Here is a 144,179-nt window from a genome sequence, read left to right on the forward strand (position 1 = left end):
AAAAAGAAAATATCAACGCATACCAAGGACAACATAGCGCATATGAGTATCATTGTAGCCCATTAGATTCATATTTTAGCACATAAACAGACTGTTTTAGCCCATAGTCATAAAATTTATCCAAGACAGAGAGCAGGTTAACAACAATTTTAAAAAATTTAGCAGCATTTTCAGATACCCTTTTGAGTCCTCTGTCAAAACCAACTTAAACAAAAGAGATTTTATCAGAGCAATATCATCTAGTGATTTTAGTTTCACATTTCAATCATATCAATGTCAAAATATTGAGTTAAGTTATCCAAAGTTTGTCCAAACACATCAAGTTTCCAAAATCAAAGATATATTATTCTTTATTAGGAAAATTTATCACATCCTTTGGATATACTTAGTCATATCAATAGGGGCATATCAAATCCTCTATTTGATTTAGTAAACTTAAATACCAAAAACAAAAGCATTTGTCAACCAAAACCAAAACTTTGGTCACTTGTATGACCACTCCTCAACACTTAAAGAGGAAGAATCTTCATCAGAAAAGTAATTTGAAGAAAAAGCAACCTAGCCAATAAAAAATATTAAAGAGAAGGAAGTTTCTCTACATAAATCGTAAACTCTTCCAAAAACATCACACTTTTTTGCACTGCTTTCATATCTATCCACGCGGTAAAGGAACTGAGTTTGATGAGGAAACTTTGCAAGCATGTGCCTTTGAACAAAAGTCAACATTCTCTCAACGCCTCAACAAAGGAGGAAAGATCAACTTAGGTTATCTACCCAAGGATCCAATCACTTATTAATCAAATCAAGTTATATCAGTTTCTACACGATCCCATAAAAACATCGAGTGGGATGACGAACTTGAATCAAGCATGGGATAGAGAGAAACTAACACCTGGAAAAAATACTTGAATGCGAATGAAGAAGATATAACAGTTGGTGTTGTCGAGGAAGCACAACTAGACCCTGGCCTACACAAACTCCTGGAGAAACTCATTGAAACAGACAAACAAAAATACTTCCTCCTGGTATCTAGCAAAGGTATCAAGATCCCTGAGAATTTCGACACAAATTAACCGAAAGAAAATGTACGCGTGAAAAGGACAAAATCAAGAACATATACCTACAACATCGACCAAGACAACACTAATGAGAAAGATAACACCAACAATCGTGATACCAACAATGAAGACAATCCCCTTACTACAATTACACAACAACTACAAATGCTTCAACAACAAATGCAAGACATGCAACAAGGGGCCACAACAAGATACTCTTTAGAGGATATATGTCAGGCTATCCCTTTGATAGAAGTTTAAACATGGTACCATTCCCAAATACCAAAGTAAATTAACAAATACAATGGTAAAAGTGATCCCTGTGATCACATAAGGGAATTTTTCATGATGAGCTTAGAGTTTGCCCACAATGACACCTACATGATGAGGTTATTTCTAAGAAGTCTAGGAGGAAAAATGATGGAATGGCTTTCAAAATTCACACCTCCCATTAGATCATTTGAAGAGTTGGTGAAAAAGTTTGTTTCACAATACTCTTATAACATTCAATATGAGGTCACCATGCTTGACCTTTGCAACACAAAAAAAAGAACAATGAACCACTCATGATGTTCTTACAAAGATGGAGACGATTGATCTCTAGATATTCTCGAACTATACCTTAAAAGGAGAAAATGGAAATCTTTATAGACAATCTTAATGACGAGATGAGCTATCAACTTAAACTGCAATGTCTGCCTAGTTTTCAAAAGTTGATTGAAAATGGCATCCAGATAGAACAGGCCTTAATCAAAAAGGGAACTTTGAAATTTTCTAAAGAAGGTGCTAGTTCATCAAACAAAAACTATAACAACTACTACAACAACTCAGACAAATCCAAATTTTGGACAAGGAACAAGAATATTGTCAATGATGGTGTAGTTGATGCTAACAATGTGAAAACAAAACAATTGGTGTTAAACTTATCAGGTATTACTCCACCAACCAACCCTCAAAGAACCAACAATCAAGGAACCAACAATCAAGGGACCAAAATTCAAGGAAACAACACTAACACGAAATTGACACCATATCGACAAAAGTTCACACCTTTGGGCCAAACTCTTGAATCAGCATTTCAAGAATTATCGACAAACAAACTCATTACATTACCAAACACAAGGTATTTTGAACCCCAGGTCAAACCATCATGGTGGAATGACGTGGACTACTACGAATATCATAGAAACAAAGGGCATCGCACAAATGATTGCCTAAGGTTGAAATTTTTGGTTCAAGATTTACTAGATAAAGTTGACATAACGGTAGACGGTCATAAAACCAGTGATGATCATGAGGCCTTCAAGAATCCACTTCCTAATTATGAAAAAGGTGCATCATCCTCAAACAACAAAGGGGCCCGTATAAATCATGTGTAAAAAAATGTCATCAATCACATATCGACATACGGCAATCAAATCAATGTCATAAAAATTAAGGACAAGCAAGAGAAAGTTTTGGTAAATGTAACTACACGAGCCCAATCCAAGTATGTTCTTAAAGGAAACACTTCCAACATATCCGCTCCTCTGAAAGAACAATATAACCTGGTAGATCAATTGAAGAAAATGTCAGCCCACATATCCATATTAGAGCTTCTCAAGGTCTCATCAGCACACAAGGATATTCTGGAAAAAGCCCTTGTTGACACAATAACCTGGATATTGATTGATTCCAAGCCATTGGTGGGACATTTAACCGTGCCTCATAATCTATCATTTTCTGAAAATGATGACATCTCTTCAAATCATCCACATAATAATCCACTCCATATTGAAGTCTCGGTCTATAAATATTGAGTGAAACAAGTACTAATAGATGGAGGAGTCAATCTAAATATTTATACTCTAAAGCTTATCTATGCATTGGGTTTCTCAAAAACAGCCACTGATCCTAAGAAAAAAGATAACAATCAAAGCATATGATGATGAGGAAAGATCATAAAAATGGATTGTAGTATTACCTATCCAAGTAGGGCTAGTTCAGAGAGATAATTTATGTCAAGTCTTGGACATAGACTTATCTTACAACATACTTTTGATTCATCCTTGGATCCATGAAATGCAACCAATACCATCTACATACCACCAGTGCCTGAAATTCCCATATGATGAACAAGAAATTTCCATCACCGCAAACACAAATCCTTTTCAGTATTGCAATAATCTTAAAGCAACTCAGAATGTTCTAGTACCACATAACAGGGAAGCTCTCACTTCCACATCATCAAACAATGAGAATAAGCTCAAATCTCTATCCATAGATTTTGAGAAAAATATGCAATTGAAAAATAAAGGCATGGGAGAATACTCTTTTGAGTCATCCGTATGTCTATTAAAATTACCAATTTCACCAAGATCTCATGGACAACCATCAAATTCAAGGAAATAATCTTCACAACCCATAAAACTCTTTGATGGTATGTTCATTCAAGCAGGAACACTAGCATATGAAACAAAAGAAAAGGATGTCTTGAACTGGTTATACAAAGATAATGAGGACACACAAGAAACAATGTTAAGTGGCACCCTCCCAATAGAGCAATATGGCAATGGATTAAGAATCATGAAAAGGATGGGACACTCAGGAAAAGGTCCTATCGACAAATGGAAAGAAGGTATCGTAGAACCAATTCAACCACACTTGCAGCTTGCCAAGGACAAATCTAGACTAGGATATGGACAGCATCAACATCAACCTGATCAATAGAATCGACAGCAAGAATCTACATGGAAATAGAATCGACAACAAGAAACTACATGAAAACAACAAAAGCAATAGGAATGGTACAACTACAAGAAACTAATAAGGTGGTCCACAAACACACAAAAGAGGAGTATGAAAAACAACAAGAGCTTTCCATACAAAGAGAGGATTCTTCTCACAAGAAGATCCATAGATTGCAACCTAGTACAAAGCCTGATTCAAACTGAATGCAAGTAAGTTCAAGATAGAAGAAAGAACTATACCAGTTGTTCGAAAATTCTTCTCACCAAATAAAATCCCCATCACATACAACAATAGAGTCGTAGAGAGTGATTCTGAAATAGACTCACATGAATATGAATGGGATACTTGCTCTAATGTAACTGAATACATTGATGTAGATGTAATCCATACATATACACCCACGTCTGATGAAGGACACAACTCAGGGTCTAGATCATTTGAATTTGGACCACAACATATCTACGAAGCTAGTGAGAACGATCAGAGTCGATATGAAAGAGGCAATCCTGAAGAAGGTACCATCATAGACCTCGATCATGTTATTGAAAACTTTGACAATGTTTCTATCTTGACCCTTACAGTTGTCGACCTAAATCCACCTAACGATTCCTTACCCCTCATACATCCTGAACTTATAGACTGAGAACAACCTGGACAACTCAACATATCTATCTTCCCAAATGATGACACTATTGTCCATTACCTTTGCTTAGTAAACCCAAAAACATGTTCCACCAGGGAATCTCATAACGAATTTCTCGATCAAGAGAGTGCCAAGTCTCTTAGTAGCAAAATAAATAAAATTAAAAATCGATCCAATGGTGAAAACTATTTAATGGTAGTAATAGATCATAAAAAAGTATAAACAAAGGATGTATCCAATGGTAAAAACCTCTTTGAGACACCAAAGAATGAGATACATGACACTCTTCCTAAGTATTATCAAGAGAGATCACCCATTTTGATTGAACTGGCTCAATCAATCAACATCGGTACTGAAGCAGAAACAAAGACCATACACTTGGCAAAGTCATTAATAGAACAAGAACAAACTGACTTCACCAATTTCTTCAAAGAAAATAAAATCATTTTTTCTTGGTCCTATGCAGATATGCCAGGGGTAGATCCAGATTTTATCATGCATCACTTATCTATAGGTCCAAGAGCTAAGACAATCAAGTAGAAACTGAGAAAAATGAACCCACATGTTGCATTATTGGTTAAAGTAGAGCTGAAGAAGCTACTTGATGTAGGATTCATTTGACCCATATATTATGTAGAATGGATCTCTAACATTGTACATGTATCCAAACCAAATAAGAGCATCAGAATTTGAACAGATTTCAGAGATCTCAACAAGTCTTGTCCAAAGGATGACTTTCCTTTACCCAGCATCGACACAATCATAGATCTAACAACAAGACATGCTATGTTATCACTTATGGATGGTTTATCTGGCTATAATAAAATCAAAATAGCACCAGAAGACCAAGATAAAACAACATCTACATGTCCATGGGGTACTTATTGTTGGAATGTCATGTCTTTCGGCTTGAAGAATGTAGGAGCAACTTATCAACAAGCAATTACCACAATATTTTATGACATGATGCACACATTCATGGAAGACTATATAGATGACTTATTGGCCAAGTCATTTACAAGAGAAGGACACTTGGAGATTTTGGACAAAATCTTTTAGAGGCTAGAACAACTCTATGTTCAAATAAATCCTAAAAGTGTGTCTTTGGTGTAACATCTGGAAAACTCTTGGGATATGTCATCTCATAAAAAGAAATCGAGGTGGACCCCACAAAAGTACAAGAAATCATGGAGATTCCACCTCCTAGAAATATTAGTCAGTTAAGATCTTTATAGGGATGGCTACAATCCATGAGAAGATTCATTTCTCAACTAGCTGACAATTGCCTTCCGTTCACTCATCTACTCCACAAGAATGTCCCTTTTAGATGGGAAGACCAATGTGCAGAATCATTCAACCAACTCAAGTAATATCTGATGAATCTGTTAGATAGTTCAAATAATCGAAAGACAACTGAGAGGGGGGGGCGGTGAATCAGTTGTCTCAGATTATCAGAACTATTAGCAATTTAAACTTCAATACCGGAACCCAAAACATTAATACTGGAATGCTTAAATAAAATACCAAAATAGTGGTTAAACCAATTAAGCATGAGCAATAATCACAAAATAAAATCCATTCATATGACACCAAGATTTATACGTGGAAAACTCGGTAAAGGGAAAAACCATGGCAGGAAGCCTACCCACAGTTAGATAATACTTATGCAATAAGTATGTAAATTACAATTGAGGGGCCTGCACTTGAAAGAAGGCCAACAACCTAGAGCACATTGCTCATCCCAAAAGGAGCCTCACTGACTACATAGAATCCATACTACAATCTGGAGAAATGTTGAACTACAAAAGATAGCATCTCCTATTCCTGAGTACAGTTCTAGTTAAGCTCAATATCAGAGGACTAAATCCTTTTACATAAACCCAATTCGATCTTCAATGATCGACCAAATCCTCTGCCTGAATGATATTACATTATTCGCACATTACATTCCTTGACCATGACCTCTAACCATAACTATGATGATCTACAATGAGATCTTACATCTATATATACAAACCCTCGACCATAAATAATATGTCAGCCACCGTATAATTAACTAATTACATAATCACAAACCATGTCGGCCTAAGACCAAACAAATAATATCCAACACATAAGACATCTTGGAAATACATCGAGAGGTCCAATCCACACATTACATTAAAGTCGGTCCATAACCTAGATCAACCAGGACCCATTATAGTTCCACACGCTACATCAATGATCTCCATCCGCCAAGTCTCAAACATGATCACCAACAACATCCTAAAACTCCACCAGAACCTGCACCAATACCACTTATGCAATTCATCAAAGATCTCCATCAAAAGCTCTGCTGGTGAAACCCTCATCGGAACTAGAAACTAAGCTTCTAAGAAAACAGGATAGCATCTGATCACCAAACCAAAACCAACTGACCAAATATGGGCATGAGTATCATGAACAAGCCAATTCCATCACCAAACCATACCAGAGCCTACCGGATCATGCTAGATCCATATTAGCCAGAAACCACTCAACCTACCAGGACCAGAAGGGTGTCAATAAAGCATCCAAATAGCTAGTGTTGGCATCAATGCAACACATAATCAATTCCACCAAATGGCTAACAATCTCCCCCTTTTGCATTGATGGAAACACTAGATGTGAAAAACATCTAAGTACCAATAAATGCCAAACAAGTCTCCTCCAATGGAAGACAACCAACAATCTCCCACATATAGCTCCTGAATGTCAATATCTCTCCCTTTTATTTTTCTTTTTCTTTCTTTGTCTTTTTCACATCAATATCGCTCCCCCTTTGACATTAATGCCAAAAATATGACAAAAATATCAAAGCAAAAGCATAAAACATTGAATCACAAAGCTAACTACTCCCCCTGAGCAGTAGCATCCCACATCACTGTCAGAATGAATAGTATCTCTGATAGTGCATGTCGAACTAATGCCAAACTGCATCAATCAAGTCTCTACCAGAGGGGTAGAAACTCCCAATCTGTTTCTCAGGTACTCAAATGATTCCTTGGTCAAAGGTTTAGTGAAAATGTCTACAATTTTCCCTTTAGTGTTCACATAAACCAATCTAACTTCATTTGCTTCAACCTTTTCCTTCAAAAAATTATAATTGATAGATATGTGCCTTGTTTTAGAATGAAATACCAGATTCTTTGATATATCAATAACAGTAGAGTTATCACAGTGAATAACTATCGGTGCATAACAATCCACCTTTATATCCTTCAACATTTGCTTCATCCTTAAAACTTGTGTACAGTTAGTAGCAACAACAACATACTCAGCTTCAGCAATAGATAAAGAAGTGCATGATTGTTTCTTTACGATCCATGAAACCAACTTCTTTCCAAGAAAGAAAGCTCCACCGAAAGTTCTTTTTTGGTCATCAACATATCTAGCCCAATCAGCATCTGTATATGCACATAAAGTAAAGCTATCATCCTTAGTGTACCATGAGCCATATTTTGATGTACCTTGCAAGTATCTAAAAATCCTTTTCACCGCCATCTCATGATTTTCTCTAGGATCACTCTAAAATCTTGAAACAATACAAACAACATTCATAATTTCAGGCCTAGTTTGCATCAAATAAAGCAGACCTCCAATCATAGATTTGTATCTTGTACGATTTACCAGTGTAGAAACATCTTTTCTTGTCAATTTCTCACCTATAACCATAGGAGTACTTACCAGTTTCTCCTTTGATATTGACTATGTTGAATGTATAAACCGATGTGCTCACTGCTTCTCTCCAGTAGATATGAGGTAGACTAGCTTCCATCATCATTGTTCTAGCAACATCCAAGATAGTTATGTTCTTCCTTTCCACAACTCCATTCTGCTGAGGTGTCTGAGGAGCAGAAAATTGTCTTCTTATACCATGCTTCTCACAAAAGTAATTAAACTCACCGGATGTGAATTCTCCACCATGATCTAACCTCAAACATTTAATCTTTAATCATGTCTCAGTTTCCACTTTAGCCTTAAATATTTTAAACTTTTCAAATGCTTCAGATTTTTCTTTTAGAAAAGTAACCCACATCATTCTAGAATAATCATCAATGATTAGCATGAAATATCTATCATCTTGAAAAATTTTAACTCTAGCAGGGCCACACAAATCAGTATGAATAAGATCATGAACATCATTTGATTTATCTTGTATACTAGTAAAAGAGGTTCTGACCTATTTACCCATTTGACATTCTTTACATACTAGATTATAGGGCTTCATAATCTTAGGTATATCCCTAACTGCCTTAGTTGAACTGATCTTCACTATGCAATCAAAATTCACATGACACGGTCTGTTATGCCATAGCCAGCTCTCATCAATTTGTATAATCAAACATGTCTTATCACCGGAGTTCAAATGAAATATATTACCTTTTGTTTATGTACCAGTTGCAATCTCCAAACCAAATCTATTAATGATTTTGAATTTTCCATCTTTGAACTATAATTGAAATCCCTTATCTACCAATTGTCCTACACTCAAAAGATTATGCCTTAAACCTTCAACATAATAAACATTGTCAGTATTGTTCTTACCATCCAATGATATGGTTCCTTTTCCTTTGATCATACATTCTTTGTCATCTCCAAATCTAACTAGATTGTTATCAAATTCTTGTAAATATAGAAACTTCCCTTTATCTCTAGTCATATGATGTGAACAATTGTTGTCAATTACCCATTCATCCTTATCTTCAATTTTAGCACCAAGTGCCTTTTCTTCAGGTACATTCTCTTCTAGTGCCGGATCATCTTTTTTGATAGCCAGAAACACCCATTCCTTCCCATTGCTGGAACCACTAGCAAAGTCTTCTATCGGTTCATCATCAGAATCAGTAATGCCTTCCTCATCCACTATGTAGCATGATTTGTCTCTATTTTTCTTGTATTTATACTTGTTCTGATATCCATGATTAGGTTTAAATTATCTTCTAACTCTTTCTTCAAATCTCGAATTCCTTTCGAGACATCTTTATGTAAAATGACCAATCTTATTACATGCAAAACATTTAAAGGTGCTTTTCCTTCATACTTACTTCCTACCAGTCCTTTAGGTACTGTTCTCACAAATAGTGCTTCAAGTTTCTCAAACTAATCATCTTCTCTCTTCGTATCTTCTAATTCTTTTGTATACAAATCTTTTCAGTCTTGCTTACCAGTTGTAGATGTAGATGCATGAAAATAAGGTTTAGACTTCACAGCTCCAGAAGGTCCAAATTCTTCAAGCTCAAAAGGAGATAGTTTCCCAACTAGAGTATCTTTGTTCACGGATGTATTAGTCATTGTTCTCAAATCATTAATAGCAGTAGCCTTCATTTTATAAGTCGGTGGTAGGGCTCTCAAGACTTTAGAAACAATTTCATCTTCACTTAGAGTTCCACCATAACATTGAATTCCTATAACAATCTCATTTACCCTTTCCATGAATGCAGTAATCATTTCATCTTCTTCCATCTTCAGGTTTTCATATCTCACCTGGTAACCATCAAGTTTATCAATCTTCATTGTAGGGTCACATTCATTAAGAGTCTCCAGTTTATCCCATATAGACTTTCCAAATGATTTGATGATTAATCCCATTATTTGCTGATCAGAAAGTGCACACAAGAGGGCTTCTCTTGCTCTACAATCATTCTCAAGCTCCTTGTCTAGGTTTGCTAGAGGAGGATTGCCAGATCTCAGATTATAAGGTGTGACACTATTTTATATGATCTCCCAAATCTCCTTGCCAAGACATCTCAGATGAGTCTCCATCTAAATCTTCCATAATATGTGATTTGTTCCATCAAGCCTCAGAATATGCCTCTGAAAGATAGCTCTAGAAGAACTAGATGAACTTAAACTATTAGTCGCCATAAGATCTTCCTCAAGTGGTTAATCTTTCTATAGAGAGGACCAAGGCTCTGATACCAATTGTTAGACAAGTCAAATAACTGGAAGACAACTGAGAGGGGGGGTGAATCAGTTGTCTCAGATTACCAGAATTATTAGCCATTTAAACTTCAATATCGAAACCCAAAACATTAATATCAGAATGCTTAAGTCAAATACCAAAATATAAGTTAAACCAATTAAGCATAAATAATAATTATAGAATAAAATCCATTCATATGACACCAAGATTTATATGTGGAAAACTCGGTAAAGGGAAAAACCACAATGGGAAGCCTACCCACAGTCAGATAATACTTCTGCAATAAGTATGTGAATTACAATTGAGGGGCCTGCACTTGTAGGAAGGCCAATATCCTAGAGCACACTGCTCATCATAAAAAGATCCTCACCGACTACATAGAAATCCAGAATAAAATCCGGAGGTGTTGAATTGCAAAAGATAGCATCACCTATGCCTAACTATAGTTTTGATTAAGCTCAATACTGGAGGACTAAATGCTCTTACATAAACCCAATTCAATCTCTAATGATCGACCAACTCCTCTACCTGAATGATATTACATTATTCGCACATTACATTCCTTGACCATAACCTCTAACCATAACCATGATGATCTACAATGAGATCTTACATCTATATATACAAACCCTCAACCATAAACATGTAGGTCGGCCACTAGATAATAAACTAATTACATAATCATAAACCATTTCATCATAAGACCAAACAAATAATATCCAACACATAAGACATCCCAAAAATATATTGAGAGGTCCAATCCACACGTTACATTAAAGTCGGTTCATAGCCTAGATCAATCGAGACCCAGTAGAGGTCCACATGCTACATAAATGATCTCCATCTGCCAAGTCTCGAACATGATCACCAATAGCATCCTGGAACTCCACTAGAAGCTGCACCAACACCACTTATGCAATTCATAAAATATCTTCATCAAAATCTTTGTCGATGAAACCCTCGCCGGAACCAGAAACTAAGCTTTTAAGCAAACTGGATAGCATCTGATCACCAGACCAAAACCAACTGACCAAATATGAGCATGATTATCATGAACAAGCCGATTCCATCACCAAACCATACCGGAGCCTACCAAATCATGTCAGATCTAGATTAACCAAAAACCACTCAACCTACCAAGACCATAAGGGTATCGATAAAGAATCCAAACAGCTAGTGTTGGCATCAATGAAAAAACATCAATGCAATACATAATCAATTCCACCAAATGGCCAACATAATCCACCTATATTGGTACCAGCAATAGCAGACAAACCTCTCATTCTTTACATATCAGCTACAAAGGTATCACTAGGAGCATTGTTAGCACAAGAGGATTTAGCGGGCAAGGAAAGAGAAATATACTACATCAATAGGACATTGAATGGTTACGAGCTCAACTACACATTCATTGAAAAAGCTTCTTTGGTTGTGTTGTTCGCTTCTCAAAAAATTTGATACTATATGCTAGCTCACACAATCTAGGTTGTAGTAAAGATTGACCCATTAAAATATATGTTAGGTCCCGGAGACAACTGAGAGGGGGAGGGGTGTGAATTAGTTGTCAAATAATTTCAAACCAAAACAACTTAACCAAACTTAATGCTTAATACCGGTAAACCAAAGTTAATGTCAATAGACAGTTTATCAGTTAATTGCAGTACCAGTAAAGATTAATGCATGAAACAGAAAGACAATAACATCCACAACATATAACACCAGTATTTGTACATGGAAACCCTGTAAGGGGAAAAACCACGGTGGGAAACCTTACCCACAATCAGATGATACTACTGTAGATAGTATGTGTATACAATAGGGGGTCTGTACATGCAGAAAGGCCAAGCGCCTAGAGTTCACTGGTCAAACACAAATAGGAGTCACACTGACTACAATTGGATGGTTAAATCCAATAATGATGTACTGCTCAAAATAGCATCTTCATATGTTGGATTCAGTACCAGTTTAGTTCTGATATGTCTTCACAAAACCTTCCTTCTAACTTCAAATGATGTTTGCATGTATAGCTCTACTTATTCTCGCATATACCTTATTACAATCCTTTTCGCATTCACCTCTCCCTTCTACTTCAATCAAATAAGATCTTACATATATACCAAAGCCTAGGACCAAAATGTATAGGTTGGCTTTACAAAAGATATTACAATAAAAACAATTTACAAGTAAAATAATAACCGATGCAATATCTGATTCAACATGTTGGCTTAATCCATTTACAACATTAATAAATCATCTCCATAGCGTGTCGTGCTGATCTAGAATACATAAGCTTGTCGGTGCTTATCCTGGACCTATTTGTCGGTAACAACAAATATGCAAACACGAATATACCAATGAACAAATTTCCAAGACAAAGTGTCCAAACGATGTCTTCGACATAACCATGTATTTTTCATGTCATTCCAAGTGCCGGTGAACAATATATCCTATCGGTGAACAAGATACCAGTGACTGTGTATAAGTCCTTTGTTTGTCGGTTAACATTGCCAGAGTTGATAAGTGTTGACATCAATGACAAAACCATATCAACATATCCAAAATACCAACAATATCTACTCAAAAAAGCCTCTCTCACAGGGAGGTTAGCTAAATGGGTCATGATTCTGAGTGAATTTGGCATTCACTACACAGACATAAGAGAAATCAAAGGTCAAGCCATAGAAGATTATTGGTTAATAGATTTGTCTTCTCTTAATTTTATGATGACTGACTCATGTTACCCGTATTTGTTGAAAGACAAATTGAACCAACAATTGGGTAAATTAATGAAAAATTCACCCTTTGCATAAGGGAGGAGCTTCCCATATGATATTCAATGAATTTCATTAAAAACATACACAATTCTAACTTCACTTTTAACTAGAAACTGAGTAAAGGCATTCTCATTCATAAGTCAACACCACATGAATGCTATAAAGATAAATATTAGGTATGTAAACTCATAGAATTACAATCAAAATAGCTTCACTTCTTAGAAAATTTCCTCTTAACATAGATTTGATCGAGTCTCGCTCATGTCTCACAGGACAAGGGAGATCAGAACATGCATGAAAAATTAACAATAGACCTACTTAATAAATTCAATATTAAAATTATGAAAGTAGAATAACCAAAGAAGCAATAGATGTTTCATAAATGAATATATCTCAACAGAGATTTTTTGTTCACATTCAAACACACAGATTTTAAAGCTACAGAATAAGTATCATTCTATTCACTGATAAAATGTCTTCCTTGAAAATTCAACACATTCATAAGAAAATAAAGTCAACTAATCTATATCACCACCAAAATTTCTCGGGCCTTATCAAAGTCAAGAAAATCAGTTTTATAGCCACAACCTGGCTAACAGTTCATACGGGAAACACAAAAAACCAACCATTTCCGCCCCGCGAATTCAGAGAAATTGGTGTTTAAACAAAAAATAAAATTGTTTCCACAACTAACAATTGAAAAGAGACATCCTAGCATAGAACATTCCTAAGCATTTTTTATAACTGCTTTCTTATTCCAATCCGCGTAAGCAATGGAAAAGTGTTGAATGATTGCACTATGTGGTAGCCCCACGTGTGTCATTCTTTGCTCCCATACTTCCTTCTCACGGCATATTTGTGCTACTTTATCTGAAAGCTCATCTACGTTTTGAATGCACAAGAAAAGATTGGATTCTATTTTAGACATGAGGCTCAAGTCATTTGAAACCAATCCCTTGGCTTCTTTGATGTGGTTGGTTTTCTCTTCTAACGACCTTGTTATAACCTTAGTTGTTTCTAGATTTTTTCCATCATTTTTTAAACACTTCAAACCGACGCAACGAAGCTCATTGTGCATGGAAGATACCAATTTTGCAAGATGATTCACTAATTTGGCACTCTCCATATGCTTGTCTCACCAATGCATTTGTCCATTCTACATTTCGTTGGCATATATACAGAACATTATCATCCAAGACAGGAATTGGCTTCTCTGACAAGAACTTCATTACACCATATTTATGTACTTCTCTCATCTGTGTTGCCCTTTTCAACCCCCCAACTTCTTCATTCTTTCATTTGACAATTTTATTCTCCAGTTCCTTTGTTACCATGTTTGCATCATCGTGAACCTTACTTAGGTCCACAAAATATTTCCCTCCTGCTTTCTGAAGTTCGTCCAGCCAATCTACAACAACATCTACCATTAATCTGCATTTTTGAATTTGCTCAATTTTTTTTGATTAACAGGGGACTTAGGGTCAAAATTTGTAGGAGTCTGAGAAATGGGATGCAGATTAGGATTATTGATGGCCTCAATGTATTATGTCATGCTTATCATTATCTCTTTCATTTCAGACTTATCTTTTTCATCCTTCCAAGATCTTTTTAGCATCTTCTTGGTTGAAACTTCCAAATGTAATGCATCTAATGCGTGAGTTCCTATCACTAAGTTCACTTTTTCCACCGAAAAATCTTTATTTGTCTCTTTTCAATTGTTAGTTGTGGAAACAATTTTATAGTTTTTGGACGAGCAATCTCCACAGTCCAATTACCTTTATCTTCATCAAAATCAATTTTTGATACAATCTTTAACCTTTTGGCTTTGGAAACCTTTCCCAAACATTTACAGACCATATCCTCAAAGGGGATAGATACTGGAAAAATGTTCCTTTTCTTACTAGTTAATATATTCTCCAACCATGTTGGCCCTAGGGTTGCAAGAGATTTGTTTGAACCAACTTTTGCCTCCTTTTGATCCCTTGCTACTAAGGTAGTGTCTACATTTAGGGCTTCACCTACCTATTGGTCATCACCCTCATCATCTAAATCATGTACTCTCACATTTCGATATGAAAAAGAAATATCCATCTCAGGTACGGTCTCAAGGTCAATTACTATATCAGCAGGGGAAAATTTTCTTCTACTCTTAGTTCTAGAACGAGTGATTCTACCTTTTGTTAAATATTATTTTCTTTGTACCCTTTCTATTACCCTCTCACCCTTCTCCTTTTTCTAGGAAGGACCTATACAAGATGGAACAAGGGGATTAGAAACTAGGGATTTAGTAGGAGAGGTTGAACTTTTTCTTGAACTTCTGCTCAGTCTCCATTCTCTAAGCCACTTTTTTGTTCTTCGAATAACCAAGAATGTCCTGATTTGAATATGCTCTTCTTCATTCTTTCCCCAATCTATTTCTAAAATTACCCCCTTCTACCTATCATCAATAAACTGGGAACCAAGCAAATCACTTTCATCATCAACAATATTTGCAGTATTCATCTTCAGGCCAAAATTCCTAATCTGTTGTACTAATAATCTTAAGTGAGCTCTTCTTCAAACCTCATATTCATCCATACAATCCATCCAGAAATATTATAGGTTAGGTATATGTTGAAAATCCTTCCTGAGTGTAAGGTGGGGCGCTGCAAACCCCTTAGCATCAAAATTAATTCCAAGACTATACAACTGAAAGTTGAGCTTCTTGAACTCCAACTCTAAATTCAGGGCACCTGAGACATTATTACAAGTGTAATAAGTTAACTCAATGGGGAAAGAAACTCATGTTGGTGCTTCGTCCTGTATTTCTTATCTATATAAGCAAGTTACCTCCACACTTCAATTAAAACTTTCCTGTCAAAGACATATCTTGAAAACTTATATGGTTCACCTTCAAAACCGCCAACCCTCAAATAAGTGAATCTAAAATAACTTGAACAAAGAAGTACATCCAATCTTCCCAAACAAAGGCCTATGAAGAAAAATGACAATATCACGTACCTCTATAATCGAATTTTCCCTGGTTAATGGTCTAGGTAAATGAGAGCCACCCTTCTGAAGCTTCAATAACTAGTTTTGAGCAATAACACTTTGATACATTGTCTTCTTTTCAGAAAATAGCCATTGTTACTTAAACATTGTCCAATCTTCATACCGTTCTTTCTCAGGAATCTTCATGACTATAGCAATGGTTTCCTTATTCACTTTCAGCAGAACTTCACCATTTGCAGTTTGGATGCTCCTCTCAAGAGGGTCGTAGTGGTTCATACATTCTTGGACTAATTCTAGATAGGGAACAGCTAGTGGAAAAGCTACCGCTTCTATTAACCCACTATCAATTATTTTTGTATGAGACGGGAATTTGTATAATCCCGTACTCTCTCATGAAATTCCTTTAAATCTACCGATGGGAGGAAATTATCACCTAAATCTGGGTTTGAACAAACTATCCCTGAGCTTTAGTAAATTTTAAGCAATGTTGGTCTCATCTTGGGTTTCTACACGGGACTCGGAGGTAAACAAAAACTTTGCAAGAAAAAAAATTAATAGAGCTCCAAAATACATGGCATGAAGAGGATGAGAGAAAAAGAACAAAACTCACCTTGAAAGAGGATTCTGGATTGCAAAAATAGAGGTCAAGTCACCATGCATAGCGTCCAACACTTGCTTAATTGTGAAATGGGCAACTACGAGAAAAAAAAAAAAAAAATTTAAACTCAAGGGCGAGATAATTGCTCACGTGATTCATTCAGGATTAATTGACTACTTATTTGTGTCTTCTTACTCTGAAAATACCCTTTCCTGACATCTCATTATTATTTGTCTTATTGCTTCCTCTTCATGATTACCATGCAATATAGTACACCTCACGGCTTATTATCTCAGGTTCTCTTGAAATTTGGAATATTATTTTTTTTTCAAAACACCCACCAACATGATGCTTTCCTTTTCCACTTGAAGTTGCATTCATCCAACATTGAACCTTGAACTATGAACCCCTTCAACGGTGGTTCGAGGGTTCAAGTTCAACAAAACCAAAATGGTCTACTGACAAACCAACATAAGAATATACAATGGACCTTGCTAAAGACAAGACTTCGAAGCAAATTCCACTCTCACACATATTGAACCTTGAACCTTGAACTTTCGACAAAGATGATTCAAAGGTTCAAGTTGAAAGACCCATCTGATAAAACTTTACTAAAGACATAATCATGGAGAGACAACACCGCTTAAACCTGAACTTTTTACCTTGGAAGAGTTCAATAGAAAGGTTCAAGTTCAAAGAGTTTATGGCCCGACATATAACTAAACTTTACACAAGGCCTCACTTTCAAGAACACTGCCAAGAATTGCTCAATCTTTAACAATTGAAAATTAAGGGAGAGTAACATAGATCAATTGGCAGAAGCTCCATTGCAAGACAATCATCCAATGTATGTTGAATTTCTAGACACAGATGTCTTTACAATCACAACAAAACCATGGGTTTTGTACTTTGATGGATCATACACACAACATGGATTAGGTATTATCAACATCCTATTCATCACTCCAAATGGACGCACTATTCTAAGATCTTATAGATTGACGTTTCCTTGTACAAATAACATATTTGAGTATGAAGCTCTAGTAACAGGCATCAAAATGGTCTTAGAGTGGAGAATCATAGAGTTGAAAGTCTTTGGAGACTCACAACTGGTCATTAATCAGGTTAATGATGACTATCAAACAAAGGACGATAAGCTAATGCCCTACAAGTGCATGGTGGATGATTTCAAGAAGTACTTTGTAGACATCAAATTTGAGCAAATTCCAACGTTGAACAACAAAGTTATAGATGCCATGGCAACCATTGCCTCACTCCTACAAATACTTGACAAACAAAGTCGTTATGAATTCCTGGTGGAACAATTATTTTCCCCTACCTACGACAATTATGAATCCTAGGTCATATGCCTCATAGTCAGTTCTGACTCACCCCTCTATGGAAATATCTATGCATACTTAAAAGACAATATCCTTCCACTAGATCTATCCTGTAACCAGAAATGCAACTTTATATGTCAAGTAGCTTGTTATACCCTAATCGCTGAAACACTTTACCAACGTGGTCTCGATGGTACTCTTCTTCAATATCTTGATCGTAATGAATCTGAAACCACCTTGCAAGAACTTCACAGAGGTATTTATGGCACACATTCAAGTGGTCCTACTCTCACCAAGAAAATTATAAGGATGGGATATTATTGGTCAACTAGATGGAAAAGGAATCATACCAGCTTGCCAGAAAATGTCCAAAATGCCAAATTCATGGCAATCTTATACATGCACTAGCACAGGAGGTGCAACCATTCACTACATCATGGCCATTTTGTCAATGGGGACTCGACCTACTGGGAAATATTCATCCTTCCTTATCAAATGGACATAAGTATATCATCATGGCCACTGAATATTTTACAAAGTGGATAGAGGTCGTCCCATTGACTACTGTTACTGGCAAGAAAATATCCTATTTTATCCTAAATTATCTTATTTGTCGGTATGGCATTCCTAGTTCCATTATCACAGATAATGGAAGACCATGAATCAAGATGTGAAAGAACTATGCGAATGATTCCATATCTAGCATCATTTCTCCACACCATACTATTCACAAAGGAATGGCTAAGAAGAGGCCTCAAATAAAACCATCCTGAAAATCCTCAAGAAAATAGTGAACGAGGTTGGTCATGATTGGCATGTTCAACTCAACCCAACATTATGGGCCTTTAGAAATAGCATCTACACACCTATAAGAGAAACACCATACTCACTTGTGTATGGATGAGAGGATATTCTACCTATTGAGGTTGAGATTCCATCACTCGGAGTATCACTAAAGGGACTCATTCCAGATGAGGAATATCGGGTAAACAAACTGCAAGGGTCAGGGTTGTTGGATGAACGTAAGCAACATGCTTTTGATCACCTCAAAACATATCAGCAATGCATGTGCCAGAGCTACAACCACAAAGTAAATCCAAGAGAATTTCAAATAGGTGACTTGGTACTAAAGGAAAATCCCCGCAATCAACAAGATTGGGAAAAGAAGGGCATATTAAAACCAAATTGGCTAACTCCTTTTATCATCATATCCGCTTATGGATTGGGGGCATATCAATTATCTACATCAGAAGGGGACCTATTTGATGAACCTATCAATAACATGTATCTCAAAAATTTCTATACATGAGCTATCCAATGCACCGATAAGCAAAAAATACAAAAAAATACAAAAATACAAAAAAAATTTAAAAAGTGCAATAAAAGCAAGTAGTGAAAACCTGGCAATAGAAACTATTTGTGATAAGTTGGCTCTTCCATATATTAGTATATGTTATCATACCTTTTTCATCTATTTGTTCTAAAGCCATTGGCACATTGCACGTAGTTTGCACAAAATATCCTTAACACATGCAAGATTCGACACACTTAGTGTAGTCATTGTCCTTTATTTACAATAGCTTATCTACATGATTTCTTGTTGGCTTTTGGCATAATTGATGCAGAATGAGATGATGTAGTTGAAGATGGATGACTACACCGATAGAGGATAGAAGTCTATTTGTGATGAAGAGATTGAGATTTTGTGATTAGATATTTTGATCAATTATTTATGTTGTCATTGATGGCAACTGATGTCAAATGATGATTATTGATGTTCCTGATGTTTATTTTGTTGTCTAAGTGATTTGGTTTATTGAAAGATATGATTTATCGGCAAAGAACTGAAGTCTGTGAAATAGGACTTTAACCGGTAAACCAGAGATGTTTTGGTTGAATTGGACAATTGGCAATGATTGGTGATTTACGGTTTGGAATGTGAGCTTGTATCATGGAATGGAGTATTTGACCAGAACCAAAACTTGTGAAGATTATTGGAAGGCTTGTTTCAAATTTTTTATGAAGTTTCGCTAAGGTTTTAGTAGGGTTTAAGATCGATGAAGAAACCATCAAACCGGAAATGATTTTTGTTATGGCGATGATCGACGGTGAGTCTACATGAAGGTGAAAACATGACACAACCCGCATGAAATGTTTGTTTGTTTTTTTGGTGCAATTCAAGGAAGAATTTCTTGGGAAACAGTGAAATGCTTAGTGGAGTGTTTTGAGGTTTTTGACTTTGGTACAGATTGGATTTTCATGATGGGTTATGATCAACCAATGGTCGATATTGCTTTGTAATTTGATATAATGATCTGTATATTGATCTGAGATGATCTCTTATGATTTTTATTTTAAATTCATTATGTAATTATGGTTTAGTGGTCGACCTAGCTGAGATGGCTATTTACGATGACACAGTTGATGTTAATCATGTTGTTGGTCTTAAGAGAATGTGTTAAGCCATCCAAGAGAAGTGTGATATCTTCTTGAGGGTTGCAAAGTGTTGAGCATAACTAGATCTGATTTAGCAAGTTGAGAAGTGCAAGTAACAGATCACTTTTTCACTGTTTCTCCCTAACAGTTGCAACAGGCTAAATCCCTTAACTGGGTAGGTCTTAACATTCCTTAAAAATTTAAGTCCCCTAACAGGGTAGATCTCAAAAGAGTGGTAAATCCTCTCACAAGGTTGATCCTCACAGATCATCAATCTCCTAACTGGGTTGCTAGGAAAATCCCTTAACCGAGTGACTCCTAACAAGGTGTATTGTAAGCTCCTAAAAGGGTGTACTTCAAAAGAGTAAAAATATTTGTGGGTGCCAACTCCCACTGTGTTTTTTCCCTATTTGGTTTTCCACGTCAAAATTATGGTGTTTATGTGTGGAATGATTTTCATGTGATGTTATTGTTTATGTTGCATTTCATGCACTATTTTTGAGTACACCGGTTATGATGTTTTATCAAAGGTTTATCAAAGGTTACCAGTACTAATAAGAGTGTAGTGAAAGTTTTTGATATGATAGATGAGTATAATGAGTTGGTAAATGATTAAATTTATATGATTTCTTAAGTGGTGAAAGAATTGATAGATGTGGTAAATGATTTGATTAATGTGTTAGCAAATCTGATAAAGAGGTTGTTAGATCTGATAAAAGAAGTTGAGATATTATGATAAATGTTTTTCAGATTTGATATAAGTTTGATTTTGGTTTAAAGATTCAATTGGTATTGATATTAATTCACCCCCCTCTCAGTATTAACTAGGTCCTCATAGGATTAACATTTCTCACCATGGCTTGATGATTAGTGTACATATCTAAACGTTTTTAGTTGTGTCAAACTAGGGGAAAAAATCTTGATCTTAGTGGGGGAATTATGTGTTAGGTTTCATCAAACATACAATTAACAATAGAGAAAGAGAGCATCACAAACAAGGATCAAAACATACCACAAAGACAAATATCAAAGCTAATCTTCAGGATTAACATCAAAATCACTGTCAGGATCGACACAAAAATAGAAAGTGATGGATGATCTATTCAAAATCATGATTGTTTACTCTTAGCATGAAGTTTGACTATTTTTATCTTGATGTTTGAGTTATTAGATCTCCTGATCAACTCAAGGATGCATTGAGATAGAGAAGCAAAGAAGGAGTCTTATATTTTATTGGTTTCCTATCTGTGAGGCGATCATTCATGTGATGCAAATTTATCTCGAGACATGATTGGAAACATATCATTGAGGATTTCGCATTTTGCATATAATAATGATTAACTCTTGTCTGTTTTATGCAAACAACACTCAGGTTGTCTTGTTTTAATTATACCTCGATGCTTGTGTCATTTTGCAATATCAAAATCTATGAAAGTTGTACTCAGGTCATCATGGTTTAATTATACCTTGACGCTTGTGTCATTTTACAATATCAAAATCTATGAATGTTGTACTCAAGTCATCATGGTTTAAATATACCATCAAGGTTTTTACCAACTTCCAACATTTAAAAATCTCAATGATGACAAAAAGGAGTACAAATAACAGGTTAACGGAATGACAACATTGCACAAATAATTGCATGAATAGATCATATTAGTTGCATTCACGTATAGTTGCATTTAGTATTCTCATCATGGTACCATTGTATATATCATTTTAAGTAACATTTTCACAATCATCATTATTGTTATCATTTGTACATCAAATAATTACATTATCATTAGGACGCATCATTTCACATGTATATCATATGCCCATCACATAAATGCATTTACCATGTAAGAGAACAATCATCATCACATAAGCATTTTTTTATCACATAGGAACATATCACCTTTAAAACATATAAAAACCATCATCATATGCACAACATCATTTACATCCATACATCATCACATCATTAAAACATGCATATAAAAAACACCATCAAGAAAAACATCCACATTATCCATAAAATCCAATCCATGCATCATCATGTGCTCAATGCATCTATTTTATCATAGGAAAATGATTTGCATAAACATCAGTACAACATTGTTTACAATATCAATAAAATCATCATCATAAAAAGCATCATAAGATATAACTCATCAAAAATATAGATTAGCATCATCATGAAGCATCACATGTGGACCAAGGTAAATCATCATCATATCTCATATAATCTTAAAACAAGGTTAAAAAATACAAATACATATCATGTCTATATATGAGATACAACAAAATTGATCTATATCACAAAATGAAGCAATCAAGTATGACTATCTCCACAGGCAGAAGGTCTCACTATGGATGTCCCCGCTCCTGGGTCTCCACTATGTGGATCTCTTCGTACAGGTCTAGTCGCACCTCTTCTCTTCATCCTGGTATGACTACGTCTAGATTGGGTAGAGGCTACTGTAGCATAGCTAGGTACTCTCTGATCTCAAGGGACAAGATCCTCATATAGTCACTGGTAATAGTCGGCTTCCTTGGCTGAGTACTATAACTCTCTAAGTGTATCTTGGAGTGGGTTTCCTATTGCTTCTCTCTCCAATCTATCTACAAGGGCCTCCACTCATCCTTGCTGCTCCACAACAGTATCTCTCTCAGTCTGCAGCTGAGTGATCTATCTCTGCTGCGTTGCTACTTGTACCTGTAGTTGTTGCACTAATATCTACAAGGCCCTAATCTATACATCTTGTTGATGCAAGGGAACTCTAATCTAAATAGGAACCTAGGAAGAAGTTCTTGCTACCCCTGTACCTATCTAAGGATCCAGTGGAGAGAGAACATCTGATCTCCTCCTCTATGCAGCCCGACTATCATTTCGTCTACCCCCACCACCACCACCACCATATTCACCCTCCTAATCATCATCTCTCTCATCATCATCTCTCTATCTCTTTCCTCCTTGACCTTGTAGATGCTCCTCCTCCTAATTATCATCAAAGGAAGGAACTGGCTCTCCTGGATCATATAATCGTGGCACGGCATGTGCAATCCAATACTACGAGTACTCAACAATCATACCTGCATCCACCACTATGTCTCCATAATCCCAGATCTATCCAGCTTGACTCATGTACTACGTCATAGCCACATCACTGTTGATGGTAGGACCCCACTCTAGTACATCCTATTGGCGGTGAGCATATAAGAAGACTCTCTGTGGTATACCATGTTGTCGTCCATACTGCATGTACACCTGACTATGCAAAAATATCTCAATAATAAAGGGTGTTCGCTTGATCAAATACCTAGACATATATACATAGGGCATCTCCAACCCATCCTCCACCCAAACCTCACAATCCATATAATATGGCCTCCAAATGACCATCCATGTCATCCAACACCTGTTGCCAATACTCTAATGTGCCCAGCGTTCGCTAGACAACAACACCTATATATCCATAAGCATATGGTTGGCCAACTGGTCTATCTCTATCTGCAAGCAGTTGTGTCACCGATATATGCTCCCAAGCCCACACCTATAGCAATGTGACTCCAATATACACCTAAAAATGGTCTATAGATAATTAATTAAATACACAGTTATTTAATTAATCTCCCTTCCCAATTAATCGAATTCACAAGAAAATTTGATTAATTCCCTTATTCATCTACTAGTAAATAAATCTACATGATTTATTTATATAGTTCATTTCATATCCCTTTTGATTAATTAATCTAAATTAATTAATCCTCCCTCCCCATCTAAATCAATTCTTCTAATCCCTAATTAAAATTAACAAACTCAAGTTTGTTGAGATTAATTACCATTTTCCAATTATTTGAATTTCTAAATTCAAATGAGCACATGGCTCCTAACTTTCAACCACCTAACCTAACCATCCCCTAACCTAACTCATTCTATCTAATCCTAGTGTCTAACTAACCCTATCCTATCTTGTACATCCTAACCTTTGTATCCTAACCTTCTATGGTGTGGATATTCTCCCCTTGAGACACATGGCACTTTTGCCAAATGTCTCCTCCCTTGGACACTTGCCCTCTCATGAGAAAGGATCCTTGATACTTGTCACCACAGAGAAGACAAGTTTCCCTTCCTCCAACCTCTTCTCCAACTTCCTCAATCTTGGCCCTTGATATCTTCAGATCTAGACCATCGATTCCTGCCACCTCAGCTTTGGCCTTGGAATTCCTATAAATATCCCCATTTTGGAGCAATAAGGATCCCTGGCATTCATAGTTTTAGCATCATTACTATAGGCATTTTCATTTGAATCATCTAGTAATTAGCACTTTGGATTAATCATAGCATGTTAATCTAGTTTCTTAGATCATCCATTTCATATCATTTGCATAATCAATCATGATCAAGTAGCTACTCAACTCTTGAGTTGCCACTTTGGAGGTCATTGTTCCGTTGAGAGCCAAACAATCCAACATCTTCAAGGTCCTCAAGAATAGATGAAAATGTGAAATTTCAAGGGAGGCTTATGGTTTGCATCTTTAATTTAGTTTTCAATTAAGCTTTCCATTATGTTTTATTGTCTCATTATATGTGTATGCCTTCCTTATTTACCATATTTTTAGCATCACATTAATTGGCACCCACCATGAGGCTAAGCCCCTTTGATCTTTAACAAGTTTGCTTGTAGGAAATCTCATTGATAGGTCGATTAGCTCTTTCAGTGTGCAAATTAGCTCTCTCGAGCTCCTGAATCGCATTCTTGGTCTCTATTGTAGCGTCCTGGCACCTCAAAGGGCGTTTATGGGAGATTTCTCAACTCTATTTTTATGTTTTCTCTATTTTAGCATTTTCAATTTGTACCTTAGCATTTTTGGTATGTCCTTTAGCATTTCTGATACATTTGACAACATTTTCAATCAATTTAACAGCATTTTTGGTCAATTCTGCAGCATTTTTGGTCAATTCTGCAGCGTTTCTGGTGTGCAGAATAGCGTTTTGGGTCAATTTGGCAGCGTTCTTGGTCAATTTGATGGCGTTTTCAGTTTTTCATTGATTTTTCTAACGTTGTATTTTGCATTTCTTATTTCTACTTCTAGACTGTCATTTTCCTGAACCTAATTTGCAAATTATTGGTTTTGCAGGTACTTATTTCATTGTGAGAGTCTGGAGTCATAAACCATCTCATTGTCAAAGAATGCAATATAAACTACTAACTTTGTTTGCAGCTACAAGATTTTGCACTTATTTTTTTTAAATTAGGCACATAGACTAATTACAATGGAAATAAACAAACATGTCTTATTCTCTCACCTTTCTTAGGTGATTAGAAAGCTAGACTCATCTTTTTCTTTTAATAGTGCATATCTTTAGCGGGCCTACCCTCCCAATGAGCCTATAAGACCAAAGCCATTAAGGTTGGTTAGAGGGGAATGACCCAAGTGGGAATGGCTAACGCCAAATACTCTAACCCACTATAAAATAAACATGATTTGATGAAAATCAAGTCAACAATAGTGCTCAAGAATAGCTCTCCTTCGTACCTTTGGGTATATAAAACCTTGGTTTTCAAGGTTGGGAGACCTTTTAATTGAGTTTATACCTCGACAGGCTGCACGGATCCCTTACTAGTTCCAATTAAAATTAGAAGCTACCTGGTTTACCTCCGAACATTATTAAATTCTTAGTGCATGGAGGGGGAAGAATCTATCCGTAAGACACTCACCATATGTCCCTCTTGAGTGTATGTGTGAACTCCCCTTTTGAGACCTTATTGCTAGGCTCATAATGGGACTCCACTAGCTCTCGCAAAGGCAAAAACATGAGCACCCTTTAGGGGGTGACGAGGTTGTGTGAGCTGACAAGGTACAAAGTGTGGGCTAAGAACTAATAATGAAGCCAATCTCCTTCGGATAGACTAAATGATGTGTTTTCAATTGTTCAAAACCCGTGAAAACTTGGGCTTTCATTAAAGCTTCTTGAACATACACTTTATGTGTCCATTGGGACAAAAATACAATCTGAATTTTGTGTTTGTAAGTCAAGTCAAGATATCATCCATTGAAATACAACAAAAATTCCAAACTCAAACTTCAAATTGTCAAATTTACAAGTTTCACAACAGATTAGCTCTTTCAGTCCAAACAATAGCTCTTTTGGTCCAAACATTAGTACTTTCAATCCAAACAGTAGCTCTTTTGGTCCAAACAATCTCACTTTTAGTCCAAACAGTCATACTTTTAGTCCAAACATTATCTCTTCCAGTCCAAACAGTCGCACTCTCAGTCCAAACATTAGTTCTTTCAGTCCAAACAATAGCTCTTTTGGTCCAAACAGTCACACTTTTAGTCCAAACAATAGCTATTTTAGTCCAAATAGTCACACTTTCAGTCCAAACAATAGCTATTTTAGTCCAAATAGTCGCACTTTCAGTCCAAACATTCGCTCTCTTGATATGAATGTTAACTTTCTTATATTTCAACATTAACTCTCCAAGGTTGATCTTGCTAGGTATAAGCATCAATTTGATTAGTCTACACATCAACTCTTGGGGTCAAAATAACAATTGTCTAAGTTCTAACATCACTAGTTTAAACAACAGAGTTTCTAGACCAAACAACAACTCTCTTGGTCTCAGCAGCAGAGTTCTTGGTCTAAACAGCAAAGTTTCTGGTCTAAACAGTAGAGTTTCTAGTTCAAACAATAATGCTCTTGGTCTAAACAATAAATTTCCAGGTATAAACAACATATTTCTTAGTCTAAACAGTAGCTCTCTTGGTCTAAATGTCAACTCCCTTGATCTAATCAACAACTCTTTTGGGTTGAATGTTAAATTGTTCATGTTTCGACACTAGATCTCTTAGTTTGCGCTTGCTAGGTCTAAATATCAGTTATCTAAGTCTAAAAATCACAAAGTTGGGTCAAAATTACAATCTCCTAAGTTCAAACACCAAATTTGTTGAGTCTAAACATCACTATTTTGAACTTTAGAGTCACTGCAGTGCAGAATAACATTTTTGGTTAGTATAGCAGCATTTTTGGTCAGTTCCTCAATATTTATGGTCACTATAGCAGCATTTATGGTCTATTCCTCAGCATTTCTGGTCAATTTCTCAGTGTTTTTGGTCTATTCCTTAGCGTTTCTGGTCAGTTTATCAGCATTTTTGGTCAGTATAGCAGCATTTCTAGTCATTTTGTCAACATTTCTGGTAAACTGCACCAAAATCATAAAACAAAAAACAACCCATTTCTTAGGCAATCAAACATAGAGACTAGGTCATCTTCTTGGGTCACTCAGTCAAGTTATCTTCTGTCAAAACAAATTCAAGACTAGACATGCTAAAGGTTCTCAAGTATTCATCTCTAACAAGTTCAAGATCTAACATCTTAAAGTGCAACATCACATTTTCTTTGATAAATTGATCATTCAAACATAGTTTCTCGTCAGAATCTATCATCCTTTATCACAAAACTACAACAATTGATCAGATTAATCTCATTCTCTATCATAGGATATATCGTTCCTATTGAACTTGGTCATATCAAATATCACAAAATTTGCACTCCAAAACTAAGATCAAAAAACTTACAAACAAGCAAATACTTGAAAAGATCATTTTGTGTCTACCCATCTATAATTTTACATCAAGCATTGATCACTTATTGCGAAACATTATAGAATATTTAAACCTCACAAAACATTCAGAACACTTGTGCCCATTTTAACTAGGGCTCAGAGACGAAAGATTGCAGAAACAAAAATAGAAGCATTTGAAGTGACTGAAGATTATAGGAACATGGAATACCAAAATGAAATACAAGAAGAAGAGGAAATAATAGAACAACATCTCAGAGAAATCAAACAAGATCCTAAATTTGATAAATTTATGGAGAAAATATTGGAGGGAGAAAAAGAAAAATACTTCTTAATGTTAGCAAACTCTGGTGCTACACTCCCCCATGATTTTGATGTGAGCAATTTAGTACGAAGTAGAAGTAACCTTTTCCATGATAACGAACAACATGAGGAGATTTCTGGTCACAAAAAGGATGAAACATCAATTCCTGATAACACAAGAACTAATGAGAAAACTTCCATTCCCAAAAAGGATGACGTAGAAATTCTCAGCCATGTCAAATCTAATGAGGACACAAGAAAGAGTCAGGATGATATGAGAAGAGACCAAGATCATACTAGAGCATGAACTCATGGTTATGCAAGAATAAATCATGTAGCTAATCCTCTCACAGCTCTTGCATAACAAATACAAACACTGCAAACACAAATTCAAGATATGCAGAGAGGAACTGTTAGAAGATATTCACTTCAAGAAATTTGTCCTTACCCATTCGATAGAAATCTAACCTACAGGGTGTGAATCTCCAAGATATGATAAATATAATGGAAGCACTGATCCCCAAGATCATATACGGTAATTTTGCACAATGAGTATGTATTTTGCACATGAAGATACATACCTGATGAGATTAGTTCCAAAGAGCTTAAGTGGACTAGCTATGGAATGGTTCTCCAAACTTACACCTAGAATAAGATCATTCATAGAATTGGTGGATAAGTTTGTTTCACAATACTCTTACAACATTCAACATGAGGTCACAATGCTCGACCTATGTAATACTAAACAAAAGAGTGGAGAACCTTTCATGATGTTTCTATAGAGATGGAGATGATTAGCTTCATGATATCCTCGTACAGTGCTAGAATACGAGAAAATGGATATATTCATCTACAACCTAAATGATCAAATGAGTTATAATCTAAAAATGCAGTGTCATCAAAATTTTGAAAAAATGATTGATAATGGAATAAGAATGGAGGAAGCTATGGTAAAGAAGGGTGAGTTGAAGCTATACAAAGAAGGAGTTCATCCTCCTAATAACAATAACAACAACAACAATGATAAGCCAAAATTTTGGAATAGAAATCAAAATGTTGTCAACGATGGGATAGTGGATAGTAACAATGTAACAAAAGAAACAGGTTTTTAATTTATTCAATCACTCGACAGTGGCTCAACAAAACAACAATCATCAAAAATCAACTTTCAACAATTTCTTTCGAAGGAAATTTACAAACATTGGTGAACCACTTGGGTCAGCATTAAAGACGCTTCTCACAAACAAGTTAATTACCTTGCCAAAAGCAAGAAAAATTGAACCCAAGTTAAAACCTACTTGGTGGAATGACAACCATTATTGTGATTTTCATCAAAATAAAGGACACCAAACAGATGCTTGTCAACGATTAAAACATGTCATCTAAGATTTCAATGATAATGGAGTGATAACTATGGATGGACATACAACAAACGAATCTCACACAACTTTCAAAATTCTGCTTCCTAACTATGAGAAGGGTGAATCATCAACAGAGCATAACAGTAAAGGTAAAGCAAAGGTGAACTATGCTCATTCATATGACAATATGGTAAATGTGATTGTGGTTAAAGAGAAACAACATCAAGAACCCGCTCATTCTATCACATGAAGCAAAGTCAAAGTGGTTTTGTTGGGTCCTACAACTAACACATCATCCACTACAAAAAAATACAGTCCAGTGGATCAACTACAAAAGACCCCGCGCAAATATCCATATGAGAACTTTAAAAGCTTTCACCTACACACAAAGAAATTCTAGAAAGAGAATTAGTAGATACAACAGTCTCCAAGGATCTTGATATAGATCAATTCCAAACCATGGTGGGACACCTCACAACCCCTCACTACTTATCATTTACTGAAGAAGATGACATTTCCTTGCAAAATCCCCATAACGCTCCCTTGCATATTGAAGTACTCATTCACAAGATGTGCGTTAAATGTGTCCTAATAGATGGTGGAGATGGCTTAAATATTTTCTCATTCAGTCTTGTCTGTGCTCTAGGTTATTCAGAAGATGTAGTTGATCCCTGAAAAAAAGATCACCATCAAAGCATATGATGAAGAAGAGTGTTCCTCTAAAGGAATTGTGATATTACCCATCAAAGTGGGACCTTTTCAGAAAGACATAGCATGCCAAGTTCTAGACATGGACTTATCATACAACATACTCTTGGGAAGACCCTGGATACATGACATACAAGTTGTTCCATCAACATATCATTAGTGCCTAAAATTTTACTACAATGGGCAGGAAATCATGATCTCAACATATGCAAATCCATTCTAGTATTGTAGTAATCTAAAACCAACTCAAGAAGTCATTGTTCCTCATAATAGAGATGTTGGCAAATGCACACTCCAATGAGACATTGTAGGTGATTGAAGGTTTTGTCATTGATGGCAACCTTACAATCCTATGACACTGGCAAGGCATTCTACCGGCACTAGCAAGATCAGACTCTACACCAACACTTAGACCACCGGCACCAGCAGTGAAAGGAAGCATACCAGCATAGAGGCCGATAGGAATTTTGTTGTAACATATTTTATTTATTATTGTAAAAACATTGTAAGCCGACTTGGCAAGATGTAAAATGACTCTTATATAAGAGAGTTCATTATAGAACATTGTAAGGATGAAGGATGATTATGGAAGAATGTAATTAGGTGAAATAAGGCAGACCTATTATGCGAATTATAGGTTAAGGGTTTATGTAAGAAGCAGAGCGGAAACCAGTACTGGATCTGGCATTATAGATGCTATTTTGAAGCAGTACAAGACACGGGATTTATATAATCCATTTTGTAAGTCAGTGAGACTTCCCATTTTGTATTTGAGCAGTGAGCTCTAGGCACTTGGCCTTCCTGCATGTGCAGGCCCCTCTTGTAGCAGTAATATTCTGTTATTGGCCAGTAAGTGAATATTGTGGGTCACAAATCCCATCGAGGTTTTTCCCACACCGGGTTTCCTCATTAAATCATTGTGTTATGGTGTGTTTTTCATGTGATTACTGTTATCTCTGTTTATTGCATTACTTTCTATTTACCGATACATAGTATTAATATGTTCTGCATGTTTTAAGTTGAAAAATTGCTCATATTGGTCAGATACTGATTCACCCCAACCCCCCCCCCCCCCCTCTCAGTATCTGTGGGAATCCTAACAATTGGTATCAGAGCCTGGTCCTCTATTTTCAGAAGCCTAATAGCTTGAGGAGGATCTTGACACCGGTAGACATGAAAAATTTGATGAAGCAATTGGAAGCAGCTCTCTTGGATTTTGATATAGAAAAATTGAAAAATATCAAACTTGAAGATGATCTAAAGGCAGCTCAGGAAATTATTCAAGCACTTCAAGAAAATCTTACCATTGCAAGAAACAAGAGAAGAGAACTCTGTGAAAAAATGCAAATTGAGGATGATGAAAAAGAAACTCTTAACAATATGATAAACAAGCTAAAGCTAGAGAACATAACAACAAGGAATGAGATGCAGGATATGACTATGAGATTTTGTAAGGAAATTGAAGACAAAAAGAAGAATGAAGAAGATTTGACTAAAAGATTAAGTGATGCAGCAAATGAGAACACAAGACTTAGCTATGAAAATGATTTGTTGAAGACAGATCTGATGCATACACAGAATGACTCGAATGAACTGATGAGGCAAAAGAAATCCTAGAAAGAGAACTGGATACAGCAAATCAACACATAGAAAAAATCAAGAAAAGCTCAGAAGAACTTGGTGACTTGTTGAAGAATTAGAAACCTAAAGGTGACACTTGTGGAATTGGATTTGAAGTTGGTGAAATCTCCGGTACTGCAAACACACAGGATCATAGAAAACCGATAAGACAACCTACTGCTTATAAATTCAATGGAAAATGCTTTAACTATAATAAGTATGGTTATAGAGCAAATCAATGTAGATCTAGAAGTTATCAGAATACCAATACACCCACCAGTCAATGTTCAAAATGCAACAAAGTTGGTCATAACTCTGAAAATTACAAAATGAATGTGAGATGTTATATTTGTGGAAGATTTGGACACTTATCTAATCAATGCAGAACACAAACCGACATAGGTTATGGAAAGGCTATTCAGAAAAATAATGTGATTTGTTATGCATGTAACAAAATTGGGCATATTGCAAAATTTTGTAGAAGCAAGTCCTCACCGGCAAACAAAAAAGGTCCTAGCTTGAAAGGAAAAGAAAAAGTTGAAGAAGTTAAGTATGAATTTTCAAATCAATGGATCAGGAAATCAGAACTGAATGTGGATAGGAATACTCCTCCACCGATAGAACCAAGCAATACTCCACCGGCAGAACAGAGTAGCACTCCACCGGTAGGAGTCTCTTCATCCAATTGAAGAAATTTCTTTGAGGGTTTGGCAATCAATGTGAAATGTGCTAATATTCCCTTGGTTGATGGTGAAAAGTAGAAAATTACTTCTATACCAGCAAATAGAGTTAAGTGATTACTTAACCGACATGCATTAAATGAGGTAGTTGGCAAATTAACATTTTAAATTAGTGGTTTTGGCTCCATTTTACTTCACCGAGCATTCAAACATTCGAAGAGTGCGAAATCTCCAGAGCTAAGGCATTTCAAGCAAAGAGGCAAGGCACTTCAGCAATCTATCTTTCAAAGGCAAAAAAAGGTATTTATAATCATGGCATCTTCCTCTGTACCTGAATTCATAGAAAACCCTACTGTTGTGGAAGTAATCAAGTGCCCTAGGCCCATATTTTAGCTAGTTCCTGAGATAGCAAAGAAGGATGATAATGTAGGTGCTTTTTCCCAAATTCCCAAAGGAGTTGTTTATGCAGAAGACCCTAGAATTTATATCCATTGCCATATAGAAGAATTAGGAGATGAAGAAATCAAGAACATGTACAAAACTGTTATCTGTGATGATTCCAGTAATGTATAACCTGAACACCAAGTTGTTGAAACCCTAGGATTCACAGAAATCCTCAACATTCCGGATTTCCCCAAGGAAGTTATAAGGATAGTGTTGAGCAGGGTACATGGTGAATTCTTTTGGCTAGATTCGGTTCATAAAATTACCAAGGAAGTTGTGAAAGTTGTGAAAGGGTTACCCTCCACTGGTAACAGACCAGACAAAACAAAGAAGGTCTCAAATGACCTAGTAATAAATCTAACAAGTGCAACATCCGACAAAAGGTCCTTAAGGGTTAATGATGTGACTGACATAAATGTGAAATTCATTAGCAGGATTTTAGGTTACAAAAAACTCATGCAAACCGACTGAACTCAGTTTCTAGCTTATGCATAAAAAGTGCGCATGATATGATTAATGAAAATGTGAAAATTGATGTATGTGAGTGGTTAAAGATGAATTGATTGATAATCTAGGAAAGATCAAGAAGGATAAAAAAGGGACATTTAGGTTTGGCAATTTACTTGTATGTCTGATGCTACATATAACAAAACAGGTTCCCGGTATAGGCAACAAAAACCTTGGATTTGACATACCGGTAGGAAAACAATTAGTTGACTTATTGAACAATATGGGTGAAAACAAGGAGAACAATATCAATGAATATTTTCTAGCACTAAAGACCAGAATGAACACCAGATTCAGACTATCACAGAAAATTGTGGATAAATATAAGGATGAGATATGTTTTGTGATCAAGAAAGATGAGATCTAGATGGAAGCAGTGATCCCAAGAACATTTTGGGTTACTGAAATGGGCTATGAGACTGATGACCACATCATTGAGATATATGCAAAAGCCCTTCTGGAAGCACCCAAGGAACCTAAGGAAGAAGTATTTGGTAGTGCTAAAACCATTGAAATCCAAATTCAATCCAAAAAGAGAGTGAAGAAAGTAGAAGCAACTGTGAGGAGAGGTTCAAGATAGGCAAAGGCTATCAAAGAAGATGTAATAAAATAAACCGATATCACTGAAGATGAGTTGGAGGCACTACAACCTAAAACTCACCTTTCACCAATAGCCACTTCATTAGAGAGTGATATGCCTACAGCATTTAAAAGAGTTTTAAGGAAAAGAGAACCTTCACCGGTATCCACTCCTTCACCGAGAGGAACCAAGAAAAAACAACATGCAGTGAGGTCTTCGGTCAAGAAGACAACCCCTAAGAAGAAGAAATTGACACCAAAGAAGAAGACTCAATAGAATATTGCTCTGATTGATAGATGGTTAGATGAGATCATAGAAGAAGGAAAACTTAAAAACATCAACAAATTGTATGACTCACTATCAGCTGATGATAAAGAAAAGGTTGAAAATAGTGTTATTTTACACTTGGAGATCTACAAGAAGTTCTTAATGCAAGTTGTAGATGAACTGCCAGATGACTTGACTTGACTTGAATCAAAATTGAAAAATTACTTGTTGTCTACCCAGGTAACTCTCCAAAAGAAATTGATGATCTAATTGCAGAAGCTAACCGGTTAGTATTGTCTACTGCACATTGGCATATTGTAGTAATGGTTGGAAGAATAAATGAGGTTGCAGAGGAAACTGCTAACGGATGGGATATATTCCTTGTGGAGAAAGAAAAATAGGAAGAGTATAGGAATCCCAAGCCTATCAAATTTTATCAAAAAGACAAGGATAAAGGGAAAGGCAAGATTGGTGGTCCTCCAAGCTTAAAGATAACTGATAATTTACCCCCACTGCCTCAAGATACTCCACTGGTACAAACAACTGAAGATCAACCAGCAGATGACAGTATGGATGTATCACAAGAGGATACTAATCCTAACTTTGAGGTACTATACACTATGGATGTTGATACTCAAAAGCTCAATATTGTGGTGGACAAAGACACAACCGGTAAGATAGATATGGCTAATGAGCCACCGGTAAATGATAACACACAAGAAAAACTGGCAGATGATAACACAAGACAACAGATAGAGACACAAATAGAGCAACAAACGGAACAACAGGTTGAGCAACAGGCTCCAGAATAGCAATAGGTAAATGCAGAATCAGTGCCACCGGCATCAAGTGAACAAGGTAAACCATTGGTTAAGGAAATGGAAACATAGACTGACCTACTAGAGGTCACTACAAGCAAGGATAGTACTCCCACCGATGGAATTCAGTATGTTGGCTCCTCTTCTACAGCATTTAAATCAACCAATTTAACTGAAGTTCTTTTAGATTCTTTGAAGAAAATAACAAATTGTAGCTCACAGGCTTATAAAGATATAGATGACACAATCCCAATTTTGAATATGATAGCTCCAAAATGCAATGTAGATAATAAGGATTCATTGAGTCAACTTGACACTTTGTCTAAGTATATTACTGACAACAAAGTGATAGTTGAGCAAATAAAGGAAGATGCATTCAAAGAGAAGTTAGAAAAAGAAAAAATAGAAATTCTTTGAGGATCAAATAAAGAAGTGTACAAGAGAGTTTGACACACTTCTACCAGAACTGTGCAGCACACTTAAGGAATTCAAAACTTTGTACAGAGATACTTGTAAAACAAACTTTTTGACAGTTGACATTGACAGGAAAATCAGCAAGATATAGGAGGAAATTAATAAGCTAGCTGACAATTTTATTAATTCATCTGATTCATTATCCATTTTTGAGAAAAAGATAACAGGTTTTGAGGAAGAGTTACTAAAGTTAGAAAGAAAAAAGGATAAAATAAAAAGCAAGGCTAAGGATCTAAAATGGAGATTAAGTCCAAAGTTGGACTACTTAGCATGTTTAAGGAAAGAAATATCTGAAGCATTAGTACAGGGACAGAAAACACCGGCAGAGCAAATGCAGCATCTCACCGGTACAGTTCAAAGAACAGAGGCAACAATAAAAGATAGTAAGAAGTTTCTTGAAAGCCTAAATTTAAATTTGGTGGATCTTTTTCAAATTGTAACCGCCCGGTTACAAGGTTGAGACAGAAAACCACACTCTATTGACACCTTGACAACCTTTGTCATTGATGCCAAAGGGGGAGTAGTGGAATGAGAAAATAATCAGCAAAGAACTCATCTGCTCAGGGGGAGTTCATACATTTTTGGTACACACATTTTTGGTAACATATTTTTTTTGACACACTTTTGAATTTTCTCATGAGTGTTGCCATCAATGCCAACGGGGGAGATTGTTGGCAAATGCACACTCTAATGAGACATTGTAGGTGATTGAAGGTTTTGTCATTGATGGCAACCTTACAATCCTATGACACCGACAAGGCATTCCACCAGCACTAGCAAGATCAGACTCTACACCGACACTCACACCACCAACACCAACAGTGAAAGGAAGCACACCGGCATAGAGGCCGACAGGAATTTTGTTGTAACATATGTTGTTTATTATTGTAAAAACATTATAAGCCAACTTGGAAAGATGTAAAATGACTCTTATATAAGAGATTTCATTATAGAACATTGTAAGGATGAAGGGTTATTATGGAAGAATGTAATTAGGTGAAATAAGGCAAACCTATTATGCGAATTATTGGTTAAGGGTTTATGTAAGAAGCAGAGCAGAAACCGGTACTGGATCTAGCATTATAGATGCTATTTTGAAGCAGTACAAGACACAGGATTTATATAATCCATTTTGTAAGTCAGTGAGACTTCACATTTTGTATTTGAGTAGTGAGCTCTAGGCACTTGGCCTTCCTGCATGTGCAGGCCCCTCTTGTAGTAGTAATATTCTCTTATTGGCCAGTAAGTGAATATTGTGGGTCACAAATCCCACTTAGGTTTTTCCCACACCAGGTTTCCTCATTAAATCATTGTGTTATGGTGTGTTTTTCATGTGATTACTATTATCTCTATTTATTGTATTACTTTCTGTTTACCGATACATGGTATTAATATGTTTTGCATGTTTTAAGTTGAAAAATTGCTCATACCAGTCAGATACTGATTCACCCCCCCCCCCCCCCCTCTCAGTATTTGTGGGAATCCTAACAAGAGAGGCATCATCTTTGAACACACAATCCAAAGAAAAATCATTTGCCTCAATTTTGTCAAGTATGGAAAAAAAATGCAGCCAAGAGATCGAGGGAATGGAGAATATTCAATATCCCAATTACCACTCTCTCCTAAATCCTATGGAAAACCATCAAACTCTAAACATCAACCAATTGTGAAATATCTTCCAATATTTGATGGATCATTTGTTAGTGTTGGGACCTTATCAGAGGAAACAAAAGACAAAGATGTGCATCAGTGGCTATACAAGGATAAAGAAGTCCAACAAAAGATAAACAATGTCAGAATACCTACAGAAAAGTATGGAAAAGGATTTAACATCCTTCAAAAAATGGGATACACTAGAACAGGTCCTATAGGAAAAAGAAAAGAAGGTGTCTCAGAACCTATCCAACATCATACTCAACAGGCTATAGACAAAGAGGGCTTAGGGTATGGACAAGTTACTCTATCAGAGAACACATTTGCTAGCCAACAACAAGATGAATATGAAAATAGACAAGAACAACTTGCAATTGAAAGGGAAGAAATAGTTTCCAAGCAACGAGAACAAACAAACATGAAATGGTAAAAGAAGCAAGCTTCTAATCAACAAGAAAAATAAACTAAAGGTAACTCCCAAGCAGCATTAACTCTTAATCAAAATAAGAAAGAAGCTAGTACAAATCAAGGAGAGCTGATAGAAAGGTTGACAAAACTCAATCTCATTCCAGAAGAAGTTGAATATGAAAAAAGAAAAGATATAGCAAGAAAAATAGAAGAAACAAATCAAACACTATATGAACAAATTTGTAGATTGCAAGCTGAAAGTGAGACAGATTCTAATGAATGGGAATGGGATTCCTATCATTCTGAAGAATCAGCTGAATAAAATTGTTTTGAAGAAGACGTAGGAGTTGGTGTAGTGCATACATATGCAAGGCAAACGTTAGGAACTAGCCCACTTGAATTAGAATCACATTTGGTTGACTTGGTCTTAATAGAGAACAATCGGGAGCTACTTGAAAGAGGTCAATCTAACAAGAGTACCGTTCTAGACATTGCAGTACATATCAAAAACTTTGACATATCCATCATGACCCTTGATACCCTCAAAACATCTTGACCTAAGGACCCCTTACCTCTAATCCACCCTGAACTTATTGATTGGTAAAATGAAAGACATACTACCATTGATACCTTTCCTAATGGCCATTCCATATCTGTATATGTTAATGCAATCAAACCCGCAATAACTTTCACCGAGAATTTCAACAACACATCTTCCAGTAAATTGGGTGCCAAATCTCCCAGTCATAAAAAGTAAAATAAAGAAAACACTATTAGGTCTAATGTTGAAAACCATTTATTGGCAACATTAGACCAAGAAAAAGTAAAAAGAAAGGATGTATCTAATGGTGAAAACCTCCTCGAGACACCGAAAGATGGGAGATTTGACACTTTACCTCAGTACTATCAAGAAAGGTCATCAATTTTGATCGAACCAACGGAGGCAGTTAACATTGGGACAACAGAGCAACCAAAGATTCTACATCCGGCAACTTCTTTATCAGAACAAGAAATGCAACAATATATGGAATTCTTCACACGATGGTAAATCAATTTCGCCTGGTCATATGCAGACATGTCAGGGTTGGATCCAGAGCTTATTATGTATCACTTTAATGTCAGTCCACGAGCCAAACCAGTTAAACAAAAATTAAGGAAGATGCATCCTTATATCGCTCTCCTGGTCAAAGCAGAACTAAAGAAATTACTAGATGTAGGATTCATCAAACTTGTAGCATATCCTCAATGGGTATCAAATATCGTTCATGTTTCCAAACCAGACAAAAGTATCAGAGTATGCACAAACTTCAAAGATCTTAATAATGCATGTCCAAAAGATGACTTTCATTTGCCTAACATTGACATCATTGTAGATTTAACTATAGGGAACTTCATGTTTTCTCTAATGGATGGTTTCTCCAAATACAATCAGATTAAAATAGTACCTGAAGTTCAAGAAAAGATAGCTTTCACATGTTTGTGGGGTACTATTTGCTAGAATGTCATACCTTTCGGACTAAAGAACGCAAGCGCCACATATCAGAGAGATATGACAATGATATTCCATGACATGATGCATACATTCATGGAAGAATATGTGGATGGCATATTGGCCAAATCATACAACAAAGAAGAACATATAGGGATAGTGGAAAAGATCTTTGACCGGTTAGAATAGTACAAGCTACGACTAAATCCTAAGAAATGTGCCTTTGGTGTCACTTCAGGCAAGCTATTGGGATACATTGTTTTAGCTAGAGGTATCAAAGCAGATCTAGCTAAGGTCAAAGCAATCATGGAAATGACATCGCCCAGGAATACCAATCAACTCAAATCCCTCCAGGGAAGACTGCAATCAATCAAAAGATTTGTTGCTCAACTAGTAGATAAATGTCAACCATTTACTCATCTATTGCATAAAAATGTTAATTTCAAGTGATACCATCAATTTGAGGATACATTCAACAAGATCAAGGTCTATCTCATGCAACCACTCGTCCTAATGTCACCAATTCTAGGAAAGTCATTGTTACTCTATGTATCAACCACCGAAGTATCATTAGGAGTTTTGCTCGCACAATAGGATAATGAAGGAAAAGAACTATCCATCTACTACATCAGCAGAACACTAGTGGGATACGAGCTCAACTATTCCCCAATAGAAAAAGCATGCTTGGCGGTAGTTTTTGCTTCTCAAAAATTAACACTATCTACTATCTCACTTTATCAAGTTGATAGCTAAAATCAATCCATTGAAGTATTTGCTCAGCAAGGCAACATTAACAGGAAGATTAGAAAAATGGATCATGATCTTGAGTGATTTTGATATTGAGTATGTGGACATAAAAGCTATCAAGGGGAAAGCTATTGCAGACCAACTAGCAGAGGCACCGCTTGAAGATGATCGTCCTTTACACATTGAATTTCCCGATGTTGATATCCTAATGGTCACCACAAAAACATGGCAATTATACTTTGATGGTTCATATAAACAACATGGATCAGGAGCATGTATTCTATTCATCACGCCACAAGGTCATAGAATTCTAAAAGTGTACAAATTAAGCTTTCCATGCACCAACAATACCGCAGAATATGAAGCTTTGGTTACAGGTATCAAAATGGATATATAATGGAACATTACACAAATTCAAGTCTTTGGAGACTCTCAGCTCATCATCAATCAAATTAATGATGATTACCAAACAAAAGATGACAAACTCATGCCTTATAAAAAGATGGTAGATGATTTCAAGAAGTATTTTGTAGAAACCACTTTTGAGCAGATTTTGAGGAATGACAACAAAGCAGCAGATGCCATGGCAACACTTGCATCTCTACTTCAGACACGGGAAAATCAAGAGCGTTACGAATTCTTAGTGGAAGAGTTGTTTTACCCTTCTATAATTGTCTTGATTCCCAAACTATCTGTCACCTTGTTGGGCATGATTCCTCCCGCTATGGCCCAGCTTATACTTACTTGAAAGATAAGACGCTCCCTCCTGATTTGTCAAAAAATCAAAAGAGAAACTTTATTCACCAATCCTCCCATTATACTCTTGTCGCAGATACCCTTTTTAAACGAGGTCTGGACAGTACTCTTTTAAGATGTCTCAAGCAAGAAGAATCTTAGAAGGCCTTAAATGAAGTCCATAATGGCATTTGTGGCACTCATTCAAGTGGTCTTACCCTTTCAAAAAAACTCATACGCTTGGGCTACTATTGGCGAATTATGAAACAAGATTCTTTTCAGATAGCTAAAACATGCAAACAATGTCAAATCCATGAAAATTTAATTCATGTACTAGCATAAGAACTTCATGCTTTGGCAACATCTTGGCCTTTCTACCAATGGGGTCTTGATCTAGTAGGAAATATAAATCCTTCTTCATCCAATGGTCATAAATTCATCCTTGTAGCTACAGAATATTTCACAAAATGGATTAAGGTCGTACCTCTCATCAATATCACAAGAAAACAAATTGTTGCATTTATCTTGAACTATATCATCTATCACTATGGAATACCCATGACCATTATCATTGATAATGGGTGACTGTTCAAGAATCAAGATGTCCAAGAGCTATGTGAGAAATTCAAAATACAACACAGATTTTCCACACCCTACTATCCACAAGGGAATGGGCAAGCAGAAGCATCAAATAAAACTATTTTGAAAATCCTCAAAAAGACAGTGAATGATGCTAGTAGAGATTGGCATATTCAATTGAACCCTTCTCTATGGGCCTACCATACTAGTCTCTACACATCAACAAGCACCACACCTTTCTCTCTTGTCTATGGATTAGAAGCGATACTATCAATAGAAGTAGAGATACCTTCTCTACGAGTATCATTAAAAGGCCTTATCCTAGAGGAAGAACAATGATTATCTAGATTACAAGAGATAGAATTGATCCATGAATGAAGACAAAATTCCTTTGATCATTTAAAGGTATATCAATAAAGAATGTGCCAAAGTTATAATCACAAGGTCAAACCAAGAGCCTTTCAAGTTGGGGAACTAGTACTAAAGGAAAATCCATGAAACAAGTCAGATCGAGAAAAGAAAGGGAACTTTAAACCAAACTGGATAGGTATGTTTGTGGTCATAGTAGTATTTGGGTCAGGAGCATATCAGCTATCAACACAGGATGGGGATCAGCTCAAGGAACCAATCAATAGCATGCATCTGAAGAAGTTTTTGTTGGCAATTGACACTCATTAGATTCATTTTGTTGTCATTGATGGCAACAAGATTTGATGGGAGTCATTTACTAGCATTAGGAGGCATTTACCGGTAGACATCGACATTGGAGCATTAAGGGCTATACCGGCACTAGCTTCCAACACTTCAGGGAAGCCGACATCAAGGAAGATTTATTTAGAAAATCATTTTGTAATTATTGTATAAGACCGACATTATATCTTTTGTAATGTATTGTAAGCTAACATAAGGCATATTGTTTGTATGGGTATATAGGTCAGTGTGTTAGTTCATTGCAAAAAATGTGATGGATAAGTAATTGTAATGCAAGGGATAGAACTTGTGAGGATTGTGGAATGTGAAGATCATTTGTATGTGAAGGTTGTATCATGTAATGATTTGTAAATGTTTTGTTAAACATTCTTGGATGGAAGGTGATATCCGTAGTAGTGCTCAGATTTTATGAACCAGTGCAGAGTAGAGCTATAACCGGAACTCTCTTTGGCATAGCAGATGCTTTTTGTGAGTTCACTTTCATTGTTTTACTTCAACACAATCTTGTAATCAGTGAGACTCTTTAGTGATGAGAAGTGTGCTATAGGCAGTATGTCTTCCTACATGTGTAGGCCCCCATTATATGTAATATCTTTCATATGGCCAGTGAATTGATATTGTGGGTCACAAATCCCACTGTGGTTTTTCCTCTTTGAGGTTTTCCACATATAAATTATGTGTGTTATGGTGTTCATTCATGTGGATGGTTCATTTACTTCAAGTTATATGTTTATTTGTTTATCAGTTTATATGTGTTTAGTATAAAAGCATAAAATCTTATCTTACTGGCAGAACACTGATTCACTCCCCCCCCCCCTCTCAGTGCTCTTGGATCCCAACAATTGGTATCAGAGTCTGGTACCTCAGAGGAAGTTTAACAGCTTAAGGAAGATCCTGAAACTGGAATCTTTACGCATGGCTATGGAGAGGCAAATTGAGATGGCCCTTGAGCATTGTGATGTTGAAAGGATGAAGAACTTGAAACTGCAAGATGAACTAAATTCTACAAATGAATTCATTCTTGTGTTGCAAGAAAGTTTATCATCTGCTCAAGCTAGAAGGAAGGAAATTTTGCAAAAATAAGATGATGATAATGCTCTCAAGGAACAATGTCAGAAACTAAGTCAAACAAACATGCTTATGCAAAATGAAATGCAAGACCTGACAATGACGGTGTCTAAGGATATTGAGGATAGAAAGAAGAAAGAAGAAAATCTTGCTACATTTGTGAAGAACAAATCTGAGGAATGTGACAGATTGGCTCATGAGAATGATATTTTGAAAACTAGTTTGGTACAATCCTGACATAAAGAACAAGAACTTGAAAGACAAGCAATATCTCTAAGAGATGATCTGACTACTGCAAGTGAGTACAAAGAAAATTTTAGGATCAGTGCTACACAATTGGATGACTTATTGAAAGGATAGAGGCATACTAATGATTCTAGAGGACTTGGATTTGTACAAGGTGAAAGCTCTAGTACTGTAGATCAGACAACCGATGTGCAGAACTCATCAGAATAGAGGAAACCAGTAAGATAATCTACTGCTTATAAATTCATTGGTAGATGTTTTGTTTCCAATAAATTTGGGCAGATGGCTAAACAATGTAGAAATAGAGAAAATCAAAACTACAATTATGTTCTAGTGAATGCACAAATTGCAAGAAGTATGATCTGATGGTATGATGAAAGAATAAGTATACGATAGAATACTGAGAGGGGGGTGAATCAGTAAATTGAAAAACTGATACGAAGTTCCCAAACTCAAACTTAGTCACACAAAGTAAACATATCTCATTTAAGATCAATATTCATAAGAATACTTGACATCAACTAGTTTAACTGTTATGACAACTTAACAGCAAATAACTTCAATCTTGTAAACATCAACAATGCTTAATCATAACTCAACATATTCATCTCACAATTCTTCTACTTATCATGCCTTATCAGAAGTTAATCAAATCAATCAAATAAGATCATAACCACAAAAGCATTCATTAATTGACACAAATGTTTATACATGGAAAACCCAAATAGGTAAAAACCACAATGAGATGAGACTCACAAGGATAGCCATCTAAACTCTACTGAAGTTCGCCCTGTTAGGAGCCAAGCTTGTTAAAGCTTTATAATAAGTCTTGTTAAGAACTAATTTCGATAAGGAATCACCCAGTTAAGAGATTTACAAATATGCCTTGATGAAAAGCACAATACCCTATTAGGAGTAACCTCATTGGAGGATTTAAGAATCCAAGCTAATGGACCACCTTATTAGAGGATTTAATGAGTAACCAAGCTTTTTAGAGCTTACCCGGTTAAGGGATTTCACTTCTGTTGTAATTGTTAGAAAACAACAAGATTTCTTGATCTGTCTGAGTAGCACTAAATTTGATTGATCAGATCCTTCTAAGCTTCAATCTGCCTTCACTCAAAGTGCAAATCCATTCATTGGTTAGGCAACTACACACTCAACAAGTTTCAATCAATCTTACCAACAATCTTTACAAATAACTTCATCGACCTTAAATGCAAATCAATTAGGTCGGTAACAAAACAAAAAACTAATTATCATCATCGAGATTACAAATGAGTCGGTACAATCTTGACCATTATAAATCATGACAATCTCTTTACATTCTTCAAGAAAATTCCAACCGCTCCATGATCACCGTGTCATTGGACTTTGTAACTCATCACACACTATGCATTAGATGCAATCCACTTTTCTCCTTCCCTAGACAAAAAAAAATGTGCCAAAACAATTTGAACTTATCCTCATACAATGATCACACATATCTCCATCATTACCACTTATCAGATAATAAACTAGCAAACCTTATCAGTTAGGGTTTAACAAATGATAGGGTTTACTAGTTACATTGCATAGAAAGGTTTAAACCCTTTACACCAGTTCACCAGTTCAACTTGTAAACTTTACATACCGGTTTACATCATCTTCCACAAAGCTCTTCTTATCGGTTACTATCCAATATCAAAAACAACAATATCAGCAATAACATGAATACCATTACTGGTTCAATTGACATCAATGACAACATATCATTAATGCAATATATATATATATATATATATATATGCCAACAAACTCAAAATGCCAACATGGTCATAAGTCAGAAGACTGCAGAATGAATGTTAAATGTCATGCATATGGAAAGTTTGGACATTTTGGTAATCATTGTAGGTCAAGGAATGATATCAGATATGTCAAAGCAATTCAGAAGAAATATGTTATATGTTATGCATGCAACAAAATAGATCATATTGCTAAGTACTGAAGAAGAAAGACTCAACCCATTAGCAATGATAAAGATAATGAGAAAGGAAAGCAGAAGGTGTATGAAATACAACAAGATCACACCAAGAGATGGGTTAGAAAATCTGAAGGACCAAGTGGAGATGGATCTACACCAATAACTCCACCAGTAGAATGGGGCATTCCTCCATGGGCAGAAAATTTCATCGATAAATGAGGCATAAGCCTTATGGGTTGGAAAACTCATTGCAAAATCTTGCATATTACCCTGGAGGAGGTCTAAGGAGATCTGGAAGAGATCTGGAGAGTTGTGTTCATCATTGATGAAGGTTCACCTGGCACAAGACTGTGAAACCGGCATCTGGTAGGGTAGCTTGTGAAGCATTTATAACAATGAAAGATTAGGGTTTTATTCACTAATAAAAAGGGTAAGTGGATTCTCTTTCACTCATCAAGAATTCAAGAATTCAGAGCGAAGAAAAGGAGAAATTCAAGTGAATTAAGAGTGTGCAAAAGCATTGTGAAAGGATTTTGAGCTATTATCTAAGAAGCACTTAATCTTCCAACTGGTGTCCACTTTCAAGAATTCTTCGAAATGGCATCTCGATCTTTAGCTCCTAATTTCATTGCAAATCCCACCATTGTCAAGGATAAGGATAGGCTAAGGCTCGTATTCAAGGAGGTTCCCCTTATTGCTAAGAAGGAAGACTTTGCAGGAGCATTTTCTAAGGTTCCTGACGGCATGATGTATGTTGAAGATGTGAGGGCATACATTCACTACACCTTGGAGGATCTAGGCACAAAGGAGATCAAAAGCATGTATCAATCCGTGATACTGGACAACTCCAGAACCATCAAGTTGAAATACAAAGCAATTGAGGATCTAGGGTTAACCGTTATTCTATACATACCAGAATTCAAGGATGAGATCATCAGATACACTCTGAGTAAGGTTCATAATAAGTTTATCTGGTTGGATCGGCCTTACATGATCACTAAGGAGGCTATTCAAGTGGTCACCAGCTTACCCAAGGTCAAACAAGAACCTGGCAAGAAAATTTCCAACTCAGAAGTCGAGAAACTCATTGGTGCAACTCATGATCATAGATAAATGAGGATCAACATAATCACCGACACTGATGTGAAATATGCAAGTAACTCAATCTAGCTGATTGAATTCTATTTCTATTTCTTGCATTCATGTCACATACCAGATGTTGAGGAATGATGCAAAATATGATCTATGTGAATGGTTGAGGAGTGAGTTGATGTTAAACCTTGGAAAGATCAAGGGAGTTAAGAAAGGAACTTTTAGATATGGGAATCTCATTGTATGTCTGATTCTTTACTTCATGAATGAGCCACCTGGTCTTGGAAAGAAGCATTAGGCTCATGACATACCAGTAGGTATGTAGATCAAGGAAGCAATCACCGGTCTTGGTATCGACAGAGAAGAAAAACTTTGGGGTTACTTTAAAAAAATTCAAGAAAATATGAGGCAGAGGGAGAGGTTATCAAAGAGCATTGTGGAAAAATACTCCACTGATATTTGTTTCATGGTGAAGACCGATGAAACCCTTATGGAGGTAGTTGAACCAAGGACCATCTGGGTCACAGAGCTTGGTTATGAGGTGGATGTCAACATTCTGGACCTCTACGTAAAAATGTTGCTAGATGCTCCATTGGATGACAAGACCAAGCATTTTGGCACAGCAGAAGAGAAGGCCCAGGAAGTCAAAACTGGCTTTAACAGGAAGAGAAGGGAGAAGAAAATAGAAAAGATATTACTTTTGTACAGAATGTCATGCACAGAATAGATACTAAAATGGGATCTGGATCTAAACCGACAGGAGAACTAGTAGTGGCTAGCACTCCAGAAGTGAAGAAGACTAAAGCTTACATTTCCAACATCACTTTTGATTCTGATCCTGAGGACAATGAACCTCTAGCTTTCAAAAGTGTACAGAGGAAGAAAGTAGATCAGCCACCGGTAGAGAAAAAGAAGGTAGAGCCAAGGAGGAGACTTGTAAGGAATGTAACAAAACCTACTACACCCCCACCTCCGACAAGGAGACCTACACAAAAGAGGAAACTAGTTAGATCTACTCCGGCAACCCCCAGCAAAAAGAAGAAGAGTGATGATATTGAGCCCAGTAAGGCCAAAATGACCTGTGCTGAGTTAATTGATGGAATTACAAAAGATGGAATTTTGAAAAATGTATCTATGTATTATGAGAGTTTAGAAGAAAATGAGCAGAATGAGATAGAAGAGGCAATTTTGTTGCATATAGACATTTATAAGAAAGCCTTAGTAGAATTTTTGAAGGAAATGCCTCTATCTTTGTACAATAAACTAGATGCTAGAAGACTCGATGCAGTCAAGAGGGATAGGGAGATAAAAGAGGTAGAAATTTTGACTTTATGTGGTGCTATTAGTAATGATGAAATGAAGAGATATATTGATGTTGCTAATAGGACATTTTTCAGTAGAAAACCCCAGTAGATAAGCCTAATGATGGGTAGAGTTAATGAGGTAATTAATGAGACCAGTGAGGGTTGGGAAAAATTCTTCCAGAAGAATCCAGACTTTCTTACATCTGAGGAAGAGTTTGTTAAGGCAACAAATTCCACCATTCCAGATAAATCAAAGGGGAAAGGTGTTTTGGGTAGTTCAACTTCAATTTTGACTAAACTGGCAGTAACTATAGATATATAGACTCAGCCAGTAGTAAAGGAGAGTGTACAGTCTATACCGACAAAAACCATTTTTTAGCAAGGAAATATATAGGTTACTGGGAATATTATGGATAATACTCCACCGGCAATAATTGACACTGCACCAAGTGGCAAAGCCACTAGTGCTAAAGAAGATAAGGTAAAGGGAATTGAGTCTACATCGGCAGTCAATATTGACTCCCCAACAAAGGTTTTGGCAATTGACACTTCTCAGATTGAGAAGAAATCAGTCACTGAGATGAGTCCAACTGAGTTAATGATGATTGCTACTCAAAAACTATTAAAGGAGGGAGTGGCAGATAAGGGAATAATGAAGATCAGATCATGTTGCCACGTTAGCCTCATGCACATGAAGGATCTTGCATGAAGGAGATTGATCCTATCTACCTTGGGAATGTGTGAAGTCCCTGCAAATGGTGGAGAACGCGTGATGGGTTATCGTCTCTAAGAAGCGGTGAAGAACAAACGATGGAGAATGTCTTGAGATCTGTTCAAGACCGTTGTATTCAAATGAAAAGGGTTCAATGGTCAGGATTGAACTGACTGAATTTCTCAACCTAGATGTTTAGGGTTTAGGGTTTATGCTACCGACCTATCTGTTTCCTATAAGGTTGATATTATGTTTCATGTTGAAGTTGTTGGCAAATGTTGTGTGTGTATCTAAGTGCAAAGATGTGATTCTTGCCAAACCAAATAAGAGAATTGATACCTGCAAGGAGTGTGTGCAGAAGGAAGGAACTAAAGCGGATCTGCATTGGCATTGAGTGCTATTACCAGATCATTGTAATACCTATTGATCTCTAACCACATCCCTTAACAAGGTAGCTTTAACCAGCTTGCTGTAAATCCTTTAACAAGGTGACTCAAAGCCATTGAGTTCTTAAAATCCTCTAACAAGGTAACCTTTAACAGGGTTTAACCCTTAACCAGGTATTCTAGCCATCCCTTAACCGAGTGATCCCTAACAGGATTGATTCCTAACAGAACCTGTTGTAACAGCCTTTAACCGGACTAGGCTCCTAATAGAGCGAACTTCTAAAGAGTTCAAAAATAGCTTGTGGGTATTCATCCTCATCGTGGTTTTTCCTAGCTGGGTTTCCACTTGAAAATTTTGTGTGTCATATGTGATGTCTTTTTCATGTGATGCTTTGTTGTTTTCTGTCAAGCAGTGAATCATGTTGATCTAGCAAGTTATTATATTTTTGATGATAGATTAACTATTTATGCACAAGGATAATATGGAAATGAGGCTGTAGGTTGTGTGGAAAGATAAGTATTTCTAGTTTATATCTTTCATAGTCTCATTGTGCTTAACCGATAGTAATCTGGTTTAAGACTGGTGTTAGTGATTACCAAACAAGTTCACTGTTTGCAGTCAAACTGGTTCAGGAGAAGATTTTATGTCTGTACTGATTCACCCCCCCCACCTCTCAACACCGGTTTGGTACTCACTGATCATCATTGAGTTATCAATTGGTATCAGAGCGCCCTCCAGGTCCTATGTGTTGTAAGCTTAACCTCTTGAGGGAAAGATCCTATTGTAATGATGAAGAGGGAAGGTCCAAAGTTCAATAGAGATAATTTCAAAATATGGAAGGACGGAATGAAAATATACATCAGAAGCATGGGTGCTCAACATTGGAGCTATGTTGAGAATGCTTATGTTATTCCTACTGGTACTCTCATCGATGATCAAATGAGAGAGATCCAGGAGAATGGGCAAGTCATGGAAGCCCTAATCAGCAACTTATCTGACATTGAGTTTATTGATGTCCAGGATAAAGAAAATCCCAAAGAAGTATGAGATACTCTTGAGAATATCTATGGTGGTGATGAGCATGTGAAACAAGCTAAGGAAGAAAGCCTTAGGGGAAAGTTTGAAGACATGCGGATGGTTGAAGGAGAAACCATTCAACAATATGGAATAAAAATCAAAACTGTTGTTGGAGATATCAAGAGTGTGGGAGGCAAAATTGATGATTCTACTATTGTTAGCAAAGTCTTGAGGTCCTTATTACCAGTTTATGCAATAGGGTTTCTGATATTCAAGAGTTGAGGTCAATAGATGAGACTAAGGTATCCCTAGACTCCATCATTGCAAATTTGACAGCCTATGAGCTAAATAGTTTTGATGATAGTATTCAAAAGACTGAATCAACTTTTAGAGCATCTGTTGCACCATCTAGAAAAGGAAAAGAAGCAAGCACCAGTGGTGAACCAAGACAGTGCAAAGAAATGGATGATGAGGAGATCCTGATGGAATTTGAAGCTCTTTTTTCCAAGAGACTTCCTAAGGGAATTGGTAAATACGGAGGTAAGCTCCCTTTGAAATGCTTTTCTCATAACCGGATAGGACACATTGTTGTAAATTGTCCTAATGGTGATAACAAGGACAAACCAGAAAGGTTCAATAAATTCAAAGGAGGAAACCAGAGAAACTGTTTTGTAGCAGTTGATGAAGGTGTCACTGATGAGGAATCGGAAGATGAAGAAAATGAAGATATTGTGTTTGTTGCAGTCAAGGAATATGTGTCAGACAAGAAGGTTCTTGTCTCCCGCTTTGATAATTCCAATGAGTGGATTATTGATAGTGGTTGTTCTCACCATATGATTGGTGATCGGAGCAAGTTTTTATCTCTGGAAAAGTATGATGGTGGTGTGGTTAATTTTGGTAATGATGCACCATGTATGGTCAAAGGCAGAGGGTCCATCTCTCTGAATGGAAAGAGAAGTGCTGACAATGTGTATTGGGTGGAAGGTCTCAGACACAACCTATTAAGTGTTGCCCAGCTAAATGATAGTGGACTCACTCTGGAATTCAAAAATGGAGTGTGCAAAATCAAAGGAGAGAATGGTGAACTGATGGCCACTGGTATGGAAACCAAAGGTAACCTATTTCAGTTGAATGTAAATATAAGTACATGTCTTATGGCTAAGTTTGATGATAGCTGGATATGGCATAGGAGACTCTGCCATGTAAACTTTGATAACATTGTGAAGGCCAGTAAGATCAAGGCAGTTAGAGGACTGTTGATGCTGAGCAAACCGGAAAATTCTCTATGCAGAGAGTGTCAATTGGGGAAAATGTCTTCCTTAACCATCAAAGGTAAATCTTTCACTGCAGACAATTTACTTGATCTTGTGCATACTGATTTGTGTGGTCCTATGAAAACTAGGAGTGTGTAGGGAGATAGGTATTTTATGATTCTTATAGATGATTTCTCAAGAATGATGTGGGTCACATTCTTGAAGGACAAGTATGAAGCCTTTGAAAATTTCAAAGCTTTCAAAGCACTGGTAGAAAAGGAAAGTGGTAGAAGAATCAAATGCCTAAGAACTTATCAAGGAGGGGAATTCACTTTCGATGAATTCAACAAATATTGTGAAGAGAATGGCATCAAGAGGTAACTGTCTGCCCCCCAGACTCTACAGCAGAATGGCTTAGCAGAAAGAAACAACTGGACTGTGGTTGAAGTAGTTAGAACTATGTTGATGCAAGGAAAGGTTGCTCACACCTTTTGGAGAGAAGCGGTGAGCACTGCAGTCTACACAATGAACCAAGTACTCATCAAGAAAGGAAAGGATAAGAGTCCTTATGAGTACCAGACTATTATGACACTAGTGGTAAGCTACTTTAGAGTATTTGGTAGCAAATGTTATATCAAGAGGAGTAAACATCAAAGCAAGTTCGATGCAAAATGTGATGAGGGAATATTCCTAGGATATTCCACCAAGAGTAAATCTCTCAAATGTTTCAATAATAGGACTCAGAGAATAGTTGAAAGCATCAATGTTAGGATTGATGAAAACTCTAAGAAACTTGAGGAAACCGGCAGTGAGCATGTAGGAGATGAACCGGTAGTAACCTTCTGGGAACCGATTGCAAATCTGCCCAGTACCAGTAACTAGTTCCTACATTAGTAGATGTTGATGCTGATGAAGATGAGGATGAAGAAGAAAAACAAGAGGAATCTATTAAGAATATACCTAGGTATGTCGAACTCAATCATGATCCAAAGCAGATTATAGGAGACAAAGATACAGGAATTCTTAAAAGAAGAAAGGTCAGAGAAAGCTCATGTATGATCTCTAAATTTGAGCCTAAATCATTCAAAGAGGCACATAAATATGAAGACTGGAACAAGGCAATGGAAGAGGAACTTGACCAGATAGAGAAGAATGGTACATGGTCTTTGGTACCCAGACTGAAGCATAAAAATGTCATTGGAACCAAATGGGTTTTCAGAAATAAGCTGAATGAGAATGGCACAGTGGTAAGGAACAAAGCCAGACTGGTATGTAAAGGATATGCCTGAGAAGAAGGGGAAGACTATGGAGAAACCTTTCCTCTAGTAGAAAGATTGGAAGGAGTTTGTATGCTTCTTGCATATGCATCTTTTAAAGGATTCAAGGTATACCAAATGGATGTAAAATCTGCATTCCTAAATGGAATACTTGAAGAGGAGGTGTATATAGAGCAACCAGATGGGTTTGCCCTATCAGAAGATAGTGACATGGTTTGTAGGCTACATAAAGCCTTGTATGGACTGAAGCAAGCACCTAGAGCATGGTATGAAGACCTTTGGCATGGAAGACGGCAAACCGGTTGGTACACCAATAGTGACCGGTTGTAAACTATCAAAAGAGGATGACTCAGCATTGGTAAATGAGAAGGATTACCGATCAATGATTGGTAGGTTACATTATGTAGTGCATAGCAGACCAGACATTGCACATGCAGTGGGTATTACCGCTCAGTTTCAGAAAAACCCAAGAGAATCCCACTTGGTAGCAGTCAAGCAAATTCTTAGATATCTGAAGGGAACTATTGACTATGGATTATGGTATCCATACAATGATGATTTCAACCTCAAAGTGTTCACAGATGCTGATTGGACTGGTAATGTGGATGACCCGAAGAGAACAACTGGTGGTGCATTATGTCTCAGTGGTAGACTGGTCTCATGGATGAGTAAAAAGTTGCCATGGTAAATGCCGCTTACAGGATGATTAAGGAAGATGCATCGTTTGATCTGTGCACATGTATGCAAAGACAACTTTTGTTGAACCTCAAATCGATCAAATAGGATAATGCATTGAAATTTAAGTTTGGACAACTACTGGTAGGGTTATTCTTTTACTTCCAAGGTTACTTCCCAAGAGTTGGAGATATTCAGTGATCTACTGACCAACCGGTTACCAAGCAAATCAAAGAAAGCCTACAAGCAGTTGGAACCGATTACCTTGAAGTTCTGAACAAGTACTTTGATGAGTTTAGAAGCAAGATGAGCCTAAGGATGAGGATATCCAGTGACATTGTCAAGAAATATGAAGAGGACATCCGTTTTATCATCAAAATGGATGAATGCATAATGGAGGCCGTTGAGCCCAGACAGGAAGAAGTGGAGCCTATGGGCTATGAGGTAATGTATGATATGTTAGACGGGTATGCTTCTACCCTAATTGCCTCACCCCTTGATCCCAAGGCAAAGAGAACCAGCACCTATTTGGAAAGGGTTACACTAGTTGTAGAACCCTTAGAAAAGAAAGACAAGGCAGTACCTTCAGCATCGACACCGGTTACTGCAGCCAGTCCCAAAGTGACCAAGCGGTCACCAGCTAAGAAGAAACCGGAAGTGGCACCTGCCAAAGTCTTTGAGAGGAAAAGGAAGACAAAAAGCAATACACCAGACTCAAAGGACACTGTCTTTGAAGAAAAGCCTAAAAAGACTAGGCAAGCGAGGAAAAAGACAAAGAGTGAACGGACATCATCTGCACTGGTAAATATTGATATTTCTTCTTACAAACCTTTAACACATTGTCAAAGAACTATTAAGAATATTAGAAGAAAGTTTCTTAGTGATTTGAAAGAATATTTTGATGATTTTTCTGATAGTGAGAAAGAAGAAGTTGAGCAGGAAATCATTAATTATTTATGTGCTTATGACCGGTCACCATCAGAAATTAGATTTGATGCACCTGATTCTTTATTCAATTCTTTAGATAACAAATGGCGCATTTCCATAGAAAAGGAACAGGAAATGAGGGAGGAAATATTTGCACAATATTTTACTAATGTATCAAATTCAGAACTTTTCGAAGCTATGAATAAATACAAAGGCCTCTTCTTCATGAGAAGAAGACTCCTGTTACTGGAAAGACAGGTTCATGAAGTGACAAAAGATACAAATGCTCATGCTCAAGAAGCTCTGAAGATGCATCAAGTGGCTGAAGCCAACAGGAAAGCTGAGCAAGAACTAGAAACTGACAAACTGGATGAGGTGTATAATAGTGAAGGAGAACCAGTCATAGAACAAATGGACACCTTAGATGGTGAAAATGTTACTCAGGGTACACCATCTGAAGAAGCGGGATAGGAGAAGCAAGCTGAAGAAGAAAAGAAGCAATAGGAAGTAGAGAAGAAGAAACATGCAGATGAAGAGGAAAAGAGAAAAGAGGAGGAGAAAAGAAAAGAGGAAGAGAACAGAACAGAAGAGGAGAAGAAGAGACAAGAGGAAGATAAGAAGAAGGAAGCAGAGGACAGAAAAGAGGAAGCAAAGAAGCAAGCAGAGGAGAAGAAAAAGGAAGAGGATGAGAAGACAAAGAAAGAGGAGGAGAAGAGAAAAGAGGAGTAGGAGAAAAAGGAAGAGGATGAGAAGAAAAAGAAAGAGGAGGAAAAGAGAAAAGAGTAAGAGGAGAAAAAGAAACAAGAAGATGAGAAGAAGAAGAAGGAAGATGAAAAGGAAGAGGAGAAGAGAAAGGAAGCAGAGAAGAAGAAGGAAGAGGAGGAAAAGGAAGAGGAGAAGCGAAAGGAAGCGGAAAAGAAAAAGAAGGAAGAAGAGAAAGAAGAAGCGGCAAAAAGCACTCAGATGGAGACTCCAAAGGCAATCGATAGTCAATCCAAACCAGTTGACCTCACCAGTCCTATTGACCTCCAATCTACAAATGAAATGGAGCTACTACAGAGAATTAAGGTTGCTCAAGAACACCTAGAAGTGATAAGGAGGAAGAAGGAGCAAGATGTGATCCAAGCTGCGGTGGACACTCTTACCGGTTTGATACTCGGTACAAACCTTCCCAGTGCTGATTCCTCACTGGCACAATTGAAGCTCCTATGTGTAGTTGTAGAGGACCAGGTGCAAAGTCTGAAAGAAGTGGTTAAAGCCAGTGCAGAAAAGAAGCACCAAAAGGCTCTAAACACTACTCTAGTGAAGAAGTTAAATGAGCTCCGGTCTGATCTGCAAAAGGCTCAAAAAGATATAAGGGATGCTCTGGATGAGGGGAATCTACTACTTAGTAAGATTTGCCAACCCCATCTCTTCTATGATGGTGTGCTTGTACAGAAGGAAATGCTACAATCTAACTTGCAGTTATACATAAGCACCTTCAAGCCACCATATGATTCCTTTACAGCTTATGGGCAAACTGTTCACCGATTTCATATCCAGTCTGCAAGAATAGAGTTAGAGATCAGCAACTAGACATGAGATTTGTAGGAACTTCAACTAGTTCTACTCCCACACCTACAAATATTTCAGAAATGCTATCTCAATCTGGATGCCTTAACGGTGACTCAAGAGATGAGCACAATAGATTCCATGGAAGAACAGGTCTCCCAGATGCAGACAAAGAAAGAGGTGGCTACCTCCCTACTTGAGTCATGGTCCTTATTCATGAAGCAATTTTTGCAGGACTTTAAATCAGTTTTTTACAAGTTTTACTCTTTATTGTCATAAACGCTTATTATTTTAATACCAAATGAAAACAGGGGTTGTTCAGCTGTACTTTGTCATTGTTGGCAAAGGGGGAGAAGTATTCTGGTATTTAAAATTTTGATGTATGCTCTGTATATCTTCATGTCTATCTCAGTAAGCAAATAGTTATACATTGTATTGTTTGCAAAAGGGATAGTGTATATACTTAGGGGGAGTAATTTTGATTATGGCATATTTTTGTTGTAAACGTCAAAATTTTCCTAAGTGTTGCCATCAATGCCAAAGGGGGAGATTGTTGGCATTTTTTATGATTGATGCTATGATTGTCATTGATGGACACACACTTGCTATGAGATCACTTTTTATATGTATGAGTTAAAGCTCAACTGGTATTTGTTCCAACCGGTATGATGTATTATAGTCTTTAGACTATCTGTGTTTTGCAGAAAGTGTTTACCGGTCTGAAGTGGTTCGAGGATCTCAAGCGGTACGAAGGAACAAAGCGGCACAACTCATTTTTTCTAGTCTTTTTTTTTGTCAAACTAGCAACCGGTATTTTGTATGAACTGGTAACACTCAGTGATGAGTTACCAACCGACATTTTGTGATGAGTTACCATCCACCGATTGTTTAGCGGTGCTTTTTGTGTCGTGTTACCAAATATGTCTAGATGCATTGAACCTAGGAAATTGTATTGTAATCCTATTGGACTGACATGAAATCAGATTCCTTGATAAGGACATCATGTCTAGGGTTTTAAAGTTGTTGCTAGGGTTTAAGGTGGTTGATGAGTTTTTGTAAGGGAAAACACAGTGGAGAAGTTTAGATCTGTAAGTGAAGGCAGAGTGTGAATGTGTTGAAGACTGAAGTAATGTTGGAATGCATTAGGGATGAGCTATCAAGGATCTAACCAAGCAATCTATGTTATTTGATAGATCACTCACTTGTTGATTACTCACATCTTCGACAAGTCTAAAGCCCTTAACCGAGTAGGCCCAAAAGCCTTTTGTAAATCCTCTAACAAGGTGGTTCACATCTATGGATCTAAAATCCTCTAGCAAGGTAGTCTTTAACCGGACTTATCTCCTAACAGAGATTGAGATTCCTAATAGGATCTGTTCTGATAAAGAACATTGTATGACCTTAACCGGTCTGGTACTTATTCTGTAGATAGTTACTTGTGAGTTTCATCTCACCATGGTTTTTCCCATTTGGGTTTCCACGTCAAAATCTCTTTTGTTATGGTGTTTGTGCTTATGTGGGTGAATACATTATTTTCTATTTGGTTTGCATGTGTGCTAACCAGTTTGTTTGCTAAACTATTTAACTGGTTTACTGGTAGTCTAGTAAAGTGTTTAAGTACAGTGATTTTTGGCATACTAATTCAGCCCCCCCCTCGTAGTATTCATCAGGAACGTGATATTTTTCTTGTCTGTTGTCTGTAAATTAATCGTTAATATGTGCAAATTTGTCTCAGTGCATGATCATCAGAGTATCATAGAAGACATTTCGGACTTGCATATAGAAATGGCTAATACTGCTTGTTTTCTACAAGAAACACTTAGGTCATCTTGGTTCAATTATACCTCGACGATTGTGCTAACTTGCAAAATTAAAACCAAAGAAAGTAGTGCTCAGATCATCATGGTTCAATTATATCATTGATGTTTGCACTCACTTCCCACATTTTAAATGCTCAATGATAAAACAAAGCAATGACCAAATGACTAGTCCAATCGCAGCATTGCATTTCATTTTGCATTTACATTTATAAAGTAGATCTGCATTTCATTTTGCATGGGATCACGACACTCATATTTTCCAAGGCCAAAGGCTACAACATGGTGGTATCTCTCTTATTACGTGATTGAGTACATTGGACAATAACAAAAATAATCAATTCATTCACCCAGCATGATAAGTTAACTCATCTCATATAACCATTGCATACTAAGACATCATTCATATAAAACATCCAATCATTCATTCATTTAATTAGATCATTGCATTGCATCCATCTCATCTCAATCATATAAAGTAGCATCATTTCATTGCATTACATCCATCTCATATTAACATGCATGAGAAAATCATCAAAGCATCATAAAAATAGAAAGCATTGCACATACGTCACATAGTACTTATAAGCATCACCATACATATTCACATTTGCATAACATCATGTAAATACTGCATCATCATGTAAGAAGCATACATCCATCATCTATAATCCATAAGCATATATAAAATAAAGCATACGTCATGAAAGTGACTATACAGTATGATCATATAACAAATAGAATGTGTCCACCATCTCATTAGGTCATGCAGAGTGAATAGGATTGACTACATATCATATCATCAAAAAGATCAATGTCCAAGGTACAATGATATCACAAAAATATAAGAGGTACATCACAAATATACATAGTGGTAATAATCAATATCTCATCACAAAAGGTGTGTACATGTATGGATCAATGTCCCATATCAGTGTGACCACTAAGATGTGGAGCGGAACTCTGTCCTGATACGACAGGTCTCCTAATGCTAGCTAATGCCCCTATACCTAGGTACCCACCTAGGGGATCTCTCTAAAGTAGCCCTGTCACTCCTCGACTCTCAAACTAGATCGGTCTCGATCTCTTGCTCAGTTGTGAAAATCCTAGAGCCCTCTAATCAGTAGGAACATTAGTATAGTATAAGGCCTATAATAATCGGCCTCTCAGACCGCTTGGCACATCATCTTCAGGGAAGCCTTCCCTGAACTAGCCTCTCCTGACATTTGTACATGTGCCTCAACCTACCAACACCTATTCTTAGTTGCATCTCTCTTGACCATGAGAGAGGCCATCTGGGTCTCTACTTGGACAATTTGTGTCTATGCTTGTACCCGTAACTGTGTCATCTAGACCTCTAGCTAGGCTATCTGAGAGTCCCTCTCTGTTATTCGACTCTCTAGTTGTTGATACTGACCCTACAAATTAGTAATTTGAGCCTGCTGCTGATGAGATGGTATCCTAATGAGGATCTGTCGAGGTGCCTCTGCTTGTGTCTTCTCAACCTGTGATACTCCCATAGGTACCTGCTCAACCTAGGGAACCTCCTTCTCTGGGACCTAATGCCCTTGATCCATTGGACCTGATCTCCTATGTTTGACCACCCAAGTCATCCAATCCATATATCCATCTCTGGCAGATCTGGAACTATTGGCTCCTAGTGTACCTTCCACTGCCACTGCCACTGCTCGGCCATCTCCTCCATCATCATCTCCTTCATCGGCATCTCCAGCACCATGATCTCTTACATCTCTTCCATATCCCTCTTTGTCATCCCCTCTATCTCTGCCATCATATCTGCCCCCACCTCCTCTCCCCTCACTATCCCTCGGTTGTCTAGGAGCTCTGTGTTGTAGCCTCTTGTCATCCTCATCTAGAACTGGCTCTAGCTCATATGGACATGTCAACCTTGGAAACCTATGTGCAGTGAAATATACAGCGTACTCATTTGTCATCCATCTATCTATCATACCTGATAGATAATCCCAATCCAATGACCCCAATTATCAATATTTTGCACACGCCTGATCATATGAAATAGAGAGCCCCCAAGTAGCCACATCCAGTCTCTTGCAAGCATAATGAGTTGTACCCTGTGGTATAACCTGTATCCTGCCATACTGTCTCAACACCCTCATACAAGAAATTGCTCGATAACATAGGGTCTTGATCCAATCAAGTATCGCATTAAGAATACATACGACATCTCCACCGCATCCTCAGGGCAAATCTCACAATCTTTGTATGGTCTCCATATCATAGTATCCAGATCATCTAGTGTCTGTCGCCAATACTCCAATTTGCCCATCTTTCACTAGATAATGATGCCTGGATACCCGTTAGCATAAGGCATGCCTATAGGTCTATCAACCAATGGTCGTGCGATAGGCAGGTGCTCCCAGGCCCATATCTGGACAACCGTCACCCCTGCTAATAATGTAACTGATCTTTGGTACACAACTCAGTGCAGGTCATGATACAAGTGTGCCAGCATGCATGACCCCTGTTGAACACAATGGATCACTGAGGGGGGTGAATTAGTGGTTTTAACTCTTTTCCTTCAATCAAGGAGATACTGGTAATATATAAAAAACAAATTGAGTGCTAACCGGTAACTTAAACAATGCAAACAAGGTGTATGAATGAACCTACTAGAACATCAATATACCACATGCACAAAGATGCAACACACAACACCAGATGTATACGAGAAAACCCAATGTGGGGAAAAAACCTCGGTGAGAAGAGATGCTGAAGATATTTTGCTCCAATCTAGCCTCACAAAGAATCTTTGATTATAATATTTAGGGCACCAAACCCCTGATTTATGAGAACAAACTCTTGATTTATGAGCACCAACTCAAAGGAGCACCAACCTTTGCACAATTTATAGGCTACAACCCCTACACTAAGCTACAACTTACTGGAAATAATATAAAACTTAGATATACAAATGAAATCACTGTTACAAATGAAATTTTGCAACCTTACAATATTCTCCTCTGTTGGTTTTAGCCTTATCGGTCAATATACTCTTCACTCACTCTACAACTTGACTTTGTTAATCACTTTTCTTAATCCTTTCTCACAATCTCTTCCCTCTCTCAACTCACACTCGATCACTCTTAATCAAACACATCTTCTATTGGTTTGTCACCTCTGTGTTCAATGCACTCTCCATCGGTTGTTCCTTATACCAGTTTACTCTGCTTCTCCTTATCGATCAATACTTCACTCATAAACACTTCAAGTGTTTATCCTTTTTGGCTCTCAGATAGCAGTTTCACACTTGTCTTCACACTTCAGCAATAGTAATCACAATCTCAAGTCATCATATTTGAACTTGAGTTTTCTCGCCAAGAATCAATTCAAACTTAGGGTGGTTAGGGTTTCCTTAACCTGACCAAATCTACATGAGATTCGATCCAAAGTTCCTTGGATCAATCACCTATACTTGAGGAATGCAACTGTATTGGTTTTCTAGTATCAAATGCACATTTTCTAAAGATTGCAATCTCGTCCTTGATCTTCTACATTGAAATTTGTCAACTCATAAAAATCCTATTTGTTTCCTTCTCGAGGTCTTCTTGCAGTTTGATTTCTTTGCTTTGATCCAAGCACCAACTACTCCCCGATCTTCCTCGAGCCACATCAATCAGTTACAATCCCATGATTTTTGGTTGTTTCATTAATGTCGACTTGTTGTTTCAATGACCACGTCGATGGAGGCTTCACCGCCCTCTACATGTTCACCACTTCAGCTCCATATGAAATCACAATGGTTATACACACATCTCACTGACACAACGTCAGTTTACACTTGAACATTCAGAAAACTCATACCGGTACAAGCCTTTATTGATGAGACCTTCTTCTCCTGTTGACTTGTAGTGCACACTACACTGGTAACACATCTTTACCATCGGTGGTTTGTGATCATTTTAACATTTTGTCTCTTCATCATAAATAGGCAGCCAATTCTCCAAACTAGTACAAGCTCTACCGGTTATCACTCAACTTGTTATCACACACATGAATCTCACTTCATACCGATGAATTTACTAATAGTCTCAATAACTACTTGTCTTCCACCATACCGATTCATTCTTCTTTATACCAGATGACATACCTCTACCAGTAGCCTACCTGCAATACCGATTGACATCAATGACAACTCAATGCCAACAATCTCCCCCTTTGGCATTGATGTCAACATTTTTCTTTTCTAGTTTCTCTCCCCCTTTGATAGCAATGGCAAAGGATACCTTACACTAACACCAATAAACTATCCTTATTGCATCTAGTTAATACACACTCTCCCCATGTGTCCATACTTCATGATTCAAGAGTCATAACATAGTAACAATGGTTGACTCCCCCTGAATCATGCATCCTCTTATGCATTTAAGTGCTTCCAGATGGTGGGACAACTCCCATCTTTTGTCTCAAATACTCAAATGGGCGCAAAGGAAGTGGCTTGGTAAATATGTCAGTAATTTGCTCATCAGTGGGAACATACTCTACCATGACCTCCTTTTCATCTACCTTCTCCCTCAAGAAGTGATACTTGATTGCAATGTGTTTTGTTATTGAGATCATTACTGGATTCTTAGAGATGTTGATTGCACTTGAGTTATTACACCAGATGGAAATAGGTTTTGGTATCTCCACCTATATATCTTTTAGTGTCTACTTCATCCATTAAACTTGTGAACAACATGTAGTAGCTGCTATGTATTCTGCTTTAGCAGTAGATAGAGACACTGAATCTTGCTTCTTATTGTGTCATGATACTAATCAGTCTTCTAAGTAGAAAGAACCTCCACTTGTGCTTTTTTGGTCATCAGTACTTCCTGCCCAATCTGCATCAGTATAAGCCTGCAAAGAGAAGTCTCCTTTCTTTGGATACCGCAGACCATAGCTGATAGTTCCTTGCAGATACCTAAAGATTCTTCTGACTACATTTAAGTGAGACTGTTAAGGAGCATCTTGAAATCTTGCAACCATGCAAATAGCTTGTATAATATCTGGTCTAGATGTTGTTAAATACAATAGAGTACCGATCATAGACCTATACAGTGTTTTCTCAACTTCTAGTTTGCTCAACTTGCAACCGGTAACCATGAGAGTACTTATTGGTTTGTTGTCCTCCATTTGAAGTTTCTTCAGCATGTCTTTGGCATACTTGGTTTGGGAGATGAAAATTCCTTTCTCCTTCTGTGAGATCTACAAACCAAGAAAATAGGATAACTCACCCAGCATGAACATCTCAAACTCTTCTCTTCATCTGATCTGCAAATTCTTTGCACATGATGTCCTCATCTCCACCAAAGATTATATCATCCACATATACAACAACTATAATCATGTGATCTCCATTTACCTTGACATACAAGTTGTCTGCATTTCCTTTTTTGGAATCCTTTCTCCTTCAAGTATTTGTCTAACTGGGAATACCATGCTCTAGGATCCTTCTTTAAATTATACAAGGTTTTCTTCAACCAGCATACAAAACTCTCATCTTCATGCAACAAGTACCCTTCCGGTTGTTCCATATACACCTCTTCTTCAAGATTGTCATTGAGAAAAGCAGATTTCACATCCATCTAATATACTTTATATCCCTTGTAGGCTGAGAAAGCTGAAATCATTCTGATTGCCTCTAACCTAGCAATCGGTGCAAAGGTTTCTTCAAAATCAATGCCTTCCACTTGAGAATACCCTTTTCAAACTAACCTTGTTTTATGTCGGACTATCTTACCTTCTTCATTCATCTTGTTCCAGTAGACCCATTTGGTACCTATGACATTCTTGTCTACTGGTCTAGGAACAAGTTCCCAAGTCTAATTTTTCTCAATTTGTCTCAATTCTTCATCCATGGCATCTACTCACTTCTCACTTTTCCTAGCATCATCAAAAGTTTTGGGCTCCACCTCAGTCATGAGATAGAAATTTACCTACTCACCTTCTCGGGATAATCTCCTTCTGGTCTGCACACCTTCATTCCTATCTCCTATGATCTATTCTTCTGGATGATTCTTCTGCACATACCGGTTGGGAATTTTGTTCGGTGCATATTCTACCGGTCCATTTTTAGATTGTTCTTCAAATTCAATATCTGAATCATCAATGTAAGGTGTCAATACAGATTTTCCTCTATGTGAGCCTTCATTTATTCTCACATTTACACTCTAAACCACCCTTCTCAATATCTTGTTGTAGGATTTGTGGGATATACTGTTGGTTGATTATCCCAAGAAGATCCTTCATCGCTTCAGGAATCAAAACTTCCTAAATCATCAGCATCTCTCTTGATGAAGCACTTACTTCCAAACACTCTGAAGTGCTTGAGTGATGGTTTCCTTTTATTCCATAACTCATAAGGAGTCATTTTACCGTTCACTCTTAATTGTACTCGGTTTAAAGTGTAGATAGCAGTATGAACTACTTCCTTCCAGTATATATCCGGTATGTTGGCCTCATTCAACATAGTCATAGCCATCTCCTTCACTATCCTATTTTTCCTCTCTACCACCCAATTTTGCTAAGGTGTCCTTGCAGCTGAATATTGTCTTCGTATTCCATGTTTCTCACTGTAGTCAACAAATTCATTGCAAGAAAATTCTCCACCTCAGTCTGATCTTAAGCATTTTAACCGGTGTCCACTTTCATTTTCCACCATCTTCTTGAAAAATCTTGAATCTCTCAAATGCTTGTGACTTATCATGCAGGAAGGTTACCCAAGTCATTCTTGAGTAATCATTTATGAACATCATGAAATACCTTTCTCCAGCCAATGCTCTTGTCCTTGTTGGCCCACATAAGTCTGTATGTATCAACTCCAGTGGTCTTGAGGCGTTATATTCTTTTGTTTTAAATATGACCTTTACTTTCTTACCTCTCACACATTCATCACAGAATGTGCTTGCTGGTTTTATGATCTGAGGTATGTTTCTCACATACCGGTTCTTGCTTATCTTAACCAGATTGTCAAAATTCACATGGCCTAGTCTCTGGTGCCACAACCAGCTTTCATCAATATGTCTCATCATGCACTGGGACTCATAGCATTCCTTCAGATTGTAGACATTATCCTTTGTTCTCTTTCCTTCTGCTACCACCTGACCGGTACTCTACTTCCTTATCTGGCAACCAGTAGAGTCAAATGAGAACTTGTACCCTTTGTCACACATCTAAATTACACTTAGCAGGTTATGCTTCAAACATTCCACATAGTACACATCATGATCCTTAATCTTTCCATCAATATTCAGTGTACCCTGACCTTTGATCTTGATGGAGGAGTTGTCACCGAACCGGACTGAACCACCACTCCAATCATCAAGCTTAATGAACTTTTTGTTATCTCCAATCATGTGATTTGAGAAACCACTATCAACTACCCATAAATTCCTCCTTTCAACTTGTAGAGCAGTCAGCACAATTAGGTTGGACTTTGTCTTGTTTTTCTCCTTTTCTACCCAGATCGGTTTCTCTTCTTTCTTTTCCTCTTCTGTCACTTTGTGTTCCGGTTTTGTTTCCAACTTCTCGTCTGATACAACTCTCCTTTGCTTGTCGGTTCTCAACTAACAATACCTTTCTATGTGACCAAAATTTTAACACTTATAGCATTTCACATTAGCACTATAAGATGAACTCAGTGCATTCTTGTGGGACATTTTCATATTACTCCTACATTCATCTCTTGTGACCAAACTCATTGCAATTATAACATATGATATTTGTACTTTGTAATGCAGAAAATGAGTTTCTACTCTCAAAACTAGGGTTGACATTCATTTTCCTACAATAGCCATGAAAATTTGAAACATATCGGTTAGGTTGTCTTGAACCTGCAAACGGCTGTCTCACTGGGGGTCTTCCTTTCGTGCTTCTAGCCCTTGTGAATCCTTCATGATCAATACTTTCATTTCTCCTTGGATCATCATGTCAGTGCATTGAGTATGGTCTCTATTTCATTGATTAAGTATACCGGTTTGTGTGATGATATCTAGCAGCATCTACATATGTCTTCTTGTCGGTATCCTTGCCTACCATGAATGTCTTCTTCTCTTCACCTTTATTTGATGAAGTTAATTGTATCACCTTATTAGATGTGTCTTTTTTGCTTGAACTTTTACCTTCTTGAAAACCAAAGCCACTGGTATCTTTGGATTGCTTCTATTTGCTCGGCATCTTGTCCAGAGCTTTAGTGTTGCCTTCAAATTTGCTTCTTACTTTTATTTCTTCCAGGATTTTCTCTAGGTCCTTTCAGAGTTTCATTATTTCTGCTTCCAAATTTTGGTGTTCTTTTTCCTTTTTACTCAGAGAGGTACTGGTGACTTCACACATCCTCTTGGCCTCTTCCAACTAGAATTTTGGATCTACAATAGTTTTCTTGGACTCTTCAAGAGATTGCTCTAATGACTCTTGTTCTTCAATTGCAATCCTTTTTACCTTCTTAAATATCTTCTTGTTTTCTTTAGCTCATCTAAGGCATTAATGAGTTCTGCTTCAAGGTATACTTCTCCTTCTTTCTCTTCCTCTTCTGCTTCTTCAAGTATCAGTACCTCTTGAGCCATAAAAAGGTTTGCTCTAACTTCATCTCCACTGCAACTATCATCTGAGGCACTTTCCTCATCTATGGTATCATCTTCATGTGTGTAAAGACTTCTCTGCTTCTAGTAGCCTTTTCTACCATGTCGGCAAACATTTTTCTTCCTATCCTTACCATGTGATTTTCCACCACTTGATTGATCATCTTCATTCTTATCACCATAAGGACATTTAGTAGCAAAATGTCTAGTCTTTCCACAGTTGAAACATTTCAAAGGTAGCTTACCTTTATATTTGCGTGAACCTATCTTGAGTCTTCTGACAAATTTTGTCTTGATGTCATCAGAGTCTTCACCAGTTACATCATGAGAAAATTCTTCTTTTTATTTTCTTGAAGTCTTGAATGCGGCTTCTTTCTTCACAGCATCAGTACGAGTAGTTCTCATCTCATAAGTAGTTAGGGAACCATACAACTCATACATTGTAAATGCTTTTATATCTTTTGCTTCTTCTATTAATGAGACCTTTGTATCATAATTAGAATAAGAGATCTAAGTATTTTATTCACTACCATCTCATCTTTTATTTCTTCTCCAAGCCCTCTAATGGTATTTGTTGTTTCACTACCATCTCTTCATCTCTCATCTTCAAACCCTCAAGTTGTTTTCTCAATGTCTGCAACCTGGCTTCCTTGACTTTAGCATCGCCTTCAAATGTCTTTTGCAGCTTATCCCAAGTCTCCTTGGCATAGGAGCAGTGCATAATTTTAACAAACTCATTATCAAACAACCCACTAAGAATGACATTCTTGGCTTTACAATTTTTCTCATATCCCCTCTTAGCATTTGGATTAGTAGGGGGATTATTAGGGTATGTATACCCATTCACAACCAAAATCCATACATCACAACCTAGAAAGGACAAATAGGTTTCCATTCTTCTACTCCAAAAAGTATAGTTGACATCATCAAACATAGGGACTTTTGAGGAGGCCGATTCATTTCTTGCCATTGTGAACACTTGACAGGATCTACCCAAGCTAGAGAATGCTTTTGATAAAGCAAGGTACCTACACTCTAATACCAATTGTTGGACACAATGGATCACTAAGAGGGGGGTGAATCGGTGATTTAAACTCTTTTCCTTCAATCAAGGAGATACCGGTAATATATAAAAACAAACTAAGTACTAAGCGGTAACTTAAACAATGCAAACAAGGTGTGTGAATGGACCTGCTAGAACATCAATATACCACATGCACAAAGATGCAACACACAACACCAGATATATATGAGGAAAACCCAATGTGGGAAAAAAACCTCGGTGAGAAGAGCTGCTGAAGATCTTCGGCTCCAATCTAGCCTCACAAAGAATCTTTGATTACAATATTTAGGGCACCAACCCAAGGAGTACCAAACCCCTGATTTATGAGCACCAACTCCTGCACAATTTATAGGCTACAACCTAAAGGAGCTACAACGCCTACACTAAGCTACAACTTAGTGAAAACAATATTTAACTCAGATATACAAATGAAATCACTGTTGCAAATGAACTTTTGCAACCTTACAATATTCTCCTCTATCGGTTTCAACGTTATCATTTAGTATACTCTTCACTCACTCTGCAACTTGACTTTGCTGATCACTTTTCTTAATCCTTTCTCACAATGTCTTCCCTCTCTCAACTCACACTCAGTCACTCTTAATCAGACATAGCTCTTGTCGGTTTGTCACCTATGTGTTCAATGCACTCTCCACCGGTTGTTCCTTATACCGGTTTACTCTGCTTCTCCTTATCGATCAATACTTCACTCATAAACACTTCAAGTGTTTATCCTTTTTGGCTCTTAGATAGCAATTTCACACTTGTCTTCACACTTCATCAGTAGCAATCACAATCTCAAGTCATCATATTTAAACTTGATTTTTCCTGCCAAGAATCAATTCAAACTTAGGGTGGTTAGGATTTCCTTCACCCGACCAAATCTGCATGAGATCCGATCCAACCTGCCTTGGATCAATCACCTATACTCAAGGAATGCAACTGTATGCATTTTCCAGTATCTAATGCACATTTGCTAAAGATAGCAATCGCGTCCTCGATCTTCTGCATTGAAATCTGTCAACTCATAAAAAGCCTAGTTGTTTCCTTCTCGAGGTCTTCTTGTAGTTTGATTTTTTTGCTTCGATTCAGGTGCCAACTACTCCCTAATCTTCCTCAATCATTCTTTTTTCCTCGAGCTGAATCAATCAGTTACAATCCTATGATTTTTGGTTGGTTCATTAATGTCAACTTGTTGTTTCAATGACCACATCGATGGAGGCTTCACCGACCTCTATATGTTCGCCACCTCAACTCCACAAGAAGTCACAATGGTTATACAAACATCTCACCCACACAAGGTCGGTTTACACTTGAACATTCAGTAAACTCATACTGGTACAGGCCTTTATCGGTGAGACCTTCTTCTCCTGTTGACTGGCAGTGCACACTACACCGATAACACATCTTTACCGTCGGTGGTTTGTGGTCATTTTAATATTCTATATCTTCATCATAAATAGGAAGCCAATTCTCCAAATTGGTACAAGCTCTATCGGTTATCATTCAACTTATTATCACACACATGCATCTCACTTCATACTGGTGAAGTTACTTATAGTCTCAATAACTACTTGTCTTCCACCATACCGGTTCATTCTTCTTTATACCAAATGACATACCTCTACCGGTAGCCTGCCTGCAATACCGGTTGACATCAATGACAACTCAATAACAACAACCCCCACGTAAATTGGGTCCCCTATGTCACCATCTACTCAAGGAGATGACCCCATCCAATGGATAATTCCTTTGACCTATGATCAGGACAAAGGAAACCCCTGATGAATCCAGCAAGAATAGTGGGTAATGTGGCATAACCTAGCTCTAGCATCTCCTACCATGCAATGTCATATCTACCTATCTCATCATCCTCGAACACTTGGCAGAGTGCATCTGTCCCACCCTTCTCGCTCAGATTGTAATACACTAGCTCGCCCATCACAGGGATGCGCAGTATCTGGTATACATCCTCGGGTGTCACTATCATCTCACCTATCGGTAAGTGAAAAGTATTGTGCTCACTATGCCAACGCTCTGCTAAGGTTGTCAATAATCCTCAGTTAATCAAAGGTCATGGCATGTCAAGAAGGGAAGATAAACCACACCTGTCAATGTGGTCTCGCTCCACTTGGCTAAGGTAGGGTATCAGCATCCATGTCTTAGGGAAGTTCTCCCGAGACTAGAGAACACTAAAGTGCTCTAGCAATCAAATCATCTCATCATATCAATATCTCGATTTATCTATCTATCAAATCAATCTATCTATCAGTCTATTTTGCTCACTTCATATTTCTATCAAATCTCGTTGAGCCCCTATCAATGACGCTCATCTATCATGAAGTCATTATCAATCCTATCTCATCTCACGCATTAATCGAGGCAATCAGAACTGATCATCAAATTTCATCAATCAGGAGTGTCTAATTTTATCAATTAGATAGCTAATCAAATCTTACCCTATCGAAATCAAAAATCAAATCAAATTAACAACAGTCTAGTCTCTTTATCAAACATCGTGACATTTGGGGGTTAGATAAACAACAATTTTTTTATCAAAACATCAATCATCCGTAAAGTAGATCAGATCATCCAAATTCATCAAAAATTCAATCGTAATCAAAAACTTAAATGATCAAGTCATCAAAAGTTGACATCAAAAATCAAATCAATTTGTCAAAAAATCGAAAGAAAAAAATCAACTCAATAATCTGCAATCGAAAAAATTATTTAATAAATCAGTCATCACGAAATCGAAAATCAAATCAATAATCAGAAAATCGATTTCTTAAAAAAAAAATCCGAATAATCACATCAATAATCGAAAAATTCAATAAATGACAAAAATTGAAAAATCAAATCATTTTCTCAAAATCAAAAAATCAAGCCAACATGGTCAAAAATCAAGAAAAACAAGTTTAAAAATTTTTAAAAATCAAAAAATCGAAAAAACACAAAAAAAAAAAGAAAAACCCACATAAATAAATAAATAAAAATTTAGCCGAGTCCAACGTCCATTGGCACCCGCGGTGGCGTCAACGGCACCGCCCGCGACGCCCATGGTGGCGTCGATGGCACCTCCAGCAGCGCCCACGGTGGCGCCAAAAGCGTCCATCAAGCCCATGGTGGCACCAACGACGTTCGCCATGGGACCACCCCCCCCCCCCCCTCCAAATGCAACAAAAACAAAAAAAAACCAAAAAAACATAATAAATAAATACTTTTTTGGGGGATGCGAATTAAAAACTTTTCAAAAAACCCCGAAAACCCATTTTATAATTCAAAAAACCTATGTCAAAAATGAAAAAAAAAATCAAACCCACATGGCGAAAACGCTAAAAAATGATTTTTTCTACAAATGGCTATTTTTTTCAAAATCAACTAAAAATTGACAAAGTTGGGTTTTCTTGAAGTATGTATCAATGGACCGTAGGCCGAAGGACGCTCGTGTTGTCGAACTCGCTCAAACCTATGCTGGTGGCATGGATCGCTATTCCTTCCTCTAGAGAAAATTTTTCAAACAACTGAAGTGTACAAATGAAGAGTGGTCTCTTTTTTAAACTCAAAATGGGGCATTTAAGTGGGATTTGTATTCCACTAATTTTTAATTTTCTAATCAACTAATCAGTCTGGCAAGGAAACGTTTTCAAATTTCTTATCGGGAAATAAATCGAATCGACTCTAAATATATCTAAAAATTGGAAAATCATTAAAAATATAAAAATCGTAAAAATATAATAAAAAAAAGTCAACAAATCATGAAAAATTCAAAAAACATTGAAAAACTTGTCCGATTCATCTCCTGAGGGGGCATCCTTGCATCGATATCTATCAATTAGCATTTGGGGGTATCATATCAAAGCCAAATCTGCATCGAAATCAAGATCAAATTTACATCCTATCAAAATCAATATCAGCAACATCATCAATCAAGTTTTCTTTGAACCAATGTGTTGTCACACATCGCTTCAAAGAGGGGCAAAATATATACACCTAAAAATGGTCTGAAGATAATTAATTAAATACGCAGTTATTTAATTAATCTCTCTTCCCAAATAATCGAATTTGAAAGAAAATTTGATTAATTCCCTTACTAATCTACTAGTAAATAAATCTACATGATTCATGTATATAGTTCATTTCATATCCCTTTTGATTAATTAATCTAAATTAATTAATCCTCCCCCCCCATCTAAATCAATTCTTCTAATCCCTAATTAAAATTAACAAACTCAAGTTTGTTAAGATTAATTACCATTTTCCTATTATTTGAATTTCTAAATTCAAATGAGCACATGGCTCCTAACTTTCAACCACCTAACCTAACCATCCCCTAACCTAAATCATTCTATCTAATCCTAGGGTCTAACTAACCCTATCCTATCTTGCACATCCTAACCTCCTATGGTGTGGATATTCTCCCCTTGAGACACATGGCACTTTTGCCACATGTCTCCTCCCTTGGACACTTGCCCTCTCATGAGCAAGGCTCCTTGACACTTATCACCACAAAGATGACAAATGTCTCTTTCTCCAGCCTCTTCTCCAACTTCCTCAATCTTGTCCATCGATATCTTTAGATCAGATCTGGACTATCGATTCCTACCACCTCAGATTTGGCCTTGGAATTCCTATAAATATCCCACATTTGGAACAATAAGGATCCCTGGCATTCATAGTTTTAGCATCATTACTATATGCATTTTTATTTCAATCATCTAGTACTTATTATTTTGGATTAATCATAGCATGTTAATCTAGTTTCTTAGATCATGCATTTCATATCAGTTTCATAATCAATCATGATCAAGTAGCTACTCAACTCTTGAGTTGCCACTTTGGAAGTCATTGCTCCACTGAGAGCCAAACAATCCAACACCTTCAAGGTCCTCAAGAATAGAGGAAAGTGGGACATTTCAAGGGAGTATTATGGTTTGCATCTTTAATTTAGTTTTCAATTAAGCTTTCCATTATGTTTTATTGTCTCATTATATGTGTATGTGTTTCTTATTTACCATATTTTTAGCATCACAACTCCAATTGATAAAGTCGTGTATCCCCGATACACAACCTAGTGCAGCTCCATGTATAAGTGAGCCAGTGTACATGACCCCCAAGCAAATCTCCTACCTTGTGTCACTAGATCCTCCAAAACCAAACCCCATCCAACTGCTAGTCCCTTCGACCTACAGTCAAGACATAGGAAACCGCCAATAAAACCTGCAAGTACATGTGGAAGAGGAGCATAACTATCTGCTATCTCATAACCATTGATCCACTCATCCTGGAAAACCCATCGCAGAGCCTCCGTGCCACCCTCCTTAGTATGCTCATATGGTAGCAGATCACCTACCACATGAATCTGCAAGATCTTATAAACATCCTCAAGCATCACCATCATCTCCCTTATTGCTAGATGGAAGGTGTTGGTGTCGATGTGCTACCCCTCTATTAAAGTTGTCAACAAACCCCAATTAATCATATACCAAAGCATGTCTAAAAGAGATGATAATCCACATCTCTCGATCACATCTCTATCCACCTATGAGAGGCGAGGAATCAGCCGCCATGTCTTCGGGGAACTCTCATGAGACTATAGCACACCTAAATGAGCCTACCAATTAAAAATATATCCATCATCGGTCATCGATCAACTCAACTCTATCAAAACACATCAATATAATCCATTTCATCCATAACATAATATCAGATTCTAACTATCCAATCAACACAACTCAACATCATATACATATCAGAGCATCATATCGGAAAATCAATATCAAAATCATATCGGAAAATCAATATCAGAATCATATTGGAAAATCAATATCAGCATCATATCAGAAAATCAATATCAAAAACATATCAAAAAATCAATATCAACATCATATCAAAAAATCAATATCATAATCATATCAAAAAATCAATATCAAAATCATATTAAGAATCATATCAGTGAATCATATCAACAATCATATCAAAAACCATATCAAAGAATCATATCAGAGGATCAAAACAAGATATCAACAAACAAAATATCAAAGAATCATATCAGAAAATCCCATATCAATACCCCATATCAATGATTCATATCATGACTCATATCAAAACAACAAATATCCATATCAACAACCCATAACATGCCCCATATTAGAAACACATATCAAAGAACCATATCAGGATCCATATCAGGAAATTTGAGCAATTAACCCCATATCGACATCAATTAAAACATATCCAAACCTATCCAAATAAAAAATCAACTCCACAAAACAAAATTCACACTTTACCACTCACACGCACTAAGACAGCTTGTGCAAGCGCTAAATTGTCCTGCACACACTAATCTTTCAATTCAATGCACTAAATTTTCACACATACACGCTAAAACAGACAACAAACGCGCTAGCCTGCGACTCATATGCATTAAAGCAGGTCGCAAATGCACTAACATACCTTGCGTATGCGCTAGTTCGCACCTATGTGCTAGCCCATCGTGCTTGTGTGCTAACCTATAAGGTGAATATGCTAAAGAAAAACCCTAGCTAGCCATGCACTAAACTTTGTTGCGTATGCGCTAAGAGTTTAACCCTGCACACTAAAACGTAAAATCCAAACCCAAAAATTGAAAAACGTGATTGAAAACCACAAAAATCGTACAAAAATGAATGGATTTTGGACACTTACCGGTGGTCCATACACGGCGGGCCTCTATTATCACTTGACGCACTCAAATCGATGAGAATGATAGGGAATCGGCATCCTCTCGTAAGAGCTCCAACTCACCAATCGCAAGAAGACAAGTGTAAAAATGAATTTTATTTTTCACTTTTTACCTTTTTAAGAGTGTAAAAAGGGAGGGTTAATAAGTGGGCATGTCTTTTTCCATTTTTTTCTCATTTTTTAACCTAAACAATATCATTTTTTTTAGGAGATGAATCAATCAAAGAATCTTCAACACATTCAAATCATCAACATGATCAATCAAATCATAAAAAATGAAAAAAATTCAAATTTTTGCCAACAATCGAAAATCCTCAATTCATCTCCTGAGGGGGCATCATCACAATATCATTCATCAAATCCGCATCTGGAGCAAAAATTAAAGACTTCATCAATAGCATTAAGCGATTATTCTTTGAAGTAACGTGTGCACACACATGACTTCAAAGAGGGGCAAAATGTAGACGTATAAATGTGACCATCTAGGTAAATAAATACTTATTATTTATTTAATCACATTCCTCTATTAATTAAATTATATTTAATTAATTCCCCCACATTCCTCTATTTGATTAAATAAATTATTTATTTTATTTTATTTAATTCATTTAGCCACATCCAACCCATTAATTAAATAAATCACCTTTATTTAATTAAATCTCCTTTCCCATTTAATTAAAAATCCCCTTCCAATTTAAATAAATAAATATTTATTTAAATATCTTCCAAAAATGCAAGTTGTCATCCACTTTTTGGAATAAATCACTTTATTTCAAAAATAAAATCCAAAAATACCTCCCACTTGCATTCTCCTAACAAATCCACTCGCTTGACTAATCCTCTGCTAGATTATTCTAATCACCCTAATTAGCCTTATCCATCTCTTAAACATTTGCACATTCCTTAAGAGAAGTCACTTCTCAAAAATCCCTCAAAGTCTTTGAAATTCATTAAAGGCTTTATGTCCTCAACATGTTAACTCTCAAAGTCTTCCTAACCATTAATGGTTAATTCAACCTCAACCCATAGTTAGAGACTTCCTCTCTAACTTAACCCTCATTTAACCCAGGGGTCTCATCAAGCACTCATTGCTTTTACCCTAGTTATCCTATTAACCCTTGCACAAGATTTTACCCTTTGGGTAAAAGCTTTATCCATTGGTTAACCCTAACCACACCCTCCTAGGGTGACCCTCATGTCTTCTCGAGCATTTAATGCCTCTTACATCTCCTCTCAAGCCACCTCTTGTTGACAGTTGTCACCATTTCATTGGTGAAAATTGTAAACATGGATTGAGTAACTTTCAATCCTAGCCCTTGTTAATATTATTGAATCTTAACCATCTATTTCCCTATTTCTTCTATAAATAAGATCATTTCCTTCATTAACCATATCCAAGTCTTCATGCATCTACACTATAGTCTAATTTCATCAAAGCATCTTGCCTCTCTTTATTAGAATAATATCTTAAGCATTTAGAAGCATTTCATATCACTAATATAGCATATCCATGTTAGTATATCATGTTCGTATAGTTTGTTAATATCCTTACCATAGCTTCATCTTCATCATAGCTTAGTATCATATCTTAATCATCATCAACATATCATATAGATCTTAGATGCAAATTTGCATATCGATCATTTGTATCACTTGTTCTTGGAGTTATCATTCCTAAGTTAGTTCTTCAATGATCTGAGAGCAACCATTGGCTTGAGGGATCCTGTGAGATAGATAACAATGAGATACATTACAAAGCATTAGCTAGTTTAGTCTATTTTAATCTTTTATCTAGAAATCTCATTGGTTTGTTAGCTTTTGATCTCAATTTTCATATTTTGATTACACTAAATATTGCATACATTTTTGGCGCCCACCGTGGGGCAGGATCCCATTTTAAAAGTTTTTTTGCACCCGGGTTGAAGACAAAGTCACGGTGGAAACACAAAATAGTGTATATACAAGATTTTACAGTGCGTTAGACTCACCTTTCAATGCATACAAAGGAAATTTTAGTGCATAGAAGCCTTACCTTGGCGCTTAGCATGTTCTATTATTTTAGCACATATAATTATTAGTATAGCGCATAGGAGCATCAGAATAGCACTTACGCCTTGTTCTTTAGCGCTTAGACATCATTTTGTAGCATATATGCTTTGCAGTTTAGCGCATAGAAAAACAGAAAGTTTGTTTGTAATAGATAGAAAGGAAATTTTAGGTTGATCAATCTACCATACCAACTGACTGTTTTCACTGTTTTCTTGCAAGTTTTCTAACTTTTGGTGCAGGTTTTAGAAAAAGAGTGAAATTTTTAGTTTTTTTTTTTCTTGTTTTTACAAAAAGATAAAAAGAACTCACTTCCATTTTCTTGCAAAGCTTAACATTGAACTTCACATTTCTTTGGTGCACTTAAAATGAACATCATTTTTCATTTGGAGCTTTAAAAAGAACATCATTTTCCTTTTGGCAAATGAATAAAAAGAACAACTCAAAATATTTTTTTTGGCAAGAGTAGTTCATATTTTCTTTGGGCCCTAAAAAGAACAAAACAAACTTTCCAAATTTTGCAAAGCATAAAAAGAAAAATCACTTGTCTTTTTGGAAGTTTAAAAAGAATCATCCTTTTTGCATATTACTTCAAGATCTATATTATTCACTTTGGCGAGTCATTTTGGTTGACGAAGATTTCCTTCTCAAAATATCAGGGTTTTTTCTATCTTTTCACACATTGTTATCTCAGCTTAAAAATGAACCACATGTCTTTTGGAGCAACATCTCCAAGGTAGATTTTAGTAAACAATTGCAATATTGACTAAAAAGAAAGAGTGTATTCTATGCTTCGTAGGTGTTAGGTATATGCTCTCCCCTTAATTGGGTGATCAAAAAGCCAAACACACCCTTACTTGTTTTCTTTCAATTTAGCATTAAGATAACACCTTTAGCAGGCCTGCCCTCCTGAGGTGCCTATAAGTCCAGTGTGAGGGGAATGACCTAAGTGGGGAATGGCTAACGCCAAGTATTCCAACCCACTATAATCAAATGTGGATATGATGAAAATCATGTTCAATAGTTTTGCTCAGTGATTAGCCTTCCCTGGGTATCCTTGAGATACGTAAAGCCATTGTTATAAAGGTTGGGAAGCCTCCTGAGGGAGTTTATCACTGAGGACTGAACAAAAGACCGATTACGAACTTTAGAACTAGAAGCCTCACCAAGTCAGTTTGCCAAACATTTCTAATATCATAGTGCGAGGGTGGGGAAGAATCTGCCCCCAATACACTCACGATACATCTCCCAATAAAATGATCCAATTAAGGAGCAATCTTCTTTAGATCAAATTCTAGACAAAGGCAAAAAAATAGGCTCACCTTAGGGTGTGACAAGGCTATATGAGCTGAAAGAGTATCAAGTGTGGGCTATTGAAATTTTAAATAACCCTTGAGAATAGAGAGGTTTGTTTGATGTATATTTCTTGTAAAAACAAATAAGGATTTGAAAAGATCCCATTGAACATATATTATTTGTTTAGCATAGACAAAATGTTTTCTTCTGTCTACTATGTTTTCAAATCATCTTTCAGAAGATTATCCATCAAACAAGATAAAGTTGTTACAAAAAATTTCACAAAAATCATCAAGTAAAGAAAACCAATGTAGCTTAGCACATTAGAAGTCCAGATTAGTGCATATAAACATCAGTATAGCACATACCTTTCATTCAGTAGCGCATATAGGCCAAACATTAGCGCTTCAGCAGAGCACATTAGCGCATCATCTTGCCAACAAAAGTTAACATTTCACAATCAACAAAAACCAATTAGCGCATAAACAGAAAATATCAACGCATACCAAGGACAACATAGCGCATATGAGTATCATTGTAGCGCATTAGATTCAAATTTTAGCACATAAACAATCTGTTTTTGCACATAGTCATAAAATTTATCCAAAATAGAGAGCAGGTTAACAACAATTTTGAAAAAATTAGCACCATTTTCAGATATGCTTTTGAGTCCTCTGTCAAAACTAGCTTAAACAAAAGAGATTTTATCAAAGCAGTATCATCTAGTGATTTTAGTTTCACATTTGAACCATATCAATATCAAAATAGTGAGTTAAGTTATCCAAAGTTGGTCCAAACACATCAAGTTTCCAAAATCAAAGATATATCGTTCTTTATCAGGAAACTTTATCACATCCTTTGGACATACTTAGTCATATCAATAGGGGCATATCGAATCCTCTATTCGACTGAGTAAACTTAGATACCAAAAACAAAAGTATTTGTCAACCAAAACCGAAACTTTGATCACTTGTATGACCACTCCTCAACACTTAAAGAGGAAGAATCTTCATCAGAAAAGTGATTGGAAGAAAAAGCAACCTAGCCAAGAAAAAATTTTAAAGAGAAGGAAGTTTCTCTATGGCATCATCCAAAGGTCAACACATTATCCCTATTAAATAGTGGTATCCTTCTAAGCATGGATCAAATTCAAATAGCAGTCCTAGAATAGTGAATGGAGATTGAAATAATAGTCTAGGCCAATGGACAACATGCCCAAAGAAGATCAGTAATGATTCAATCCATCACATTGCATTGTAGCCTCAAAGATCATAGATGAAAAGAATAGAGTATGAAGGGGTATCAAAGTCAATTAAAACATTGATTGTCAAAGCATAACAATCTCAATCAAAATATGAAATGTAAATCTTGATTGTGACATGAGGTTCTAAGACAGTGAATATAGGCTAAACACGGTGCCACAAAGATAATGAAGACTCCATTGGTGTAATAACAAACACAAATCACTATACACCTATCATTCAAGGTGAAAATATGAAAGCAAAGTACACCATGTCGGATTGTGATAGTTAAAAGTAGTAAACAATAATACAATGCCAGAAGTTATAACTAGGACAATAAAAGATAGAGGTCTTGAATCAATGCATGAGACAAGTTTATCACAGGGATAAACTACGCCTAATAAAGGTTTGTTCAACTTCAAAACTCAAACTCTTTCCCTACATTATGCATTACCTAAAAATTAGCAACTAAGGTTAATCATCATTTAGTTCAAAGCTCAATCCAAGGATAAGGAGGGGGAGTTCTAACTCCTGCACTCATTTTGATTGCTAGAAGAGGGGAGTTTTTGTAGCAGTTTGCAACAATTCAAATATAGTTTAAAGCCCCTCATAGGTACTTCATCACTTAAGGGTGAGCTTGTAGCAGTTATCAGTTAGTTTTCATCAGTTCCACCTCCTCTTATGCATGAATTTCTTTCAATTTCGACCCAAAACAAATCAATCATGCAAGTTGGAGAATATTCCAAGGTTGGAGACATTCAATTTAGGCAAATTTGAAGGAGTTCCCTCAGATCAAGCTCAGTCTTATCTTCAATTCTTCTTTTAGTTGAGGAGTAAGACCTTTTTCTATAAAAAAATTGTAATCTTTTCTCCCTAGTTCGTTTTCTCTTGACCTTTTCTTTCAGCTGGCATGAGCAGCATTGTAGCTCGTAAAAGCATTTTTAGTTGTAAGAAATTCCTTTACATTTCAATAAAAGAAAAAAATTTCCTTCTTAACACTTCATGAGTTGAAAATGAATGATTTTTTTGTGATTCATGCTTTAAATCCTTCGAGTTTGTCTCTTTTAAGCAATTTTGGTTCAAGAAGATGCAAGATTAATGCAGGTCATAGATTGTGTAAGTTAATTTTGATAGTTTGAAGTTGAGAAGACAACTTCTTTTCCTTCATGTAATCTCTAAGATTGGCCTCATTTTTTATGAAATACAAATGTATTACTTTCTTAGTTGAGTTGTGATGAATGAGTCTTCTTTGTTGAGAGGTATTGTGAATCAATATAGTTGATTGAGCTTTTAAATCATTTGGTGTATCACCTCTTAGGATAGGTTTCAATTCAATTTTTCTTCCTATCCCTTTTCCTATCAATTCAAGTTTGTAGGGGATTCATCAAAGAGAACCAACTCACTCTGGAGGTTGATTTCCACAATAGGCAACCCACGGGCCTAGAAATCTTCCAATGTTTCACAAGATTGTTGAGCTTTCAGCTTAAGCATTCGGGTGCAATCTTGGTGACAACATACTAAAAGATTAATCAATAGAGGTAGGTACAATCTTAGTCAATGTAGTATGAGCAACCATTGATTGTGGAAAAATAATAGACATAGGTGTAGTAGTGACCATATGGATGGTTGGAACTACCATCAATAGAGATAGTTGCATGTTAATTTTGTTGGAATGTACATCATGGATATCTTCAAAAACTATTATGTAGGTTGAAACATTGAACTAAACAATATACATCAAACCACAAAGGAATTTTAATCCTTTAAAATAATTGTTTAACTTTTTTCAAATGATGCCAAGGATAAGAATGACCTCAAAAGAAGGGTTATCCTTGGGGAAAAAATCTTAAAAATTGTGTAGGTGCTGGTATAAATTTTAAAGGTAAGAATCAAATGAATCCGGGTAGACTCATGGTTAAATTATATATATTCATGAGGAGAACTAGCTGAAAAAAAGAAGAAAAAAAACCATTTTTATGGGAGTGATGAAGGCATTCTGGTAGTAAAATGTTTGTGACAAAATTTTGTAGTTATTTTAATAGAAATTATAAAAGGATGAGAGAGAGCCATTTATTTGTTTGAAGGCTTCTTCTTAGAATGTTCACAAGGTAGATCTATTAGGTTTAAAACTAAAAAACAATATTAAAATGTTCAACCTAAAACTATAGTATTGAGAATGAGGGAAATAAATCTTTGTCATTTGAGGTTTGTTTAAAAGAGTCTAAGTGTTTGCCTTAATGTTTACATACAAATTAAAAAAATAAATTATTATTATGTTGTTCTAAATTTTTAATACAATTTTTTTTAAAGAAGAGAATAATTAGACAAATATTCAACAAGCTTTGGAAGAAATTGTCAAATGTTGTATCCCTAACAAAATTGATCCAGGTTATAGTCAATTTTAGATCATATTATTTCTTTGGAAGAAATTGAATGCATTTTTTTCTCTATGAAATCTAATAAAAACTTGAGTTTTGATGGTCTTTCAACCAAATTTTATCTAATCATGTAGAATCATATTAAAGTTGTTTTTTATGTGCTCTACCTATAAGCTCTTAAAATAGATCCTTAAGACCATGCAACAATAAATGCTTAATCAAAATTATTCTTAAAGAGAAAAGTGATTTTTTTTTACCATTTGGAGATCAATTACCTTATTAAATACTCCTAAAACTAAAACTTGCACCAAAAGGAGGTGCAATGGTTACATCGATTGTAAGATATATGTTATCAAATAGTAGAAATAATTTACAATATGACATACTAACCCTACTATTTTACTAATTGCATCATAGCCTTAACAATATCTCTAACCTTGATTTTAATCTTAGGAACACCAACTCCAACCTTAATTGAATCCTAATGCTAATCCTAATCCTAATTAAATTGTAACCCTAACCCCAAGCTTTATCTTAGAATATTATACTTGAATCATAATGCTAACTCTAACCGTAATTGAACCTTAATATTAATCCTAATACTGACTTTAGATTTATTTTAAATTGGTAACCTCAATTTTAACTAACCCTTCACCCTAATCTTAAGCCAACTTTACCCTTATCCTAACTATAACTAAAAGATGTTACATATTATTTAATTTGGTATATATTATTTAATATTTATATTAGATTGAAGATCATTATTCAATTCATTAAAGATGGTATTTTACATATTGTAATAAAATAATTGTATACATTTATAGTCATTTTTTATTGTAAAATTATTTTTAAAGCATTTCAATTTTTAATTTTTTAAATAATTATTTTTAATTTTATAGCATTATTATATACAATGTATAAATATAAAGTTTTCTAAAATGATAACAAATAATATATTAAAAACACTTTGTTACAATATAATTAAAAGTGTTATAAATATTTGTTTTTTAAACTAAATTTCATCATAATAATCTAAAATATTATTTATGAAAAAAATAGTAAGACAATTCAAATATTTGGTATTTATTATTTAATGTTTACATTAGATTAAGGATTGCAATTCAATTCATAAAGATGGTAATTACATATTGTAGTAGAATAATTTTATAAATTTTCAATTGAATTTTTATTGCAAAATAATTTTTTAATTATTTAAATTTCCAAGAAAAAAAAATTTTAATTATTTTTAAATTTAATAATATTACTAAATATAATGTTTAAATATAAAGTTTTCTAAAATGACAACAAATAATATAATGGAATGAAAAATATCCTACAAAATATGAGTAAAACATAATTAAATATCAAAGAAAAATATTATTTTTATTACATCAAATTTGATTAAATCGCCATTACTCATATTATAATCTATTACTTTTAATTGCAATATGAAATTTAAATAAATTAGATAAACATGACAATATTACTATATATATATATAACAATGCTTTTGAGATTTGAACTTAAGATCTCCCATGTAGGAGGCTTGCCACTCCAGTGTGGTTAAAATAATACTATACTAATATAAAAATATTACATCATCTTAGAGTTACCAATTTTTTTAATATATTAATGGCTTATCAACCAAATTAAAAAATGAAACCATACTTTACAAAACAATTCAAAAATTAATTTTATTTATTTTAAATATTTAATAATATAGAATTACAATAAACAAATTATACATATAAAGTCATATTTCTATAATTCATAAAGAAATAAAAACCTTATATTGATGCATTCTTTCCATACAATGTATCTTTATAAATTAACCAAGTATCCATATTCCTTACAAAAATATTTAATATTGTTCATAAAATGGAGATTGTATTCTTCCTCCACATACGCAATATCATTCCTAAAAGTCATATTTACTTAAAATCACACCCAGAGTGCCTGAAAATTAAAAAATTCATAATTGAAATAGTTGTTCGGAAGGTTAAGGAACAAATTTCTAACATGGTTTGGTGTAGTCGTTGATTAGACAACTTTTCCTTATTACCGTCTATCCTATGGCTTTTGTAAATTGTTTTGTCCTTTTGAAAGATGTTGCATTAAAAGCCATTTAAATACGTCACCAACATAGGCCTTGTGGCATCTATAGTGTGTGACACAAAGATAAGGGTAGGTTGGACTCAAACCATTGACTCGACTACCAACAATTCCTTCGATGAGATACTTAGATGGATGTCTAGATTGTGAAGACATCTTGTACGAGGAATCTGAACCTTAGCATCTTTACTATAACTGTCACCACCGAATTTTATTTTTTTAATTGAACGAAGCAAAGAACAAATACAAAATAGAAATAATGAGCAGCTCAAAAGAGCTACAAGAAATGGAAGAGAAGAACCAGATCAGTAATTGTTGGTCCTCGCAGTTGGAACAGTAACTAGGTTCTAAAACATCAACTCAGGGATTGGACATCCTTACTGGGTATCTACATTTTCCTATGGAAAAGATGGATTTACTTTATCGACCAGGATCATTAACTTGAAATGGTCCAACACTGTATGTGCACTAAGCTCGAGTTGAAGCCATTCTATCTTACTGCAGGAAAAGGAAAGTTTCTGAAAGAAATATGCAGAATCCTAATGATTTAACAATTTATCAAAATTCACAATTGAGAGCAACTAAAGAAATTGTTACTGATAACAATGTTCTGGTTAGCGGACAGGAACTACTCTGTCTGCCTTGGCTGCAGGAAAGACACAGAAACTATTTCCAGTGGTTGTGGGAACAATCGAACACCAAAACAACAACTATAATGAAATGGAAAGTAACTAACAAATGCATAGGAATTACTCACCAAGTGGGGCCCCTTTAGTGAGTATATCCAAGACTCAGATAACAACTTATAAACTTAGAATACCATCACCATCATCTTACTCGTTTAAGCTAATTTCAGTATACAAAAGTTTGAGACTTGTAATATTATCCACTCTATGGCCATATTGTCTACCCCCATGAGGAAGTGGAGACCTTTATTTATAATAAAGCATAACAAACTTTCAACTAATCAGCCCATGTTCCAAAGGAATGGGTGGGTAGGATTTATTACATTACAAGAAGTTGGCGCATAAAAGTAGAACAAATAATTGTCCTACTATTGAGAAAATATAGCACAACCTCCTTTCCTAGATTTATGCTTCATCAGGAACAATCATGAATGCTCCACTAATTGCTCTACTGAGGAAGTGGTCAATTGGTTATGGACTCCTTCAATGCTTCTTCACTTTGACTTGGTCTGCATCCAACGGCAAGATGATGTGTCTCCTTAACCACCAGCTTAGTCATCCTCTCGGTCTAGTCGTTCTTGCATCATGGTGTTAATGCGCACAAAAGCATGTGTATCCATTGATGCTAACATAACATATATCAAACCATATTTTAAGATTAATTCAGATAATTTGCATAGTTTGATTGCATAAAGATCATCAGTTAACAACTTTAGGTCTAGGATAAACTAGATCTAATAATACCAAAAAGACATCAACCAGGGAAGTTCTATGATCCAAACATATGACCAAAGAAAGACTTTTTATGACAAAATGTGACAAAATGGAGCCATTATTTTGTCTCATCATCTCCCCCAACCTAGCTTCTTGTTGGTCCTCCAGTAACAAGAAAGTTCCTAATTCTAGCATTAACTCTGAAATCTCCAGGGGTAACCTATCCATTGCCTCCTGTAGCCAAGCTCCAATGGAATCCTTTCATTTTTTTTCCAACCATGTCCATTTGGAGTGCTATGTTGCTTCATCTTAAGGCAGATCATTGTCCTTGCATCCCATCAATGGCCATAGAAGAATGGGTGGATAAAAGCTAAGGGGTAACCAGTGTCTTCGTTTTGTTCTACCTAAATGTATATATTTGGTTGCCCGCCTTATTGCCAAATGATATTTTGGTAAGGAATGTGGCTCAGAATTTTCCAATTCATCAAGTAAACTATTCTAGTGTTTCACTAGAAGTCCAATTGCCACATGTCCCTCAACTATAGCCATCTACTCATAATTTCTGAATTCTTCTTCTCTCAAGGGTAGAATGTTAGCTCCATAATCTGGTTTATACAGAATTTTCTTCCAGTCATAATAAAGTATCCTTGGGTTCTTGGATTTAGCCCTCAATGCAAGTGGAAGGTCAAGTTCCTCATTCTCATGTACCCTAGGCTATTCTCCTCTAGCAATTTTATTTTGAATCCATGACATTAGGGCCCTTATTTGAATATCTCCAATGTAGAGCAGGGGATTCCAATCGGTATCATTAGGGACAGCATAACTATGCAAATAAAACTCACAAAGTAGATTTTTGATGGTTGCAAGAGATGTTTGGTAAACATGGTAAAACTCTTGAGGCATTTATAAAGGACTGAAATCCCTAAAAATTCTCATCAATTGGAAATAAATATGTTGCTCTTTCAAATACAGGGAGTAGACTTGAGGTGGTGCCCTGCACTGCATTAGTTGCGGTATCATAGTGTCTACCATTTCCACTTTTTTCTTTAGCTAAGAAATTTCCTCATCTTTTTATTCAATCACCTTCTTCAATTCATCAATAATTTTATGCATATGTGCTTTCTCTAACTCCCATTCCTTGTAGAAGGCAAGAGCAACAACATGAGTGGAAAGAAAAGAGGGTAGACTATGAGCTCTTTCTCTGGGTTTCAACTTCTCAACTCCAACTTCTATGTTAGCAATTTTTTATACAATAGAGGCCAAGTTGTCAAGCCTACCCAAACTCACACCTTCATGCGGCTTCACAAGTGAGGTAGGCGGAATAACATCTCGGCTAGGACTACTTGGTTCCCATTCTAGGGAGTCAACAAAAATACTGGCACTTGGCTTCTCTGACTGCTTTTTATTTTTTAGGATTTCCTCAGAGCCTGTGGCTTCTTCTCAAAGGAATTTCTTCAGTGGCTCCAAGAGGTTTTTCATGTTTCCAACTCCTTAGGTGTTTCTGCAGCTCCTGTGGTGGCTACAGGAGAACTTTCTTCAGCAATTTTCCTTTTCTTTGTGACAGGAGAGCTTAGATCAATACTTTTTCTTTGCTCCTTTTTCTCCATGTCACTTTGATGGTATGATGAAAGAATAAGTATCATGTAGATTACTAAGAGGGGGTTGAATTAGAAAATAGAAAAACTGATACAAACTTTCTGAATCTCAATATCAATCACACAAAGTAAACTTATCAATAAAATACCACTGTCAAGATAAAAACTCATAAGAAAACCAGTTGACTGTTACAGCAACTTAACAGTAAACAACATTAAACTTGTAAATATCCAAATGCTTTATCATATGTCAACAGACTTCATTTCTCAATGCTTCTGGTTATCATGCCTTATCAGAATAGTTAAGTAGTTAATCAAATCAACCATAAGATCATAACCACAAAAACATTGAGCACATGACACAAGTATTTTTGACATGGAAACCCAAATGGGGAAAACCATGGTGAGATGAGACTCACAAGATAACTATCTAAACTCTTCTGAAGTTCACCCTATTAGGAGCCAAGCCTATTAAAGCTTTACAAAAGTCCTGTTAAGAACTAATCATGTTAAGAATCACACGGTTAAGGGATTGACTACAAATGACTTGTTAGAAACAAGTACCCTATTAGGAATAACCTCGGTAGAGGATTTGAAAATCCAAGCTAATGGATCACCTTTTTAGAGAATTTGAGAAGTAACCAAGCTTGTTAGAGCTTACCCGGTTAGGGGATTTCAGTTATGTTGTAATTGTTAGAAAACAACATGGGTTTGCTTGATCTGTCTGAATAGCACTACACTTGCTTGATCAGATCCTTTTTAAGCTTCTATCTGGCTTTACGCAAACTGCAGACTCATCATCCGATTCAGCAACCACACACTCAACTGATCTCTGCCAACACCTTTAACAAAACAACTTCTTTGACCTTATAAGCAAATCAATTAGGTCGGTAACACAACAAAAACCTAATTCTCTCATGGAGATTACAAACAAGTTCAGTTCAAGTATGACCGTTGGATTACATAGCAATCTCTAAACATCAATCAAGAAAACCTCAACTGCTCCTTTATCACCACTTCATCAAACCCAGTAACTCATCACGTGCTTTGCATTAGATGTAATACACTTTTCTCATTCCCTAGACAAAAATGTGCCAAAACATTTGAACTTGTCTTCATACAATGACCATACGTGTCACCATCATTACCGCTCACCATTAGATCATAAACCAACATAACCAATTCAACAACCTTAATCAGTTAGGGTTTAACAAAAACAACTGGTAGGGTTTACCAGTTACATTACATAGATAGGGTTTAGCCTATTACCAGTTACCGATTTAACTCACAAACTTACATACCAGTTTACAATGTCCTCCACAAATCTCTTCCTACTGGTTACAAGACAATATCAATAATATCAGTAATATCATTACCGGTTAATTGACATCAATGACAACATAACATATCATTAATACAATCTTCATGCAAATGCCAACACACTTTGCTTCTCCTTACCTTTCTCCTTCTGTGCAGTAGCCCTAGTTCTCATTAGGGTTTGTGATGGGATCCCTGCCGAGGCTTCTGCTGACTCTACCAAGATTTCTTTTGGTGGTGATTCCTCTGTTGCATGAGGTTCTTGAACTAGTGACATTCTACAGGATGAGGGATTAGTGCCAGAAATGGGTCTTTCCAAATTTTCCCTTTCTTGAGACCTGGGTTGCTCTAATGGACCCACATTATTAAACCTTCTAACCCTTACAAATTCATCCCAGGTCATTTGTGAAACATCTCTCAAGGACCTCTCTACCAATAATTTAATCAAACAATGGTGAGTAACAAAGTGAGGCCTACCTTTTTGTGTCTCTGCTACACTAATAGAAAGAAGATTATACAACACATTTAGAACATTCATTCTCCTTCAATGACACAGATGACTCAAGAGCTTAAAATGGTGTGAATGCAGGCATGAGTATCTCCCTTTACAAGTCAAATACTTCATGATATACAATGCCACTCCTTTTCATTTATGAGGAAGGGATTCTTGTCTAGTCCCTTGCTTATTTATTACCAAAGGTGGGTCACTTGGCTACATCAATTTTGCTCTCGTACTTCATGCATCTTTTGTTTTGGGACATTTCACTATGTTAGTTGGCAAGCTCGTCACTTTTTCAATCTACTCCTCTATTGCAATAACTCTCAATCCTTTCACTTGAGCTTCCCCATCAGAAAATGTGTGAGTGAATTCTCTTGCAATATCCTCATTAAACTTAGTTAACTTAAGAAAATAATCTATCCAATCGCTATTGCAGAATTCAAGTTCGTAAACCTGACCTTGTAGAGGGACATCATGCACTATAGATTCATGGTGAACCGGCGGACCACCCATTACTCTGTTGGAATTCACAACACACCACTATAGAAATATGCTCGTTTTTGCCTAAAACTCTACAAATTCTCAAAAGGAAATATACCCTGTTTGCAAACAACCCTGCTACAACTCCTATTTTTCAAAATAACTCAAGGAACGTGGAAAAAAATGACGGCAACAGGAGGTATAACAAAGCACAAAATGTCACATCAAGCCATAATGACTTTAAATTTAAAATTTTATGTGAGATGACATTTTCATTTAGGATAATATAAGAATAATTCCATATGAATCATTCACTACTGTACTTCCCCCCCCCCCCAACCTAAGTCTTAACATGTGTCCACACATGTAGAGGGTGACTAAAATATGGACTATACAAATATCATTATGATACAAAATATGGTTTAATAAATTCATGCAACAAAAATAAATACACACGAGCATACCTATTATTGTGACATGATGACAATAGTTGGGGTAATCCATCATGACAAAAATCATAAAACATCTGGAATGATCATTCAGATTGAATAAAGCTTTAATATTCTGCCATTAAGCCCAATCTAGAGAATTTAAATCCCGCAAATCTTTAAATTGATGTACCCCCTTTCTAAAAAGTATAAAGCTTGCTTGGGAAAGCTAACTGCTAGAGGGAGCCCATGATAATGCATTGACTTATTCCACAAAATAGAAGAAGTGGAGAAGCTAAACCCATTTTCCAAAGAATTTTTCCATTTCAGAAGATGACAAACTTGTTGTCATGCTTTCCAAATGGACTATAAAGGAAAGGAAGCCTTTAAACGAAAGAAAGAAGCCATATAGATTTTATCAACCCAACCCACCTCTTTCCATTTATTGTTAGCTGCAATGAGGTAAATTCGATGATGAACCAAAATATTCCAAGATTCATTACCACTCATCACTTTAATGATCCACTTAGCTGATAAACAAGAACCTTGTGTCTTTGGATCTATAATCCCCAAGCTAGCTTTATTTCTTGGTTGTATATAATGAAGCCAAGAAGAGGTTTTGAAACCTGATTTTCCCTCCCAATTAGTCCACAAAAATTGTCTTACAATTTTATTAATCTCTTCATAGCCTTTTTTAGAGGGCATCCAACATGAAGAATAATAGACATGAGAGGCCAAGAAAATTTTATCAACCACCTGAATTTTACAAGCAAATAACAAATATTTATTGTTCCAATTAAAGATTTTATTTTTCAGCTTGATGATAAACCAATTCCACATATCTGATAGAGAAACTCCCATGCCAAAGGGAATGCCAAAGTACCGAGTAATTTCTCCATGTCTGATTAATTTGCACTGCTGAGGGATCCATGATGGAACTTGACTAGAACTAATCATAAGGAACTCGATTTTATGATGAGCCAACTTAGACCCTGAGACAGAATAGTAAAGATTTAAGGCTTCCATGTCATGAGCAAATTCAGATTTAGAATTTGGAATAAATAATAAACTATCATCGGAAAAATGAGAATTGATCACTACTGAATTGTTGAGAATATGAATGCCTTTAATAAGATTCATTTGATTGAATTTTTCCAATATATATCCCAAAGCATCAACAACAAACACATAAAGAAATGGTGATAAAGGGCAGCCCTTCCTGATAAACCGTTATAAAGGGAATGAATCGGTGAGGGAATTATTGATCGCCAATTGAGCATTGGAATCCTGAAATAACATTTGAATATGTTTGCATAATTTGGGACCAAACCCAAGCCACTGGCGCATTTTTATGATAAACCTCCACCTCATTATATCATGTATGCTTTGTCAAAATCAAGTTTCACCAACAAAGCATCTTGTCCAGTTTTTTGAGCACACTCACAAGTTTTCCATGCCATAATTAAATTGTCAATATTGAAGCATCCTCCCAAAAACTTGGTTTGCTCAGATCTTACTATTCCTTGTGCAACTGGTTTAATTCTTAGAGCAATAGCTTTAGCAATTATTTTATATCATGAATTAAGAAGAGTGATAGGATGTCATCCATTAAGAGAATCTTTGTTTTTTCCTTTAGGAAGAAGTTTTATTAGGCTTTTGTTAATTTCAGGACCTAATGAACCATTCTCTAAAGCTTCCAAATAGGCATGGTAAAAGTCATCCTTAATATGTGGCCACATACTTTGAAAAAATTCAATAGATAACCCATCAATGCTTGGAATTTTATTATGATCCATTAAGAAGATGACCCTTTCCAGATCCTCTATGGATAGATCTCGATCAAGGTATTTACTATATTCATAGTCAAACTTCCTTGGAATTATGTCTTTTTATAATATCTTCCAAATTTTCCTCGACATCAAGCCAATGAGAGTCTTCTTTAAAAAGATTTTCATAGAAATTATAAAATAATTTCTTAATCTCCTCTTTATTAGTAAACACATGTCCATTATCATCCTTAAGAGCACCAACATACTCCTTTCTATGCTTATAATTGAGGTAATTAAAGAAATACTCAGTTCCTTTATTACCCTTGTTCATCCAATGCAATCTAGCCCTAATATTGGCCCCTTGACCTTTATAAGACTCAATTTTATGCAGTTGGGTTTCAATTGTAGCAACAGATGTCTAAATGGAGAGGTTATTGGGATCCAAATTGAGCCTTTTCCTAGTGACTTCCAATCTCCCTTTAAGAGACTTCTCTTTATGGGACCTCTGTCATGCCATCCTTTTACCAAAAGATCTTAAAAAGGTGACACATTGTGAGATGACATGCTACCACTAGACTTGTCAAGATTGCCCCTCTTCAGGCTTGGGAAAAGAATTCCATACACCAACTAAAGCAGCAACACAAGAAGGATTTTTCATATGAGAATTATTGAGCTTAAAAGGTAAGTTGTTAGTGAACTAAGGGAAAATCAAAGTGAGAGGAAATGATTAGTTTAATCCATAAAAAAATTCAAAACATTCAAAACAAGATAAAGCATCATTATACATTTACAAACCTTCTCTTGTTCCTCGGATTGAGCCTTTGATGAAGTGGAATGCACCCAAATGCTCCACTTGGTTGGATTGGCTCCAAGATGCACAAAAAAGATAAATGAGATGGAGTGATGGATGCTTGAGTGATGCATATGGACTCTAAGTGGGTATTTGTTGGCATTATTAGCATAGCTAATGTAGATGAGGTGATGCAATTAAAGTCTGATGACTGAACCGGTAGAGGATAGAAGACTATTTGTGATGAAGAGATTGAGATTTTGTGATTAGTGTTGTCATTGATGGCAACTAATGATTAATGATGTTTTGTGATGTTTGGTTTGTCATCTAAGTGATTTAGTAGAAGACTTTGAAATAGGACTTTAACTGGTATATGCAGATATGTTTTACTTGAAGCGGTAGATTGGTGATGATCGATGATTTGCGCTTTGGAATGTAATTTTTTATCATGGAAATGAGTATCTAACTGGAACCGCATCATGTGATGACTATCGGAAGGCATGTTTCTAATTTTTGATGAAGTTTTGCCAGGGTTTAAGAAGGGTTTTAGAACTAGTGAAGAAATCATAAAACCGATAATGATTTTTGGTATGGCGGTGATCAACATCAAGTTCACGTGTTGATGATAACGTGGCACAAACCACGTGAAATGATTGAAAAAAAATTTGGCATGTTTGGAGAGTGAATTTCTTGGGAATGTGCAAAGTGCTTAGCGGAATGAGCTAAGGGTTTGACTTTGTACCAAATCGACTTGTCGTGATGACTTGTGATCATTCAACGGCTAATATTGATGTGTAGTTGATTGTAATGATACATATGATGATTTGTAATAAGCTGTAAAGATCTGTGATGATCTATGATGTAATTTAGGGTTTGGTGGTCGACCTAGTGGAAAGCATTATTTATGTTGGCTTAGTTGATGTTTATTGTGTCGGTGATATTAGAGAAGAGTGTGAAGCCATACCAGAGAAGAGTGAGATCTGCCTGAGAGTTGTAGATGGTGGAGCATAACTAGATCTGATTTAGCAAGCTGAGAAGTGCAAGTAACATATCACTTTTTCACTATTGTTCTCTAACAATTATAGTAGATTAAATCCCTTAACCGGGTAGGTCCTAATAGGCCTTAATCTTGTAAAACCCTTAACATGGTAGCTCTCAAAAAGAGTGGTAAATCCTCTTACAAGATTGATCCTAACAGGTCAATAAGCTCCTAACCAGGTTGCACATCCAAATCCCTTAACCGGGTGACTCCTAACAGGGCGTACTTCAAAAGAGTACAAATCTTTGTTGGTACTAACTCCCACCATGGTTTTTTCCCTATTTGGGTTTCCACGTCAAAAAATGGTGTTCATGTGTGGAATGATTTTCATGTGATGTTATTGATTATATTTAGTTTATTCATTATTTCTAAATACACCGGTTATAGCAGTTTATCAGAGATTTATCAGTGATTATCGGTACTATTTAATGAATTGGCATATGTGGTAAATGAAGTTGGATTCGTTGTAAGTTTGATTTAGGTTTAAAGTTTTAAATTGGTCTCAATATTGATTCACCCCCCCCCCCCCCTCTTAGTATTAACCGGATCCTCATAAAATTAATAATATTTGGCTATAATGAGGATATTTTTTGATGGATTTCTAGAGCTATGTGGATAGCATGAAATTACTTGGCTTGGAGATGGATAATGAAGGGGAGGAGACCCCAATTTATAGATTTGAGGGAGAATGAAAGGATGGTTGAGATTGAGGATGAATCAAGGGTGAAGATTGAAGGAAAGGGGAGCACATGGATTGAGAGGACATGAGGTGAGAAGTGTGGAGATCAAGATATTTTCCATAAAGGAATTTCTTGTCTCCACACTCTACAATGTACATAGGGAAGATATCCCCAAGTACATTGAGAAGACAAAAAGGAATTAAAAATTTGTTGGGGGATGGAGAGGGAATTAAAAATTACTAAAATATTGGATGCCTGGGGGGATGAGACAAGAAAAGGAAATTAAAATTCCTTGGGAAGGTGAAAAGTATGGGAGAATGTGAGATTTTTATATCCTTGAAATGACCCAATTGGGTGCATTTAAGGTGGAAGGTGAGGAGGGGACAAGTGGATTTTAGCCATAAATGGCAATGAGTTGACTTGGTGGCTAATCATGGGGATTAGCCACTAGCAAATTTTTAAAAAGGAAGATTAGTTGGGGTAGTGAGAGATTAGGAGACAAGTGGGATTTGTAGGAGGATTTGACAAGAGGAGAGAGAATGAGTGGGGGAATTTAAAATTGAAGAATAATGTTAAGCATGATTATGAGGGATTTTAGAAGAATTAATTAGGTGAATGAGACTTTAGAGAGAGTGATTTGTAAGAATCACTTGATTTAGTTAATTAATTTGGATCAATTAACTAATGGGATTTTAGAAGAGATAAATAATTAGATAACCTTAGAAGAATAAGAAACAATTGATTTAATTGAATAAATCAATTATTTGAACTATAGTGACATGATTAAATTTAATTAATGCTAAGAAGAATAAAGGCTGGCATAATTAAACAAGTTAATTATGTAGAAAGGATACAATTAATTAAATATTTAATTTAATTAATTTTGGACATCTACATTTTGCCCTTCTTTTATAGAGCAGCAAAATTGGCAGTGGCTAAAAAATAGAAGAAAAGGATGCCCTAGAGTGGAAACGCGGGTGGTAAATGCCCCCTTAAGAATTTAACTAGGAATTTTTGAAAAAATTTTGAGAAAATTCTTGAAAAAAAGGAAGAACGACAGATGAGAGAAAAAAAAATGAAAAAGATGACAAATTGAAGAAAGTGAAAGGAAAATGAGAAAAGGTGAGGAAGAGGGCCATAGGAGGCCTCATATAAGGCCCACGGGGCCCAAGGAAGAGTCATTGTCACATACACCTATTGGAGAATAGAGAGCATAGAGTCCTTAGAGAGAGAGATGACACACGTTCCCATTCATGAGCACCGCGGGGAGAGGATCCGATGACATGTGAGACCAGCTCACTATGGCCCACAGGTACGTACCCTGGACCCGCTCAGTGATTTGGTAGATTAGGATAGATTTTAGGTCTAGAAATAGGATTTTAAAGGGTAGCACGAAGGAGGTGTTGATCACCATTTTAGTACCACTGCCATGAGCTAGTGCGTGTGTGCGCAGGATAGAGGCAAAGAAAGGGGATCGGGGCATGCACACATAGTTAGCGTGTGCACGAGCGATGGTCTGTGTGAGCAAGGGGTCAATGAGGTTAAAGGGGTGGAGGTTTGTAGATCAACACCTCCAACTGTGCCATAGCGCGTGTGCCATGATTTTAGCATGCACATGTAATTGATTCAATGTGTATGCTTGGTAAGTAGTATGAAAATGAAAGGTGGAATACGGATTAAAAAAGCTCAACAAGGCATATGGATAACCCAGGGGTATATTATAGGCTAGAATTGGCTAGAATAAAAGAGGATTAGGATAATGAAGTGGATTGATTGGGTGCAGAAGGATCTAGGACCACTCCCATCATGCAAGCATTGGCCGGCTACCATGAGGCTATATAGATAGTTGAGGGCAGATGAGCCGGAGATATTGAGCGTGGTTGGCTTGGGTTTCGTCAGTTGATGGCCGAGGATCAGGACGCATACAACCATGATGACTATGTTAGTGGAGCGATGGATAGCAGGACTTGTACGTTTCACCTACCTATAGGAGAGGCTACACTTTTAGATGTCTGGAGGATCTTGAATATCCCCATTCGTGGCGTTGTTCCTGAGTACTAATTAGACGAGGCCCAATACTACCTTCATCAGGTGTGTGAGTATGATAGGATGTCGATGGATGAGACATGGTTACATCTTGGGTAGGCGATACATATCATGCACATTCCATGGCTAGTGCTCATTATTTGTGGATTGATCAATGAACAAGTGATGCTGGATCTCGGTGGACATGGCTTCCTGATAGGGTGGAGCAGGTGTGTGTACTACATGGTACATGATTGTATGGAGTATGCGTGGGGAGCCACTATGTTAGGGAAGTTGTACCATAACATGCACTTACTTTTGTATCGAGAGTATCAAAGTCTTTCTGCAGGAGTGACTCTCTTGCATATATGGGCATGGGAGCATATCATAGTGACATGGCCAGTGGAGGTACAGAACAGGCAACGACAATTCTCTTATGTGGATGGTACAAGGGACTACTCCATTATACTAGGCTTGGGGCGATATGGTTTTGGAGGAGGGTCTTTGATGAGCTGATGTTCTTCACCTGGAGACCCTTTTTGGGTTGCGAGAGATGGAGAGGGGACTGGTAGCTACACTGGGCATAGTTAGAGATGTGGTTATTTGGCTGAGCAGTGCATGTCATTGAGAACTATGTGCCACATTGGGTGGCCCAACAATTTGGGGATATTTAGGATACAGTGGAGCCAGAGCAGCTATATCTGAGGATCACTCGTGAGACCGGGACATGGGGGAAACCTATTAGCCCTTTGGAGGTTTGATAAAGTTGGGAGGGTGCAGCCAACAGGGTGTGGGATGAGCGGGGGGGGGTGGGAGATAATGCAGGCATGAGTAATGCGTACAGGGGCTAGTGAGAGGCTCACTTTCTAGTCGAACTGACTATTCCCAGAGTTTTGGAGGAGGATGAGCTATTACCATCAATTGATGAGGTTGTAGGACAAGAGGATGAGGTTTCTATAGATGGGGCTGTAGTAGTAGGGGGAGGGAATAGAGGGTAGGGTCAGAGGAGAGGAGGGGTGAGGAGAGGGATGAGGAGAGGGTGAGGGAGACAGCAGATATAGGTCCTGCCACTAGTTGCATAGATTGGGTCGATCAGAGGAGAGGGGGAGGGAGAGGATGGAGGTTAGTCGACGGAATTCTGAGACATATAGGCATAGGGTGAGGGAGCACTAGTACAGGCACAGGTTCAAGGGCCAATGGATAACAAGGTGTTGAGGGATGAGTACGACAAGATCGTACGAGAGAGGGATGGTGCTCGAGCTAGAGCTAGGAGCATGGAGGATGAGCTACGAGGACTGGATGTTGCCAGGGAGAGGTATAGGAGGGCGGAGGAGGATATATAGGTGGAGAGAATGAGGTCAAACAACCTGCAGTCAGAGGTTACATTGATGAGGCAGGAGGCAGATAACCTGGTGGGGAGTTTAGAGGTGGCATCTTTGAGAGAGGAGAAAGATGATACAGACTGACTTCTAGAGGGGGCCAAGGGTGGGGGATTCATCAAACAGTTGAGGATAGAGTTGGAGAGGGTAGATGGAGATATGGATGCACTTCATGTGCGACTTAGCAAATCGGAGGTAGATGCAGGGAGGTTGCGGGTCGAGCGGGACAAATCCCATCAGTTATTAGATCCCACCAGATTTTCACAAGTATTTAGTGAGTACACCGAGTACAGGAGTAGGATAGAGAGATCAGCAAGGGAGGAAACCTATTATAGAGGCTTGTACCATGGGGTGGTATTGGCATATCAGAGAGTTGCATCTTACACTAATAGGGGGCAATCTCAAGGGACTCAGAGTCAGTGCCCGACCCAGAGCCAACAGACAGGAGGATCAGTGGCTATGAGGCCACATAGAGGGGGTGTCGGACCATCTAGAGGCACAGGTAGGAGAGGGGATGGAGATGAGGAGATAGGGAGTGTGGGCTAGCCCTGTTATATGTGATATTGCATTTTGACCCTTCGAGGATTTATATCATTATACCATGATTGACACATTCACTGATTTTTGAGATATATATGAGATATGATTTTGGTGACATATATGCATGTATGGACTTTGATGAACTTTGATTATTATTTTATTATGTGATGGATGATGATGCTATGATTATTGATTTGATGAGATTCATGTGATGGATATTATCTGACTTTTGTAATGCACGATGGATGCCTATATGTGCATATGTTATATGATATGTAATGTTGCTGACATGTTTGTGGATGTGGGATGCATGTGGATGATATGATGTGCATGCTTTTGTGATGATATCTGAAGAAGATATCCCTAAGGCTGTGCCTTTTGGGACCAAATTCATAATATGTAATGAAAAGGCAAATCCTAACACAAAACGTCTAATCATCTTATTGCAAGTTAATATGGAATAACAGTACTTTTTGTATTTAATTTGACACATTGATAAAATATTTTCTTAACAATTTAATTTGGACCTATTCATTTTTCTATTATATCTAATTTTCTTTGTTCATAGACCAGGGATTTGATAGCGGATGTGACCTGGTACTACTGGCGTGCACTTTACTTTTTTAGGCTATTAAATTTCTTGTCATTTGTAAAGTGTCCCAAAAATGAATGATTGTGGGATTCTGATGCATGGTGTGTTGAATGCAATTATTTTCAAATATTTTGTATTGAATGATGTGATCATTAATGCTTTATGAGATACTAATGTTTGAATGAGCTTTAATTAACCTTACATTATTATGAACTTAAGATGTGTGATTGTGAACATGCATAACAGATACATTTCGATAGATAGTCAAGATTTTACGTACCAGTTTACATGTTTGTAATGAATAGTGCTACTAAATGAACAGAATGATTATGATGATAAAAATAAAATGATTATGCAACTTCAATGCAATTGATGTTAAATGATAATGCATAATGAAGTGATTTTTTTGGAATGTGCCAACCATAGTACAACAACATAGGATTAGAAGAAATTAAGAAAATGAATAAATTGAAGTCTCCAAAAAGAATAGTGATAGGATGAAATGTAGATGAGTGAATGGGAGGGATTTGTTGTGAAAAATGTGGAGAGAAAACCTAGTTTTGATTTTGCCAAGGATAGTCTACACCACTGATTATAGGAACCAGGATGTTATGAAAAATCCAAGGCGTGGACTAACTCTCAAATAAACAGGAATCTCTTGTACGCAACCATGTAAACACCATATAGATGTAGGTACAGGACTGCAAGTTCGTACAAGAGAGACCTTAAAACACGTCATACCATAAAACATGCCCCAGTACGCCCCTTTCCATAACATACCAAGATATAGATTGATCCTGGCAGTTGTGGGTAAGAACATTCATAGGACAAAGTGATGCAAATCAAAGCAAATAGACCAAATCATGCAAACAGCATGCAAAAGGCCAACTAACATCTCTTGCCAAGAGTAGGAATTAGGATTTGTGGATATGCTGCCAGGGAAGGATGCATCTTGATGGGAAGGAGTGACTGACGGATTTGAATAGGCAATAGAGAAGATGACATGGACACATGAGTGCAGATGTGATACTTGACTATTGAGACTTGGTGGAGTACATGCGGATGAATGTTTGGATAACGCGCAAGTCAAGAAGAAGAATAAGCTCAAGACTAGGGATTAAGCTCAGTTTACTAGGAAGGAAGCTCAGATTGACAGGATGAAAGCTCAGTTTGATGGGATGAAAGCTTAGTTGGATGGGATGATCCTTATTCATGATTCAGGCAAAGACTCATCATCATGTGCTTGGGGAGAATGGATAGTTGCCCGCTGAGGATAGTTTAGTGGAGGAAATGGGTAGGGTTGTTGTGGAGGATACTAAAATGGATCATGACATCCATGGAGGTGGTCAGAAGCACCTTGTTCCTTTTCCTTTTGTTGGGAGGGAGATGGCAAAGTCATCAGATCAATTTTCTTGATAGAATGAAGGAGACAACCAACAACAAACAGGGTGATGGATGTCATGGGAGAAGGTTTATACAGTGGCGTGGACTAAAGAATTAAGGGGACAAGCAGCTACAAGTAAGAAAGTGGGAGTCTAACCTGATAGACGATGGATCCAGATTATTTACCTCAATGCCTATGAACAGGTTTTCACCAAGGCACTTGCCCATAGTGCCACAAAGTGGTTTTCACTAATGGACGAATTGATTTTTCTTTAATTTTTTGCTTTTCATCATTTTTTTGTATTTTTCTTGCTTTTTTATTTTTTTGTATTTTTGTGTTTTTAGATAATTGGTGACCTTTTGAGGACTTAGGCATAAAATATACTCAGGTGCATGATATTCATAGGCTCATCCAAGGGATCTCCTTCGGGAGTAGCCAATTGATATGCCCCTAATCCATATTTTGTTGTGATCACATAGGGTCCAAGACAATTAGGCTCAAACTTGCCTTTCTTTTCTCTTTCTTGAAGGTTTCTCTGATTTTCCATAAGGACAAGATCACTAACTTCAAATTCCTAGGTTCTGACTTTCTTGTTGTATCTCAAGCGTAGGCAATTTTGATATACCTGGAGATGGTTTAAGACCTTGAGGCACCTTTCATCCAGCAATTCTAGCTCTTGCAACCTGACAACTCTATATTCTTCATCAGGAAGAATATTCTACAGCGATACCATTAGGGAGGGAATTTCAATCTCAAGGGGAAGGACAACTTTAGAGCCAAAGACAAGGGAATATGGAGTGGCACTTATGGGTGTGTGGATGGAGGTGCGGTAAGCCCATGGAGTGGGATGGAGTTGGAGGTGCCAATCACAGCTAGCTTCATTAATTATCTTTTTAAGGATTTTGATTAAGGTTTTATTAGAAGCCTCAACTTTACCGTTACCTTGCGGGTAATAGGGGGTGGAGAAGCGATGTTGGATATCAAACTTCTGATAGAGCTCTTTAACATCCTAATTCTTGAAAGGTATGCTATTATCCATGATGATAACTTTAGGGATTCCATATTGGCAGATTAAATAGTTTAGAATGAATTTAGAGATCTTCTTTCCAGTGGTGAAGGTAAGAGGGATGGCCTCCACCCACTTGGTGAAGTATTTGGTGGTAGTGATGATGAATTTATGACCATTGGAGGATGCAGGGTGAATTTTCCCATTGAGATCAAGTCCCCACTGTGAGAAGGGCCAAGGTGTGATAAAAGGCTACAGATCTTGTGATGGAGTGTGAATCTTGTCAACATGCTTTTGACAAGGGATACATTTCTTCACATAATTATATGCATCTTCTTCCATTGTAGGCCAATAGTATCCTGTTTGCAAGAGTTTTTTATCCAAAGTGAGACCACTTGAGTGTGCCCCATAGATACCCTCGTGTAATTCACGTAGTGCCCATTCATCCTCTTGTTTGTCTAGACACCTTAGGAGGGAACCATCAAAATGCCTTCTGAATAGGGTGTCCCAAGGATGGTATAACGGGTGCAGCGGTGGATAAAGGTTTGTTGTTGGGTTTTGGTAAGGTGTGGAGGGATGGTGTTGTCTCTTAGGTAGGTGAAGGTCTCTTGATACCAAGGGGATTCTGGACCAATGAGTACACATACCATTTCAAACTCAGGTAGATCGTATGCTGGTATGAAGAGTTGCTCAGCCAAAAACTCACATTTATGACAGTGTGTTAGCATCTGAAGGAGAGAACCAATGGTGGCCATTGCATTTGAAGCTCTATTGTTTGTGCATAGAATCTAATTGAGCTTGATTGATGTAAAGTGCTACTTGAGATCTTCAACCATACTATGATAAGGAAGAATCTTGTCATCTTTTGTTTGGTACTCATCATTGACTTGTTTAATAACAAGTTGGGAATCACTATAGACGTGTAATTCTAATATCTTCCATTGGATAGCCAAGCGGAGTCTAGTGATTATTACTTCATATTCTACAATGTTGTTGGTTCATGCAAAGGCTATCTTGTATGATTTAGGGATGCAATCTCCTTGAGGTGTGACCAATAATATGCCTACCCCCGATCTGTTATGCATGCAAGAACCATCAGAATACAACTGCCACATGGAAGACATAGTGACAGTCATTATGGATTCATCTGAGAACTCTGTGAGGATAGGGTGATCACCTTGAAGAGGAGCATCTAGTTGATCTACTATTACTTATCCTTTGATTGCTTTTCTATCTACATACTTAATGTCAAACTCACTTAGTAACATGACCCATTTAGCAGTTCTCCCTATGAGAGCAACCTTTGATAAGAGATACTTGAGAGGGTCAATCTTAGAAGTCAATTTTGTTTTGTTGTTAATCATGCAGTGCCAGAGTTTTTGTGCGTTGAAGACAAGTGCTAAGCATGCTCTTTCAATAGGAGTATAATTGATCTCATACCCTACTAAGGTGTGGTTGATGTAGTAAATAGTATTCTCTTTTCCTTGATCATCTGTATGTGCCAATAATGCCTCCAGTGCTACTGAGGTTGCTGATATATACAAAAGGAGTGACTGTCTTGGAATAGGAGGCGTGAGGACAGGAGGTGATATTAGGTATTCTTTGAGTTTCTCAAAAGCCTTCTAACACAGGCAGTCCCAATTGAATTTGGTGTCCTTATGTAATAAGAGTGCAAATGGGTGACATTTATCTGCAAGCTGTGAGATGAAGTGTATGATGGCTTGGAGTTTTCCTTGAAGGTTGCATAGTTGTCTAAGAGTCTTTGGGGGTGGCATTTCCATAATAGCTTTCACCTTTGCAGGATCAACCTCTATGACTCTATGGTAAACAATGAAACCCAATAGTTTTCCAGATGTAACACCAAAGACACACTTCTTGGGATTTAGGCACAGCTTATACTTTTCCAATCTCTCAAAGATCTGCCTTGGGATAGGGATATGCTAATTTCTTGTATTGGATTTTCCTAGGAGATCGTCCACATAATCTTCCATGATTTTATGCAAGAGGTCATGGAAGATGGTTGTCATTGCTTGCTGATATGTTGCTCCAGCATTCTTGAGACCAAAAGGCATGACTTGGTAACAAAAGGTGCCACATGGAATTGTAAATGTTGTTTTGTGTTGGTCCTCTTCTACTATCTTGATCTGATTATATCCAAAAAATTCATCCATGAGTGATAGAATTTTGTGTCCCGCTGTGAGATCTATGATCATGTTTATGTTGGAAAGTGAAAAATTATCCTTAGGAAATTCTTATTCAAGTCCCATAAATCTATGCAAATGTGAATGCCCCCAACAACTTTGCCGATAGGGACAATTTTGGACACCCATTTGGGATAATCTATTGGTTTTATGAATCCAACGTCCAACATCTTCTGAAGTTCTGCCTTGACAAGGAGTGCAATATGTGGATGCATCTTGCGTAATTTCTTCTTTACAAGTTTAGCATCTGGATGGACAGCAAGATTGTGGACTACTAAGTCTGGATCAAGGCCTAGCATGTCAGCATACGACCAGATAAAAGTTGATCTTTGTTTTTGTAATAAAAGTGATAAAGTTTTGTTTCTCTTGATCTGAAAGGGACTTAGCAATGAGCACGTTCTTTGGAGAATATGCAATGTCCATGTTGATAGTGTTTGTTTTCTCTATAAGCAGATTTGACTTGTCTCATTACAAAGGAACCATGGTAGGGAGGTCAAGTCCCTCATCCTCAAGTGCTTGATCCAGGCTTTCAATTGCAGATATGCCCTTTATTTTTACTTTTTCTTCATCCAAAGGTGTCTCAAGGAGGTTTTCACCCAAGGAATCATGATTTTTCTTTTTATTATCTTTTTTGCGACTAAGAGCATGACCTGGCTACCAAAGCATCCATTCTCATGCAGTTGGATTACATGAACTTTGTTGTAGTCTTCCAAATTGTGAATAGTCGAGAGAGTCATGAGAGCATTATCATCAACACATATGTCCAAAGCAGGCTTGTCTCGATGGTCCCAGTCTTTAAGCTCAAGGTGGACAATTTGTAGATCATATGGAGTGGAAGGGATTACGGGGGTGATAGTATTGATATGGGTGTCAAAGAAGATGCCATCTTTGTATTCAAAAGGCATTTCATGAAATTCCTCTTCATCTAAGTATTTGACATCCAAGGAGGGACCTGAAGGGGTACCAGCGATAGTGATCTTAGGTACTGGAGTGTAACCCAAGCCCCTATTATATTTGTATGAGATGGGATTTATTGGTGCTTTCATTCCTTTTTCTTTTGGCCCCATGTCATGTCCTTTATAACCCATCTTATCCACTATGGTTGATGCTTTTGGATACATCTTCTTGGGGATCTTTGTTGGTTCTTAATCCTCTTGATGATACAACCAAGAGGAAACATCTATCTCGAGACTCTTCATCAAGTAGGCCCCATTACTTGAAGGTGGTGTCTTTGCATTGTGTAGTGGGTTTCTGATCTTTTTTTATTTCTTTAGGCTTGCCAAATGACTTTGGAGACAAGGGGAGTTTTCCCACAAGTAGGACATCCTCAAGTTTGTACTCTCTGTAGCTATTGTCTATGATATTGACCTTGGGTTCTACTTTAGATGAAGTGGAGGCAACTTTAGATGCATCAAACAAAGGTGGTGGAGTGGGTCTGTTTAATGGGCAATGGTATGGATGCTTCCCCTCTAAGAGATTGCAATACTGGAAAGGTTGCAAATCACCTCTGATAGTGATCTCTCTACCATTGAAGGGAAATTTAAGGCATTGGTGGTAAGTGGAGGGAATGGCTTGAAGGGAATGAATCCACGGAAGACCAAGGAGAATATTATAAGGCAGGTCAAGATCTAAGACTTGGCAAGGAGTTTCAACTGTAATAGGGCCCACTTGAAGAGGTAGTGTGATCATGCCTTTGGAAACCCTTTCTGCATCATCATAGGCTTTGATTGTTATTTTTCCTGATGGATCAACCGAGTCCTCAGAAAGTCCCAATTGGTTTATTAACTTGTATGTATAGATATTGAGTCCAGATCCACCATCTATCAAGATGTGTTTGACCTTGTGTTTCTAGATAAGAGCTTCAATATGTAATGGTTTATTATGATCATCATCAAAGGGAGCATCATTGGAGGTGAAAACAAGGTGGTGTTGGGCAACGAGGTTCCAAAGAGGGCTTGGAACTAAGCAACATTGATGTTGTCAGGAACACATGATTCAAGGAGGGCTTGTTCCCCAATTTCCTTGTGAACGGGAGAGATCTTGAGGAGCTCTAGGATGTAAATCTATGCAGGAGTCTTCCCAAGATGATCAAGGAGGTCATATTGGTGGGTAGATGACATGGGGGGAGGATTGGGTGGAGGAGGATCTCCTTGGACAATTACTCTTCTATGGTGAGTGGTTACATTACAATCATTTTAAGGATGGGAAGCAGAAGGCACAATGCCTTGAATGACTATCTTAGTAGGGATAGGCCTGCTTGTCAGCTGTGGAGGAGGAGGACCACCTTGAATAGTGATCTTCGGCCTATTTTGGGAAGGGGGAGGGTTATCTCCCTGGATAGTGATGACGTTGATATGGTTATCTATAGGCTCTATATGATCCACCAAGGAGTCAAAGCCAGTTATATGATTAGTATAATTATAGTTGATAGCATTAGATGATGAGGCCTTGCCTTTATCATGCTTTGGGAAGGGTTCTTGGTACATCTTGAGTTTATTGTTATTGTTACCAGGCTTTGATATTGCTACCTCTATATCACCCTTATCAATGAGATCTTGAATATAGTTCTTCAATTTCATACACTTTCGTGTATCATGCCCATTGATGTGGTGATAGTCACAATATTCATTCTCATTGTACCACCTAGGTTTGGGTTGGTTAGGGGTTAGGATCAAACAGGCGAGTTATCAGAAAGACAATCACACCAGCCTGGACAAGCTTTTGGAACACAACCTCAATGGGCTCAACAAGGGGAATATACTCCCTTGGAGTCTAATTGTTAGATCGGGGTGGTCGCCCCTAGATTGAGACATTATTGAGGGGTCTTTGGGATTGACTTTGATTATTTTGATGATTGTTGAATTGATTGTTAGTGGTGGTGTATTTTGGAGGAGCAGCCACAATTTGGACCCCTTTGCATCAGTGACACCATCATTGACCACATTCTTGTTTTTAGACAAAAATTTTGGTTTATCATTGTTATAAGAGGAAGTGTTCTAGTTTTATTTCTGATAATGCTTTAGAGTGCCATCCTCTAACAAGACACGTTCAAGGGCTAATCCTTTATTAGTCAACTTTTGGAAAGATTTTATACACTGAGTTGTCAAGGGTTTTGATAGTTCAGGGGCTAGATTCTTTTGAAATAACTCAATTTGGTGTTCCTTTGGCATATCCCACTGAATTTTTTTGATGAGATGTCACCACCTTTGCAAGAAGGCGAAGGTTTCTCCAAGCCTCTATTTTGTGTTACAAAGGTCCATCATCCAGAAACATCATTGACGATGTTGTAAGCATAGTGGGTCACAAAAATTACTACTAATTTCAGGAAGGAAGTGATAGAACCTCGAGGTAGGGACAAGAACCATCCAAGTGCATCTCCTGTGAGACTTTTAGGGAAAATTATTCGAAGATACAAATCACTATAGGATACCTCTTGACATAAGATGTGAAACTCACAAACATAGTCTTGGGGGGTCCCCCTTACCCTCATACTTCGTGAACTTAGGCATCTCAAACCCTAGTGGGTAAGGTGCAACTAATATTGATGGATCATAAGGACAAGGACATAATTTGTCAAATGAATAAGGTTTTCTTTGTTAGACCCTTCCTTCATGTTTTTTATGATGTTCTTCATGTCCTGAATTTCCTTGATTATATCACATTGTGGGTCTTGGACATGATGGACCATGTTTTCCCTGAGATCTGGTGAGTCGTGGATGACATACCACCACCACTAATATATTGGTAGGACGAAGAAGCGGGGATATGAGATGTGATGAGGACTTGAGAGGTGATGATTGGTCATGACCCACGGGTTGTTGTGGTGTGAGAAAGAGAAGTATTGATGAAAATAGTGGTATTGTTAAGGGGAATAGAAGATTGGGGAACAGACCATGTGGGCGAGTAGAAGAGGATGGCATAGAAGCATGTTGGAGAATAGACGTGATTGGGTTGGATAATGGTATAGATGCTAAAAAGGAGGAAGAAGGTTGGATGGAAACCATGGGGATGGATACCACAGGTGCTATGGATTAAGGATGAATAATAGGAGCAACGATGTGACTAGTGGCAAATTCTCCCTGTGGTTGTTGATCAAGAATGGATCTATCAAAATTAGGGGGAAGGCGAGCTCCATTTTCAATGAGGGTCTTTAAGAGACCACTAGGATTGTGTCAGATAAATTTCTCCATCATTTATTTATTGTATGAATCCTCTAGGAATGTTTGCACTTCCGAGGAGAGGTCATCTTGATCAACCATGTTAGGGTCCACTTGTGATTGTGGATCTTGAATGTCGGGTTGTAAATTTTGCCATGTGTGGGATCTTGTGTAGGATCTTGATATAGGACACTAATGTCCAGCATGCCATATTGTTGTTCGGCCATCTTCTTCTTTTGAGATCAAGTTGTGACCATACAAGAATAATCTTAGGGAAGATTGATTGGAAGAATGAGCTTGATGAAAGAACTTAGCGAAAATTTGGATTTTGATTTGATTTTGATTAAGTTGGATTGAATGATTGATTGGGTCCATAGATTAGGAAAATGTTTGATTAAGACTGCACCTTAGTCCTTGGATGAGGATTTCAGGTGGGGTGTGTTGATGATGAAAACCACAAACAAGGTGACAACCAAGTTGGGTGAAATTTAGACCTTAGTATAATGATCAAAGTGTTTTTCTACTAAGGATTTACTAATGATCCCAAGCAAAAAAAAACAAGACGTAGGATTAGGGGTCTTGATCGACCCAAGAGATGAGGCAAAGGTACTTGGAGTAGATTCTTTCCCAAGCATAAAATCAGAATGATTAATTGATTAAAGATTAGATCTAAATAAATTTCACAAGGTACAAAACCTTAGAGTGAGGTTGATTTGATTGATTGAGGGATTGCATGATTGATTGATTTGATTAAGGTTTGATTGTTGGATTGATTAATGTGTTAAGTCCTTAGAAAAGGTGGATGATGAAAGATCAAAGGGGGATGATAGTGATGACTAGAATAAGGTGATGATTAGATTATTCTTAGGATGGAAATTACTCAATAAGTGATAGGTTCAGGCGTAAAATTGTATGAGGGGATGCGACCACCCTGATTTTGATGATAGTTGGTATAGAAAGACAAGCCTGATCCTTGGTGTAGGGCATGGACTCTTAGTTCATCACTAGCATCAAACTCATTGCTATGACCATGATTATGTGATATCGATGCAAAAAGGTCCTATGTTTGAGCAAGAGTTTGTGGTTGGTGTACCAAAAATTTTGACGTCTAATGAGTTGGGCTTGGGTGAGCTTCTTCTTCTTGATTGGACGATGGATAGACTTCCTAGGATGCTTGTACAACTTAGGTTTATGGAACATGAGGTGGAAATGAGATGGATTAGATTTGTACCTTGTTTATGCAAGTGTAAGAATTTGGACTCTGGAATGTTTGTCAAATGTGGAAAGTCAAGGGGGTGTTTGTCAACCTACTCTTGGTAAGGAAACAACAAGCATAGCAAACACATTAGCCAAATGTACCACTCAATAATGAAAGTGAAAGTGATGTGGGGGCCTAGATTAGCCCAATTTATGGGTATAGCACAAATGAAGACACTTGAAGACAACACAACTTAGGCTAGAAAGTGGAAACCACTTGATAGGCCCCTTGCATAAGCAATACCTCACTCAGGCGAACAAATAGAGATTCTGGTAGCACTAGCTCCACTCCACGACACTCACTTCTCAGGCATACCAGATTCTCTTACCCCAAATATCCAAGGATCTATTATATGGGGAATTTATGTCTCATCCTGAGTGGATACATGAGGAGTAACATCAAGGTATGATCTGCATCCCTTACACTATCAAATGTAGGATTTTGGCTACTAAACCTGGTCTCTAGAGTAATTTCTGAGAGATCACCAATCAGACAACAGATTCTTGAAGAAAGCCACTTAAGGCTATAACTGAGCTTATCGGTGTAGGGAAGGCCCCCACATACGTCGAATTCACTCAACACTCCAGCCGCCCGACCATCTTATTTATATAGCGGCTTGGAAAACCCACTCGAGATCGTGTCGGGAGACTTGATATACCTAACATGTCCCAATTCAAGATACCCTTGTGGGGTGATGAAATACCAAATCAAGAAATACCCCCCAACTACTGAAAATAAAAAGAGAGTGTCGTTGATCACTCATTCTCTTACACCTAAGATCCGTGAAGGCTAGGGGAGAGGATACTAGAGTGCAACGATGGGTCCACTCAACATAAAGTGTGCAAGCACACAAGACACAAAAGACAATGGTTTATTTTAGTCCCACATGAATAAGGTTTTCTATCTAGAAAGCACAAAATGGAACTAAACTAGTAGAAAAATGATTCTTTGGCATGCGTGCTACAAGAAAACAGGATTAGTAGTTTAATTTTTGACCTTGGAAAAACAAAAAAAGTGCCTGCAAAATTGAAAAATTGATTAATAACCAAAACTCCTAAGGATACAACGCAGACGTTGATCCACAAGCGAACATGTTGCAACCATGTGGACACTTTGATGGATGCTAGAGTGATGGATATGGATTCTAAGTGGGTATTTGGCTATAATGAGGATGTTTTTTGATGAATTTCTAGAGCTATGTGGACAACATAAAAATACTTGGATTCAAGATGGATAATGAAGGGGAGGAGACCCCAATTTATAGATTTGAGAGAGGGTGAATGTGTGGTTGAGATTGAAGGAAAGGGGAGCACATGGATTGAGGGGACATGAGGTGACAAGTATGTAGATCAAGATATTTTCCATAAAGGAATTTCTTGTCTCCACACTCCACAATGTACATGGGGAAGAGATACCCAAGTACATTGGGAAGACAAAAAGAAATTAAAAATTCCTTGGGGGATGAAGAGGGAATTAAAAGTTCCTAAAATATTGGATGCGTGGGGGGATGAGACAAGAAAAGGAATTTAAAATTCCTTGGGAAGGTGAAAAGCATGGGAGAATGTGAGATTTTTAAATCCTTGAAATGTCCCAATTGGGTGCATTTAAGGTGGAAGGTGAGGAAGGGACAAGTGGATTTTAGCCATAAATGGTTATGAGTTGACTTGGTGGCTAATCATGGGGATTGACCACTAGAAAATGATTAAGAAGGAAGATTAGGTGGGATACTGAGGGATTAGGAGACAAGTGGGATTTGTAGGAGGATTTGACAAGAGGAGAGAGATTGAGTGGGGGAATTTAAAATTGAAGAATAATATTAAGCATGATTATGAGGGATTCTAGAAGAATTAATTAGGTTAATGAGAGTTTAGATAGAGTGATTTGTAGGAATCACTTGACTTAGTTAATTAGTTTAGATTAATTAACTAAGCGATTTTAGAAGAGATAAATAATTAGATAATCTTAGAAGAATAAGAAATAATTGATTTAATTGAATAAGTCAATTATATGAACTATAGTGACAAGATTAAATTTAATTAGTACTAAGAATAATAAAGGCTAGCATAATTAAACAAGTTAATAATGTAGAATGGATACAATTAATTAAATATTTAATTTAATTAATTTTGGATGTCTACAGTTAGGCTCCTCTTTACTTTCCCCTTCCAAAAAAAACAATAGGAGAATGATCTCATAATAAAGTAGAATAGTCTACTTTAACCCAACACTCATTAGCCACATGGGACAACTGTAGACTAGGAGAAATATAAAACCTGTCCAATCTACTAAGTATTCTATCAACACCTAATTTGCAATTAGACTGTGTAAACCAACTTTTTTTTACAAGCAACTCTTTTATAGATAGGGTCAACTACCCCAAGAGTATTCTGACAAAACAACCATTTATCAAACTCCTCATTACTCAATTTGACTCCATTATGCCAGCTGTGATCACCATGGTGTTCTACCATATTGAAGACCCCTCCAATAACCCAATTAGCTTGGGGGAGATTATTGGTCGTCCATTCCCATAGTTCACACCTCTCTTTAGCAATGTTAGGAGCATAAACAAAGCAAAAACCAATTGGTTTACCATTGATAAAAGAGAGAACCCACACACAACTATGTGATGGGTCCTCTCCCTTATCAATGATAAACTTGCTTTCCCAAGGAGCTAAACCAATAATAGCCCCGTCTCTCCCTTCTCTATGTGATGTATAGAATAAAAAAACATCTCAAGAACCAAGTCAAGGTCCATTCAATTTAACTTCTTACAAAAACACAATATCTAGTTTCCATTTGACAATAGGTTCTTGATGAAGAGCCTTGAGATGGTTGAGTAAGGCAAGACAATCTTTGGACACAACTTCCCAAACCTTATTGGATCCACTTGGATAATACTCTCAATAGACCATATACCCCTCACAAGGCTCTAAACATTAGTGATGACATACCAAGTATGATGGACAACCCATCATGCAATACCAAGCCTAATCCCCTCTAGGCTTCAATACTCAATCACAAGACAAACTTGAGTATGATGTGGAATACCTTGGGTGAACATCCAAGAACCTTGGAAAATTTTATAAATGAATGTTTTAGACCCCAAATAGGTTTGGTTTGGTCACAACCTCCAATATAAGGTTTGACAACCCACTGACCACCTCTAGGCCTAATAGCATTCAACGTAGGACAACACCAACACACACAACCTGAAGGTGCATGAGCCCAAAATAAATACATTGAATTAACTATTTTAACAATTCCTAAAACATCTTACAAACTCAGACCTTGACACCTTGAATAGACCCTTAAAATGAAGATTGTCCTGTTAGGCCTAAAGCCCCAATTAGGCCTATTTCACAAAGGGACTACCCTCCAATTTGATCAAAGAACCTAACCACCTATTGTAATACCTCCAATAAACCTCCAAAACATCAAATTACATAATATTTTGGGTCCACTCCTTCAAGTTTCTACCCAGTCCACAAATTTGCAACCAAATGATAACTTGTCACATAGAGATGTCAGGTTAAAACTGCTTGGATCTCACTCCTCCCTTCATGGCCATCCCTACAACATTTATAATCTTATAGTACACATTTATCCCTGAAATTCCCCCAAGTGGCATTAATTTTGGATAGGGTAATGTTAAGTTATTAGCTTTTTGGTTCAAAACCCTAGGTTTAGGGGGTTTTCATGACCCGGTAAGACAAAATTGATTGGATCTCCTTCAAATATGCACCAAAACTCCTCAAACTAGTTGGGAATGAAATTTATTTCAATTATCTAACATCCCACACACATATTTTTCATCCACCAATCTGTGCAAGAAGGCACAGAGGTCTGAAACACGTGATTTGAAGTGAATTACAGGGAAAGCAATGATAATTTTTATTGCCAATCCTCCAAAAATGCATCAATAACCATTGCCTCATTCATATAGAGGCTTATTTATGCCAATTACAACTTAACAACCATCCATAACCACCTTTTGAGCCATATGGCCGTTGGATAATTTTTTTTGCAAAAGTTGTCAACAAAAATGCAAAAGTTGTCATGCACTTTTTGCAACATTGAGAACATTATACTTAACCTATCAAACTCACCTAGACACATTTAAATCATGACAAATAGGCCACATATGGCTCAAATATGACAAATACATTGATCTCACCCATTTTTGCACACTTGGGTGACCATTGACCACAAGTTGACCAAATAGGTCCTGATAGGTTACAAAGCACAAAATAGCATGAATGCCTTACATCATTGTCAAAACATCATGAAATATTCCAATGGTCCTTATTACATCACAAAAACATGAAACAACACAAAAACAAAAGACTATGATCCTCTTGATCCCCTAGTGTTGGCATTGAAGTTGTCATTGATGTCAACATGTATATGTGTGAGGCTAAGAAGTTGCAGTAGATGATGTGTGCCCCAAATGAAGATCAGAATGAATGAAATGATGTTGTTTTAGTTTGACTGAAGCGGTGTTGATAACATGTTGGTGAAGAGTATATTGGTTCATGTTGGCAGAGTTGATGCAGGATGATGAGGTTTCAAAGGAATGTCAACCAAGCTGCAGATGTAGTAGCAGAGATCATAGTGATCGGGTTGATTGGATCAGGTTGATGAATTTTTGCAGACTCCCACAATTCCATATGATGTGTTTATGAAGTTCTTGTTGGATGTCCTAGTGCTAGGGTTGTGAAAAACAAGAAATCATGTATATCAACAAGACCTTTTTATGTTATACCGATTTCAGTATGGTTTGTTAAATAAGTATCACAAGTCCTATCGGGATAGCACTGTCGATCAAGTTTTATGCAGGTGAAGTGTTCATATTGGGATAATATATACTGATCAAGTGTTGTGCAAGAGATATCTTCTCTAGTGGATGCATCAGAGCAGTCTGGTCCATATTGAATAGTGATGTGGAAATTGCTAGCAACATAAGTCATGTCAATGTCGGGTCGTGTAGTGTTCCTATTGTGCTTCATCGCATCGAGATAGCAATGTCAAATGTAAAGGCAGAGTTACATATCAGGATAGCTGAACATAGGCAGAGTAACTTTTTTAAGTAATACCGATAGCATAAACTACTATGATATCAGCATATCGGAATAGCTATGCTGACCAAGTGATCGTGGATGCCTATCATAGTAACTATTGAAGGCCGCATAACAAGTTTGTGTTATGTCGATCGTGTAAACTACTCCAATATCATTGTGTTGGAAGAGTTATGTCGACAACGAGATCGAGTAGGTGTATTGGAGTATCTTTTTAACTCGAAATGACAATTTATCTTTATATCGATAGACCAAGCTATGCCGACAGAGGAAAATGAAGAGTTGACCTTTTTGGTAGTGATTTTGGGATAGTGATGTCGATGGGGTTTTTCATCGCAAAGTTTGAGTATCGGGATAACTATGCCGATGAAGATGAGCTGACAGTATTGTAGTGTCGTAAAACTGTGACCCTACCAATTTTAGACTGCATTAGGGCCATCACTCATGCGACCTCGAATCCTCTAGCTTGATCGGAGATCGAAGAGTGCTCGGCTTGTGGAAATAGCTTCTTCCTTGGCCTCTACATCACTCTGAATGCACTCTTCCCAAGAAAAAGGTGTAGGATAGGGGCATGGCACCACTATCCCCCCTTGGGCAGGGGTGTGGCACCCTTGTCTTTCCAGGACAGGGGCATGGCGCCCCTGTCCTTGTCCTATTTTGGGGTAGTACCTTCCTAGAGAATGCATTGTGGGTTATGTAGTGAGAGGGAAAAGTCTCCTGATGTTGGCCCGTGATGAAATTCAAATCCACTAACATGTATTTAAGGGGAATTCATCCTCTCATTTTCATAAGGGAAATTTTGATAAGTTGGAGAGGTCAAAGTTGTAGAGATTCAAGTTGCACAAGTGATCAAGCATTCAAACATTCTTTTCCAGCATTGAGCATTCTCAAGTCGCCCTTCAAGGCTAGATGTTGCATTCAAGTCAAGGATTCAACCATTAAAGAGGAGATTGATTCCAACATACAATTCAACATAAGCATTTCTATCGACATTGCTACTACAACCTCCCTTGAGGTGATTTACAATTCAGTCTTTCATTTACATCTACTTGCAAGTACTTTCTTTCATTACTTGGTTAATTCCAAAACTGGGGGTTGACCTAAAGGAAAACCCCAAATCCCAACCCATTTTCCTATCTTTTATGTGTGTAGGTTGCAGGTGCACAGCTATAATTTTGGATACAGGCTTCATTTCCAGAGGTGGAAAAACCCTTTTCGTTTCGCGGATTTTTTAGAGGACCGTGTACATTCTCGCCATGGTCCAGGCAACTTTTCCTCAAATTCACAAGGCAACTTCATCTTGACATTTTACTACCATATCCAAGTGCAATGCTTCATCTCATATTCCGATCTCAAGTTATAATCGATTCTTTTTCACTTTTGCACTACATAATTCAATCAATTTCCATTCTAAATCAAACAAGGAAGAGGGGATCAACTTAGCATTCCCAATTTATTTAGAATTCAATCTACCATCTTTGTGTGGAGAGATTGAATCTAGTGAATTATCCTTCCCCTTTCCTAATGTAATGGTGAAAAGTGCTTGAAGGATAATCAATAGTGAAACTATCATCTCTCTTTGAGGGAAAGGGTAGTTTTCCTCTTGATCTATCATTCACCATTTTCCCACCATTACATTTTGGTGAACTCGACATCTTGCATGCTTTCCTTTGAACATAACTGCATATTTTTCATTTACAAGTTTCAAATTTCTTAAAAATTAGTGGTTAAATCATCCAAAACCCTAGTTTTTAAAATTAAAATTAAACTTGTGATTTGTAAAAAATTGTTTGTGGTTATCTTAGATCTGAAAATTGTTTTGATTGTCAAATTCAATTTCCTCATTGTCTTGTTCAAATTGCAATTAAAATTTACAAAATTAAGAGGTTACTTGTTAAAACCCTAACTTTCAAAAATCATCTTGAACTTGTGCAAAAAAATGGATTTCTATTTCTGATTGTTCTTAGATTTGTCTTCAATCCTACAATTCAAAATTTCAATTTCCCCCCTTTTTCCCAAAATTCAAATTTCAAAATTAAGTGGTTAGGTCATCAAAGCCTATTTTTTAAAATTAATTGGATTTTGTGTGAATTTCAAATCAATTTTAGTTACATTCAGATTTATAAACATTTTCCAAGATGTCCCTATCCATTAGGTTTGACCCTTTTCAAAATTGTAATTCAATTCCTCTTTTCCTTCAAAACCCTAATAGGGTCCTATTTTCACATTTGCGCCTTCATTTCGCCTATCTACAGATTGTAAAATTTGTTAATTTTGGGGGGTTAGCTTTAAAATCATCATAATATCCATCCCTGAAAATTTTGAGAAAAGTTGGTCGGACCATGTGCGTTCCCGCCACGATCCTCGACTTTTTTATCAAAATTTTGGTAGATTGTTATGACTGTATTAAATAGCCTAAATCCAAAAGATTGGCTGATTTTATCGATTTTTTATCCCTCTAGAATCGGAAATACCTTCAAAATTCAACATTTCAACTTTCAAGAAATTTTTTTAAATGAAGAGGTTAATTATAGTTTGCCCAGATTTTAAAATTTTAATTTTAAAATTAAGCGGTATTCCTTTGGCCCTAATTTTAAAATTCCAATTTCCTTTCATTTTTGGAAATTGTGTCATCATTTTCCTCCAACAAAGTTCAAATTGTGTAATCATTATTTTCTTAAATTTTGCATTAACCAATTTTGTAAACTTTGTTCCACAATTCAAAATTCAAAATTTCCCTCTAGTGCATGAGTTTTACCACTATTAGTCCTACCTATCCTATCCCCTTTAGATGAATAATTAGAATTAAGGCATCCCAAGGTTTAATTACCAAGGAGATGGAGCCTAATTTGGGTGACTTCTTTAATGAGGATCATGTCAATTCTTCCCATCCTAATCATGTGCCTATGATGGATCTCATGATGAAGAAGAAACTTTAACTAGGGTTTCTTTAGATCAACTTTCTACATTGGACAATCAATTTGATAGCTTTCAACAATGGATGTCCCAAGAGTACCCTAATAGTCAAGCTCTTCCATTAATTGAAGGTCTTAAGCACATGCTTCAAAGTGATAAGAATAGAATTGATATATTGTGTGGCATTGCATATATTGTTAGTTCTAATGTCATGCCTATCAAGAGTTGTGTCGAAACCCTAGGTTACTCACAACCTTCAACAAAAGTCAATTCCTCTATTCCTTTGACTAATCCTATGACTATTATTCCTACTTTCACATCTAACATCATGGCTACTTCAACTCAAAATGTCATCCCTACAACCATAGGTCATGGGGGCAATCCCTCTTCTTCATTTAATCCTCCATCGATACCTATGTCTTCCATGAGTGTTCCTGTTATTCCTTAATCAATCAGCGTTACACAAGGGGGAAATTCCTTTAACTTTATTCCTCCTTTAAGTGTCCCTTTTCCTACCCAATCATCACCAATGCCTACTTATCATAATGTCCCACCACCTTATTCTCAGTCCATGCCTTCTTTCAATAAAATCACACCACCTTCTCAATCACCTATGTCTCACATCAATTCTTCCACTGAAATGACAATCAACAATCTTGCTCAAACTATGTCTTCCTTGCAACAACAAATTGCTTATATGAGTCAATCCAAGTTTAGTGTGCCCACCTTTGATGTTGTGAGCCCACTTTCTCTTGATATTGTTAAAGTTGTGCCACCTAAACATGTGGAGATCCCTTAATTGGAACTCTATAATGGAAAAGGCGATGCTCTTACGCATGTCAAAACATTTCAAACCTTGTGTACTGATTTTACTTATGATAAAAGATTGCTTGCAAAATTATTTACAAGAACACTAAGAGATAAGGCCTTACAATGGTATTGCTCTCTGCCTTCTTATTCTATCGCTTCCTTTCAACAACTAGCAAACGATTTCATCCAACAATTTCAAAACAACATTGGTCCTAAAATCACTTTGACTAATTTAATGCATTCTAAACAAGGTGTTAAAGAAAAAGTGATTGATTTAATTGGTAGATATAAGCATTTGTGTGCTCAAATTTCTTTTAATGTACCTGATAATGATATTCAAAGAATTTTCATTTCTAATTTGAAAAAAGATATCAGGGAAAAGCTCCTTTTGTCTGAGTTTACTTCCTTTTCACAATTGTGTGAAACACTCCACAATTATCAACTAGTTGTGAGTCAAATGGAGCAATCCACTCCTATGGCTCTGAGTGATAAGGGGGAGAGTGTTCAACAACTATTTGTGAAGTTCAAACCAATAAAAGCTTCATCAAGTTCAATGATCCACTCAACAACAACCATGTGAATGCTACAACAGGTGTGCCTTCTATTTCTAAATTTTTCCAAAGAGAAAGGAAGTTTACTCCTTTGAATGAACCTTTACATAGTATTATGTCTTAGTTGTTGCACAAAAATGTTATCAAACTTCATCCTCTAAAACAAATTGATCCTTCCAAACTTGCATCTCCTTATTTGATAACAATTCCTTTTCCCAATTTCATCGTCAACCTAGTCATGATACAGAGAAATGTTTTGCATTGAAAAATAAGGTTCAAGACGATTGATAATAATACTATATTTGTGGCAGGTGTGAATGATAAAGGGAATAAATCAGTTGCTCCTCCTAATCAAATTCTTAATATTTTCACTAATCCCTTTCCATCTCATACCTCTAACGTTATTGAGATTGTGCCTAATTCTCTCGCTTCTAAAGAATTTACCTCTTTGGCTCCAAACTTGGTTAATATGGTAGAAACACAAGATACGCCTAAGGATCCATGTATTATATTTGACCCTATCGAGACCATTAGAGCACCTGATGGCCCTTTATACATAGTTGTGAAGGTTAAGGATATCCCTTGTCCTAGTGCCATGATTGATCCCTCTTGCATGGTTAATGTCATAACTGAAGAGTATCTTTTCACTTTACGATTGCATAAACCATTTTATGATGCTTCTAATGTGGTTGTGAAATTATTTGATGGCTTCTCTTGTCCTACCATTGATTCTATCACTCTTCCTATTGAAGTTCTTGCTAAATCCATGGATGTTGACTTTGTTACCATACCTTATTCTGAGCAATTATGTGTGAAGTTGGGCTATCCTTGGCTATCTTACATAAGGGATATTGCTTCTCCAATCCACAAGTGTCTTAAATTTCCTCACAATGGATAAATTATAACTATGAACCATAGCTTATATTGTCTATCCAAAAGAAGCCCCGATGTTCATATTGATCTCTTTGGCCTAAACAATTTCAATGTATTCCATCAAGGAGCGATGCTCTTTTTCAATCTTATCAAAAATGGAAGAACAATATGATTTTATCCATAAGTCAACCTAGATCTCCAACACTTCACATTCCTATTATTCTTCAAGATGAGGTTCTCCCCCTCTCAGATAGAACTAATCTCCCTCCTAAGGAAAATAGTCCACCTACTCCTATGGATGTGACTTTACATTTTCTTAAGGAGAACAACAATATTCTTCCTAAGGCTAGACCTATACCTTCTCCTCATGATGAAACTAGTCTCCTTCCTACACCTAATATTCCTCCTTTCTATGGCGCAGTTCCACCTCCTTCCTCTTATCAAGAGAAGTGACCTGCTTCTCCTATTGTTCAACCAAAAAGACCTCACCCTACACCTTCCACTACCAAGGAGAGGAGCACTCCTACTTTTTCAAGTCTTCTTCCTCCTTATCAACCTTCCACTAAGACTCGATAGAATCACTATGCGAGAGAATGCTAACGAAGACATCGTGTTCAAGCTTGTGAAGCTATCCCTCAAAATACTCAATCTCCTCAAACTCCAACAGTTGACATGATTCCCTTTTCTCAATAAGATGTTCAACCTACATCTCCAAATCATAAGTTGCATAAAACATGTGATGGTTTCACTCCTATTTGTGTTCTTTCTCCTCTTGCTTTAAACTTTGATGAAGAAATGGGTGAAAATGTTATTCATAATGATAATACAACTCTTAATGCTTCTGATAGTGAGTATGAGTATGTCGATGTGGACAAAAATTTATCAGATGATTTTTCACAAACTCTAATCCTACCTCCTCGAATTGAACAAAGTGACTTACAACATGAGCATAGTCCTTGTTTGGATCTTGTGATAGCTCCATCTATTGTGCTCGATGTCGCTCCTCTAGCGTGTTGCTCACCTTCCCGAAATAGTGATCAGCAAGATCAGGAGGTGGATGTCATGCTAGATTAGTGATACTAGCACTGTAGATCTTCTCTCTCTCTCTCCTTTATTTCTCTTTTGTGACCATTCTTCTATGTGTATCCTTGTTCTTCTATTGTTCCCTTAATGTCTACTTGGGGACGATGCAAAGCATTGAGATCTTTTCTTGGTCTCTTTCATGTTGAATCAAACAATGTCCTCTCTTCCCTTTCTTCTAAGGTAGTGGCCTTCTTTGGGGAATGGATATTATTATATGCATATGCATATGCATACATGATATACATGAGTTATCATACATCATACCGAATCCAAGGAAAGCGACACTACGTCGTGTTTTGTGTTCATTATCCTTGGGTTTATGCCTCGATTGGGGGCTAAATCCTTGCGATAACGAGCTCCCTTTCTTTTCTATCTTTTGGGTGTATCCTACCTTAAATCAATTGCTCCCGATAAGGCACGTGTGATTGCTTTAATGTGGGGGCATACACTCCACTCATATTTTCCTTCTTGTGATACTTAGAATTGCTTAACGAACTTTGTTTTACTTTGTAATCTTTGTATCCTTATTTTCATGATTCATAGTGAAGGGAAATTTGCTACTTGCAGTCATGGTTTTCTCCATCTCGGTCTTCCCTTTTACTTTATCTATCAAAGTCATAAGATCCTAATTCCACTAGGGGCTTGGTGCATCTTGCCTCCTTGACATGGTAGAAGTCTTTCAATCTTGTTTTCTTGAACTTTACCGGCAGTATTGGTGTACGTTTATACTCCTACTAAAGTGGGGGCTAAATGTAGTGTCATAAAATTGTGAACCTAGCAATTTTTGGCTGCATTAGGGTCCTCACGCATGCGAACTCGAACCCTCTAGCCTGATCAGAGACCGGAGACTGCTCGGCTTATGGAAACAATTTCTTCCTTGGCCTCCGCATCACTCTGTCTGCACTCTGCCTTGGAGAAAGGGGTAGGACAGGGGCATGGCAACAATGTCCCCCCTTGGACAGGAGTGTGGCTCCCATTTTCTCCCAGAATAGGGGCGTGGTGCCCCTATCCCTGCCTTATTTTGGGGCAGGACCTTTCTAGAGCATGCATTGTGGGTTGTGTCATGAGCAGGAAAACACTCTCGATGTCAACCCATGATTAAATTCAAATCCACTAACATGTATTTAAGGGGAATTCATCCTCTCATTTACATAAGGGAAATTTTGATAATTTAGAGAGGTCGAAGTTGGAGAGATTCAAGTTGCACAAGTGATCAAGTATTCAAGCATTCTTTTCTAGCATTGAGCATTCTCGAGTCTCCCTTCAAGGCTAGGTGTTGCATTCAAGTCATGGATTCAACCATTGAAGAGGAGATTGATTCCAACATACAATTCAACACAAGAATTTCTATCAACATTGCTACTACAAACTCCCTTGAGGTGATTTACTATTTAGTCTTTCATTTACATCTACTTGCAAGTACTTTCTTTCATTACTTGGTTAATTCCAAAACTAGGGTTTGACCTAAAGGCAAACCCCAATCCCAACCCATTTTCCTCTCTTTTTGTGTTTAGGTTGTAGGTGCGCAGCTGTACTTTTGGATTCAGGCTTCATTTGTAGAGGCAGAAAAACCCTTTTCGTTTCATGGATTTTTCAGAGGACCGTGTACATTCCCACCACGATCCAGGTAACTTTTCCTCAAATTCGCAGGGCAACTTCATCTCGACATTTTACTACTAGATGCAAGTGCACAGCTTCATCCCATATTTCGATCTCAAGTTATAATTGATTCTTTGTCACTTTTGCACTACATAATTCAATCAATTTCCTTTCTAAATCAAATAAGGAAGAGGGGATCAACTTAGCATTCCCAATTCATTTAGAATTCAATCTACCATCTTTGTGTGGAGAGATTGAATCTAGTGAATTATCTTTCTCCCTTTCTAATGTAATGGTGAAAAGTGCTTGAAGGATAATCAATAGTGAAACTCTCATCTCTCTTTGAGGGAAAGGGTAGTTTTCCTCTTGATCTATCCTTCAATATTTCCCCACCATTACAAGTATGTCATCAGAGTGTAGTGTCATGAAATTGTGACTCTTGTAATTGGCGACCACATTAGGGTCTTCATATTGGCAATTTGAATCCCTAAGTTTGATCAGAGACGTGAGACTTACTCAACCCCCGGAAGCTGTCTTGTTCTACCCTCCACATTATCTAAACCTACTTCATGCCCTGAGGCAAGTTCAGGATAGGGGCATGGCGCCCCTATCCCCCTAGGATAGGACGTGGGGCGCCTGTCCCCCTCAGACAGGGGCATGCTGCACCTGTCCTCCTAGGACAGGGGCGTGGTGCCCCTATCCCCCTAGGATAGGGGCATGGTGCCCGTGTCCTTGCCCTATTTTGGGGCCCCCTCTATCCTATCTTTGCATTGGACATTGCATAAATTGGGAAAACTTTCTCTGTGTCAGCCTATGACGAAAAATCAGTCAATTAACCCTAATCGACGAAAATATAAGTCGCATTTTCCCTCCTATTTGGCATAGACAAATACATGAGATCACACATTCAAGCATTCAAGAGAGTTCAAACATTCAAGCATTCCTTTCTAGCATTGAGCATTCTCAAGTCTCCCTTAAAGGATAGGTGTTGCATTCACGTCAAGGATTCAATCATTGAAGAGGAGATCCGTTTCAACATTCAATTTAATACAAGAAAATCTACCTACATTCTATCTACAATGTCCCTTGAGGTGACTTACATTTCGGTCTTTCATTTACATTTACTTGCAAGTACTTTGTTTCATCATTTGGTTAATTCCAAAATTGGGGTTTGACCTTAAGGCAAACCCCCAATCCCAACCCCTTTTCCTATCTTTTTTATGTGTAGGTTGCAGGTGGGCAATTGTGTTTGCAGATTTGGACTCCATTTGCAGAGGTGGAAAAACCCTTTTCATTTCACGGATTTTTCAGAGGATTGTGGACACTTTCAGCACAGTCCCAACAACTTTTCCTCAAATTCGCAGGGCAGCTTCGTCTCAACATATTATAGCCAGATCCAGGTGCACAAATTCATCTCACTCTTCTATCTCGAGTTATAATTAGTTCTTTGCTACTTTTATACTTAACATAATTCAATCATTTTCCATTCTAAAAGAGGGGTTATCTTATCATTTCTATCCCATTATCATTTCATTTAGTATTCAATCTTTTTCCTAAGAGATTGGATCTAGTGAATTCACCCTCTTTTAAATGTAATGTGAATAAGGCGTTTGAAGGGAAATCCGTAGTGAAACTTTCATCTCTCCTCGGAGGGAAGAAAAGCTTTCCTCTTGATCTCTCCATCATTCATCCTTTTTCACCATTATATTTTGGTGAACCCCACGTCTTACATGCTTTATTCTGAAAATCATTGCATATTTTTCATTTACAAGTTTAATTTTTCTACAAACTTAGTGGTTAATTCATTCAAAACCCTATATTTTAAAATTGAAATTGAACTTGTGTTTTGTAAAAATTAATTGTTATTGTCTTAGATCTGAAAATTGCTTTGTTTGTCAAATTCAATTTCTTCATCGTCTTGTTCAATTTGCAAATCAAATTCACAAAATTAAGAGGTTAGTTGTCAAAATCCTAATTTTTAAGAATCACTTTGAAATTTTGAAAAAAATGAATTTCCATTTCATTTTTAGATTTGTGACTATTTTTAGACTTATCTTTTGTCCTAAAATTCAAATTTTCAATTTCCCTCCTTTTTCAAAATTCAAAATTTCAAAAATTAAGTGGTTAGGTCCTAAAACCCTAATTTTCAAATTTAATTACATTTTGTGTAAATTTAAATCAATTTAAGTTTTTCAAGGTGTTCCTATCCATTAGGTTTGACCCTTTTCAAAATCGCAATTCAATTCCTCATTTTTTTCAAAACCCTAATTCAAGAAATTTCAAGAATTTTCAAGAATTTTTTTTAAATTAAGTGGTTAATTATACCCTGCCCTGATTTTAAAATTTTTTATTTTATCAATTTTAAAATTAAGTGATATCCCATTGGTCCTAATTTTAAATTCCAAATTCCTTTCATTTATCATAAACGTTATTTTTTTGGAAATTGTGTCATTTTCTTCTTTCAACAAAGTCAAATTGTTTAATCATTATTTTCTCAAATTTTGCATTATTCAATTTTTGGGCACCTTGTTCCTATTATTTAAAATTCAAATTTTCTCTCTAGTGCATGAGTTTCACCACTATTATTCCTACCTACACCATCCCCGTTAGACGAAGCATTAGAATTAAGGCTTCCCAAGGAGATGGAGCATAATTTGGGTGACTTATTTAATCAGGATAGTGCTAATTATTCACATCCTACTCATGTCCCTATCTATCCAATTGATTAATCCCATGATGAACAAGAATAATGTTTGACTAGAGTTTCCATAGATCAACTTTCAAAATTGGACAATTAATTTGATAACTTTCAACAATGGATGTCCCAAGAGTACCCTAATAGTGAAGCTCTTCCATTAATTGAAGATCTTAAATGCATGATTCAAAGTGATAAGATTGAAATTGATATATTGTGTAGAATTTCTCATATTATTGATTCTAATGTCATGTCTATAAAGAGTTGTGTTGAGAACTTAGGTTATTCTTAACCTTCGAATTTTGTTCCTTTGTCTACTCCAATGGTTAGTATTCCTACCTTCACTTCAAACATCATGGCTACATCAACTCAAAATATCATTCCTACAACCATTGGTCATGGGGGCAATCCCTCTTCTTCATTTAATCCTCCATCTTTGCCTATATCTTCGATAAGTATTCCTAATATCCCTCAACCAATCAACGTGACACAAGGGGGCAATTTATTTAACAATTTTATTCCTCCTTTAAGTGTCACATTTCCTACTCAATCATCACATATGCCTACTTATCACAATGTCCCACCACCTTATTCTCAATCCATGCCTTCCTTCAATAACATCACACCACCTTCTCAATCAACCATGTCTAACATCAATTCTTCTCTGAAGCAACCATTAACAATCTTGTTCAAACTGTGTCTTCCTTACAACAACAAATTTCTTCCATGAGTCAAGCCAAGTTTAGTGTGCCCACATTTGATGTTGCGATCCCGCTTTCTCTTGATATTGTTAAATCCGTCCAACCTAAGCATGTTGAGGTCCCTCAATTGGAACTCTATAATAGAAAAGGTGATCCTCTTATGCATGTCAAAACATTTTAAACCTTGTGTACTGATTTTGCTTATGATCAAAGATTGCTTGCAAAATTGTTTACAAGAACACTAAGATAAGGCTTTACAATGGTATTGCTCTTTGCCTTCTAATTCTATCACTTCGTCTAAACAATTAGCAAATTATTTCATTCAACAATTTTAAAATGACATTGGTCCTACAATCACTTTGACTAATCTAATGCATTGTAAACAAGGTGTTAAAGAAAAAGTGATTGATTTCATTGGTAGATACACGTATTTATGTGCTCAAATTTCTTTTCTTGTACCTGATAATGATATTCAAATAATTTTCATTTCTAATTTTCAAAAAGATATCAGGGAAAAGTGTCTTTTGTCTAGGTTTACTTCCTTTCCACAGTTGTGTGCAACACTCCACAATTATCAACTAGCTATGAGTCAAATGTAGCAATCTACTCCCATGGCTCCAAGTGATAAGGGGGAAATTGTTCAACAACCGTTTGCAAAGTTCAAACCAACAAAAAACTTCATCAAGTTCAATGACACAATCAACAACAACAATGTGAATGCTACAACAGGTGTGCCTCCTATTTATAAATTCTTTAAAAAAGAAAGACAATTTACTCCTTTGAATGAATCTTTACATAGTATTATGTCTCAGTTATTACAAAGAAGTGTTATCAAACTTCCTCCTATCAAACCAATTGACCCATCTAAGCTTGCATCCCCTTATTTTGATAGCAATTCCTTTTGTCAATTTCATCATCAACCTAGTCATGATACTGAGAAATGTTTTGCATTGAAAAGTAAGATTCAAGATTTGATTGATAATAATACTATATCCATGGCCTAATCAAAATCTTAACATTTTCACTGATCCTTTGCCTTCTCATACCTCTAATGTAATTGAGACTGAACACACATCTTTCTCTCTGATCTTACTGCCACAACTCTGAATTTGGTGAACATGGTAGAGAAACAAAAGACACCTAAGGATCCTTGTATTACATTCGACCCTAGTGAGACCATTAGGGAACTCTTTGGGCCTTTATACATAGTTGTGAAGGTTAAGGACATACCTTGTTGTGGTGCTCTTCTTGATCCCTCTTGCATGGTTAGTGTTATCACTGAGGAATATCCCTTCACTTTATGATGCATAAACTAATCTATGATGACTCTAATGTGGTTGTGAAGTTACTTGATGGATTCTTTTATCCTACCATTGGTTCTATCACCCTTCCTGTTGAAGTTCGCACTAAATCTATGGATATCCACTTTGCTATCATTCCTTCTTCTGAGAAATTCCATGTGAAGTTGGGCTACCCTTGGCTATCTTCCATGAAGGCTATTGCTTCTCCAATTCATAAGTGTTTGAAATTTCCTCACAATGGAGAAATCATAACCGTGAACCATAGCTTATTTCATCCATCTGAAAGAATCCCTAGTGTTCCTATTGATCTCTTTGGGCCTAGGCAATTTCAATCTCTTCCACAAAGGAGCGATGCTCTTTTCCAATATTATCAAAAATGGAAGAAAGATATGATCTTATCCTTGAGTCAACCTAGATCCCCAACAATTGACATTCCCATTCTTCTTGAAGATGAAACCCTTCCCATAATGGATAGGACTAATCTTCCTCCTCAGTAAAATCCTCAGCCTATTCCTATGGATATGACTATGCCATCTCCTAAAAAGAACAACAATATTCCTCCTAAGGTTAGACCTATACCACCTCCCCATGATGGACTCGGTCTCCTTCCCACACCTAATATTCCTCCTTTATATGGTAGAATTCCAACTCCTTTCTCTTATAGAGAGAAGAGGCCCACATATCCACTTGTCCAACCTAAAAGACCTCCAACTATCAAAGAGGAGACCATTCCTCCTTTCATAAATATTCTTCCTCCTTCTCAGTCTTCCACTAAGACTTGATGAAATTGTTGTGTGAGAGAGCGTCAATGAAGGCATCATGCTCGAGCTCATGAAGTTGTTCCTCAAACCATTCCATCTCCCAAGAATCCAACATTTGATATGGTTCCATTTTCTCCCAAGAAAGATGGTGAACCTACATCTCCAAATCCTAAGTTGCACAAAACAAGTGATGGTTTTACTCCTATTCATGTTTGTATTCCTCTTTCTATAAATTTTGATAAATAAATGAGTGAAAATGTTATTCATGATGGCAAAACAACTCCTAATGCTTCTGATAGTGATTATGAATATGATGTGGACAAGCATTTATCAACTGAATTTTCACAAACCCTAATCCTAGCTCCTAGAATCGAACAAAGTGACTTATCACATGAGCATAGTCCTTGTTTGGATCTTGTGATAGCTCCATCTGTTGTGCTCGATATTGCTCCTCTGGCATGTTTCTCATCTTCCCGAAATAGTGATTAGCAAGATCGAGAGGTGGATGTTGTGATAGATTAGCAATATAGATCTTCTCTCTCTCTCTCTCTCTCTCTCTCTCTCTCTCTCTCTCTCTCTCTTCTGACCATTCTTCTATGTGTATCCATGTTCTTCTATTTTTCCCTCAATGTCTACTTGAGGACGATGCAAAGCATTGAGATCTCTTTTGGTCTCTTTCATTCTCGAAAGACATCCTCTCTTCCCTTTCTTCTAAGGTAGAGTCATTTCTTTGAGGAATGGCGATTATTATATGCACATATACATATATGATATACATGAGTTATCATACAACATACTGACCCCGAGAAAAGTGAAACTACCTCGTGTTTTGTGTTCATTATCCTTGGTCTTATTCCTCGACTGGGGACTAAATCCTTGCGATAACTTGCTCCCTATCTTCTCTCTCTTGGGTGTATCCTACCTTAAAGCAATCTTTCCCGATAAGGTGCGCGCAATCGCCTTAATGTGGGGGCATACACTCCGCTCATATTTTCCTTCTTGATACTTAGAATTATTTAATGAACTTGGATTTGCTTTATAATTTTGGTATCTTTTTTCATGACTCGTAGTGAGGGGAACCTTGCATCATGGTTTTCCCTTCTTGATCTTCCCTTTTACTTTGTCAATCAATGTCATAAGATCCTAAGTCCACTGGGGGCTTAGTGCATCTTGCCTCTTCGATGTGGTAGAAGTATTTCAATCTTGTTTCCTTGTACTTTACCGCCAGTCCTGGCATACACTTATACTCCCGCTAAAGTGGGGGCTAAATTTAGTGTCATGAAATTGTAACCCTTGCAATTGGTGACCACATTAGGGTCTTCATGTTGGCGATTCGAATCCCTAAGCCTAATCAGAGACCCGAAACTTGCTCAACCCCCCAAAAATGTCTTGTGTTGCCCTCTGCATTGCCTGAACTTGCTTCCTGTCCCAAGACAAGGGTAGGAAAGGGACGTGGTGCCCTTTTCCTTGCCCTATTTTGGGGCCCCCTCTATCCTATCTTTGCATTGGACATTGCATAAATCGAGAAAACTTTCCCTGTGTCGGCCTGTGATGAAAAATCATTCAATTAACCCTGATTGATGAGTATATAAGTCACATTTTCCCTCCCATTTGGCATAAGACAGATACACGAGATCACACATTCAAGCATTCAAGAGCATTCAAACATTCAAGCATTCCTTTCCAACATTGAGCATTCTCAAGTCTCCCTTCAAGGCTAGGTGTTGCATTCACGTTAAGGATTCAACCATTGAAGAGGAGATCCCTTTCAAAATTCAATTTAATACAAGCAAATCTACCTACATTCTATCTACAACCTCCCTTGAGGTGACTTACATTTCAGTCTTTCATTTATATTTACTTGCAAGTACTTCGTTTCATCATTTGGTTAATTCCAAAACTGGGGTTTGACCTAAAGGCAAACCCCCAATCCCAACCCATCTTCCTCTCTTTTCTATGTGTAGCTTGTAGGTGCATAGTTGTGTTTTCAGTTTTGGACTCCATTTGCAGAGGCAAAAAAATCCTTTTCATTTCACGGATTTTTCGGAGGACCATGGACATTTTCAGCAAGGTCTCGACAACTTTTCCTCAAATTCACAGGGCAGCTTTGTCTCGACATATTATAGCCAGATCTAGGTGCACAGCTTCATCTTACGCTTCTATCTTGAGTTATAATCAGTTCTTTGCTACTTTTACACTTAACATAATTCAATCATTTTCCATTCTAAAAGAGGGGTTAGCTTATCATTTCTATCCCATTATCAATTCATTTAGTGTTCAATCTCTGCCCTTAGAGATTGGATCTAGTGAATTCCCCCTCTTTTAAATGTAATGTGAATAAGGTGTTTGAAGGAATATCTGCAGTGAAACTTTCATCTCTCCTCAGAGGGAAGAAAATATTTCCTCTTGATCTCTCCATCATTCACCCTTTTTCACCATTACACAAAGTAACTTGTTCGATCAATTTAACAATTTTTCCCTATGCCGATAGTTATAACTATTTTGATGAGTGGTCATTTTTGCACGATGATTTGCGATTGGGGTAACTTTAATGATAAGGTGTGTCATCATGGAGAGTGTTGTTTGGTATAGCCTATGGCGGCAAGAGAAGTCAGAGATGACTTTTATTTTCATCGGAATAACCAATACCAATGAGAGGGTTCAAAGGAATCAAGTGGATGTCGAGATAGGTTGTGAAGGTGGATTTCAGGAAAGAAGTCAACCCAATAGTTAAAGCTATATTGATGGAACTTTGAGAAACTAACTTCAGGATAGCTATAGTAATGAACATGTTTGCAGACCTCATAACACAAAAAGTTATCCAGAAAATGAAGTTTGATGGATCTGTGCACTCCGATAGTCCATATGGATCTTGACCGACCTTGACCATCTGAATTGGACGAAGAATATGAGGACATGTGGCTCCTATGTGGTCAGAACAAATCAAATTTATGAAAGTTGGTGATGATAAAGCTTGTTGTAGATTTTTTCAAGGTAGGTCAACAGAAGATGATGATCTCATTAAGATTATCCAGTTGCAGACAAGTTTGCGGCTCAAGATGATCAACATAAAGAAGATCGGATTTTTTGGATAGATCAAGTTTACTAAAAATAGCAACCTAGTGCAAAAAGTGAATAGAACAAAGGGCAGAAAATAGAGCAGGGTCCTTCAATTCAAGTGTTCAACTCAAGAAGGGAGATCAAATCAAATCTTGCAAACAGGCAATGAGATCGAATAGTTGTAGGTGAAGCAGTTGAGATTGCAGGGTTGTGTGGACATGTAGCAGATACACAGATGATCACACAGAGAAAGGATAGCTATGAGGCAACTGAGTTGGCAAAATTGTGAGGACAAGAGGCAAAACTGATAGAGAGTGGTCTAACGTCTTGGCTAAGGTGTATGATGTTGTGGTGCATGGAACTGCCACAAATGATGACTAAGATCAAGGCTTCCTATTGCAGGTCTTGGAACTTGAATTGCCAACTGGGAGAATGCAAACCCGACTGAATGGATGATTTGCATGTTGTACAAAAACTTGTGCACGTCTGCTGACATGATAACAAGGCAAATAAGTTTGTCTGACATGTGATGAGGTGTGATCTAACCGACTATGTGGAGGTTGGAGTAGTTGATAGATGTAGTCGTGAAGAATAGAGGTGTGTGTGACCAAGTGGAAAATAGCTCATGAACAAGATAGGAAGCGTCGTGACTAAATGACTGTAGGGTGTTGATGTGTGTACAGAAGAGTAGTTCAGAATAGAGTAGAGTTATGTAATGAGTGTGATAGAAGCCAAGTTGATAGGTGAGTAGTTGAAGAAGCACAACAAAGAGATAGAAAGAAGTAGAGACAAGAGATAGAAAGTAGTAGAGGAGAAGAACACAGAGCTAATTACAGAGAGAAGAATAGGATAGAAAGTAGAGAGCAGTTGCAAAAATAGTTTAGAGAAAGAGCATAACAAAGCAGAGAGAAGATAATAAGAACAAAAGAAAAGATGATTAAGGTGATGTCACAACACAACATGTTTGATTATGAATCATAGAGGGTTACAAAACTCATTTGTAATAAGGTGCATAATATGTATTTGTAATTACATTTATTGTAATCTCTGAGTGGGTGCTCAGAGCAGGGGTACGTGCTCCTTTGAGTAGAAGCTCATAAACTGTAGGGGTTGGTACTCCTTGGGTTGGTGCCCTAAAGATAGGGGTTGGTTCCCTAAAGCTAGGGGTTGGTGCTCCTTTGGGTTGGTGCCCATAAAAGTTGTAACCAGTTATTTCATTGTGAGGCTGGACTGGAGCAGTAGACTCCAGCAGCTATGTCACCGAGGTTTTTCCCACTTTGGTTTTTCCTTGTACATTTGGTGTTACGTGATGTGCCCCTTATGTGTGTGTGCTCAGGTGTTTAATACTTTTGCTCGTAGCTTATTGATTTATGTTATTAGAGTTCAGATCTTTTAGAAGGTAAAAGCTTTTATTGATCACCACTGATTCACCCCCCTCTCAGTGGTCCATTGTGTTCCAACACCTGGTGCTCTTGTACCATAGGGAGGAAAAAATCAAGTCTCTTGAGGAACCAGATCAACAACAAAAGTACCTATATGCGGGAAAAGCGAGTCTATAGAACTTAAAATGTGAAAAATGAAGTTCAAAGAGGCTTGCTCACACACCCACGGGACTTCTTGGTGCAAGCTGTGGACCTATGAAGGATAGCTCAACTTCCCAAGGTTGGTTCCATGGTTCTCTATCTCACAAGGTCCCTCAAACCAATGTCTTTGCTCTCAGATCACTGAGCAAAGTGGTTTAGGGATGACAAATGCAAAACGAGGGATGTTTTGATTGATTTTATTATGAAATGCATCCTAAGCTATGCATGATCCTACAAATGCAACAAACTAGTTTATAAGATGACAAGAGTAGTAGCAAGACAATCCTAGCATGATATACTAGTCTATGATTAAGCTAAGTGATAAGGAAAATACTCTAAACATGCATATTTAGATTAATTCCTATTTAAAAGAGAGGCTAAATGATGAACACAATGATATATTAAAGCTTGGATGGATTTGAGTATAAGTATGATGCTAAAGACTTGGATCTCTAAAATGGAGGAATGAGAGCTCTATTTATAGCAAAAATAGGGCAATGGATGGCCAGGATTGAAAGATTTAATCAAGGGTTGAGTTTGAAATTTGGGAATCCATGTTTGCAATTCTCACCAATGAAATGGTGACAATTGTCAACATGAGGCTGGGTTGAGAAGAGAGGTAGGAAGCATTAAATGCTTGAGAAGACCTCATGGTTACCTTAAGAGGTGAGGGTTAAGGTTAGGTTAGGGTTATCCAATGGATAAAGGTTTTACCCAAAGGATAAACTCTTGTGCAAAGGATTAAGGATTAACCATGGTCAAAGCAATGAATGCTTGATGAGACCCTTGGGTTACATGGAGATTGAGTTTAGAAAAAGTCTCTAATCATGCTAGAGGGTTGAGTTAACCATTAATGGTTTGGAAGAGAAAGTTGTTGGAGACTTGAAGCCTTTAATGGTTATCAAAGACTTTAAAGGTTTGAGAAGTGACTTCCCCTTGCTTAGGGATGTGACAATATTTAGGAGATGGGTTAGGCTAATTTAGAAGTGATTAGAGGAATCTAGAAGGGGGTTAGGAATAGGGTTTAGGAGGCAAGTGGGAGATGTAGGATTTTGCAAGTGGATGGAGAAATAATAGGATTTAATTGAAATAAAGTTAATTTAATTCAATTTGGTTGCAAGTGGAGGTTTTTAAATAAATAAAATTTATTTAATTGGGATTCCTTATTTAATTAAATGTAAATTTAATTAAAAGGTTTAGAAGAATAGATTTAATTAAATAAAATGATTTCAATTAAATGACCTAAAAGGGATTAATTGAATTTAATTAAATAAATTGAGTAATTTACTTAATTAAATAGAGGAATGTGGATAATTTAATTAAATTAGATTTAATTAAATAGAGAAATGAACATAAAATATTCATTTAGGAATATAGTCATTTTTATACGTCTACATTTTGCCCCTCTTTGAAGTGACGTGTGTGCACATGTTAATTCAAAGAAAATGATGTGTCGCTAAAATTTGATTATGATCAGTGTTATTTTTAGATTTTCATGTTGTGCCCCAGATTTGATGTGTGATGCCTCAGATTTGATAAACAATGTTTGATAATGCCCCCTCGGGAGATGAATCAAAATTTGGAAAATTTGATTTGATTTGATAATTGTGTTTGCATTGTAAAATTTTGGCTATGTGGAATGCTAAAATTGATTCATCTCTCGATATTGATGTGTGTGAGGGTACGAGGAAGACCACGAGCGAATTACATGCTCAATCCCCTAACCCTAATTTTATTTTACCCTATAAAAGGGGAAAAGTGCATTGTTTTGTCTCATTTGTGCTTGTTGACCTTGGAGAGAGAGACTTTTGGAGAGAAGACAAAATGCCTATTCCGTATTCTACGCATCGATTCGAGCGCGTTCGGAGGTATCGGAGGCCTGCCGCATATGGACCACCGATAAGTCAACTTGTTTGACCCCTTTTTGATTTTTGATTTTGTCATTTTTGGTCATGTTTTGAATTTTAGCATGCGGTTCTTTCATTTTAGCGCATATAGGTCGTCGGTTAGCGCATACGAAAACTTTTGTAGTGCATAAGGTTTTAGATTTTGGGTAGCATCCGAAAACTTAGGGCAGCACATAGATTTGCTAGGTTAGCGCATAGTCGTAGATTAGCGCATTAGGGATACAGGGTAGCGCAAAGGGTTAAACGGGTAGCGCATCTGGTAAACCTAGCGCATTGGGTGCACAGGGGGTCGCATGGGTAGGGGTAAGTAGCGCGTAGGTCTAACCTAGCACATAGGGTTAGATAGGTAGCGCAAGCATGGGCTAGGTTAGTGCATGGGATAGGTTTTAGCGCTTAGGGTGGATTAGATAGCGCATGGAAAGAAACAGGTAGCGCATAGAGTCAATCTAGTGCGTGGGGTAGATAGGATAGCGCATGGAGAAAATAGGTTAGCGTATGAGTAGGATTCCAGTGCGTAGCCAAACATGTGGTAGGTTTTGTGAGATAGGATGATTTGTGAATGAGAAAAATTTATAAGATAAGGTCAGTTTTGCTAGGATAGATGCAATTTGTTTGTTTCTTGCCTGTTGTCATGGTTTGTGATAGTTTGTCCAATATGAGTGCTGATATAACTTGATTTGATTTGCGATTTTTGAAGTTATTTATAGATATGTAATGTGGAATTTATATCAACTTGATTTGATTTGCATTGTTTCAAGTTGATATATGTGGAGCTTGAAGTGTGTTACAAGCTGATATGATTGTGGAACTTGAGTTGTGTTACAAGTTGATATGGGTTGGAAACTTGAGTTGTGTTACAAGTTGATGTGATGTGGAAACTTGAGTTGTGTTACAAGTTTGATATGTTTTTTGAAAACTTGAGTTGTGTTACAAGTTGATATGGATGGATATGATGTAGAACTTGATTAGGTTTTCAAAGTTTTCAAGTTTTGATGTGATTTTAATTTTTCATATCTATGTTTTGATGAGGAAACTGATATTGGACTTGTTTTTCTTTTTTACAGGAGCGATTGGGAGTGGTTCAATCACGCGAGCGGTTCCCTAGACCATGGGCGTTGATACCACGGTTGTCACAGGCTGATCTAGAGATTATTGATAGATGCGGTATGTCTTCCCTACTAGATATGCCTTGGTTTACTGTGAACTAGGGTTTACTTACAGTGCTTGCAGAGAGATGGCATAGTGACACGAACACCTTCCACTTTGCCACAGGGGAGATGATGGTGACCCTAGAGGATTGTTACCGGATCCTGCGTATACCTGTAGTAGGTGCACTACTACCTTATGAGCAGTCAAAGGAGGGTGGGACAAAGGCACTTCACCGAATATTTCACGATGACATAGTTTGCAGATATGAGATCCCGTGGCAGGAGTTTATGGATTTGGACTATGCGCCTCTTCCATCGGTACTGGCAGGCTTTATAGGTGATTTCCTATGTCCTGACCGTAGATCGAAGGGATTTTCCATAGGATGGGAATTGGTGTTGGAGGAGATGGTGACACAGGGTCCCAGGTTCACATGGGGATCGGCTATGCTAGCCCACTTGTACAGGGACTTGCATGAGGAAGTATACCTGGGTTATGATAGTTTTTCAGCTGACGTAACACTTCTACAGGTATGGTGTTGGGAGCACATTCCCGCAGCTAGGCCACTGGTGGATAGAGATAGGCCTGTTGGGTGTGCATATGTATATGGATACTGGGGCTTAGTTGTCAAGTGGAAGCTAGGCAAGCTTGAGCATTGGAGGAGGATATTAGATGACATTGATACGGTCGTCTGGCAACCTTATACAGGTTGTGAGGTTTGGGCTGATGATGGGCTGGAGATGCCATATGTCTTCATGACCTGATTTTTGATAGGGCGGACCTCGTTTGTGATCGAGAGATTTTTGGTTACTAGAGTTTTACGGTAGTATGGTCGTCAGCAGGGGATACCATAGGGGACCTGTTTGTATGTGTGTCGGAGGTAGGATATATCGGATTGGGGTCCAACTATTGACAGTGCAGTGGTTGTAGAGGAGTTTGTGCAGTTAGCGGGCCAGATATGGGACTACACCCCTGAAATACTAGATGTTGGTATGATGGATGAGTTTGCCAGATTGTTTGCAGCTCGTGCCTTGGCGAGGATATCAGATCCAGCGGAGATGCGGCCCGCTTTCAATGATGATGAGGATGAGGGAGGTGGAGATGGGAATGAGGGAGATGATGGAGGAGGTGGAGGAGGACGACGAGGGAGAGGAGATTGAGGGAGGAGAGGAGATAGAGGTAGAGATGGTGGTGATAGAGGGGTGCGGGTGGAGAGAGAAGTTCGACGTGCTGTGATGGATAGAGGGAGAGGAGGGTTGGTGATTGGAGCAGGGGGTGAGAGGAGAGTAGCAGAGGTGATAGCAGCAGTGGGAGGGATTGATGAGTTGAGATGACCAGCTCAGAGGAGGAGGACTGATGTGCTACCTCCACCAGCACCGAAGACAGGGGGAAGGACGTGGAGTGCGTCTTCCCAGGTACCACTTCAGATCCAGGTTCTGACGCATCGAGAGGATGCTCAGATTAGGACCCTATAGGTGACAGTATAGCAGCTGCAGGCACAGTTACTAGCGCAACAACGTCAGATTACACAGCTCACCACAAAGTGGGATACTAAGATAGAGCAGCGGGGTCGAGTAGAGGAGCTCGCAGCGAGCTTGCAGAGAGCGGCAACAGGTGGTCCGATGAGAGACACCTTGAGAGAGCTGGCTTTGAGAGCCAAGGAGGTGGAGTACTACTAGCGCCATTATGAGGATGTGGTGCCTTGGGAGTGCCGAGTACAGAGTTTCACGCAGTCGAGATCGAGTCAATCTCGAGAGACTGGTTCGCAGTCAGAGAGCAGAGGCGTGACGGGGCCTCATAGACAGGATCCACCTGGAGATCCAGGGGCTGGGATATCTGCGTCGAGACCATCTCCTTTAGGAGATAGTCACTCTTGAGAGACATTGTCTCCATTGTATTTTTTATCATTGTTTTTGTTGTACTGGGCATAGACATGACAGATATTGTACATTGATCATTTTTTGAGATATATATATGACACCATTTTATTTGATCATGTGATGTGTTATGGATTTATGCTTTTTATATGCTTGTGCTTTTTCTATGATGATGCAATGCTTAGATAGATGATATGTGATGTGAATGCATGATGTTATGAGATGTATCGTGAAAATGAGATGTTTGATATGATATGATGTGAGATGTATCTTGAAATGAGATGTATGATATGATAATGATGTGCAACTAATTGTAAAATGATATGCAACTAATTGTTTTTGAGCATCCTCGTTCTGCATTTGTCATCTGATATAGCCACATGTTATTTGCTTTCAATATATATATCATCATTGAGCCTTGATTGATCTTGGGATATGTTGAAAATTTATACAAGCATAATGGTATAATTGAACCATGATGACCTGAGAAAAATTTACATGATGTTTGATTTTGCAAGATAGCACAAGCATCAAGGTATAATTGAACTAAGACGACCGAAGTGCGGATTACATATAAACAAACAAGATTAAACCATTTATATGTGTAAAGTGGAATCATGTCTTCAGTGATGTTGTGAATCACATCTCGAGACAAGTATTTACACAGTACAAATGATTGCCTCACAGATAGAAAACTAACAAAATATTGGAGTTTCCCGATGTTTCTCTAGCTTTGAAGCATTGTGGAGAAAATATAGAGAATCCACTAATTCAAAAAGTTTTAAATGCAAGAATAGTCAAAACTTTATGCAAAATGCAACATGTGATACTTTAGAAAATCATCCATCGTATTTCTTTTGTGATTCCTGGCTTGATCGATCAATGTTTTGCTTTGTGATTTGTGTGAGCCCTTGGTTGTTGGATATGATGTTCTGAGTTTTGCAAATAGTTTTGACGGTCTGAACATGCTGCAAGTTTTAGACGGTTATTGCCCCTAGCTAAGTGTACCTCTTGATGCGGGTATGTACAGTGATTACCAAGCCATGGTGAGATGTGGTGAAAGGCTAGATGGATAAATTAGGATAGTAACTATGCTAAGTATGTACTGAATGGATATTTGTGATAAGATGTCAGGCGATGGTCGATAGTGCTTTATTGCGAAGATAAGGATATGGATATAGATAGAGGAGTTGTTCTTTCACAATAGCGCCTGTTACCAGGTTTTCACCAGTTGCTTTTTTGTACCTTTTTATTTGCTTTTTCTTGATTTTTTTAATTTTTTTTTACTTTTTCCGTGCATTAGACTACTCAAGTGTAGTATTTATTCAGATGGATGTTGTTAGTTGGTTCATCGAGCACATCTCCTTCTGAAGTTGTTAGTTGATAAGCACCTGATTTGTAGACTGATATGATGACATAGGGCCCTAACCAGTTAGGTTCAATTTTCCCTTTCTTTTCCCGATCTTGCTGATTTATAGGATTTGCCTTTAGTACTAGGTCACCAACTTAAAAAATCCGGGGAATGACTTTGTGGTTGTAGCTTCTGCACATGCATTGTTGATATGCTTTGAGATGAGAATAAGCACACTGGCGTCTTTCATCTATGGAATTTCTACCTCCAAGGGTAAAATTGCTTCTGATCCATATACCAATGAGTATGGTGTAGCTCTGGTAGGTGTGCGAATGCTAGTTCTGTATGCCCAAAGTGCTGGATTAAGCTACGCATGCCAATCTTTGCTTGCATCATTCACTGTTTTCTTTAGGATTTTTAATATTGTCTTGTTGGATGCTTCTGCCTAACCATTCCCCTGTGGGTAGTATGGTGTAGAGAAACGATGTTGGATTTTGAATTTTTCACATAGTTCTCAGACATCTTGGTTTTTGAAAGGTCATCCATTATCAATAATGATGGAACTCGGGATGCCATATCTATAGATCAGATAGTTAAGGATAAAAGAGGAAATTTGTTTCCCAGTTACTATGGTCATGGGGACTGCTTCTATCCATTTGGTAAAGTATTTTGTTGCAGTTATAATGAACTTGTGTCCATTTGAGGAGGAAGGATGAATTTTACCGACTAAGTCCAAACCCCACTAACAAAAGGGCCAGGATGTTGTGAATGGCTACAGTTCCTATGCTAGTGCATGTATCAGATTGCCATGGATCTGGCATTCAAGACACTTCTTGGCGAAGTGGTAAGAATGTTTTTCCATTGTAGGCCAGTAGTATCCCATCCTTAGAAGCTTTTTAGAAAGAGTAGTACCACTAGAATGTGTGCCACAGATACTTTCATGAAGCTCGTATAAGCGGAGTCAGATTCATTACGATCAAGGCAACGAAGAAGAGTACCATCTAGACCTCGACGGTACAAAGTATCAGCAGTAAGGGTATAATGGGCAGCTTGTCAGATAAAGTTGCGTTTTTGGTTTTGGGACAAGTCAATGGGTAGGATATTGTTCTTAAGATACTCATATATCAGTCCATACAATGGAGAGTCTGAACCAGTTAAGGCGTAGATAACCTGGGATTCTGAGTGGTCATAGGCTGGGGAGAACAGTTGCTCTACCAGAAACTCGTAACGACTCTGTTGTTCTAGAATTTGTAGTAATGAAGCAATAGTAGCCATTGCATTGGTTGCTTTATTGTTCAATCTTGGTATTTGCTCGAAGGTGATGTGTGCAAAATATTGCTTGAAGTCATCCACCATTCGCTTATAGGGTAGCAGCTTGTCATCCTTTGTCTGATAGTCGTTGTTGATTTGATTGACGACTAATTGTGAGTCTCCATAGACCTTTAACTCTGTGATTTTTCATTCTACAGCCATTTTGATGCCTATAACCAATGCCTCATATTCAGCCACATTATTTGTGCATGGGAACATAAGCCTATATGATCTTGGTATAGTGTGTCCTGCAGGAGTGATGAATAGAATGCCAGCACCTGAACCATGTTGTGTGTAAGATCCGTCAAAGTATAGGGTCCATTGTTTGGTAGAGATAGCAAGAACATCCCTGTCTGGAAATTCAATCTTCATAGTTTGTTTTCCTGGTAGTGGTGTTTCTGCTAGTTGATATGCTATTACTTGTCCCTTAATAGCTCTTTGCTCCGTATAGTGGATATCAAATTCACTGAGAATCATGACCCATTTAGCCAATCGGCCTATAAGAGCTGCCTTGCCAAGTAAATATTTGAGAGGATCAATTTTTGCAACTAGCTTAATTGTGTGAGCTAGCATGTAGTGTCAAAATTTTTGAGAGGCGAAAACCACAGCTAAACAAGATTTCTCAATAAAGGTGTAATTTAGCTCATAGCCATTCAATATCCTGCTGATGTAGTATATTGCTCGTTCTTTTCCTTGTTGATCTTCTTGTGCTAACAGTGCCCCGAGAGATTTATCTGTTGTTGAAATGTAGAGAATAAGTGGCTTTCCTACTATCGGTGGTACCAGAACTCATGGGTTCATCAGATATTGCTTGATTTGATAGAAAGATTCAACACATTTGGCTTCCCATCTGAATGGTACATTTTTTATGTAGTAAATGATTAAATGGTAGACTCTTATCTGCTAGTTGAGCGATGAATTGCTTGATTGATTGGAGTCATCCTTGTAGTGACGTGAGTTAGCTGATGTCCTTTGGTGGTGGCATCTCCATAATGGCTTGTACCTTTGCTGGATCCACTTCAATTCCCTTTTCTGAGACTATGTAGCCTAGTAACTTGCCTGATGTTACCCCGAAGACACACTTCTTAGGGTTGAGCCTGACTTGGAATTTCTTCAATCGATCAAAAATCTTTGTTAAGATGCTTAGATGTTCTACCCTGGTGAAGGATTTAGCTAGTAAATAATCCACATAGTCTTCCATGAAGGTATGCATCATGTCATGGAATATTGTTGTCATTGCTCGTTGATAAGTTTCCCCTACATTCTTAAGCCAAAAGGCATGACATTCCAACAATACGTTCCCCAAGGATAGGTGAACGCTATTTTATCTTGATCCTCTAGAGCAATCTTGATTTGGTTATAGCCTAAGAAACTGTCCATTAGTGATACCATTGCATGGCCTGTTGTGAGGTCTACAATTATGTCAATACTTGGCAAAGGAAAGTCATCCTTTGGACAGGCATTGTTGACATCTCTAAAATTTGTGCATATTATGATACTGCCATCTGGTTTTGAAACTGGTACGATGTTGGAAACCCATTTTGCATAGTTGATGGGTTGGATGAATCCAACATCTAATAGTTTCTTTAGTTCAGCTTTGACCATGAGCGCCACATGGGGATTCATTTTTCTCATTTTTTGCTTAACTGGCTTTAGCTCCTGGAGCCATAGATAAGTGCCTCATGATCAATTGTGGATCGATCCCAGGCATATCTGCGTATGCCCAAGCAAAGTTGATTTGCTTTTCTTTAAAAAAATTGACAAATTCTGATCTTTCTACTTCTGTCAAAGATTCTGCAAGGTGTATATTTTTGGTTGCTTCTATAGTACCAATGTTGATTGATTGAGTGGGCTCAATCAATATGGGTGATCGCTCATGAAAATGTTCAGGAAGAGTGTCAAGTCTCCCATCTTTAGGTGCCTTAAAAAGGTTTTCACCCTCAGATGCATCCTTTATTTTTACTTTTTTGTGATCTAGAGCTACCCTTGACTGGTTTTCAACATCAGATCTTTTATTTGGTTTATTTTTGTGACTGAGAGACTTGGCACTCCCTTGATTGCAGACATCATTACTTTGTTCACTGGTAGAGCCTGTTTCTGGGTAAACGGTACATAGGTAGTGAATGATAGATTCATCATTTGGGAAAATTGATATATCATGTATTTCAGGTTCGTCCCAGTCGATGAGGTCAGGAAAGACAAGTGGTAAGGGATCGTTTGGTGGATCAATTTCTTCTGCGGTAAGTGTTAGGATAGAGGTTTCATTGTGATTGGTTCGGGTGTTTAAGGAAGTCCAGGATTCCGTCGAGGTCTTCGATGGTATCATCCTCCGTATAGAGTTGTTCATAATGTTTCTGCTCGCTTTCCTTAACGTTATAGATATTCGGTGGTCCAAATTCAAGTAGTCTAATTCCTGTGTTATGCTCTTCTTGAGAAAGAGATATAGAAGTAGTATTTTTAGCGGTATCTTCAGTAGCATTTGAGCAGCTACCCCATTCATATTCATTGGAATCGGTCTCAAAGTTACCATCCCAGATCTTTTCAGTGCTATAAACAGGTATGTTGAATGGTGAAAATAGATCTTTGATAATTGATACTATTCTCCTGGCTTTTTCTGATTCTGCATCAGATCCTGCTTCTATTCTTTGCATTTGTTCGTAGACTGTTTCTTCCCGGGAAGGAATGGTGTTGTCCTGAGGTTATTCTATTTTTTTGGATATTTGTTCATGAATATGAACTACTGTCGTAGATGTTGCCTTTTTGTGAATGATGGGCTTCTCCTGATGTTGCTTCTTTTCTTGATGTTCACGTTCCTTACGGATTGTCTCCATCGACTCAAATAGTGCTTCTTGCCAGGATTCTTCTCTGTATTTCTTCTTTGCTTTCCACTGAGGTTTTTGATATTTGCATGGTATTTTCTTTAGTAGTAGAGTGAATTTAAATCCCAATCCTTTTTTGTCTTTACTAAATTGTGAAGGAGGATCCAATGGTTCTGTGACACCTTCCTGATGCTTGCCAATAGGTCCTTTGCCATTGTATCCCATTTGTTGCATGATTAAGTAGCATTTTCCATATAGGTGTGTGGGTATAGCTACTTCCACAGTAGCTGCTCTATCTTCTTCCTCATTATGTATAGCCAACTAAGGATATCCTTTTCCTCAGATTCATGTGCTAAAGTGTCGAGTTGAATGAATGTGCCATCGAACTTGGTGATGGGCTGAGTTGCTTGATGTGTTGATGCTATAGGTAATCCATGAGATCTAGGTGATGTGGGTAAGTTGGTCAAACACATGGGTTCAAAAAAGTATTCCCCCATGCCTTGTTCTTTGATTTTCATTTTCTTCTTGAAATCTCCAGGTAATGATTTAGACTTCTCTTGTTGAAGATCTGGTGTTGAGGGATTCTGTTTCTCTCTATTATGCGGAACCAAACTGTTTGATGCAGAGCATCATGACAAACCAATCACAACTCTAGAATCATGTTGATCCATCCATATTTTAATCATGATAAAAATTCATTAGAGGCATATTTCATCATTCTTCAACAATCAATCAATCAAGAAAGCATAAACTTAATCTAGGTATCAAACTTGCCAACTTGCTGCCCCTTTGGATAGACCTATACATAGAGGTCTATAACTTTTTAACAAGAAGTAAAAATATCAATCCCTTAGGTAAGACCTTTAATAACTATATTATAAACAACATATCCAAAATTCATAAAGATCCAATGGTGCAATAAAAAGTTATCATCTCTGCACCGAGACCAATTTTGACTGACATAAATCTGCAAAATGTATGCTTTCTGCCTGCTAGGGCATCATATTTCACAAAAAATACTTAACCAAATGAAAAAAATACCATACTCAAATGAAATCCCTCTGAGTCTACTTTCATAATATGCAAGTCATTAATTTTTCCAATGGTGAAATCACAAGATAAGTACAAACCCTTTCCAGCAACTCCATTTAACACAGTTTAAAACCAATTTTCACCAAAATCTTCATAACCTCCACAAATATAAACAAAAACACCTCAGACCATAGGGAAAAGAAAGAGGATTCACATATATTTCCAATAATTCTATTTAGAGGTCTTAATAATCTCATATGAGTTCATACCATACGCTGCAATGTGACTGTTCTCAAGAAGTATCAAATCTGCAATTAACAACTTTCACCAAAACTTCCATATCTTCTTCATTTCTAAACATAATAACTCCAAACTAAAAGGAAAAGAAAGTTGATTAACATATATAACTATCCATTATACATATACAAAGGTTTCCAAGCCATACATGGTCGTACAAGGCCTGGAACCAACACAAAAACTGGAAAGCCAATCAAAATAATAATAGTAGAATGCACCAAAATGTATCCAAAATGTTCTCCTTTATTCCCTTTCTTTATTTTCTTATTTGGAACGACCATACAATATCTTTTTATAGACTCTTGGTTAGTTTTGACCTTACAACTACCTCTCATAACCAACTTTTAACCCCTTTTTCAACTTTGTTTGACAACATTTTGTTGTCAAGTTGACAACTTTTACACTTTTGCACAAATGACTATGTGGATTTATAAAAACATTCAATATATGTCAAAATAACCTATTTAATGCCTTTTACATACTTGCTAGCCTTCTCATGGCCTTTTATATGATTTTGACCTTTTGACCAATCTAGGCCTCTAGTGGACAACTTTTGCAAATTGGCTTTATAGCATTACATATGTTGGTTCAATGACCTTAGTAACATTATAACAATATAGAAAATGACTTGATTGTCTTCCAATCTTCCTTTATTGCAAATGTACCTCATGGTAGTGCTCTTGTGCCTAGGTTCTCCTGCACCACTGTCCTGGGGTGCCCCCATTGCATTACAATGTTGAAATGGATTGTGATCAACATATATAGAAACCTCCTACCTATTATAGGGGAATTTGACACACTGGTGATATGTGGAAGGCATTGCTTGCATTTCATGTATCCAGGGTCGACCTAACAAGATATTGTAGGTGAGGTCTATGTCTAAGACCTAGCACATAGTATCTTTTTGTATTGGTCCGACTTGAATCGGCAACACCACTGTTCCTTTAGAGGATCTCTCTTCATCATCATATGCCTTTATAGTAATCTTTTTGCGTGGATCAATAGAATCTTCTAAGAAGCCTAATGCACAGATAAGTTTTAAGGTACATATATTAAGCCCAACTCCTCTATCTATCAATACTCATTTTACTCGGTGTTTATAGACGACGACTTCAATATGGAGAGGAGTGTTATGTGGATGACTTAGTGAGATATTATCATGCGCTGAAAAAGTGAGATAATGAGGCCTTGTCATATGAGCGACCATGGCTTGGAATTTGTCAACATCCAGATCTTGAGGTACATTTGTTTCTAATAATGCTTGCTCCAATATGTCTTTGTGTTTCAGAAAGTTTTAGTAATTCTAGTATAGATATTTGAGCAGGAGTTTTGTGCAGTTGGCTGACTAGATCATACTGAATTTTGGGTATAGCGCTTGTTGTTGACGTATGTCCCTTAAAAGACATATTTTTGAGCTCTTGTTGTTACGTTGACAGATTCATGATTACGTTGATCTCGGATTGTGATGACATTGACTTGATTATCTTCAGCTGATATATGATTGATGGTGTTATTGTAGATGTGATTGATATGAGCTCCGCGTGTATCATTCGAGGTTGAAGCTCCATCTTTGTTGTAGTTTGGAAGAGGATTCTTAAAGGCTCCATGGTCACCGTTTGTCTTGAGACCATCTACCATTAAATCACCTCTACCAATCACATCTTAAACAATGTTTTTCAGCCTCATGCAATCATTTGTTTGATGACCTTTGTTGCGATGAAAATCACAAAAGTGTGAGTCATTCCACCAAGGTGGTTTGATTTGGGGTTCATAGTTGCTGATTGTTGGTAAACAGATAATTTTGTTTGACAAGATTTCTCTAAATGCTAACTCTAGTGATTGTCCGAGTGGTGTGTAGACACATTTTTGGAAATTGTTGGTGATGAGGAGGTATAGTAGAAGTTGGTCTTCTTTGAGGTTGGTGGGCTTTTGTTCTCAATGTGCTTCCCAAATCAATCCCTAGGCACAAATG

Source organism: Cryptomeria japonica, chromosome 3 (assembly GCF_030272615.1).
Source record: "Cryptomeria japonica chromosome 3, Sugi_1.0, whole genome shotgun sequence".
NCBI classification, from domain to species: domain Eukaryota; kingdom Viridiplantae; phylum Streptophyta; class Pinopsida; order Cupressales; family Cupressaceae; genus Cryptomeria; species Cryptomeria japonica.